The sequence below is a fragment of the Neoarius graeffei genome, chromosome 24 (assembly GCF_027579695.1).
Source record: "Neoarius graeffei isolate fNeoGra1 chromosome 24, fNeoGra1.pri, whole genome shotgun sequence".
In the NCBI taxonomy this organism is placed as follows: domain Eukaryota; kingdom Metazoa; phylum Chordata; class Actinopteri; order Siluriformes; family Ariidae; genus Neoarius; species Neoarius graeffei.
The window spans coordinates 46163688-46285583 of NC_083592.1; the positions used below are offsets into that span (position 1 = coordinate 46163688).

Here is a 121896-nt window from a genome sequence, read left to right on the forward strand (position 1 = left end):
TTTTGTGAAAAAAAACCCTCAGGTTCGGGCAGCACGGTGGTGTAGTGGTTAGCACAGTCGCCTCACAGCAAGAAGGTTCTGGGTTCAAGCTCAGTGGCCAGCAGGGGCCTTTCTGTGTGGAATTTCTATGTTCTCCCCGTGTCTGCGTGGGTTTTCTCCGGGTACTCCGGTTTCCCCCACAGTTCAAAGACATGCGGTTGGGTTAACATGGGACAGGCTTGGGCTGAAGTGCCCTTGAGCAAGGCACCAAACCCCCAACAGCTCCCCGGGCGCTGTTAGCATAGCTGCCCACTGCTCTGGGTATGTGTGCGCGCTCATTGCTCACTGCTTCAGATGGATTAAATGCAGAGGAGGAATTTCACTGTGTGCTTAAGTTTGTGTTTGAGTGTATATGTAACAAATAATGTTTTTTTCATCTTCTTCTTCAGGATATGGGACTGATTTTTGAAATGTCTCTAAATTGCTTGGTTTCAGTCGCATGACTTTTCTTAGCGGTTTTACCAGAAGTGAAATAGCTGGTGGGCTAAACGGCTGCCGTAGTGCAAACAACTAGCGATAACTTATCAGAGTATGCTCGTAATCTAGAAGCCACTGCTGGCTTTAGATATATTCAGAAGATTGCTATGTGCAATGGAATCGATCCCTACAGTCTGGGAAAGAAGGATTTGTCATATGATCTCGAAAACTACCCTTCAGTCAAGTTCCCCGACATCTCAAACTATCTCATGTTGCAGACATCCTTCTACACCACAAAACAGATGAAAGCGTGGAAGAGTATGGAGGCTTACAACTTTTTTGTACGTGGCTGGGTAAAAGACCTCGGTATCAAGTTGCTGTCGAATGAATCCTGTATTGTTTTTGCCCATGCAAGTATGTTTTTTTAAGCTTTTCATTCACGTCTTTACAACGAAGCACTGCAAGTTGAAGCGTAAACAAACAGTTTGCTTGATTCTCACTTGTGTTGGCTCTTATCTCTCAGGTAAATCATTCAAAAGATCATCAGAAACCCCTTTAAAGACCTGGATCTTAGTTCAACAATATTGAGAAGTGATCACGGTGCATTGTAACTGTACGGCTGGGTAAGAATTTTGTCATGACCTTCATGCATATGGACTTTGTGAGGAGTAAACAAAGAAACAACTGGGGACTTTAGCGCTTTGTGACTAAAAAAAGTACCGTACAATAGCGACACATAGCAAGAAAAGTACTTGGAAAACACTAAGGACAGAGCTGAGAGGGAAATACAAACCTTTCACCAAGTGATCACTGCAAACTCGAGCAGGCTTCGACTCGGCTCCCTTCGATTTCAGTCAGAGGTTCAAAAGCCACCTTTCTCGACGTCTTTTTGTGAAATCCTGAGTTCATTCAGCTTTTTTTATTAGTTCATGGGGAACCCTGAAGAAACTTTTATCAGTTTCACGGTTTGATCGATTCAAACAACCTCAAACAACGCAAGCATAAGGCATTTTTCATGCGAGCAATACACCTTCTCTATACAAACACTTTGTCAGCTGAGCTTTGGTAGACCACCAGCTAAAGTTTTGAATAACTAATGGGGCGGATGCAGGGGCGCAGATACGTTTTTTGAACTGGGGGGGACAAAGCTGCCAGCAAACCAACCCCACCCCCAACATGTGTTGTGTGAGGAATATACTCTGATGCCCTTAAAACTGCCTTCTGAGCACTGTATCTACAGGCTACCACCGAAAGAAGGAGGCTACCAGAAAGGCATCTCTACTCCGTACGATTTTACTTTCACTACGACATTACTTTGAACAGACTATCAAAAAATTGCAAGGTGATATGATAAAGTAAGGCACAGTTTACTTACAGTCGTTGTTTTTTGAAAAAACAATGCAATCGTTTTCTGCCTTTTCGGTTTGGCACCCTTCATCATGCCGTGTTGGGGTCCTGAACTAGGAGCTGTCCCCGATATGGCTGTCAAACTTGTTGTAGGTAACCATAGCAACCAAGCTCGAGCTCGCAACCTGTGCAGTCTGCGCAGCTCAACCAACCGAATATCAGTCTTTGTTTTGTTTTATGTGAGTTGTTGCAACTATGTATGTACTGCTGTGCACCTCAATAAACCAAATGGTAATTAGTAGGGCTGCACGATTATGGAAAAAATGATAATCACGATTATCTTGATCAAAATTGTAATCACGATTATTCTTGATGTTAGGGAAATCACTTAAATTTTATTTCACTATATTCAAACAAACAATATGAACAGCTTTCAGTGCAGAATGAAAGAGAAATTTTGATTTCCAAATGACAAATAAATGAAATTTATCCAAGAAATTACCAAAGGATGAAGGAACTGAAAACTCAATTGCAACAATTACATAGCATTATACTGAGGCCTACAAGTTTTTAGCTAGAAAGACCAGCCTATCAACATGCTCTGGCTTTAAACATGAGCGAAGGCAGGTCACAACATTGCCTCCAGTGCTAAATAGTCTGTTGTTCCGACATGGTTAGCTTTTATCTCTCACCTCAATCTGTTACCTACTCTCACGCTATCACCCCTTGAAGATACCGCTGCACTGAAGCTCTGCGCACTTGCCTTGCTTGCTTATTTAGGCGGAGTAATGAAACCTTACATGCGGCGGTTCGCCCCCTAATGGTTTGGCGGAGTACTGGTCAAAGTGCTTGATCAGATATCCAGCAGAGCTCGCATTTTAAATGGAAATAAATCGCGATTTTCATTTAATTCAATCGTGGCAGCCAAAATCGCGATTTTCGATTAAATTCGATTAATTGTGCAGCCCTAGTAATTAGCCTTTTGATTTTTCCGTGAGGTTTGCCTTATGCAAAGAAAGACAGCATAGACGTTTTTTCCTCCCTATAAGTGGGGGGGACCGAACGAGGTGAATTTAAATCTGGGTGGGACGAATCCCCCCCTCTATCTGCACCCATGGGCGGATGTGACATCACGTGAAACCCAGCAATTGGTAGCTTACAAGTAACTAAGTTTGTATTAATCTTTCTAATAAAGAATTCTAAATTTCACTAGTGTCTTGCACTTTTTGCAAGTAAAAAAGACCAAAAACTGCTTACTTTCACAGCAAGAGGTTGTTGGTATTACACTCCACCCAAACATTCTCTGGAAACACTGGAGACTCCTTCCAAAAAATGCTAAACAAACATCTCACAGAAAACAACCATATCAACCACTAAGTATGGTTTTAAATGTGTTTTTATGTAGCTTCCATAAAGCAAGTCCCTGTGTAACTTATTTCTACAGAAAAATGACGAGTTAGAACATTACAACGCCCTCTGACCAACCAGAATTGAGCATTCAACAATGCTGTAGTATAATAACTTTTTAAAGACATGATGGTTTGCGGCGGCACGGTGGTGTTAGCGCTGTCGCCTCACAGCAAGAAGGTCCTGGGTTCGAGCCCCGGGGCCGGCAAGGGCCTTTCTGTGTGGAGTTTGCATGTTCTCCCCGTGTCCGCGTGGGTTTCCTCCGGGTGCTCCGGTTTCCCCCACAGTCCAAAGACATGCAGGTTAGGTTAACTGGTGACTCTAAATTGACCGTAGGTGTGAATGTGAGTGTGAATGGTTGTCTGTGTCTATGTGTCAGCCCTGTGATGACCTGGCGACTTGTCCAGGGTGTACCCCGCCTTTCATCCGTAGTCAGCTGGGATAGGCTCCAGCTTGCCTGCGACCCTGTAGAAGGATAAAGCGGCTAGAGATAATGAGATGAGATGATGGTTTGCACTTTATCCAATCCACTGATGATATCGTGCTCTGAAAATCTTGTCATCATGTTCAGATGTTTGCTTTCCTGTTTAAAAGCACAAATTGCTAATCAGATTCCAATAATGATGATTCAGTCTTACTGTAAATGTTTTTTGTTTTTGTTTTTTTTTGGGGGGGGGGGGGGGGGGGGGTTGTGAGACACTGGCAAAACATCTGAAGCGAAGACTAATTTTCTCTAGTGGTGACCGGAAAGTTCATCTCATCTCATTATCTGTAGCCGCTTTATCCTGTTCTACAGGGTCGCAGGCAAGCTGGAGCCTATCCCAGCTGACTACGGGCGAAAGGCGGGGTACACCCTGGACAAGTCGCCAGGTCATGACAGGGCTGACTGGAAGGTTGTAAGTCCAAATCCCAGGCATGCCAGAGAGCCACTAGTGAACAAAACCCTTAACTTAGAACTCCTCAGCTTGTGCTTGGACCCCTAATAAACCCAGAAATAGGATCTTCAGAATAAGTGACTTCTTAAGAACCATTATGAAATCCCCAAACCTCATCTTTGAGAACATTTGAGAGATGACATCAAGGACTTGAGGTTTTCTATGTATTTATAATGCCATATCAGCTCCATCATGCAAGTATTCAGAAGGAATTGCATGACATAAACACCTCATTTTGTGATTGTCCAAAATAGGCAAAGTAAGTCTCCAGGAGTACGCAGTAAATCATTCCACTACAATGTGCTTTCCTGTATACGACTCTGGGAACTACATCATTAGTAGTGAGGTCTTCAGACTGAAGTGAGGTCATTCCTGTCCTCGCTCTCAGTGGAGCAGATACATTTATTCCCTTTAGAGTTCTCCGGCTACTGGAAGAAATGTGGAGGTTGAAACACTGAGTCAGAGGGGGATATCCATCACATCGCTCTGTGTTTGTCTTTCTGCCGAGAGTCATTCCAGCTTAAAAAAAAAGAAAAGAAAATTAAGGCATATGGGTCAGTGTACATGGCACCAGTTGTGATGTCAGCAGGATGAGTGAACACACCAGGTGAGGTTTTGTTAACAAATGGACCCAAAATTGGTACACTTCTTGGTTTAGTTTAGTTTAGTTTAGTTCACCACATTCTCACAAATCAAAAAAGTTACTAATTATGAACAAACAAAATGTGGCGGGGAAAGGAACAGGACTTGCGTCCCAATTGCCATCTCACCCCTAAATGCTAAAACATGATACTACAAAGATTACACTATAAAAAAAATTACACCATAAATAACAGCAAACATTTTAAAAAGTGTGCTGACATGAATCAATGTACCTATTGATGAATAAATATCTCATCTCGGGCGGCACGGTGGTGTAGTGGTTAGCGCTGTCGCCTCACAGCAAGAAGGTCCTGGGTTCGAGCCCCAGGGCCGGCGAGGGCCTTTCTGTGCGGAGTTTGCATGTTCTCCCCGTGTCCGCGTGGGTTTCCTCCGGGTGCTCCGGTTTCCCCCACAGTCCAAAGACATGCAGGTTAGGTTAACTGGTGACTCTAAATTGACCGTAGGTGTGAATGTGAGTGTGAATGGTTGTCTGTGTCTATGTGTCAGCCCTGTGATGACCTGGCGACTTGTCCAGGGTGTACCCCGCCTTTCGCCCGTAGTCAGCTGGGATAGGCTCCAGCTTGCCTGCGACCCTGTAGAAGGATAAAGCGGCTAGAGATGATGAGATGAGATGAGATATCTCATCTCATCATCTCTAGCCGCTTTATCCTGTCCTACAGGGTCGCAGGCAAGCTGGAGCCTATCCCAGCTGACTACGGGCGAAAGGCGGGGTACACCCTGGACAAGTCGCCAGGTCATCACAGGGCTGACACATAGACACAGACAACCATTCACACTCACATTCACACCTACGGTCAATTTAGAGTCACCAGTTAACCTAACCTGCATGTCTTTGGACTGTGGGGGAAACCGGAGCACCCGGAGGAAACCCACGCGGACACGGGGAGAACATGCAAACTCCGCACAGAAAGGCCCTCGCCGGCCACGGGGCTCGAACCCGGACCTTCTTGCTGTGAGGCGACAGCGCTAACCACTACACCACCGTGCCGCTCGCACCAGCAATCACAAGGAAAAAAAAAACATGTATAAATATACACGTGGAGGCTAGGGCTGAATTCTTTCTCTCCCAGACTGTAGATTCACACAGTCTATTAGTGATAGTCATGTCAAGTGACTACACAGAGTGAAAAGCCCCCGAGAGTTAGTGTCCAGTGTGGGTCATTTATTTAGGCTCACTTTATTGACACATCCATAACACATCATTAGTATTGATTGAGAAGGCACAAGTGAAGTACGGTCTTGGGTGTAATAAACATAAAAGAGGTGGATGTCTTTCTCATTAATTAATTTCCCCCCCCCTTTTTTTTAAATGCCTTTGGATGAAAAGCTAAACGTAAACCAAGTGAACAAAGTAGAAATTACATGAAGGAACACATGACAACTGTAAGATTTGTGTGGTTTTGAAAGACTAGCTAATGGCACATGCTGATTTTCTGTTTTCCGTGTGGGCTATTCTGAAGAGACATGACTGCAGACTTAAAAAAAAAAACAGAAAGTACAAATCAAATTGTGCTGCTGATCTGCCTTCGTGTGTGTGTGTGTGTGTGTGTTTAGTCCTCCCATTCAACATCATAACCATCTGTCATGTCACTATCCCATATTCCATAATTTATTGTATGTTTGCACAAAGCAACACACCATGCCAATAGGTCTTAACAGCACCTTTAGGTATTCAGCATTCCTCACCACTCTCCTTACTCTGTGCATCCTGGGGTCTGTGAATACATCAGCACTGCACAAATCAGCCACAGAACAGTCAATACTTCTCAATTTATGCCTTTGAAACAGTCAGTGGTTTGCTTTAATGTTATGCGTTCCACTCGTCAGACAGAAATGTCAAAAAAAGGAAAACAGTACCATCACACAAGTCATAACATGGCCAAACACTAAAAGAAACAGTGTGTTCAGTGCTCGCAGCTCTGGGCCTGAGAATTCCCAAGTTTATTACAGCATGCTCGAGGAGGGCATGCTGAGTTCACCACATGTCAGAAACATCCAGTTCTCTGCCTCTCTCTATCTCTCTTCTCTGCAGGATCATAGACGTACCTGTAGCATTTTACCTTCTCCTGCTCCATCTGTTATAATATTATATAGTGTAATATTGTCAGTATATAAATGTCCAAATACCTCAACACCCACTCCTGAGCAGAAGTGTATCCTGTCAGTAACTATCATTATCACTGAACTGAATGATCTTCCATGCAAAAGTACAGAAGGAATCTAGATGCCAGGGTTTTTAAAGCTATAAATCTCTCTCATCTCATCTCATCTCATCTCATCTCATCTCATTATCTGTAGCCGCTTTATCCTGTTCTACAGGGTCGCAGGCAAGCTGGAGCCTATCCCAGCTGACTACGGGTGAAAGGCGGGGTACACCCTGGACAAGTCGCCAGGTCATCACAGGGCTGACACATAGACACAGACAACCATTCACACTCACATTCACACCTACGCTCAATTTAGAGTCACCAGTTAACCTAACCTGCATGTCTTTGGACTGTGGGGGAAACCGGAGCACCCGGAGGAAACCCACGCGGACACGGGGAGAACATGCAAACTCCGCACAGAAAGGCCCTCGCCGGCCACGGGGCTCGAACCCGGACCTTCTTGCTGTGAGGCGACAGCGCTAACCACTACACCACCGTGCCACCCCTTTTATCTTATTTTGAAAAAAAAAAAAGACAAAATTATATCCCGTGTTAAACGGTCATGCCTGTTTGACATCAATTACCATGTTTATAATTAACAGTTATTCCACGAAATCGAGTCGTACATGAGCTGATAGCCGACAAGGCGCATAGCTCCAAATTGTCTATAAGCCATGTATGATGAGATTGAGTGGAATAATTGTTTTATTTTATCCACATTCACTGGATTTTGAGAAACCGGGCATTTTTATTTTAATTTTTTGCAAATTTGATTTACAAACTGCTTCAGTAATAACATTTACAGTATATCTGCCAGAAATCCACATAATTACTGATGAAAAGTGCCTAGAAATACCTAGAATTTTACTTAACACTTCCGTGAAAGTAAACCTTGTTGGGAATTTTTCCATATTTGTGGCAGGACTATGTTACCCATCAGCCCCTACACCTCACAAGTTCATGTGTCACGAGTTCCCCTACACCTCACCTGAGTCACATTGATGTCTAATGAGCATGGATGTTTAAGTTCTGTCTCTTTTAGCACTCTTTGTCTTGTGTTTGTTGCGCTTATGTCATGTTCTTTTGTTCCTGCGTTCACCTAGTTCTTGTTCATGTTCATGTACTGTACCTTGTTTGTTTTTGTATTGGACCAATTAAACCATATCTGCCTCTGACTCCAATCCCTGACAGAATACCAAACCCACTTTGAAAGTAGCAGACATGCTCTGGCGCATGTTGGCCCAGAACAAGCAAATCTGGGAGAACCAGAAACAGTTCAAGGCCCTTCTGGACCAGCTCAAGGCTGGGCTCCCCCAAAGAATTTTGGGGGGGGAGGCTATAACCTTTGTGTGTAAACAGCCTTCCAGCTACGTTCACACCAGAGGCCGACAGGGTGGCCTCTCCAACCCATGCCAATCCAGAGGCCGATGGGGTGGCCTCTCCAACCCAGCCCAAGTCAGAGGCTGACAGGATGGCCTCTCCAACCCAGTCCAAGCTAGAGCATGACAGAGCAGCCTTACAAGCCAGGCTCAAGCCAGAGGACAAAGAGGACATAATTGCCCCCCGGCCAATGACATAGCTCCACCACCATGCCCCACTGGTAACATCGCAGTCACCTCCTCACTCAGCTGAGGACATCACTCCACTTCCCTGCTCAACTGAGGACGTTGTTCCTCATGCCTGCTTGGCTGAGGACATTGCTCTTCCCCCTTGGTTCACATTACTCCCTCTGGCCTTGCCATGTTTGTCACTCCCCCATCTGGCTTTGACATGTTCGTTGCTCTCCCCTCTGGCCTCACCAGACCAGCAACCCAGGACCCCCTCAAGACCAAAGTAGGTGCATTAGGAGCCACGCCTTAAAGTGGGGTTCTTTCAGGACTACTATTACTACTACATTACCCCTGCATCTCAAGACATCACATGCACCTGAGTCATGTTTATGTCTATTATGAACGGAAATTAAAATTCTGTTTCTGTTCGCACTCTTTGTCTTGTGTTTGCTGAGCTTATGTCATGTTCACGTTGTTCTTGTTCATGTACCTTGCTTGTTTTGTCTCGTCTCGTCTTCTTCCTCTTATCCAGGACCGGGTCGCGGAGGCAGCAGTCTAAGCATGGAAGCCCAAACTTCCCTTTCCCCAGACACCTCGGCCAGCTCCTCGGGAAGAACACCGAGGCGTTCCCAGGCCAGCCGAGAGACATAGTCCCTCCAGCGTGTCCTGGGTCTTCCCCGGGGCCTCCTCCCGGGGGGACATGCCTGGAACACCTCCCCAGGGAGGCGTCCAGGAGGCATCCGAAAAAGATGCCCGAGCCACCTCAGCTGGTTCCTCTCGATGTGGAGGAGCAGCGGCTCTACTCCGAGCTCCTCCCGAGTGACTGTGCTTCTCACCCTAAGGGAGCACCCAGCCACCCTGCGAAGGAAACTCATTTCGGCCGCTTGTATCCGCGATCTTGTTCTTTCTGTCATTACCCAAAGCTCATGACCATAGGTGAGAGTCGGAACGTAGATCGACCGGTAAATTGAGAGCTTCGCCTTTTGGCTCAGCTCCTTCTTCACCACGACGGACCGGTAAAGCGACCGCATCACTGCGGAGGCTGCACCGATCCGCCTGTCGATCTCACGCTCCATCCTTCCCTCACTCGTGAACAAGATCCCGAGATACTTAAACTCCTCCACTTGAGGCAGGACTTCTCCACCAACCTGGAGAGGGCAAGCCACCCTTTTCCGGTCGAGAACCATGGCCTCGGACTTGGAGGTGCTGATTCTCATCCCAGCCGCTTCACACTCGACTGCAAACCGCCCCAGTGCATGCTGAAGGTCCTGGTTTGAAGAAGCCAACAGGACAACATCATCCGCAAAAAGCAGAGATGAAATCCTGTGGTTCCCAAACAGGATTCCTTCCAGCCCCTGGCTGCGCCTAGAAATTCTGTCCATAAAAATTATGAACAGAACCGGTGACAAAGGGCAGCCCTGACGGAGTCCAACATGCACTGGGAACAGGTCTGACTTACTGCCGGCAATGCGAACCAGACTCCTGCTCCGTTCGTACAGGGACCGGACAGCCCTTAGCAAAGAGCCCCGAACCCCATACTCCCGAAGCACCCCCCACAGAATACCACGGGGGACACGGTCGAATGCCTTCTCCAGATCCACAAAGCACATGTGGACTGGTTGGGCAAACTCCCATGAACCCTCGAGCACCCTATGAAGGGTATAGAGCTGGTCCAGTGTTCCGCGACCAGGACGAAAACCACATTGTTCCTCCTGGATCCGAGGTTCGACTATTGGTTGAATTCTCCTCTCCAGTACCCTGGAGTAAACTTTCCCTGGGAGGCTGAGAAGTGTGATTCCCCTATAATTGGAGCACACTCTCCGGTCCCCTTTCTTAAAAAGAGGGACCACCACCCCAGTCTGCCACTCCAGAGGCACTGTCCCCGACCGCCACGCGATGTTGCAGAGGCGTGTCAACCAAGACAGCCCCACAACATCCAGAGACTTGAGATACTCAGGGAGGATCTCATCCACCCCCGGTGCCTTGCCACCGAGGAGCTTGCAAACCACCTCAGTGACTTCGGCTTGGGTAATGGACGAGTCCACCTCTGAGTCATCAGCCTCAGTCTCCTCAGTGGAAGACATGACAGTGGGATTGAGGAGATCCTCAAAGTATTCCTTCCACCGCCCGACAATGTCCCCAGTCGAGGTCAACAGCTCCCCACCCGCACTGTAAACAGTGTTGGCAGAGTACTGCTTCCCCCTCCTGAGGTGCCGGACGGTTTGCCAGAATTTCTTCGAGGCCGACCGATAGTCCTTCTCCATGGCCTCCCCGAACTCCTCCCAGTTCCGAGTTTTTGCCTCCGCAACTGCCCGAGCTGCAGCACGCCTGGCCTGCCGATACCCGTCGGCTGCCTCAGGAGTCCCGGAGGTCAACATGGCCCAATAGGACTCCTTCTTCAGCTTGACGGCATCCCTTACTTCCGGTGTCCACCACCGGGTTCGGGGATTGCCACCACGACAGGCACCGGAGACCTTGCGGCCACAGCTCCGAACAGCTGCGTCCACAATGGAGGTAGAGAACATGGTCCACTCAGACTCAATGTCCCCCGCCTCCCTCGGAAGCTGGGAAAAGCTCTCCCGGAGGTGGGAGTTAAAGACCTCCCCAACAGAGTGCTCGGCCAGACGTTCCCAGCAGACCCTCACCATACGTTTGGCCCTGCCAGGTCTGTCCAGCTTCCTCCTCCGCCAGCGGATCCAACTCACCACCAGGTGGTGATCAGTTGACAACTCAGCCCCTCTCTTCACCCGAGTGTCCAAGACATAGGGTCGGAGATCAGATGACACGACTACAAAGTCGATCATCGACCTCCGACCTAAGGTGTCCTGGTGCCACATGCACTTATGGACACCCCTATGCTCGAACATGGTGTTCGTTATGGACAAACTGTGACTAGCACAGAAGTCCAATAACAAAACACCACTCGGGTTCAGATCGGGGAGGCCGTTCCTCCCAACCACGCCCCTCCAGGTGTCACTGTCATCGCCCACGTGAGCATTGAAGTCCCCCAGTAGCACAATGGAGTCCCCAGTCTGAGCACCCCTCAGTACCTCTCCCAGGGACTCCAAGAAGGCCGGATACTCTATACTGCTATTTGGCCCGTAGGCACAAACAACAGCAAGAGCCCTCTCCCCAATCCGAAGGCGCAGAGAGGCGACCCTCTCGTTCACTGGGGTAAACTCCAACACATGGCGGCTGAGCTGGGGAGCTATAAGGAAGCCCACACCAGCCCGCCGCCGCTCACCACGGGCGACTCCAGAGAAGTGGAAAGTCCAGCCCCTCTCGAGGAGCTGGGTTCCAGAGCCCAAGCTGTGCGTGGAGGTGAGCCCGACTATCTCTAGCCGGTACCTCTCAACCTCCCGCACAAGCTCAGGCTCCTTCCCCCCCAGCGAAGTGACATTCCATGTCCCAACAGCCAGCCGCTGTGTCCGGGGATCAGGTCGTCGAGGCCCCTGCCTTCGACTGCCACCCAATCCACACTGCACCAAACCCCTACTGCTACCTCTGTGGGTGGTGAACCCACAGGAGGTCGGGCCCACGTCGCCTCTTCGGGCTGAGCCCAGCCGGGCCCCATGGGCAAAGGCCCGACCACCAAGCGCTCGCATACGAGCCCCAACCCCAGGCCTGGCTCCAGGGTGGGGCCCCGGCTGCGTCCTACCGGGCGACGTCACGGTCCTGGATTTTTTCTCCATAGGGTTTTTTTTGGTGAACTGCTCTTGGTCTGGCCTGTCACCTAGGACCTGTCTGCCTTGGGAAACCCTAACAGGGGCATAATGCCCCCGACAACATAGCTCCTAGGATCATTCAAGCACACAAACCCCTCCACCACAATAAGGTGGCAGTTCTAGGAGGGCAGTTCTAGCTGCTTGTTTTGTATTGCACGATTTTTGTTTTTGTATTGTCGATTTGGTTCCATTGCTCCCAAAGACAACTAATCACACGGAGTTGTCTTAGAGTCGCCTTCAAGAGTGAGTACTGCTACGACGCTCATCTAAAAGCCACAAATAGAAGGAGAGCAAGGATTACGCAAAACTCACTGGACAGCAACGTATACAGTAATGGCAAATTATAAACAAAACATTATATTTTCGCCATGAGTCCGGATCATGCGGAATGATGACATGAGCAGAACACAATAAGTTTCTTTAATTGTACGTCTATTGTTCGAGGCTTTTCATCATATAACCTCACATGGAATACGTTATTGCAGAATTTATTACGGGCGGCACGGTGGTGTAGTGGTTAGCGCTGTCGCCTCACAGCAAGAAGGTCCGGGTTCGAGCCCCGTGGCCAGCGAGGGCCTTTCTGTGTGGAGTTTGCATGTTCTCCCTGTGGGTTTCCTCCGGGTGCTCCGGTTTCCCCCACAGTCCAAAGACATGCAGGTTAGGTTAACTGGTGACTCTAAATTGACCGTAGGTGTGAATGTGAGTGTGAATGGTTGTCTGTGTCTATGTGTCAGCCCTGTAATGACCTGGCGACTTGTCCAGGGTGTACCCCGCCTTTCACCCGTAGTCAGCTGGGATAGGCTCCAGCTTGCTTGCGACCCTGTAGAAGGATAAAGCGGCTAGAGATGATGAAATGAGAATTTATTACAGAATTCGGCAAATATTTTATTGGGATCATCTCGAACAGTGTGACATATAATATTCTTCAAAGACTGTTGTAATCATACAGATAAACCCCAGATACTAAACACGCCATGCTTTCCATTCATCCTATGTGTTATGTTTCTCCATTTTTGCCCTTCCCTGTCTCCTGAGACAAGGACCTTTCTCTGCCTCTCTTTATTATTTTCTGACATATCTTCAGAACCATTGCAGGACCTTTACTTTCTCATTCTTCAGAATAAAAATGGTGTCCTTGTTATTCCTGAGCTGACCCACTTTGCTACTTTGTCATGTTTTTCATTATCTTGTCAAGTGTCTCTAGAGCCAAGACACATGTTGGGGTTTAACCGTAGGCATTTGTTTCTGATGAAGGACAGCCATTGAGAGAGTATATGCTACAATACGATTTCACCCATAAGACATCACAAACGCTATACTATGTCTCACCGACCCAGCTGTGATTTGCGGCAAAGCACCACCATCTGTGTGGCAGCCTGCTCTTTGCAGTGTGAGCGTGAAGCAGGTCCATCATAAACCCAGCGTGTAAGTTATTTCCTAACGAAAGGTAAACCTGACCCGATACTCGGCTGATGGTTTCCTCACGTCTTTCAGTGTGTGAAAGCTGCAAATGTGGAAGACAGAAGCTTCCTTGAGGGCCATGTGTGTCTAAATGCTCGATCAGCGAGAATGTAGACCCTCAAATAAAAACAGTAGCCGCTGTCAAGAAAAACAAGGCTGGTTACAAGAGGCCTTCATAACTTGGAGGAACTGCTGCCTTGAGAAAGGAAAATAAAGCCTGCATGTCAAGGCAGCTGAAATACATACACTTCTCCACATCTAAAGGATGCAATCTTTTCAAAAAGAGACTAATGTTCTTGAGGTTACAAAACCACAGAAGAACCACAGAATAATGGGTTTATTGTAGACACAGCGGAGCGCAAGGACGTCTTCCAAGCAAGACCAGATGCGGAGTTGCTCTTTCTGAGCTTGACAAACGACCTGAACACTCAGTGACTGAAATCAGCGGGTGGGTGAGCAACGACTGAGCCATTGGAAGGTTTTACTTATTAATTTACTTATTGAAAGAAAATGTGCTTTATAGATACTGTAGATCTCTGTAAGGCTGTAATGGGCAGGCACATCCATCAAGCACTCAGTGGCCTGGGTGAACTTTTCACTGTTCTGAAAGAATGGCTGAGGAATGGTTTAGCTTTTGTGGTAAAACAGACAGAATATTCTTTTTAATTGTTTTCATGCTAACAAAGCTAAACATGCCAAAATGATATTTCATGTGGTTTGTCAACACCACTGGAATACACAAATTTCACAACTAAACCACAAGACACATTTCGACATTATTATCTTGGCAATTTCAGTGTTTTTTTTTTTTTTTTTTTTGGGGGGGGGGGCCTTCTTAGAAACCTTCCTACAGAGAAGATCATAGAGGAACTAACCTCAGAACCATTAACCCCAATGTAGTCTATAAAGACCCAACATTGTAGCCAGACTTATAGAAAACTTATATACATTTCACATGTGATCATAAGGTTGTTTTGCACATGTGATTATCATGAAAAACATGGGAAAGTGCATTTCAGCATGAAATTGAACCTCAGTAAACACATCATGTGAACAACGTGTAATCATCTCATCTCATTATCTCTAGCCGCTTTATCCTGTTCTACAGGGTCGCAGGCAAGCTGGAGCCTATCCCAGCTGACTACGGGCGAAAGGCGGGGTACACCCTGGACAAGTCGCCAGGTCATCACAGGGCTGACACATAGACAACCATTCACACTCACACCTACGGTCAATTTGGAGCCACCAGTTAACCTAACCTGTATGTCTTTGGACTGTGGGGGAAACCGGAGCACCCAGAGGAAACCCACGCGGACAACATGCAAACTCCACGCAGAAAGGCCCTCGCCAGCCACGGGGCTCGAACCCGGACCTTCTTGCTGTGAGGCGACAGCGCTAACCACTACACCACCGTGCCGCCCACGTGTAATCATGTGAAAACGAATTATATTATCATATGAGCAAATCAATAATGAATAAATCATGGGTAAAGATGAGATGTGAAAACAAAAATACATGTAGTAGACATGAAAAGTCCACTACATGTGAGAAATGTGTGAAACACACCAAAAATTCTTGTCATTTTTGTGTAAAGGGCCGTAGTACATTCAAACCCTTCTCCTGTGCAGGAGTGCTCTTTTAGATTGGTCGTAAATCATTCATGAAACACCATGCATTATGTGAAGTGCTTTAAAAAAGTGTGGGTTATCTGATATGCTTTAAAAAATGGTTAAGTTCTTATCTCTTTAAAGGGGCTCTGCCTGGAGGCTTCAGTGTATGCTGAGAGCCCTTAAATGAAGAGCTTATCTATCCTTATCTAAAGAACATTTGAGGAACACCCAAAGTCATCTGGGATGGGCTTCACCTTCCCCTCCGACCCAGACGGATAAGTGGTATAGATAATGGATGGATGGATAGCATGTAGGGATGTAACTGAATACATATACAAGCCCAATTCCAAAAAAAAAGTTGGGATACAGTGTAAACTGTAAATAAAAACAGAATACGATAATTTGCAAATCATGGAAACCATATATTTCATTGAAAATAGTCCAAAGACAACATATCAAATGTTGAAACTGAGGAATTTTATTGTTTTTTGAAAAACATATGCTCATTTTGAATTTGATGTCAATTTACACAGCATCCCAACGTTTTTGGAAATGGGGTTGTACATTATTAGGATTGAACAGCGGTGTGCATCATGACTGTGATCCCTATGCAAAAGTGGGAGGTTTTTACTTTCATGTGTCTGAGCGAGCAGGCAAATATGAAGCTTGTAAGACATAGAAAGTTCACGAACATGACCTTGTAGCACTGTGCAATGTATTTACATTGGAACTGCCTGGTCAGAGTCACAGGTGGTTTAAATTAGGTTTATATAGTGTATGTGTGTGTGTATTTTTGGGAAACTACGGTATATTTGTTGGAAATTATCATGGACAGGTTACAAAAAACTTGTATGAGTGGGATATACAGTACTGTGCAAAAGTCTTAGGCACCCTTTTTTTCATAGATTTCTATTTTATGACTTCTACATTATCGAGTCAAAACATGACAAAAACATTTTAGAGTCCAAACGTTCGTTTTCCAGCACAAAATTAAATGTTACAGAAACAAAAATGTTTGTATCTGAGCATCATACTGTATGACACAAGAGCCCACTTTTCAGATTAAAAAAGAAAACATAATGGAGGCTACTGGGTTTTGGGGCAAAATGAAGAAGCGAGTGTGACAGTCAAAGTGTCCAGAAGAACTGTGGCTGGTTCTGGAAGATGCTCAGTAAAACCTACAGCTCATTTCCTTATCAAACTGCACTAATTGTACCTGAGACTGCTATTTTTTCTTTTAAAGCAAAGGGTCGTCTCGCACCAAATATTGACTTTGTTTCATTTATTATAGCTTGCTGCTGTTTATAGTAATTTTTTAATGTTGAAACGTTTAATTTCATTATTTTTAAGCCATTTTTAGTCTACAGCATTGATTTATATGTGCCTAAGACTTTTACACAGTACTGTCTCATCTCATCTCATTATCTGTAGCCGCTTTATCCTGTTCTACAGGGTCGCAGGCAAGCTGGAGCCTATCCCAGCTGACTACGGGCGAACGGCGGGGTACACCCTGGACAAGTCGCCAGGTCATCACAGGGCTGACACATAGACACAGACAACCATTCACACTCACATTCACACCTACGGTCAATTTAGAGTCACCAGTTAACCTAACCTGCATGTCTTTGGACTGTGGGGGAAACCAGAGCACCCGGAGGAAACCCACGCGGACAACATGCAAACTCCACACAGAAAGGCCCTCGCCGGCCACAGGGCTCGAACCCAGGACCTTCTTGCTGTGAGGCGACAGCGCTAACCACTACACCACCGTGCCGCCACACAGTACTGTATTTAAAAAAAAAAAAAAAAAAAAAACAGTCCCACCCATCTGTAGTTCAAACCAATCCTAAACTAGAGTAATATAGTAGAATTTACATGCAGAGCTGACATTTCTACCTCTGAGTTTCTATTTTCACTTTAGGCCATGCCTATTTTTGAGTTAAATCCAAATTGATACCCTTAATACCCCTTAAATACGTTATTTTATATAAAGACGTAGGTCAAGTTTACAAATGTGGTGTCTAAGATTCGTCCAGACACAAAGCAGAGAAGCAAGACTTTTAAATCATTTTCTTGCAAGTGTCCAAGCCACACATCCTCAACGATGACTTCAAATACACCACAGCCCTATTTCACTTTCCACCATGTAAGCATGCTGTGTTTTATTTCCCCTCCCAAATTATGCCTTTCCTTGAGCAAATCATATGTGATTTGTTGTAGTGTTTGGCACATCACACTGTAGGTAACACCAGACGGGAGTAAATGTCAAAAATGAGCTTTTTCCTCTGCTTTGATGACGTTACTATAAACGCATGCAGATTATATACTTAGCTGTATTCTGGACTCATCATTTTGATAAATGTTCCCTCATGGAAGAGGAAAGGTATCTTTTTTAATGCATCATAAAGCTTGTGCTGTCTGACTCAACACCCAGCCATGGAGAGAGAAGGAACAGTTCTGCTTGCTTTGAAGTTGAATCAAGTCACCAGTGTCAGGTCATACAGTGGATGAAGCCAGATGTTTTGTTAATGAGTGGCACAGCAGGTAGTTTTGCTGCCTGGCAGCTTGAGGATCTGAGGTTTGACTGACCCTGAGATCCTGAGCTTGGGTTACTGTTTGTGAGGAGTTTTACATGTTCTCCTTTTGTTCATATGAGTTTCCTTTTTCATCCAGGATTTCCAGTTTCTTGCAGTGGACTGGCGTCCCATCCAGGGTGAATTCTCCCACCTTGCATCCATTGTTTCTGGGATAGACTCTGCAAACCTGACCAGAATAAACCACAGACATGGACAAATGTGTTGGTACCCTTCCATGAAAAAAAAAAGAAACCCACAACTATCTCTGAAATAACTTGAAATTGACTAAAGTTAATGCCATCCATCATTGTTTATTCCATTTTAACATAAATCAGACTTTGCTTTTGATTTTTGATTTGAGCTGAATATTTTACATAACAAAACAAATGAAAATGGCATGGACAAAAATGATGGTACACTTAATATTTTGCTGCACAACCTTTAACAGCAATCACTGCTAACAATGAGACTACTGCACCTGCCAACAGGTAGTCTGGTCCAGTCTTCCTGAAAAAAGCTGCTCCAGCTGTCTCAGGTTTAAAGGATGCTTTCTCCATACTGCACGTTTCAGCTCTTTCCAGAAATGTTTGATAGGATTCAGATCAGGGCTCACAGAAGGCCACTTTGGAATAGTCCGGTGTTTTGTTCTTCACCATTTCTGGGTGCTTTTAGCTGTGTGTTTTTGGTCTTTATCCTGTTGGAGGACCCATAACCTGTGACTGAGACAGAGCTTTCTGACATTTGGTAGTAAGTTTCACTCCAGAATGCCTTGATAGTCTTGAGATTTCATTGTGCCCTGCACAGAGCCAAGGCACCCCGTGCCAGAGCCAACAAAGCAGCCCCAAAACATAACCGAGCCTCCTCCATGTTTCACGGTAGGTATGGTGCTCTTTTCTTTGAAAGCTTCATTATTTCTTCTGTGGACATAACGCTGACAAGACTTGCCAATAAACTTGAGTTTTGTCTCATCTGTCCAAAGGACATGTTCCCAGAAGCAATGTGGCTTGTCAATATGCATTTTAGTAAATTCCAGTCTGGCTTTTTTTTTTTTTAGCTTTTCTTTAAACAATGGAGTCTTTCCATTGAGCCCACTGTCGCTCAAAAAGTGATGGATGGTGCAATCAGTCATGTCCAGGAAGGCATCTTCACCTTGGAGTTCAACGTATCTCTTTGGAAGTTGTCCTTGGCTCTTTTTCTACCATTGGCACTATCTTTCTGTTCAATCTGTGATGGATTTTCCTCCTGCAGTCACGTCCAGGAAGGTTGGCTACAGCCCCATGGAACTTTCTTAATAATATTCGCAACTGTCATCACAGGAACATCAAGCTGCTTGGAGATGGTCTTATAGCCTTTGCCTTTAACATGCTTGTCTATAATTTTCTTTCTGATCTCCTCAAACAACTCTTTCCTTTGCTTTCTGTGGTCCATGTTCAATGTGGTGCATGCGATGATACCAAACAGCAGAGTGACGACTTTTCTCCATTTAAACAGACTGAATGACTGATTACAAGATTGAGCACTAATTAAGATTAAACAATTAAAAAGAAAGAAAGCACAACTTTATTCATCACACACTTGTGAAATTCCTCTCTGCATTTAACCCATATGAAGCAGTGAACACACACATGTGAGCAATGAGCACACACACATACATACCCAGAGCAGTGGGCAGCCATGCTAACAGCACCCGGGGAGCAGTTGGGAGTTAGGTGCCTCGCTCAAGGGCACCTCAGCCCAAAGCCATCCCATATTAACCTAACCGCATGTCTTTGGACTGTGGGGGAAACCGGAGCACCTGGAGGAAACCCACGCAGACACGGGGAGAACACGCAAACTCCACACAGAAAGGCCCTCACCGGCCATTGAGTTCTAACCCAGAACCTTCTTGCTGTGAGGCGACTGTGCTAACCACTACACCACCGTGCCGCCCACTATAATCCAGTTATTTATAATCTTTTCTAGGGGTACCAGCAAATCTATTTTAGAATATCCTTGTAAAATAAACAATAAATCGTTTATTTTCACACTTTTTTGCTTTACTCTATGACATACAGTGGGGCAAAAAAGTATTTAGTCAGTCACCAATTGTGCAAGTTCTCCCACTTAAAAAGATGAGAGAGGCCTGTAATTTTCATCATAGGTACACTTCAACTATGAGAGACAAAATGAGAAAAAAAAAATCCAGAAAATCACATTGTCTGATTTTTAAAGAATTTATTTGCAAATTATGGTGGAAAATAAGTATTTGGTCAATAACAAAAGTTCATCTCAGTACTTTGTTATATACCCTTTGTTGGCAGTGACAGAGGTCAAACATTTTCTGTAAGTCTTCACAAGGTTTTCACACACTGTTGCTGGTATTTTGGCCCATTCCTCCATGCAGATCTCCTCTAGAGCAGTGACGTTTTGGGGCTGTCGCTGGGCAACACGGACTTTCAACTCCCTCCAAAGATTTTCTATGGGGTTGAGATCTGGAGACTGGCTAGGCCACTCCAGGACCTTGAAGCCACTCCTTCGTTGCCCGGGCGGTGTGTTTGGGATCATTGTCATGCTGAAAGACCCAGCCACGTTTCATCTTCAATGCCCTTGCTGATGGAAGGAGGTTTTCACTCAAAATCTCACGATACATGGCCCCATTCATTCTTTCCTTTACATGGATCAGTCGTCCTGGTCCCTTTGCAGAAAAACAGCCCCAAAGCATGATGTTTCCACCCCCATGCTTCACAGTAGGTATGGTGTTCTTTGGATGCAACTCAGCATTCTTTCTCCTCCAAACACGACAAGTTGAGTTTTTACCAAAAAGTTCTATTTTGGTTTCCTCTGACCATATGACATTCCCCCAATCCTCTTCTGGATCATCCAAATGCTCTCTAGCAAACTTCAGACGGGCCTGGATATGTACTGGCTTAAGCAGGGGGACACGTCTGGCACTGCAGGATTTGAGTCCCTGGCAGCGTAGTGTGTTACTGATGGCAGCCTTTGTTACTTTGGTCCCAGCTCTCTGCAGGTCATTCACTAGGTCCCCCCGTGTGGTTCTGGGATTTTTGCTCACCGTTCTTGTGATCATTTTGACCCCACGGGGTGAGATCTTGCGTGGAGCCCCAGATCGAGGGAGATTATCAGTGGTCTTGTATGTCTTCCATTTTCTAATAATTGCTCCCACAGTTGATTTCTTCACACCAAGCTGCTTACCTATTGCAGATTCAGTCTTCCCAGCCTGGTGCAGGTCTACAATTGTGTTTCTGGTGTCCTTTGACAGCTCTTTGGTCTTGGCCATAGTGGAGTTTGGAGTGTGACTGTTTGAGGTTGTGGACAGGTGTCTTTTATACTGATAACGAGTTCAAACAGGTGCCATTAATACAGGTAACGAGTGGAGGACAGAGGAGCCTCTTAAAGAAGTTGTTACAGGTCTGTGAGAGCCAGAAATCTTGCTTGTTTGTAGGTGACCAAATACTTATTTTACCGAGGAATTTACCAATTAATTCATTAAAAATCCTACAATGTGATTTCCTGGATTCTTTCCCCCCATTCTGTCTCTCATAGTTGAAGTGTACCTATGATGAAAATTACAGGCCTCTCTCATCTTTTTAAGTGGGAGAACTTGCACAATTGGTGGCTGACTAAATACTTTTTTGCCCCACTGTACCAAAGGCATACAAATATACACAGGAAAATTGCTTTTAATTTCACAAATTTTCAGGAGGAATAAAGCATTATTTCAACAAATTTATCCACGTCTGTAGTCAATGAAGATAACTGAATGATATCAAGGTCAAGGTGAAGACTTTTTTATTGTCATTTCAACCATATACAGTTGGTACAGTACACAGTTAAAATGAAACAATGTTTCTCCAGGACCACGGTGCTACATTAAACATTACAGGACTAGAAATCTACATATAACAACATATAGTGCATTAGCCAGATTGATGGCGGCAAGGCAGTAGCATGCAGCGGCCTCTCTGGATCCAAAATGGTGCTTTCTTGTGTCATTTTGTTCTTTTGCCCAACCTTTGATATCTGAAACATATCAAGCATTTTTAATAAAGCCACATAGAATACAGGGTGGGGCGGCACGGTGGTGTAGTGGTTAGCGCTGTCGCCTCACAGCAAGAAGGTCCTGGGTTCGAGCCCCGGGGCCGGCGAGGGCCTTTCTGTGTGGAGTTTGCATGTTCTCCCCGTGTCCGCGTGGGTTTCCTCCGGGTGCTCCGGTTTCCCCCACAGTCCAAAGACATGCAGGTTAGGTTAACTGGTGACTCTAAATTGACCATAGGTGTGAGTGTGAATGGTTGTCTGTGTCTATGTGTCAGCCCTGTGATGACCTGGCGACTTGTCCAGGGTGTACCCCGCCTTTCGCCCGTAGTCAGTTGGGATAGGCTCCAGCTTGCCTGCGACCCTGTAGAAGGATAAAGCGGCTAGAGATAATGAGATGAGAATACAGGGTGAAAATTATATTTCCATAGAACATTATAAGTGCTATAACACTGCATAGCTTAAAATCACCCCAGCAAGTAATTCACCTCCCACCATACTGAGCAATCCTATCAGACCCTTCTCTCTCCAGGTGCAATTTCACTGCCCACCAGTCTCTATTTATGAGCCAATACCAATTTAACATTCTACTGAACTCTCACTGGGTAATTTCTCCCTCCTTTAGTTTGTTCAATATGTTGGGTCATTTCTCTCTGACCTGTTTGACTGTGCTGGAAAACTTCTGATTAATCACATTTAGTGCTTGTGCTGTAGAAGGGTCTTGAAGTTTCTTCAGCTTGTTCTTCTAGGTGAACCATAGAGAAGGCAGAACCTCTCTAAACTAAATATCCTTAGATAGTGGTTCTCAGAGTTTGGGTTACAGGGATGGAAACTAAAGCCCACCATTATTGAAGTTATTATATTTAGTATTGAGTTCTTATAGTTATTAGCCTATTTGTCTAGCCCCTTGAATTGAATGGGTTTAATCCAAACCTCTGTAACTTCAAAAGGAAAAAAAGATGGGGAAAAAAACCCTCAATAACTCAGTGGAAAGTGGAGGAATAAAAACTCTATGGCTCCAAAAAGTAGCCAGAATGTTATTGTACACATTTATATAATGAGTTTTGTATTGAATAGTTGGGTTATGTTCATAAAATAAATCTGTATTGAGTGGTCCATGAAATGTATTTTATAGTTTGCTGCCTACAAAACTTTTGAGAACATCAGAGGAACCTTTCTTTTTTACAACCATTGTGTCCTATTTTGTTATAGACTAAGGACAGTGTCAGGAAGAACAGTTTTTCATTCATTCATTCATTCATTCATTCATTCATTCGACAGTCACAGTGAATCTGGAGCCAATATCAGGAACACTGGAATTGGCTGAGATTGGCTTGTAGTTTTTTTCTCACAGGATGTCTGAAGACTGGATAGATGTGAAGCCAGATTTTGGGGGGAAATAGATTAATATCTACGGGAAAAAAATCAGAATGCAGGTGGGAAAATAATAATACTGTTATGCTTCCAAAGTTTTGCTATGGTTGCTATAGTAACTTCAGTGAACCTCTGTATGGTCTTATGAGATGTCTATTCGTGAAGAATTATGTAATCATGTTTGAGATATATGATTTCACAAAGCTACCTGAAAAAAAAAAAGCTTCTGGTCATTGATTTTGGCTCCTACTGCAAAGACAAACTGCAGACAGAAGTCGGGACATTCCACTCACTAGGCTTCTTCTGTGACTCACTGAAAGGTTCAGACCATGCTATTGGTTCCTATGTTTAACATTTTTTCCATCCTTTCCAGTTAGACTTATTCTGTGGAAGCCTGGTTTAATGGAACATGTGGCTCCATAAAAGTGGACCCACATGAGACAGCAGAAAATGCAGCCAAAGCTACTTTCCAAAGATCCAAGGCGCATTGCTTCTTAATGATTCTTACAGGAATGGATGCAATATAATCCCGTAAAAGCCAAATCTCTCATATCAGTACTATGAGTGTATATGACATGACAAAAATATATAAAATGCAAGAATATACTCAATCTCATTGTCATTATGGGTGTATTTAAAGTCCAATTTGATCTTATATTAGTTTGCGAAAATCTCTCATCTCATCTCATTATCTCTAGCCACTTTATCCTGTTCTACAGGGTTGCAGGCAAGCTGGAGCCTATCCCAGCTGACTACGGGCGAAAGGCGGGGTACACCCTGGACAAGTCGCCAGGTCATCACAGGGCTGACACACAGACACAGACAACCATTCACACTCATATTCACACCTACGGTCAATTTAGAGTCACCAGTTAAAGGTCCCATGGCATGAAATTTTCACTTTCTGAGGTTTTTTAACGTTAAAATGAGTTCCTCTGACCTTCTTAAGTCACCCCAGTGGCTAGAAATTTCATAATGTGTAAACCAAACTATGCCCAACATTTGAGAATGGCGCGTCAAAATGGCGCGTTGATAAACTCTTCCCTTTACTACGTCAGCAAGGGAGATGATCCCCCCCCCCCGGATTCCCACCCACTGTATGAATTGCCCACCCAGTTGTAGTGAGGAGACCATAGAGGATACAACAACATGGCATCACCTAAGCGAGCGAAACATGGAAATTGCGCTGTACATGGATGTGACAACACAGAAAAGAGTCTGATTTTACTGCCGACGGGAGAGCCCCTGAAGACGCAGTGGCTTAATTTTATTTACTCCAATAATACGCCGTCGAGTCTACCTAAGACGGTGTATGTTTGTCGGAAGCATTTTCCTGAGGAATGTTTCCACAACTTGGGACAGTACAGGGCAGGTTTTGCACATCAACTGTCACTGAAGCCTGGGTCCATACCAAGCAATCCTGCCGCATCAGCAACAAACACCGAACAAGTAAGTGTATAACTGTTAAGTCGTTTTGCCGTGTTTTAAAATCGGTGCCACGTTAGCCTTGCAATGGCTACATTAGCTGTGCAGCTAACCGCTTCCTGCAGTTAGCCAGGTACTCTGCGCTACAAAACCAAAAAGCATGCAGCATGCTCTGTTAAACTGAGTTTAGTCTGGAAATTGACTGTAACTTATGAGCTTATGTTTTGCCGCGTTTTAAAATCGGTGCCACGTTAGCCTTGCAATGGCTACATTAGCTGTGCAGCTAACCGCTTCCTGCAGTTAGCCAGGTACTCTGCGCTACAAAACCAAAAAGCATGCAGCATGCTCTGTTATAATAGCCAATCAAAACAGTTTTTACAAAGACACCCACATTCTTTTTTTTAAGTCACTCGTTCATTTTATTTGTTTGTTTGTTCAGTAAAAACCCAAACATTTGTTGAATTTATTTTATTTCCTCGCGTCGCACCTTAATGACGTCAGCGCGTGGTATTTTTCCCTTCGCGGTTTGTTCCTTCTCTCTCGCCATAGTAAGACACCCACATCCGCTTGTTCTGACCCACTGGAGGTAGCGTCACAGTGCTGTTAGCCAATCAGAGGTAACACGTTTACATGTCATGAATATTAATGATAAGACCCGCCCCCACCCTCTACCCTTCCCCGCCTCCTGCTTCTCATTAGCAAAACGATGCACTGGGAAAAGCGCTGAAATGGGGCTTTCTCCCAGGAGGCTATATCTACGTGCCGAGGGTTCATTTCGAGAAAGGCTGCGGATATAACATCCGGAAACCTCCACGAGCCCGTTTAAAGCATCAACAAACCACCATGCCATGGGTCCTTTAACCTAACCTAACCTGCATGTCTTTGGACTGTGGGGGAAACCGGAGCACCCGGAGGAAACCCACGCAGACACGGGGAGAACATGCAAACTCCGCACAGAAAGGCCCTCGCCGGCCACGGGGCTCGAACCCGGACCTTCTTGTTGTGAGGCGACAGCGCTAACCACTACACCACCGTGCCGCCCAGTTTGCGAAAATGAAACTATGAAACTTTTCTGAATGGTAAGCATGTCTACTCTCACTGCTTTGTTTGTTCTTGAAGAAGGTTACAAAGTCTTTCATTAATCACTGAGGTTTCAGCACCAACCCAGACCACGGTGATGTAACTGATTTGCAGAGTGTGATTATTCACCAATGGCTGCAGTACAACACACTTCATCAGGACCAGCGGGTTTGTGTCTCACCACTTCTCAACATGTACCACAAGATAGCCCGTGGGACCTGAGGGTGACCGTAGAAATGAAGTCAGTTCAGTAGAATGTAACGGATTTTGAGGGATGCCACATGAAAGAGTTTCGTTTCTTTCCTCTAGTCAGCCTCCAACACAAATTACAGTTTTATGGATACTGATGCAAAGCAAACTAAAACACCATGATTTGTGAATTGTATGTCATCTTTGGACAAAACTAGGCTTAAATGGTCAGCAATTGGGCCACTGAATTCATTTATATTATTTCAACATACAACTGATTGCAAAAGTTTGCACTCCTCTTGGTTTCTGGGCAAAAAGAAAACTTACTTCTATGTTAAAGTATATCTCCCAAAGGAAAAAAAAAACTAAAAATGGAAAATGAACAGGAAGAATAGTTTTGGGAGGAAAAAAAAAAGCAAGAAGTCAGAATTTTGTCATGACCATTTGGGTCTTCAGATATGATCTGGAAAAGAAAGACTCGGGAGAGAGAATATGCACAGAGAATATGAAAGACATTAGAGGCAGTTATAAAGGCAAAGGCAGGCATACAAATTATTAGACAGTACTTATATAAAATCAGCCAATCATGTGGATGCATAAAATCATGCAGATACAGGTCAGATGCTTCAATTAATGTTCACATCAAACATTAGAATGAAGAAACAGGACTTCCAAGTGGCACAAGAGAAAACATTTGCCTTATCATCTGGAGATTGGGCGGCATGGTGGTGTAGCGGTTAGCACTGTTGCCTCACAGCAAGAAGGTCCTGGGTTTGAGCCCAGCAGCCGACGAGGGCCTTTCTGTGTGGAGTTTGCATATTCTCCCAGTGTCTACATGGGTTTCCTCTGGGTGCTCCGGTTTCCCCCACAGTCCAAAGACATGCAGGTTAAGTTAATTGGTGGCTCTAAATTGACCGTAGGTGTAAATGGTCGTTTGTCTCTGTGTGTCAGCCCTGCAATGACCTGGCGACTTGTCCAGGGTGTGCCCCACCTCTCGCCCATAGTCAGCTGGGATAGGCTCCAGCTTGCCTGCAACCCTGTACAGGATAAGCGGCTACAGATAATGGATGGATGGATGGATGGATGGATGGATGTAAATGTGAGTGTGAATGGTTGGTTGTCTCGATGTGTCAGCCCTGTGATGATCTGGCAATTTGTCCAGGGTGTACCCCACCTCTCGCCTATTGTCAGCTGGGATAGGCTCCAGCTTGCCCGTGGCCCTGCACAGGATAAGTGGTTACGAATAATGGATGGATGGATGGATCTGGAGATTGCTAATTTGAACCCCAATGATGCCATAGCTATCTGTAGCCAGGAGCTCAGGAGAGTGAAAAGGGGTATACTGTCTCAAAAGCACTCTCTCCTGTCAATTACAGTGACGCTAGCTAATTATGGGTGTCTGTGAGCTCATGACTATGGAAGTGGATAGCGATTTCCTCTGAGTGTGTTACACCATCTGCTAATGTTGTATAAGATAGCAGTTCAAAAAAGATGTGTTTGGTTGACCTTAAGCCCTCCCTGGTTGGTAGCTGTTGTGTGATAGGGGAGCCCTATCTGGTGGGTGTGAATTGGCCACATTTAAATTGGCGGAACAAAAAAAGTTATGTTTTGCACATGCTGAGATGCTTTTAGATTAGATTAGATTAGATTAGATTAGATTAGATTAGATTAGATTAGATTAGATTAGATTAGATTAGATTAGATTAGATTAGATTAGATTAGATTAGATTAGATAAAACTTTATTGATCCCTTTGGGTGGGTTCCCTCAGGGAAATTAAGATTTTCTGCTCACCATGGTTGTAAAGAGTGATTATATGAGTTACTATATCCTTCCTGGCAACTCAAATGAATCAGGCCATTGTCCTCTGATCTCTCATATCAACAAGGCATTTCCACCCACAGAACTGTCCATCACTCAATGTTTTTTTTTGTTTATCTGATTGGGATGTAAATACCCTCATATTCATTACCTTCAACAACTTTGTTGGAGGAGGTTATGTTTTCGCCTCTGTTTGTTTGTTTGCCTGTTCCCAACGTAACTCAAAAAGTAGTGAATGGATTTTGATGAAATTTTGAGGAAAGGTGAGCCATGAGCCAAGGAACAATTGATTAGATTCTCATGCAAATCCACACATGTATGAGGATCCAGGATTTTATCTGTTCCCAATGTAACTCAAAATTTATGAATGGATTTGGATGAAATTTGGTGTACAGCTTTAGTATTATCCTAGGTTCAAGTGATTTGATTCTAATGATATGTGGCTTGGCAGAGGTATGCACTCTATCAAGTGCCCTTCTAGTTAAATCAATGAATTCATTGCACCTCCAGTAAACTGTAGTAGACAGCTAAAATAAAAATAACTGTTATCAGTGTCCAAATACTGAATGACCATCACTGTTGGATATGGATATCACTGTTTGTTCACGAATAATATCTTAATATATATTGGCACGGTGGTGTAGTGGTTAGCACTGTTGCCTCACAGCAAGAAGTTTCCAGGGCCGAACCCCACGCCGATGGGGACCTTTCTGTGTGGAGTTTGCATGTTCTCCCCATGTCTGCATGGGTTTCGTCCAGGTGCTCTGGTTTCCCCCCACAGTCCAAAGACATATGGTCAGGTTAACTGGCTACTCTAAATTGTCCATAGGTGTGAATGGTTGAGAGGAGAAAACCTCTATAATAATCCATTAGAAGGCAACAGGAAACCACTACTGTAATGTTCCCTAGAAGCTCTGATGAACGTCAGAGCCAGACCTGCCATCAGGCAGAACACTACAGAGGAAGAACTACTGGTAGATTAATTGTATTCTCAAACCCTGACCAATCTGTATTAACTTGTTTTTTTTATGGAGACAACAAAGCCACTCTGGATAATGGCATCCTGCTATCAAGTCAAGTCAAAGTCCCTCTCATGCCAGAATCTGGTCTTCCCAGGCAGTCTCCTGTCCCAGTACTAACCAGTTCTTTGAGGTGTATGGGTGTGATGCCAATCTCAGTTTCGATAGCCCTCGACTTCTTGCCTATACAGCTAGGGTTACAGTGGAGGGCTCATCCTCTGGTAACTGCAAGAGTTTGGCTCCCCCACTCGCATCTGTATTGCAGTGTGCCTTGCCAGACGGTAGTAGGTAAGTTTGTTCTTCCCATGTCTCTGGGAGCTCCAGTTTCCCCACACAGTTCAAATACATGCAGATTAGGTAAAATACCCAGCCACTGGGGTTGTACAAGACAGTGCATATTTAGTGCCGGTCCTAAGACCGGAGAGACTGGGGAGGGTTGCATCAGGAAGGGTATCTAGTGTAAAACCTATGCCAAATCAAATATGCAGAACAGATCTACTGTGGCGACCCCTAATGCGAGCAGCCGAAACAAGAAGATACATCTTTTTTTTTATACTTGTGATGATGAAAGGACTTTCCCCAGCATAGTCTTGTGCAGTTGACTGTAGAATCGGCTTCATCAGTTCTGAAACACTTTAGCCTGTCTATGCACTGCCTGTGGCTGCTGTAAATCATGGCATAAACAGGAAAAATCACTGATTTTTCAAAACACTGATGCTGATCATCCTACAACTGGCCCATGACTGTCACATGATCCCAGCTCCAACACATCCAAAAATACAGTGAGTTAATTTGACTGTTGCTGTCAGCAATGTCCCTTATTGTCACTCTTTTAAAATTAGCCAGAGCTGTGTACAATATAAACACAGCTCTCCTGAAAGCAAGTGTTAGTACTTTGTATTCGCTGCTGCACCGCTGATCTTTGCATGCTCAATGCTATTACTGTCACTTAATGTAGACATTTAGCCGGTGTGCAACACATCAAACCGCTTGGCAGAAATAGTATAAAATGTCCGACACCTCTTCTGTAACATGAATGTTTTTTAAACACTGTAAAACACTGCTTTTAAATTTGCCTCTATTACTGTGTATCTTCCCAAAGAACTGCCTCAAGGCTCTTTTCATCAAGTACACTGCAAAAAAAAAAAAGATATCTTTGCAAGTGAAAATATAACCCCGATTCCAAAAAAGCTGGGACAAAGTACAAATTGTAAATAAAAACGGAATGCAATAATTTACAAATCTCAAAAACTGATATTGTATTCACAATAGAACATAGACAACATATCAAATGTCGAAAGTGAGACATTTTGAAATTTCATGCCAAATATTGGCTCATTTGAAATTTCATGACAGCAACACATCTCAAAAAAGTTGGGACAGGGGCAATAAGAGGCTGGAAAAGTTAAAGGTACAAAAAAGGAACAGCTGGAGGACCAAATTGCAACTCATTAGGTCAATTGGCAATAGGTCATTAACATGACTGGGTATAAAAAGAGCATCTTGGAGTGGCAGCGGCTCTCAGAAGTAAAGATGGGAAGAGGATCACCAATCCCCCTAATTCTGCACCAACAAATAGTGGAGCAACATCAGAAAGGAGTTCGACAGTGTAAAATTGCAAAGAGTTTGAACATATCATCATCTACAGTGCATAATATCATCAAAAGATTCAGAGAATCTGGAAGAATCTCTGTGCGTAAGGGTCAAGGCCAGAAAACCATACTGGGTGCCCGTGATCTTCGGGCCCTTAGACGGCACCGCATCACATACAGGCATGCTTCTGTATTGGAAATCACAAAATGGGCTCAGGAATATTTCCAGAGAACATTATCTGTGAACACAATTCACTGTGCCATCCGCCGTTGCCAGCTAAAACTCTGTAGTTCAAAGAAGAAGCCATATCTAAACATGATCCAGAAGCGCAGACGTCTTCTCTGGGCCAAGGCTCATTTAAAATGGACTGTGGCAAAGTGGAAAACTGTTCTGTGGTCAGACGAATCAAAATTTGAAGTTCTTTATGGAAATCAGGGACGCCGTGTCATTCGGACTAAAGAGGAGAAGGATGACCCAAGTTGTTATCAGCGCTCAGTTCAGAAGCCTGCATCTCTGATGGTATGGGGTTGCATTAGTGCATGTGGCATGGGCAGCTTACACATCTGGAAAGATACCATCAGTGCTGAAAGGTACATCCAGGTTCTAGAGCAACATATGCTCCCATCCAGACGACGTCTCTTTCAGGGAAGACCTTGCATTTTCCAACATGACAATGCCAAACCACATACTGCATCAATTACAGCATCATGGCTGCGTAGAAGAAGGGTCCGGGTACTGAACTGGCCAGCCTGCAGTCCAGATCTTTCACCCATAGAAAACATTTGGCGCATCATAAAATGGAAGATATGACAAAAAAGACCTAAGACAGTTGAGCAACTAGAATCCTACATTAGACAAGAATGGGTTAACATTCCTATCCCTAAACTTGAGCAACTTGTCTCCTCAGTCCCCAGACGTTTACAGACTGTTGTAAAGAGAAAAGGGGATGTCTCACAGTGGTAAACATGGCCTTGTCCCAACTTTTTTGAGATGTGCTTTTGTCATGAAATTTAAAATCACCTAATTTTTCTCTTTAAATGATACATTTTCTCAGTTTAAACATTTGATATGTCATCTATGTTCTATTCTGAATAAAATATGGAATTTTGAAACTTCCACATCATTGCATTCCGTTTTTATTTACAATTTGTACTTTGTCCCAACTTTTTTGGAATCGGGGTTGTAGTTGAAACAATTAGCATTTCCTATTAGAAGACAAGACACCAAATCTGAGATTATTAAACCTAGTTCTAGATTGCAACCAACTTATTCTAAGATGTCTCATCGAGTAAAATTATCTGTCCATGCAGCAAGATAATTTCACCAGTATTAAGTAATTTTCTCCTCAAGTTCAGTTTCCAATTTTTTGCAGTGTGTTGTCGATTTTAAAAGCACCACTCATATGTTTCAATTTCATTTTTTTTAATGATGGCTCTTTCAAATGCCTTTTCCATCCATCCATCATCTGTAGCTGCTTATCTTGTTCTACAGGGTCGCAGGAGCCTATCCCAGCTGACTATGAGTGAGAGGCGGGGTACACCCTGGACAAGTCGCCAGGTCATCACAGGGCTGACACATACAACCATTCCCACCTACGGTCAATTTAGAGTCACCAGTTAACCTAACCTGCATGTCTTTGGACTGTGGGGGAAACCGGAGCACCCGGAGGAAACCCACGTGGACACGGGGAGAACATGCAAACTCCGCACAGAAAGGCCCTCGCCGGCCGCTGGGCTCGAACCCAGGACCTTCTTGCTGTGAGGTGACAGCGCTAACCACTACACCACCGTGCCGCCCCGAAATGCCTTTTCATAAAGACAAATGTATTCAACATTATTATAAATCAATCCAGTTATTATTAGATCTGTTAATCTACCATATATGAGCCCTAGCACATTATAATGGCTAAATGGATCTAAATGACTAAGAAGCTACTTTGGCATTACTTTAGCCAGTAGTCGACAAAGAACAGAAAAAGCAGGAACACACAGTTTTTCCACATGGCCTATGTGAGCTCCTATTCGCAAACACATTAAAAACTATGATCAAAGGCATGGAAAAAGACAGACAAGGGATAAAGAGTTTAGTCTCTCTCAGCACGGCACCTTTTGCTTTGAGTACCAGCTCTCAGCAGGTAGATCTATTTGGCCTAAAACCACCCTCCTCTAACAGAGTGCTCAAACATCTCTCATCAGGAGCCATAAAATAAGCACATTTACCAGCAGGCTCCTGCCACAATGACGCAAGGGAGCGAAACATTTTTACATGCAACTCAACACTAAGTTAGATAAAGCAGACTATGCCAAGACAGAAGGAGATTTTGGGCCAGAGATTTTGGGCCACCCTCTGTGATGCAACAGAGAGAAAGATTTTTACATATAAACATACCCACATTCAGACAAACAAACAATGCCGAGTTTAATGAAACATAATAGACGAGGGAGTTTTGTTTTTTTAAACGGCAGGGTACATTCAGATACAAGAGCAAATCTTCACCTGTGGAAAGCACCGTCATAATCAACAGTGTTATGTTACCAAGGGATCTAAAACTGTTTACTTACACAGAGCCAGAGCTGAAGCACAGCAGCCATCCTCAGGGCTGAGGGACTTATGGGAAATGGGACCATGATTGGCGAATGAAAGCCTCCAGGAAACAGTTGGCCTAAAATGAGATCAGACTGCAGGAGAATGAGGAGAGAAATGAGTTTTATGACTGTTTCTCTCAAGGGGAGTGGAGGTAGAGCTGGAGAGAGGATGTCCATTTGCAGTGGGAGATGTGGTGTTAGTATCGATACTCTGTTTATATTAAGTAAGTGGAGTAGTGCTTTTATATAAGAGGAAAAAATGCTTGGGTTCAATTTGATGATGGAGGAGTGATGAAAATTATTTTCCTTGCACTGCAAAAAATGGCCTTTCAAAAATAAGGAATAAAAAGATTAAAACAAAGCATATTTGCTTGAATCAGGTAAAAAAAATCTGCCAATGGAACTAGTCAAATTTGACTTGGTAAGATTTCTTAAAGTAAGATGAAAAATCTAACCTGTTTTTAGATGAAATAATTCCAAAATAAGATTGGGGAACAGGGTGGCACAGTGGTGTAGTGGTTAGCGCTGTCGCCTCACAGCAAGAAGGTCCTGGGTTCGAGCCCCGGGGCTGGCGAGGGCCTTTCTGTGTGGAGTTTGCATGTTGTCCGCGTGGGTTTTCTCTGGGTGCTCCGGTTTCCCCCACAGTCCAAAGACATGCAGGTTAGGTTAACTGGTGACTCTAAATTGAGCGTAGGTGTGAATGTGAGTGTGAATGGTTGTCTGTGTCTATGTGTCAGCCCTGTGATGACCTGGCGACTTGTCCAGGGTGTACCCCGCCTTTCGCCTGTAGTCAGCTGGGATAGGCTCCAGCTTGCCTGCGACCCTGTAGAACAGGATAAAGCGGCTACAGATAATGAGATGAGATGAAGATGAAAAATCTAACCTGTTTTTAGATGAAATAATTCCAAAATAAGATTGGGGAACGGGGCGGCACGGTGGTGTAGTGGTTAGCGCTGTCGCCTCACAGCAAGAAGGTCCTGGGTTCGAGCCCCGGGACCGGCGAGGGCCTTTCTGTGCGGAGTTTGCATGTTCTCCCCGTGTCCGCGTGGGTTTCCTCCGGGTGCTCCGGTTTCCCCCACAGTCCAAAGACATGCAGGTTAGGTTAACTGGTGACTCTAAATTGAGCGTAGGTGTGAATGTGAGTATGAATGGTTGTTTGTGTCTATGTGTCGGCCCTGTGATGACCTGGCGACTTGTCCAGGGTGTACCCCGCCTTTCGCCCGTAGTCAGCTGGGATAGGCTCCAGCTTGCCTGCGACCCTGTAGAACAGGATAAAGTGGCTAGAGATAATGAGATGAGATGAGATTGGGGAACTTATTATGCGAGATCTGATTAACTCAAAATAATCAAAATAGTTCTTATAACAAGATCGTACTTCTTACATTTAGCCATTCAAGTCATTTTTATTTATTTCATTTTAAGGGTATTTCACTTAAATTCATGACAAAGTCTTAGCAGTAAAAACTGAATTGAAGATAAATATACTAATATTAGGATTGTTAAATTCTACAACTAAGCATTGCTAGCTTAAAAGATTCTCCTTTTGTGACCTGTAATTAGTAAAATACTCTAGATATGAGACCAGAGACTATCTTGAATCAAGTTGACGACACGTGTAGCGTTGCAACAATGAAAGATTCAAAGATTTCAGTAAAGTTCATTTATTCCCAAAACAAGCATACTTTTTTTTTTCTTGAAACAAGATGAACTGCATTTGACAAATGTCCAAAATGTACTTACTTGTTTTAAAAAAAAACTTTTATTTTCAAAGGTGCTCCAAATAAGACTTTTTCAAGACATTTTGTCTCTACAAGATTTTCAAGATGGACTGTCTAAAAACTAGCCTTTCTAGCTAAATGAGGTTTTGCTTGTTGGGCAATTATGTCTTATAATAAGGGTGGCTAGATGTTTTTACTTGAAAATAGACAAATAAACTTCCTAAGATTTTTATTTTTTGCAGTGTGTAAATGCCCAATTTCTATGTCTTTTCAATTAATATGCAATTCCATCATAACATGAAATTTATGCACCAAGTTGAAACTGATAAAGCAGGCAGGCACACTTTTCATAATGCAGTGGGTAATGCAGTAATATCAGAAATGTCTATGTGACAATAATTAGAATAATATTAGCAGTAGTAATTAACAATTATTCCACAAAATCGAGTCGTACATGAGCTGATAGCCGACGAGGCGCGTAGCACCGAGTTGGCTATAAGCCATGTACGACGAGATTGAGTGGAATAACTGTTTTATTCTATCCACATTCACTGGATTTTGAAAAACAGAGTGTAACCCACCTAAAGTTTTGGTTACTAAACCTAAATATATTGAATAAATATGATAAATATATGGATACATAATTTAAATACGCAAATATATACATATGGATAAATAGATTAATAGAACTACTTAGAAGTTTATGAATATTGTTTGCTGTTAACAGGAAGCAGGGCTTTTATTTTGGCAAGGTTGTTCTTGTTGCCTAGCATGGGCATTGTATTATTTTTCCCGCTCTTGACGCTTGATTCCTTCGATAGCTTTAATACACTGTGTTCCAAATTATTATGCAAATCATATTTTCTCAGATTTTCCTAAATTATCTATATTAATGGCAGTCATCATGATTTTCCAGTCATCAACCATTAGAGTACAATTCAAATGTTTTTGAACGAACCTCCCAATGATAACAGTACATTTTTAAGAAATAAAAAACACAAATGCACCCAAAATGCATGTTCCAAATTATTACGCACAATTGAGTTTCCAAACATTTTATTGTCATAAAGAACAAAAAATGGTCATGTGTGAAATTAGAAACATTAGCAGGTCATGACTAACTGAAATGTAACTGAAATCAAACACTATTTAAATCAAAACATTATCACAAGTGAAGTCACATCTGAACATAGGACCCCTTGTTGAAAAGGACCTTCTCAAGTCTTCCATCCATTGAATTTGTCAGTTTTTGGATAGTATCTGCTGGAACTGCCTTGCATGAGGACAGAATAGCCTCCCAGAGCTGTTGTTGAGATGTGAACTGCCTCCCACCATCATAAACACTTCTCTTGATGATGCTCCAAAGGTTCTCAATAGGGTTGAGGTCAGGGGAGGATGGGGACCACGCCATAAGTTTGTCTCCTTTGATGCCCATTGCAGCCAGAGATGCAGATGTATTCTTTGCAGCATGACATGGTGCATTGTCATGCATGAAAATGATCTTGTTTCGAAAAGCACGATTCTTCCTTTTGAACCATGGCAGGAAGTGTTCTTTGAGGAACTCCACATACGTTATGGATGTCATCTTCACACCGTCAGGGATCCTAAAAGGGCCGACAATCTCTCTCCCCATGATTCCAGCCCAAAACATCACTCCACCACCTCCTTGTTGGCACCGTAGCCTTGTTTGCATGGGGTGGCCGTCAACCAACCATCCACCACTCCATCCATCTGGACCACTGAGGGTTGCACGACATTCATCGGTGAACAGAACAGTTTTGAAGTCAGTCTTCATGTATTGCCTGGCCCACTGGAGCCATTTCTGCTTGTGTCCAATGGATAGGGGAGGTCGAAACGATGGCTTACGCACCGCTGCAAACCCCTGGAGGACCCTGCATCTTGTTGTTCGGGGCACGTTGGAGGCACCAGCAGCTTCAAAAACTTGTCTGCTGCTATGACAGGGCATTTTTACAGCTGCTCTTTTGATCCAACATATTTGCCTGTAGGAAAGAGTCCTGGATTTTCCATTATCAGCACGCACATGTGTGTGCTCTGAATCAGCTACATACTTCTTGATAGTGCGATGAAGTCTCTTGGCAATTTTGATTGTTGCCATGCCTTGACCCAAACATTCAACTATTTGTTGCTTTTCAGCAGCCGACAGGTCCTTTTTCTTGCCCATTTTGGTTGAAAATGGTAGCCTGCTTAATAATGTGGGACAACCTTCTTTAGTAGTTTCCCCTTTAATTGGACTCACCTGCCAAACTAATTAGCACAGGTGTCTTCAATTGGTTTCAGTGATATACAGAGCCCTGATACACATTACCATTCATGAGTTTAACTGACAAACAAAAAAATATCTTACCTTACCACTCTTAAACACTTGTTGCATAATAATTTGGAACACAGTGTAGTGGATAACTTGATCTCTCTTGAACCTTAAATTATCTTTCAACATTTACTTCCCAGATCACTTACACTCTCAAATTACTTCACTCTTTATACTGCCCAAACGTTCATCTTTCCCTTGTTTAATTTCCTTCTGGATCTCTCCGATTGGTTTTTGATGTGAACCGAAATTGGATGGCGAGTCAGTCCCTGGATCCTGGAACCTCCTCTGGACCATCTGGAAGATCAGCGCTATCAGCTGGATTACGCTAAGCACATACGCACTGATATTTTACACCCACACTTTTCTTCTCTTTTGGACATTTTGTTTGATTTGGTACTTTGAATTTGAAGAGCTCTCTTTTATTTTTTGGGGTATTTATTATTTGAATCTTTTTGTTACTATCTTCTTTATTCTCTATTAAGAGAAAGGGTCAAATTTAACCTGTATCATTTAATAAATATTATACTGTTTTTTTCTACCTTTTAAATGGTTGCCTTTTGTCAAGTCTCTCCCCCTGTAATGCCGTACCTAGAACTGGCCTAAACTAAACGTACTGCCTGAGATTAGTTAGATAGCACCTTTCTTAAATGTACTTATATTTTTCCTAGTAGAGTAGAGGGGTGCTACAATATGGAATCAATTTTGTGCCAAAATGTTCACACAAGGGGCGGCATGGTGGTGTAGTGGTTAGCGCTGTCGCCTCACAGCAAGAAGGTCCTGGGTTCGAGCCCCGGGGCCGGCGAGGGCCTTTCTGTGCGGAGTTTGCATGTTTTCCCCGTGTCCGCGTGGGTTTCCTCCAGGTGCTCCGGTTTCCCCCACAGTCCAAAGACATGCAGGTTAGGTTAACTGGTGACTCTAAATTGACCGTAGGTGTGAATGTGAGTGTGAATGGTTGTCTGTGTCTATGTGTCAGCCCTGTGATGACCTGGCGACTTGTCCAGGGTGTACCCCGCCTTTCGCCCGTAGTCAGCTGGGATAGGCTCCAGCTTGCCTGCGACCCTGTAGAAGGATAAAGCGGCTAGAGATAATGAGATGAGATGAATGTTCATACAATACTTTTGAAATATCAAACCAAAAACGATAAATCAAAATTTAAAAAAAAAAATTAAAAAGTCAATTTTTTTTAGACTGGCAAACAAATTATTCATGTAATCGTGCAAAATATCAGTCTATTACTCTTCAGAAACCTTTTATTTTTGTTCCGCGTCTTTCTCAATTTTGTTTGACGTAATTTATTTTGGTTGCGATTCCAGCTTTCTCGTTTGCGCTCCCTGACTTTTTGCTTGCAGTTTTGGCGCAAACTTCACGTGTGGGCGGGCTGTCCAGGAATGCATTCCCATTGGCTAACTTTTGGGTTAACCGATCCATTGACGGTAAACAAAGATCGAGTGGACTTGTGTACTACTGCAACACATTTGTCCCGCACTTACACTTTGTTGAATTAATTCAATATCATAGTCGCCACTGAAGTCCACTCGATCCTTGTTTACCGTCAATGGATCGGTCACTCGTCAAACAGTCCGCCAGAATCCGAGTAGGAAATGGCCGCAACAGCCTCCGGGGAATGGCTGAACATAGCTGTCAGTCAAACACAAGTTAGCCAATGGGAATGCATTCCTGGACAGCCCACCCACATGAGAAGTTTGTGCCAAAACTGCAAGCAAAAAGTCAGGGAGCGCAAACGAGAAAGCTGGAATCGCAACCAAAATAAATTACGTCAAGCAAAACTGAGAAAGACGCGGAACAAAAATAAAAGGTTTCTGAAGAGTAATAGACTGATATTTTGCACTAGCCTGGCAAGCCAGACTAAATGTGAATATTTAGTCTGGCCTCGATCCGTAGACATTTCCGAAGCGGGTAGGAGGAACAACCCGCTGTCTTTCAAACTGTCTCTGTGCGTATAGGCCAACGCTCTGACCAATCAACACAACAATGACTGTGACGTAGTCAGAGCGACAGAAAGCAGTGGGGGAGACCTTGAAATAAATAATTTTTCAAAATGCGTATTAATTAATAAACAGGTTCTAGGTATTAAGAAGTTTGGAGATAATGACCACAAGTTTGGAGTCTGTACCACATACACATTTTTTTCTAAGTGTTTTTCAAGGGTTTGCTTAAACTGTTTTTGAGAGTTTTTATTTAGTGGTGTTTGGTGAAATAATTTCCCTTACATTTAAAATAACAGGAAAATAAGAAACAATCAAAAAGTAATGTTTCAAAGCTGTTTATTAATTCTTCGTACTGCACAAACTAGCCCCATCCTTTTGGCTACGAGCGGAGCCAGCTGGTAGATCAGACTTTTGCCATAGCCGGTCGGCAAAACAGCGAAAACGTCCTTCTTGAAAAGGAATGAGCGGAGAGCCTCTTCCTGCTCATGTTTCAACGAAAACTCCAAGTCTAATTCTTCTAAAACTGATTCCAAAGCGGAGTCAAACGCGCGCTGTTCACTAGCCCAGAGCCATCTTTCCTGTTGCACTTTCTCCAGCGTCGCGCAGCTTTGTCGTCACTCCTGCAAAAGCCCGCCCAAAGAATCCAAACAAAAACCTTGCGTTGTGATTGGCGGGCACGATTTGATGCCCGGGGTGTTTTTGTTTATATGGTGCGAGGCTAGACCCACTCGCTAGGCAAAAAATATTTTTGGCCGCTAGGCGGTTGGGTCTAGTTTACTAGGCTAATTTTGCATGATTACACAAATAATTTGTTTGCCAGTCTAAAAAAATTGACTTTTTTGAATTTTTTTTTTTATTTTGATTTATCGTTTTTGTTTGATATTTCAAAAGTATTGTATGAACATTGGCACAAAATTGATTCCATACTACAAGAGCATTTTTATTTTTTGCAAATTCAATAAATAAAAACTTTATACAAAATATCCGGCAAAATAATTTCCACTTAGACGGACTTCTTAAAAACCTATCGATGGCTGTACGAATTGACTTTAGTGTTGTGTTTTTGTAGAAAGTGCCGTCTTGCTGTCATGCCGAGGTATAGAATAGCTTTAGACATTTATTTAAAGTACCTCTTCCTTGAATATTTCAGTTCTGTAATTTTCAAACTTCTTTGAGCTTTTGAACCAGTCTAAAACAAATTCAACAAATTTTAATGCGTAAAGATGAAGAATGTAAACAAACTGTCGAAATGACAGGAGCAATTTGTGAAAAAATGCTATAATAATAATAATAATAATAATAATAATAATTCTTGAAAAATAAAAAAAGATATACTCTTACCATCAAATACTTTCATTTCATATTTTGTTGCTTTTTTTTGTATTTTTTGGTGTTTTGTTTTCAAGTAGAGCTTTTATTTCATCCTTGGTTGGTTCAGCAAAACGTTCCGCCATTTTGTTTTTCTTTACTCACGGTATATGAGCTGATAGCCTAGTAGAAGAGTAGCCAATCAGAGCATGTGATTGTGCATATCCAGTGAATGTGGATAGAATAATTAGTAGTACATTAGTAAGCTGGTGCCCTGCAATGATCTGGTGACTTGTTCAGGGTGTATCCTGACTCTCGCCCATAGTCAGCTGGGATAGGCTCCAGCTTGCCCGCGACCCTGCACAGGACAAGCAGTTATGGATGATGGATAGATGGATGGATGGATAGATAGTAAGCTGGCTTGCTTTGCTAGATAACTGGTTCATGTACGTTTTTGTTTTTTTCAGCAGAGCTAGATTTCGGCATCCCACAGGTATGTCTAGAGGGTCCTCTGTTATGTAAAATGTCCCTCTTCAAAATGATTTACAATCAACCTCTGACTCTAGGACCTGGATCACTCCAGAGACTCCTCTGTCCATGCTTTCTCTCATACTCCACAAAGATCTAGCAGGGGTCGTGGCCCAGGCTTGCTTCTGTCCCCGAAATCAAGCCTCACACCTCTTGCTCTGTCTCATTTCATCTCCTCATTCAAATTCCATTCTGTTACTTGTCCCATTAATCTTGGTATTGTTGTTATTGATCACCCACCTGCCCCTGGAATAAAGTTCACAGATGAGCAAGACATCCTACTGAGCGTCTTCCCTTCTCATACCTCATTCACTCTCCTTGGAGACTTCAAGCTCCATTCTTCCTGCCTCCTCCCACCCTTGCACTCTTTTGACCGGACCTTCAACATCTGCCCTCCTGTGACACACAAGAGAGGAAACATTCTGGACATGATCATCTCCACCTGACTTTTCAACAACTCATACCCCCCTTCCACTTGCTGTAACCTCCACTCCATCTTTCCTTCCTCCATAGCCTCCAGCATCCTAATAACTCTAGAACACCCTGACTCATTTTCCTCTTTACAACTGGAATCAAGCACCAACACCTTCCTCACCTTCTTCATCCACTGACCTGCTCTGCCCTCCATCCTCCAGACCAAGAGTGTGTCCTCACCAGAGGTGGGTAGAGTAGCCAAAAATTGTACTCAAGTAAGAGTATTGTTACCTTAGAATAATATTACTTAAGTAAAGTGTATTATTAATATTACTTAATTAATTATTACTTAAATAAATTAAGTATTTAGTAATTATTACTTAATTAAATATTACTTAAGTAAACATTTCCAGCCATACTGGAAATGTTGTAAAATAAAGCAAGTAAGAGATAATATTACAAATGCAAGAAGAGCCATTAGCCACCATACCTATTGTTTATTTACAGGGTATTTATTTGTAATTATTTATGATGTATGTAATTGCTCAGTTAAAGTAAATAAAGCATGGTCACCTGTAATATCAAAGAACTTGAACTTGTGAATAATTAAAAAAAAAGACAGAGAACAATATACTGATTAAAGGGTGGGTGTGTCAGTTGATTGAATAAGCCAAATCACTTGTGCTGCTGCATGGCTGGAATGAAAACCTGCAGCCACACGGCCCTTTATGGATCAGTTTGGACACCCCTGATCTACTAAATCCAAAATCTCAACACCCCCCACCCCCATTGTCCATCTCCAGCTGGACGACCCACAAACAAAACACCAGAATGCAGGGGGACAAGTGAATATCAAACTGAATACAAAATTCCCACTTACTGCATGGTGTGCGGAAAAATTTTGCCGTCGACCCCCCCCCCCCAAAAAAAAATCTCACTCCAAGGAATTTCGAAAAGTTGGCAGCCCTGCAAAAAGTTGTTTACTGGCTCCATCTTGCAGAGGAGTTAGCAAGTGGAAGTAACAAGCAAAAAGGTTGCTAACTAGCTGCCAGTGCCCAGCTTGGCTGGGTGGTGGTGGGGATTGCTAGCAAGCGGTCAAGCTAACAAGCTAATGCCCTTCCTTTTGTGAACAAGCACTTGTAGACAAATAATAAAACAAATCTCACAGAAAAAAAAACACCTAAAGTCTTCACAAATCCCTCTAATCCACAACAAATACAGTAGCTTGAAAAATGGAGATTTCACAAACGATATGTTACGCGTTTTGTTATTTAGTAAGTTTTCACCAGTCTTCCATTCCCAGTTTTTGACCAGAGCCGTGTACAACTGTAACGCTATTGAGGAGCTGACATTAGGCGAGCAACCTTATTTTCATGAGCATTTTTTGGTTTCACATCAATAAAAAGTGATTGTTAGGAAGATTTTTTGTAGTTTTATCTCTTGGTTCTCTGGTGTGTGTGTGTGTTGCCGTCTGAGGCCGCAGTGCGTCAATACATTTCCACAAAACAATGTATTTTACAGTTATTTATGATGTTACAACAGGGCTAACGTCTGCCTACGAAGACAGCCAAAAGCACATAGCCTACCGGTACTTACCGCAATGTGTTTCCTCAAATTCGACGTTGAGTTTTTATAAGCTGAAACGTCCACTGGTTTGGGGGGACATATGTGACACCGCATAAAGCCTCGGTCACAACCGGCCGTACGTGCTCCTACGGCCGGTCTACGTGCAAAAAACGCAAGAAACGCACGGAGGGTGTGCATGTGACATGCTGATTTTCGAGCCGTAGACTGGCCGTAGAGGTTCTTTGTCATGTCAAACAAACTCTACGGGCGCTTACGTTTTTTTCAGGTTGCAAGACAAACTTACGGCCAACGTGCGTCTTTGTCCATGAACAAAAAAAACACAGCGATTTGGGAAACGCCAAAAATCACACGGCCAAAAAATCGTACGTCCGGTTGTGACCTAGGCTTAACATAACTATTATTTTTTGTTGATTGGAGAGTGAACATGGTTTGTATGTGTGGCCAGGGGTGTGCCTCTTCAGCTTGATGAGAAACGCTGGCCGCTGTCTCTGACATTTTTCTTCTGCTTCCGTGCTCTTTTCCACCTGGACTGCTCTTGCCGCGGGAATTTTGTGTGCGGGCGCGTGCGGCGGCTTGGCTCTGTTTGATTGGCGAAATGGAGTTAAACCATAGCTCCTCCCACTATGGCTCTGGCTGCTACATTTGATTGGTGAGATGCTGTCATGTGGCAGAGCCTCTGCTGGAAGTCTCGACAAAACATAAACAAACAGACCACGCATCGCACGGATCAATAAAAATAAAGTAGCGAGTAATGAGCAGAATATAGCCCAATGTAACGGAGTAAAAGTACCGCTTCTTCTTCACAAATATACTCAAGTAAAAGTAAAAAGTATGCTGCATTAAAACTACTCTTACAAGTACAATTCATCCAAAAAGTTACTCAAGTAAATGTAACGGAGTAAATGTAGCTCGTTACTGCCCACCTCTGGTCCTCACCCCACTCCTTGCCTATCAGACATACCAAGCAACAACTGGTGAGACTTAAGGGCAGCTGAGCAACAGTGGAGAAAATGAAAACTTGTTTATCTCTTCTCATACAGAATTTATTCTCTGATGTGATGGCTGCCTTGACATCTTTCTATAAGGGAGAGCTGGTAGGATCTGTATCCGATCTATACAAGCTCATATCGTTCTAACTCCTGATGGCTTCACCACCTTTTTTAATAAGATCTTTTCCTCGTTCTTCAATTCACAGCACAATCCAGCTTCTCTTTACCATTTTTCTCCTCAGCTTCTAAGATTCTTATCCAGCAATCCAACACCCTCTTCAGGAACCGAACCAGTCTGGCTTTAAAAGAGCACACTCTACAGAAACGGAGACGTTTCATATATCAGCCAATCTATCATTGGGTTTGATCCTTCTTGACCTCTCAGCAGCCTACAACACGATCAATCACAAGACACTCCTGTTTGTCCCTCAGGAGGATTCTTGGATCATACCATCCGTCACTGCATGCAACTTTGGTTTAGATCTGGACAACCCACTATTCTTCTTTCCCCATATCACTAACCTGACTCAGATGGGTCAGTCGGGTTCTCCTTTACAACATGAAGAGGACCTGGCCATTTCTCTGGGCCACTCAGGTGCTTGTTTAGTCCTTTATCATCTCAACACTGGACTACTACAACTCTTTCTTGGCAGGTCTTCCCCTGTGTGGCATTACACCCATGAACCCGATGCAGAATACAGCTGCATGAATTGTTTTTAACCTTCTCAAGTTTTCCCACTTCACCCATTGCTGTGATCTCTCCACTGGCTTCCTGGAGCTACCCATGTCAAATTTAAAAAAACATTGATACTTGCATACAAAGCCAAAAAAACAGACCAGCCTCCTGAAGACACTTACAAAACTATTCTCTGGACCATCTGCAAGAAAGACAGCCATGAAGACTATTCTCTGTACTGGCACCCAGGTGCTGGAATGAACTTCATCCGGCTGTCTTGAAACAAAGATTCACCTGACTTGACACTTTCCGTTGCTGTACTAATTTCATGTTGTATAACCACTTCTAGGGGGCAGCATGGTGGTGTAGGGGTTAGCACTGTAGCCTCACAACAAGAAGGTTCTGGGTTCAAGCCCGTTGGCCGACAGGGGCCTTTCTGTGTGGAGTTTACATGTTCTCCCCATGTCTGCGTGGGTTTCCTCCAGGTGCTCCGGTTTCCCTCACAGTCCAAAGACATATGGTCAGGTTAACTGGCTACTCTAAATTGTCCACAGGTGTGAATGGTTGAGAGGAGAAAACCTCTAGAACAATCCAGTAGAAGGCAACAGGAAACCACTACTGTAATGTTCCCTAGAAGCTCTGATGAACGTCAGAGCCAGACCTGCCATCAGGCAGAACACTACTTGTAGAAAGAAGAACTACTACTTGTAGATTAATTGTATTCTCAAACCCTGACCTATCCACATTAACTTGGTTTTTTGATGGAGACGACAAAGTCACTCTGGATAATGGCATCTGCTATCAAGTCAAAGTCCCTCTCGCGCCAGAATCTGGTCTTCCCAGGCAGTCTACCAGTTCTTTAAGGCGTATGGGTGTGATGCCAATCTCCGTTTCGATAGCCCTCGACCTCTTGCCTATACAGCTAGGGTTACAGTGGGGGGGGCTCGTCCTCTGGTAACTGCAAGAGTTTGACTCCCCCACTCGCATCTGTATTGCAGCGTGCCTTGCCAGACGGTAGTAGGTACCATTTTTATGATGGTCTTTGGTATGACCTGACCGCAAGTAGAACTCGCGATCTCTTGATCAAGACGGGGACACGCTAACCACTAGGCCAACTCGCAGGGCATCTGCTCTGTGATTACAAATTTCTAAATGGAAATTAACTTTTACTCTAATATTATTTTCACTACAGGAGGTTAAACACTTCCCACCTATACTACCCACCTAAAAATCCAATCTCTAGTAATGGATATGAGCGCTTGTTTCATCAAAAGGCTCCTCCTATCTACTGACACACTTTGTTATACACACAGAGAAACTCCAATAGAAGGATCGTCTCCATGTTAATCCATAGATTAGACACTGTCTGTGCACTCTGATACAGCGCTGCAGATTTGCCCTGAAGGGGAAAAAAAGGCATGCACCATAAGCCAGCTTAATATGAATGCTAAAGCCCTCCTGCTGTGGAGGTTATCTCCCATATGACTCAGTCTCACAGCTTGTGTTTGAAGCCAAATTTGGGAATAAACAGCGTCTTTCCCAGCCCTGTGATGACCTGGCGACTTGTCCAGGGTGTACCCCGCCTTTCGCCCATAGTCAGCTGGGATAGGCTCCAGCTTGCTTGCGACCCTGTAGAACAGGATAAAGCAGCTAGAGATAATGAGAATGATGAGCGTCTTTCCAATAACTTCAATATTATATTGATTTGCCTTTGGTGAAATCTGATTTCTCACCAGAAATTGATTGCATAGAAGTAAAATCAGCCTTCTTGTACTTTTAACCTCATTCATGGAAGACCTTCAGCAACTGACTAATGCAGTAACCTTTCAATAAAAGAGTGAAGGGTGAAGAACCCCGGTCTCCTTTCCGGTCTATTACCATGAGGTAATATTTCACCTCTCTTCTCACCTTTCAAAACCGATACCCAAGCTTGTCAAACCTTGTCCGTTACCACTTCCTGAAAACCTTCAGCAGTATTCCCATGGGATAAATGCATGTGTCTGAAGTGAGACAAAGGCCTGCTTTATTTTAAACATGTGTGTATGTGGGTGGGTGGTATCTGGTTTTCCATTAACTAGACAGAGTATAATTAATGAGTGCTCAGATGTTTTCAAGTGTATTTTGGGAAATGACATCATTGTTGCACTTTGGCTGATGTTTTGTCCCAGCTTTCTCCTAGGTGATGTCAGACACATGCTACCGATTTTTTTTGGAACTAAAGTAGGAAGTAATTGATGTGTAATTTCCTACTTAAAAACTGCTGCTTATTTTGGGCCCATAAAAATAACAGATTATTCATCAAATAGTTTTTTGAATAAGATGAAAACCCGAATGGAGAGCTCATAGATTAAGCGAGTTCACTGACTAACTAACTGGAATTTGTCCAAAATGGTCAAATTTGGAGTAGCATCAGAAAATAAAAAGTACATTATTGTACCTTTAGGAGTATAATGGCTCGTCACCGAGGCAGTACCCTCTAAGGTACTTATTTGTACCCTTTATATACTGCTTGGGAACATATATACCTTTTTGGCCCTAAAAAGGTACAACCCCGATTCCAAAAAAGTTGGGACAAAGTACAAATTGTAAATAAAAACAGAATGCAATAATTTACAAATCTCAAAAACTGATATTGTATTCACAATAGAACACAGACAACATATCAAATGTCGAAAGTGAGACATTTTGAAATTTCATGCCAAATATTGGCTCATTTGAAATTTCATGACAGCAACACATCTCAAAAAAGTTGGGACAGGGGCAATAAGAGGCTGGAAAAGTTAAAGGTACAAAAAAGGAACAGCTGGAGGACCAAATTGCAACTCATTAGGTCAATTGGCAATAGGTCATTAACATGACTGGGTATAAAAAGAGCATCTTGGAGTGGCAGCGGCTCTCAGAAGTAAAGATGGGAAGAGGATCACCAATCCCCCTAATTCTGTGCCGACAAATAGTGGAGCAATATCAGAAAGGAGTTCGACAGTGTAAAATTGCAAAGAGTTTGAACATATCATCTACAGTGCATAATATCATCAAAAGATTCAGAGAATCTGGAAGAATCTCTGTGCGTAAGGGTCAAGGCCGGAAAACCATACTGGGTGCCCGTGATTTTCAGGCCCTTAGACGGCACTGCATCACATACAGGCATGCTTCTGTATTGGAAATCACAAAATGGGCTCAGGAATGTTTCCAGAGAACATTATCTGTGAACACAATTCACCGTGCCATCCACCGTTGCCAGCTAATGCTCTATAGTTCAAAGAAGAAGCCGTATCTAAACATGATCCAGAAGCGCAGACGTCTTCTCTGGGCCAAGGCTCATTTAAAATGGACTGTGGCAAAGTGGAAAACTGTTCTGTGGTCAGACGAATCAAAATTTGAAGTTCTTTATGGAAATCAGGGACGCCGTGTCATTCGGACTAAAGAGGAGAAGGACGACCCAAGTTGTTATCAGCGCTCAGTTCAGAAGCCTGCATCTCTGATGGTATGGGGTTGCATTAGTGCGTGTGGCATGGGCAGCTTACACATCTGGAAAGACACCATCAATGCTGAAAGGTATATCCAGGTTCTAGAGCAACATATGCTCCCATCCAGACGACGTCTCTTTCAGGGAAGACCTTGCATTTTCCAACATGACAATGTCAAACCACATACTGCATCAATTACAGCATCATGGCTGCGTAGAAGAAGGGTCCGGGTACTGAACTGGCCAGCCTGCAGTCCAGATCTTTCACCCATAGAAAACATTTGGTGCATCAAAATGGAAGAAACGACAAAAAAGACCCAAGACAGTTGAACAACTAGAATCCTACATTAGACAAGAATGGGTTAACATTCCTATCCCTAAACTTGAGCAACTTGTCTCCTCAGTCCCCAGACGTTTACAGACTGTTGTAAAGAGAAAAGGGGATGTCTCACAGTGGTAAACATGGCCTTGTCCCAACTTTGAGATGTGTTGTTGTCATGAAATTTAAAATCACCTAATTTTTCTCTTTAAATGATACATTTTCTCAGTTTAAACATTTGATATGTCATCTGTGTTGTACTCTGAATAAAATATGGAATTTTGAAACTTCCACATCATTGCATTTCGTTTTTATTTACAATTTGTACTTTGTCCCAACTTTTTTGGAATCGGGGTTGTACATATGGTTACCTTGAGGTCTAATAATGAGCTGTAGGGGGTACACATTAGTGTAGATTGTACCTTGGGGGACAGAAATCAACTCCTATCTTGCCTTTATTTCTTACAATGATGTTTTGAATAAGATTTAAAACGTCTCTGATGTTTTACTATGATTTGATAGCATCTCTATGAAGTAGTCCTTTTTTTTTTTTTGGACAGAATCATGCCAATTTTCTTTGGCAGCGTTTGACAAGAAATTGGCTTAAAATATGAAACCGCTTGAACGGAAGCAGAATCGCACGAGAAGAAAAGTGCTGAGCTGTACAAAGTAAATTGAGCATGCTTTAGTAGACTCTGTGAAAGCCATCAGCCCAGCAGAGGCCATTTCGCTAAACTTCCTTTGCCTTTCCTTTAGAGCAGTGTGTTTGTGTGCGTGCACGCACGCATGCAAGCATCAGCTGCCGGAGCGGAGAATGGAAACCATGCAAACTCTCACATCACCCTAGTGCCATCATGTGGTGACTGGAAAAATAAAATAATACAGCACATTTCCCATCATGGAGAGGTCAGAAAAGCATTTATTGAAGATGATGTCAGAGGGTTAAACCATGATAAAGGGAGAAAAGAATCACGGTACCTTTACACATCACTGCTAGTCGCAGGTCTTCACAAGTTTTCCAAAGTAAACTGCTTTAGAAAGGTTATGGCACTGCAAGACAGGCGTCTTACAAGGATAGAAACTGGCAACACAATTTATTAAATGTACACAAATTACAAGTATAAGTAGTAGATCAGTAATCTAAGAAAAACGACTTTAGAGCTTTGATTCAAATGTAAAAACATAAGAAAATACCGTCACTTCAGTATAGCGTATGAGAGTTAATTTACATTTAAACGGCTGCAGGCGAACTCCTGCAAAAAGTAGTGTGTCTAGCAAAGCCAAGCCTTCGGACTGAAGAATCCAAGCCACCACCCGGATGAACACACTAGGATTTCACTCAAACAATAGGAAGGTCACTTGTATAATTGCACAAGCTAAACTGTCATGTATGCATTACAACAAATAATGCAATGTCAATTGAAAAGGCAAAGTGTAATATATATGCTATTCGTGTAAATAACTGAAAGCTTTTACATTAGAGATATGACTCACAATACGGCACATCTGCAGCATGCAGTGATTGCTTAAGCTGGCATGTAGAGTGAGAAGATGCATCGTATGGGCTATACTACAGAGGCACGTCACCTATTTACAAAAGAAAAAAGTGCCGAAATGTCACTGGGGCGAAACGAGCAAGCTAGAGAAAACCTTGACTGCCAAATTAATAGCACAGTGAAAATTTTTTTTTTTTTTTTAAATAATAAACAGCAGATCTTTTCAAAAAGACTTGTTTCCTCATAGGATGACACAAAGTGGAGAACTTGCTAAAGCCCAAAAAAATAAAAAATAAAATAAAAAGCGCCCGAACACATTTTTAAACCATCCCAACAGGAAATAGTACATATATTATTACTTAATAGAATCTATATTAGATATATAATTAATATTCATTATATGCACAGCGTACAGTCAGACAACTGTGTGCACCGTATAATAGTATATCTATTTATACTTAAATAAGCAATATAACACATTCACATTTATAACCATCATATACCGCATTTCAACAGATAATAAAGTAAAAGCAATACAAATAAAATGTTGGTCTACAAAGTAAACCAATACTTTACAATATGCGTGTTTGGTTTTGGTTTCTTTTTTTCTTTATTGAAACGTCTCGTGCACAGAGAGGTTTCAATGTCTGTCGGAACTGGTTTGAAAATAGGCTGGGTCTAGGTGCTTCGGTAGCATGAAGGCATCTTTTTTGGTTTGTTTTTTTTTTTTTTCCCCAAAAAAAAAAAAATTTAAAGAAAAGCATCTCAGACTCCATCTAGGAAAAGGATCAGAGCGGAAACCTCGTATGGAAGACATACTGTATGCTGTAAGCCCTTAGGATGGAAGAGTCATGCACGGTATAGGTGTAGCGATGCTCTCTGTGGTTCCTAAAAAAAATAAAATAAAAATAAAAACTACCGCTTCTCGAGGTGATGGCGTGTAGAAAAAGAGGTCGGGCTATCTTTTATGGAACCTATCCAATCTTAAGATGGCTTAAAGGTGCTACAGGTAGGATTAGCAGTTGTAATTACAAATTAATAATTAGTAGTCCTTTGCTTCCAGAGTTAGCCCCACAGTACAAATGTGCGAATATTTGAGCCGACTTCTTCGTCCTGTTAGTGCGCCGTGGCATTTAATGACAAACATCAATGTCGAGAGCAATTTTTTTCCTTTTATTCCCCCCTTTTTTTAAACAAATTTCACAAAGTCGCCTGGGACGACAGGAGCTATGGGAACGAGTGTAAAGTCGTGACTTTTGCTTAATGCTTGTAATCTTTTGAAACGATTTATGATTACCACTTACACACCACATAGCTCCTTTAACAACCACATGTTTCTAGTACGTTCACAAAGTGTAAAACCCATAGAGAACCTTTATAGTATAGCGACAAAACAGGAGTGACTAAAGAATAGTCCCTTTTGGCTAATTCTAGTTAACAGAGTACGTTATAGTTGGAGGGCCATTAATCACTTTTGCCCAAAGCAGCACAACATCAAGAGAACACTCAGAACGAGAAAACACCAAAGTACAATTCAACACCAGGCCTTTCACGCCACAAGAAAGCACGAGTTTCTGTCCTAGTCTACGTCTCCACTCTGATTAGGCTAAAAGCTGCCAGTTACGGTGTTCACGTAAATCCCAGATGCCTTGCTGCCTTGCTCTCGGGATGATCCTATCTGCTCATAGTGAAATGATGGGCTACACTGAGGCATGAGAGGCAAAAAATTTGAGCGTTTAACTAACACCAGTGTGTCTGTGTTTTTCGCTGACAGGGAGTTACGATGAAACTGCCTTCGCTTCTCAGGTTCAAGGTGCAAACCTGCTCTTTTGCTAACTTGAATGTATCTTCCACAGATCCAACATGCAAACTAATACAGCAAAGAACACCAAAAAATGGGAAGGAAGGAAGGAAGGAAGGAAGGAAGGAAACAGAGACCTGCACATACACGGACCTCAAACACAAGCAGGGTCGAAACAAACCCAAATTCTGTGCTTTAGGACTTCATGGAATTCAAGCAATGTTCACCACTACATACATAGAGGAGATGCGAGAAGATGTATACACTCAGAGCGGTTAGATATTAGATTAAGCAAGATTAAGGAACTATATAGGAGCAAAAGAATTCGTTAGCATCATTCATTGATATTGAAACTCCACGTCTGTCTATGCAAAAGAAACACGTAATTAGTTCAAACACCGAAACGGAAAAGCCAAGCCCCAAACACTGGCCACAGCACAAGCAAAGCTCCTGAAGGTGAAATGACTCCTAACCTGTGAGTAAAAGAAGTCCTCTCTCAATCTCTAGAAAAGGCAGAAGTGCCACAACGGGCACCGATAGTTACATTACAATCACTGCTGACAGCTATTCCCGCTATGGGAAAGAAGGAGAGAACTTTCCGACTATATTACAGCAAAACTGCACAAACTCCAGGCACAATTTGGGTTGGCAACATTAATGTAGAGCGATGTAAAGTAACACGGCCCTGGGAATGGGAGTCATTCAGGGGTGCGTAGGTCCCCATCAGAGATCTGCTAAAGGTCTCAGGCCTCAGAATGGCACTGAAAACCGACCGCAGCAGGCTGGAGGAGTGCAAAGAGCTGCCTTACAGCCTTAAAGGCCAGTGAGATCAACAATGGCCTTGATGAAGATGGTGTCATCGCGGATGTAGGAATTCTTCGAGTCGAGCTTGGAGAGCGGGCAGAAGAGAGGGCAGCCGCTGGCGATGTTCATGTCGCTGACGGGTCTCTGGAACGACGAGGACGAGATGTCGGGCCTGAACGCGTCGATGATATGCTCTCTGTTATTCTGGTCCAGCAGCATCAGGGTGACCTGCGAGTGTGGAATTGGACAAGGTTTTTTTTTAATCGTTATAGCTTCTCATAATGCAAGAATGTAATTTATTACATGGACAAATGTTTTAAATCTCTTTCTTCTGATATCTTTAGAAGGAAGTTCAATCCATCAAGCAGGTGACTCTGGCCAGAATTAGGCCTACTTCAATATTTAAATTGGCCACACAAAAGATGATAAATTCTCTACGTACTCTCTACTGGACAAGATAAGGAGCACATAATGTCCACCCAGCTGCAAGAATACAGTACCAGTCAAAAGTTTGGACACCCCTACACTCATTTCATAGAGTTTTCTGTATTTTCTACATTGTAGAACAATACTGAAGACATCAAAACTATGAAATTACATACATACCCACCCACCCGGGAGGTCCGTATCGTGAAATACCGTGACCGAGGTCTTGAAAGTACTGAGCGAGGCCCTCTGGGCTGAGGTCAGTATTCAAGGCCGAGGTCACGGTATTTCACCATACGGACCGACCTTAAGCTGGTAAATAATGTTTTTTTCTTTACCAAATTCTAACAGAAAACGAGAGCGCCCGAAAGGGAAAACTGAGCCGAGCCACCATTTTGAATCCTCAATCACGGCTGTAATGCAAATTGCTTCCTCCTCGGTATACAAGTGCACTTCCATGGCAGGGAAAAAAAAAAAAAAATACATTTTGCTGCCTATGTAGTCCCCCTTTTATATAAAATTGAGTCATTCAGGATTCAGCCATGTTTTTGCTCGGCGTTAGTAACAGTTAGAGGTTTTTAGCTTTCTCCTGAAATGTTTTATTTTATTTCTTCTTCCTCAGGGTAGTAAAACTCGCTTTCGCTGTGAACACTGTCATTATCGCTATCCATGCTGTAAAATTAATGCTATTCTCCTGAGAAATGCTGGCAAACATTTATAAGATTTTTGATAAAAATCTTATAAATAAATCTTATAAAAAAAGATAAAATGTTGACAAAAATTGCTACCATGCTTGTTGTTGTGAACAAGTGAGTCGCCAGTGGTCCGTAACAGGGGTCCGTACCGTAGGATATGGACCCGCTCACCAGCCAATCAGAGCGCAGGATTTGATGGAAACTGGACCACGAAAAAAATAAATGGAATTGTGTGTTAAAAAAACCAAAATGTTTCATATTTTAGATTCTTCAGCGTATCCAGCATTTACCTTGACGCTTTGCACACTATTGGCGTTATCTTTACCAGCTTCATGAGGTCGTCACCTGGAATGCTTTTCAATTAACAGGTGCCTCGTCAAAAGTTAATTAGTGGACGAGTTTCTTGCCTTCTTAAAGCATTTGAGCTCAAACAGTAATTATTCTATCCACAGTCACTGGATATGAGCAATCGCACGCTCTGATTGGCTACTCTACTACTAGTCTATCAGCTCATATACTGTGAGTAGAGGAGAGGGGGGAAAAAAAAAAAAAATATGAGGGGAGCATGTTGCTGAACCAACTGAGGATGAAATAAAAACTCGACTCGAAAACAAAACCCCAAAAAAGCAACAAACTATGGAATAGAAGTATTTGATGATAAGAACGTCTCTTATTTTTCAAGAATTATTATTATAGTATTTTTCACAAATTGCTCCAGTCATTTCGCCAGTTTGTTTACATTCTAAGCGGGAATTATTTTGTCAGACGTTTTGTATAGTTTTTATTTATCGAATTTGCAAAAAATAAAACCGCTCCGTTTCTCAAAATCCACTGAATGTGGATAGAATAAAACAAATTATTCTGCTCAAATCTTATCATACATGGCTTATAGCCAACTTGGCGCTACGTACCTCGTTGGCTATCAGCTCATGTACGACTCCATTTCGTGGAATAACTTAAATAGTAAATAATAAAAATACAGTAAATGGCCCTATTCTACAGCTGTAGTAATCCATACAGTATTGTCAAGAACCGCTCAACGAAGTACAGAGAAACGACATCCATCATTACTTTAAGACACAAAGTGTCTTTTAATTAGTAAAAATAAATTAAAAACATTGAATTAGGAGGTGTGCCCAAACTTTTGACTGGTACTGTATGTTTATATCTATTACAATTAATAACACAAATAATTACAAATGATACAGTAAAAAGTGTGTTCCTTAATTAATTAAAAAAAAAAAAAGGTAAATTGTTGGAAACTGGTGTGGTAAGTTGGTGAGGAGTAAACCACGATGGAGTGTGCTGTTACAGGAAATTAATCAATCAATGACTGGTGGTGTGATGCGACCCAACATGAAACAGAGTTACATAATGAACACCATTATACAACAGTTAGTTACGGTCCACTAATTGATTGGTCAAGCGGCGTTCCAAGAGTGCTGATATTTACTATAACGGTACTTGGACGTTTCCCTGTGTGCATCATCAGATGAAGAAGAAACGGAAGAAGGGATGCAAGTTTTACTGGTGGCAGCTTTAATGGGACTCCGTGTGAGCTAGCTAGCCAGATAGACGACAGGCTATAAAGTGAATGTAGCTCCTTCGGGATCTGTTTCCACTAGCAGAGCAAAATTAAACAGACCATTTGGCCACATTGTGTCTGAAACGTTACTTACTGGATATTTTCTTGTTTATAGAACCGATGTATAAAAGCAATGCGACGCTCGAGGTTGTGTTGCCGTACTGAATGTCCGCGCAGCTGTGATTATCTTCAGCACTCGTGAACTGCTATAATTTCACCCTGCCCACATTTTGCTTTGGAGACACTTGTCAGACGAATGTGTGATGAGAAATACCTTCTGGTTAAAAGGCCACTTGAGCAAGGCATCACTGTGTCCCCTCATCACCACGAAGAACAGAGACAAGTGAGTGCCGCGCCCTGTTCCGTCCCCGTTCAGGTAGATGCGCAAACACATCTTGTAGCCGTACTTGCTTGTATAAAACGCTGCAAAACAGACAGGAATGGGTTAACAGGTGGCATGACCACAACAGTTAAAGGTCCACTATGTAGGATTTGACCAAATGAATGCCCCCCCACCACCCCTCCCTTTCCAAGCGGGTATTAGAACATACAGCAGCCATCAAGTGCCCATAGTGTACTTCCAATACGTACATTCACTACCCCTTACTTTTTATTATTTCGCTATATAATAAATATGGGGGCGGCACGGTGGTGTAGTGGTTAGCGCTGTCGCCTCACAGCAAGAAGGTCCTGGGTTCGAGCCCCGGGGCCGGCGAGGGCCTTTCTGTGTGGAGTTTGCATGTTCTCCCCGTGTCCGCGTGGGTTTCCTCCGGGTGCTCCGGTTTCCCCCACAGTCCAAAGACATGCAGGTTAGGTTAACTGGTGACTCTAAATTGACCGTAGGTGTGAATGTGAGTGTGAATGGTTGTCTGTGTCTATGTGTCAGCCCTGTGATGACCTGGCGACTTGTCCAGGGTGTACCCCGCCTTTCGCCCGTAGTCAGCTGGGATAGGCTCCAGCTTGCCTGCGACCCTGTAGAAGGATAAAGCGGCTAGAGATAATGAGATGAGATAATAAATATGAGCCTCCATTTTTCAAAATCTGAGTTCTCCAACTTGTAAGCCAGCATCAGCAAACACTGATTCCTCTTCTGTGTCTTCCTTCCAGATTCATACTGCCACTTGGGCAAATTATCAATAAAAATTCCATTTTGTATCACTGCTATGCAGATGACACCCAAATTTATTTTGCTCTATCACCTAATGATTATGCCCCCCTTGAATGTCTCTACCAGTGTATCGATCAAATCAACAGCTGGATGTCACAAAATTTTCTTCAGCTGAACACAGATAAAACAGAAGTAATTCTATTTGGAAAAAAAGATGAAAGACTCGGGATTACCACTATTCTTGACACAAAAGGGATTAAAACTAAAGAAATGGTTAAAAATCTTGGTGTTTTCATTGACAGCGAGCTAAACTTTGACAGGCACATGAAAGCAATCACTAAAACGGCATTTTATCACCTAAAAAACATTTCCAAACTAAGAGGACTTATGTCAAAAAATGATCTGGAAAAACTAATACATGCCTTCATCTCTAGTAGGGTTGATTACTGCAATGGCCTTTTCACAGGCCTGCCAAAAAAGACCATCAAACGACTTCAGCTGGTTCAAAATGCAGCGGCGAGGGTTCTCACACGAACAAAAAGAACAGAGCACATTACTCCAATTCTAAGGTCCCTTCACTGGCTTCCAGTAAGCTACAGAATTGACTTTAAAGCATTGCTGCTGGTGTACAAATCTCTAAATGGTAGAGGGCCCAATTACCTCTCTGATATGTTGCAGCGGCCGAACCCAATCAGATCTACCAGATCAAAACAGAAAAATTTACTATTAAAACCAGTTGTTAAAACAAAGTATGGCGAAGCAGCTTTTAGCTACTATGCAGTACAGCTATGGAACCAACTGCCAGAGGACATTAAAAATGCTCCTGCTGTTGGCAGCTTCAAATCTAGGTTAAAGACCAAGCTGTTTTCAGATGCTTTCTGTTAAATAATTAATATTGTCTTCTTTACATTTTTATAATCTTTACTTTCTCTGCATGTTTTAAATTTACTTTAACTTTATTCTATTTTATTCCGCTGGTTTCTTTTTTTTTCTTTTTCTCCTCCTATTTGAACTACTACTTCATTTTATTATTTTATTTCTACTATTGTTTAATTCTTATTTTCTTTTAATTCTTTTAATTATTGTTTTAGAATAAAAATAAAATTATTTTATGCAATTTTATTTCTCTATTGTTTACTGTTTTTACTTCTGTAAAGCACATTCAACTGCCATTGTGTATGAAATGTGCTATATAAATAAACTTGCCTTGCCTTACCTGTAAAAATACAAAAACACAAAAAACGCTCTCCGTTTGTCCATTCTGGGTTACTGTAGCGGTGCGACATGGTGGCTCCGTGGAAGTGGACCTGTGTCCTATGTAGACATAAAGGGCTCATTCTAAGCTTACAAAAAAAAAAATAAATAAATAAAAATTCATAGTTATACGCCAATAAAACATACTAATGAATACCATATTCCATTTCTGCTAATAGATCCCCATAAATCCTACAACGTGGACCTTCAATACTTACTTGCAGTTGATAAAAGAATAAATAAAAACTTGCATCTGTACCAGGTGAGAACATGGCCGGGGCCCTTCCAGCTACAGCGTCTTGCCTCTTCTTGGCGAAGTCGGAGATCTTCCACACAAAAACGCCATCGTAGGTGGCAGCTGACATCTCTCTCATCTTGCTCTCCATCTCCACGATGGAGAGATCCCTCAGCCCCACCGTCCTCTCCAGCTGACGAACCTAAAGCGGGATCCCAGAGGCAGACGCAAGTCGTGTAAGGTCAAGGATTAGAGAAAGTTTGAAAGTGAACATGGTAAATCATACATTTCTACAACTTCAATACGTTCCTTTCTCTGGTTCCTGTATTTATATAGTCCAGCACTAAGCTGTTACTGTTTTCTGAATACAGGAGAGAGAATCGGATTGTGTGCGCGCTTCTTTGACACAGAATGGCAGCTTGAGTGGCACATGTATGGCTAAAAATACACATGGACAATTAATATCCACAACTTTGTTCAAAATACAAACTCATGGATTGCTCTTCGACCATAATTTCGCTGATGAAGACAGGCAGCCAACAAAAGGCTATTTCTTCCTTAATATTGATATGTACAGAAGTTTTCCTGTAAATTATGAAGCAAAGTAAGAGTGGAATAATATATGAATACTTATGCATATTTAAGTTATTCTACGAAATCGAGTATATGAGCTGATAGCTGAGGAGACGCGTAGCGCCGAGTCGGCTACAAGCCATGTACGATGAGATTGAGTGGAATAACTGTTTTATTCTATCCACATTCACTGGATTTTGAGAAAATCTTGTTTGATCTCAAATTCGATAAAGAAAAACCGTTCTTAAAAACCTTTCAATGGCTGCACGAATTGACTTTAACGTTTTGTTTTGGTCTTTTTTGTAGAAAGTGCCATCTTGCCGAGGTATAGATTACCTTTAGACTAGGGATGGCGAAAACTAAAAAAAAAATCTTGACCGACCACCGAGCCTCATTAGCCAGTTAAAGTTGGTTAACCTATGAGTTTAAACAGGGATGCAAACGGCGCGCCTTTTTCACGGCTCGTGCAGATCCGATTTTTTTTGGGGGGGGGGCGTTGGAGTGTCTGAATAATTTCATCAGAGTAAATTCTGTATTAAAATTACTACATAAGCAAATGCCATTACAGTCCATGAAAAAGCCGTGAAAAAGTCGGCATCTGCGCCTTTAGTTTGTGTGGAGAGATATGATCTGCAATAACATGCATTGTTGGCTACAGACCGAAACATACTTTCAGAATGCACTGGCCAAGGCAGGACTAAACTCCATGTGCCTTCTAATAATAATTAAAAAAAAAAAAACAGAATAGTAATTTGTAAGCTAAAAAGCCTGTGTCTACACTTTTCTTTCGCCGAGTGGCAGCTGTGTTCAACTGGGGCGGGACATGACTGAATGGGTGTTTCTGATTTGTCAGCTGTCTTTAACTGGGGCGGGAGGGCGGGACATGACTGAATGGGTGTTTCTGATTTGTCAGCTTTCGTCCTAACACCGCATGGCATGGCCCAAGCGTTTACAACACAGAATTCCAGGTTCTCCGCTCCAAAATCGGCAGCTTCAAAACGATTGATTTTTTTTTTTTTTCACCGACAACCAAAAAAAAATTAACCGGTTGACGTTGATTCAGTCAACCACCGGTCAAACGGTCATCGGTTAACATTCCTACTTTAGACATTTATTTCATTCTTCCTTGGACATTTTAGTTCTGTAATTTTCAAACGTCAACATTTTGAACCAGTCTTAAAATAAGTAAATAAATAAATTGAATGTTTAAAGATGAAGAATGTAAACAAACTGGCAAAATGACAATAGCAATTTGTGAAAAATGCTATAATAATCAATCATTCTTGGGGGGGGGGGATGCATTCTGAATATCAAATACTTTCCTTACATTTTTTGGGGTTCTGTTTTCAAGTAGAGTTTTTATTTTGTCCTCGGTTGGTTCAGTAACATGCTCCGCCATTTTGTTTTTCACTACTCATGGTATACGAGCTGATATCCTAGTAGTAGATTAGCTAATCAGAGCATGTAATTACTTATATCCATCAACTATTCATTTGTACCCTTGATTTTAACATCTTTATTTGAAGCACCTTGTTGTTGAGGATCTCGATCTTGTCCTGGTCGAGCCGATGCTGGCGGTTATAAGCCTCCATGGTGGTGGCTGAGCGCTCCATCTCACGATTCAGCACGCACACGATGTTCTCGAAGGTGCTGGCCTTCAGCTCGAGCTCCTGGCAGCGACGGCTCAGCTCGGCCACCTTGGTCTTCTCGCTGTGCAGCTGCAGCTCGAGGGCGGCGCCGACGGCGCTGGGCAGTGGGGTGAACGAGGTGGCCAGGGTGGGTGCGGGTGGTGCAGGAGGTGGAGGATTAGGCGCGGGCACACACGGCACGCAGGGCCCCTGCACGGGAGCCCCAGCGCTCAGCTGGCCCAGCTTGACTTCCAGCTCACACAGAGACTGCTGCAGCTCCTCCAGCTTGTGGCTGGCCAGCTCCAGGCCCTGCGGCTGCAGGCTCTCCACGCTCACCTTGATACCCATGATAAAGTGCAGCAGCAGATTCAGGTGCTCGTACGAGCACGCCCGCTCGTGCTCGTGGATCTTCTCCTTCTCTACCTGGAAGTGAGTGAGCGCGAGTTGAGTTAGGGTTTTTTTTTTCCTTTTTCTTTGGAGAGGAAAAAAATATGCAAGACTGTTTCCAGGGTTTCAAACATTCCAGGCTGTTAATTTTCTTGCTAAGCATTTACTACACCATGAAAACAGAAAATATCAGGCAGGATAAATGTCTTGGGTCTTTATTTACTTTTAATACTTAATATTTTAATTGCCATGTCTGGAAATTAGTGACTTAATTCCATAATTCCTGAAAAAACACTTCTATGTATCTCCCCCCCCCACACACACACACAATTCAGTTCCCACACATGAGCCGGCTCTTGCCATCATATGACAGCTAACAACAGAGCAGGGTGAAGGCTGATAACGTGCTTCCTCCAAAACACACGAAGCCAGCTCATGCTGCACAATCAGCAGAAAGCGCTGTCTGCCCTCTTCCACATACGTGAGCTGACAGAAGGCTATGATTTGCGAATGTCACAGTTATCGACAGGGGAGATAGGGTGGAGTACGCCATCCCTCTCAACCAGAAAGCACAGCCAATGTTGCTCTCGACCATGGATGGCTGTGGAATTGACAGCATTTAAAGGAACAGTCCACCGTACTTCCATAATGAAATATGCTCTTATCTGAATTGAGACGAGCTGCTCCGTACCTCTCCGAGCTTTGCGCAACCTCCCAGTCAGTCAGACGCGCTGTCACTCCTGTTAGCAATGTAGCTAGGCTCAGTATGGCCAATGGTATTTTTGGGGGCTGTAGTTAGATGCGACCAAACTCTTCCGCGTTTTTCCTGTTTACATAGGTTTATATGACCAGTGATATGAAACAAGTTCAGTTACACAAATTGAAACGTAGCGATTTTCTATGCTATGGAAAGTCCGCACTATAATGACAGGCGTACTAACACCTTCTGCGCGCTTTAACAGCGCATTGATACGGAGCTCAGATATCAATGCGCTGCCGAAGCGCGCAGAAGGTGTTAGTACGCCTGACATTATAGTGCGGACTTTCCATAGCATAGAAAATCGCTACGTTTCAATTTGTGCAACTGAACTTGTTTCATATCACTGGTCATATAAACCTATGTAAACAGGAAAAACGCGGAAGAGTTTGGTCGCATCTAACTACAGCCCCAAAAAATACCATTGGCCATACTGAGCCTAGCTACATTGCTAACAGGAGTGACAGCGCGTCTGACTGCGTCTGACTGACTGGGAGGTCGCGCAAAGCTCGGAGAGGTACGGAGCAGCTCGTCTCAATTCAGATAAGAGCATATTTCATTATGGAAGTACGGTGGACTGTTCCTTTAAGGTGGAAAAGCTTGTAAAGTTGATAGACGGGTACTCACAGACATGTCGCAGCCCACAACGTGAAATCTGCATGGGGTGCGGAATTTGGTACACAGCTTAATGTGATCCACGTACTTGGACAGAAAAGATAGAAAAAGCATGAACATCATATCAGTTCAGCAGGTTGTTGGAGTAATAATAATAAAAATTCACTCACCTTCTCTCTAGGAATTTTCTTCTTCGCACAGCCTTCACAAATCATTGGGTATTTTGGACAAATCTCATCATGCGCCTAAAGATCAAAGCACAGCATTTTTTTCCCCCCCATCGCCACATGTCAACCTTTTGGCTTTGTTCCACAACCATGCCCACATTTTAATAATTATCGCATTTAAAAAAAAAAAGAAAAAAAAAAAAACACTACATTTCACCTTAATGTTTTTAAAATGAAAAGGTTCTTTGCAGTATTTGCAGTTCAGAGTCCTCTCGGGGCATTCCCGCTCGTTGTGACGTTCTAGTTCGTTGGCTCTCAAGAGCTCTTTGCAGGAGGGACACGGGATGATCATAAAATCACACCGTCCCTCATGGGTGGCCTTGGGAGAAAGAAAGAAAGAAAGAAAGAAAGAGAAAGAAAGAAAAAGAGAGAAAGAAAAAGAGAGAAAGAAAGAAAGAAAGAAAGAAAGAAAGAAAGAAAGAAAGAAAGAAAAAGAGAGAAAGAAAGAAAGAAAGAAAAAGAGAGAAAGAAAGAAAGAAAGAAAGAAAGAGAGAAAGAAAGAGAGAAAGAAAGAAAGAAAGAGAGAAAGAAAGAGAGAAAGAAAAAGAAAGAAAGAAAGAAAGAAAGAAAGAAAGAAAGAAAGAAAGAGAGAAAGAAACAGAAAGAAAGAAAGAGAGAAAGAAAGAAACAGAAAAGAAAGAAAGAGAGAAAGAAAGAAACAGAAAAGAAAGAAAGAGAAAGAAAGAGAAAGAGAGAGAGAGAAAGAAACAGAAAAGAAAGAAAGAGAAAGAAAAAGAGAGAGAGAGAGAGAGAAAGAAAGAAAGAAAGAAACAGAAAGAGAAAAAAAAACAGAATAAGTGTACAAACACATATGAATGACATTCATCTGAACCTTCCACCCAAATGTTGTGCAAATGTGAAGCGAATTTCCAAAATGTCAGCAGGATAGCACGTGAAATGATGTTGCATCACTATGGAAAGATTGTTCACCGACATACTGCACATTTCTGGAAAATGATCTCGTTAAAATTGCTAAAGTGTACATGTGTGGCAGTCTGGGGAAAAACCCATCAGATGTCACCGTGGCTGAAATCTAGTAATTAATTAATTAATTAATTTTGGGGAAGCCATGACCTAATGGTTAGAGAAACAGCTCTGGGACCAAAAGGTTGCTGGTTCGATTCCCTGGACCAGCAGGACTGGCTGAAGTGCCCTTAAGAGAGGCACATAACCCCCAACTGCTCCGGCAAGTGTGGTGGCGTACCTTGTGTCTGATTAGCCAAAGAAAAACTGATGGTGTGATTATCAGTTTGGGCAGGTAACCTGGCCATAAAAAATAAATAAATAAATGGGAAAAAAAAATTTAACCTGCTTACAACATACTTTAGCAATTTTTTTTAATTGACTGTTTTCATTCATCTTGCCTTGATTATCTTCCTGCAAACATCACATTGAGTAAACACCGATTTCAATAAATGTTGCCGTTTAAAGGAATACGCCACCCCCAAGTGAAATTGAGTCAGTCCCTGCAGTCCCTAGAGTTGGATGATTGAGCCAAAGCGTTTTGTAGCCGACCCAGCCATTGTCCTGATCTGGAAACGTCCCGGTTAGCTTAGCTTAGCGTAGTCGCTGTAATCCGGCGTGTCCAGATAGCATTGTCGTTGCAAAAGTGAATCAAATAACTCAAGATTTTTTATAATTATTTCTCATGACCTGTACATTCACAGAGTACACATATCAATGCTAATTAACACGGAGGGATTTACTAGACCAATTTATATCTGGAACTATTTTCGGCCACAGCGCAGGCAAAGCACCGCTGCAGGCGCAAAGACACCACGCAGCACCACAACTTCCGTCAATACACCAGTGTTACCAGGGAAACCAGGGTTTTCAGGTGCTGCGTGGTGTCTTTGCGCCTGCAGCGGTGCTTTGCCTGTGCTGTGGCCGAAAATAGTTCCAGATATAAATTGGTCTAGTAAATCCCTTCGTGTTAATTTGCACTGATATGTGTGCTCGATGTGAATGTACAGGTCATGAGAAATAATTATAAAAAATCGTGAGTTATTTGATTCACTTTTGCAACGACAATGCTATCTGGACACGCCGGATTACAGCGACTACGCTAAGCTAAGCTAACCGGGACGTTTCCAGATCAGGACAATGGCTGGGTCGGCTACAAAATGCTTTGGCTCACTCATCCAACTCTAGGGACTGCAGGGACTGACTCAATTTCACTTGGGGGTGGCGTATTCCTTTAAACATTTTCTGCTTCAAGTGTCAAAAATGAACTTGACTCGTGAGACCAGCGTAGACTCCGGTGAGTGAGAGGAAAGGAGGTACGCGTGTTTCAGGGCTCAGTGCTCGCTGAGATGAGGTGCTCATGAGATGCAGTCATGATCACAAATATCTTTCATGACACCTTGCGCTCACTTTTTTTAATGACCGCATGCCCTGATCCTGCTGTGCGCGCTCAGGTCAGCCATCCTCACACTCTTTTAAAAACACTGCTTAAATGACTGAAACCTTGCCTCATCCTTATTCCACTTTTTCAAATATCTAATACTTCCATTTCGTCTTGTTCAAATTCGCTTGACGGATTGATGAAAACCTCACCAGTACTCACAGACTGGATGACTTCAACGCACCTCATATTCTTTGATGGTGCCTGTCCAGCTGCAACCTTCATTGATACAAACAGCTTCGAGGGCTTCGACTTCTCTTTTAGCAGCATTGTCAGGAAAAGCCTGTAGGATATTACAGACATCATGAGATTGCAAAGTCTCATTAAGATCACACAGCTTTGCAATCTTGTTCTGTTTAGTTGTACTTTTAAATCTAGTGAAGGTGTCAATATTAAAGGAACACGTCAGCATTTATTACCTCCAACAACTTTGTTGGAAGAGGTTATGTTTTTGCATCCATTTCTTTCTTTGCTTCCAACCTAACTCAAAAAGAAGTGAATGGGTTTTGATGAAATTTTGAGGAAAGGTGAACCATGGGCCAAGGAACAATTGATTAGATTTTGATGCAAATCCAGATGTGGAGCCAGGGTTTGGTTTTTGGGTTGGTCCTCAACATAACTCAAAAAGCAGTGAACGGATATGGATGAAATTTGGTGTACAGCTTTAGTATTATCCTAGGTTCAAGTGATTTGATTTTGATGGTGATAAACATGTGGCTTGGTGGAGGTATACACTCTACCGAGTGCCCTTCTAGTTTCCATCTAATTTCTATCCGCCGTACAAACAGAAAGCCTGTTTACTCCAAACTTTAAAAAAAAAAGGGGAGTGGCTGAATTCAGTCAATAAACATTTCAAATATGCAAATAGTTTGTTCAACTATTGTTCAAATTATAAACTTCTATGATACTGTATGAAATCTGGTCATAGGATCAGACAGATATGAGAAAGTCTTATCAAAACTATTCTTACACTTTTATTCAACTTTCAAAAACAAATAACTAGCAATTTCTCCATCTGAAAAGGAATATTAATTTTAGAAAGGCTGAGGAATTCATTAACGTGTTCTACAAATTACAGATGTACCAAGATAACATTGAGTAACTGAGATATTAACGTGTGCCGATGCTAGCGTGAACTTCTACACTGGTATCACGCTGGATTTCTGAACCAATACCCTGACGTAAACACCGGACAGAAGTTATGTTGAAACATGCTGCCATTGTACCCCTCCCCTCCCCAGAAGATTTGCTTGGTTGCTGTGTGCTCTATGATAATATCTTTAAACAAATATGTTTTCTTTAGGACAAAACCAAGATCTCCAATACTGGAATTGTACTGAAATAAAAAATAAATAAATAAAAAGGAATTGCTGCTTTTTCTTTCTTGAAAAAAACTTTTATTAACTGCCTCAACAGCTGTAGTTAGACTTTCACAGCAATGAGCTTTAAGTAAACAGGTTTTCTGTTCTTTCCTCAGTACGGAGACACGTGTCAAATTTCCTGTTTGGTAATCACAAGTACAATACAAACATGGCAGATAAACAGTGACGGTTAAAAAAAAAAAAAGCTGAAGCATTTCCTTTAAACAACCCAAAACTTTCATAGTTGAGACTCTTGAAAGAAGTCGTGTTTTTGTATTCTTGGCGTTTTATCAAGCAGCATGATGAAGGAGCTGCCTGCAAGGCTTTTTCAAGATGATCTTCCCACACATGCTGAGAACACGTTGGCTGATGTTCCAGAATTATGAGTGTAATAATAATAATAATAACAATAATAATAATAATAATAATAAACACGGCGGCACGGTGGTGTAGTGGTTAGCGCTGTCGCCTCACAGCAAGAAGGTCCTGGGTTCGAGCCCCGTGGCCGGCGAGGGCCTTTCTGTGCGGAGTTTGCATGTTCTCCCCGTGTCCGCGTGGGTTTCCTCCGGGTGCTCCGGTTTCCCCCACAGTCCAAAGACATGCAGGTTAGGTTAACTGGTGACTCTAAATTGACCGTAGGTGTGAATGTGAGTGTGAATGGTTGTCTGTGTCTATGTGTCAGCCCTGTGATGACCTGACGACTTGTCCAGGGTGTACCCCGCCTTTCGCCCGTAGTCAGCTGGGATAGGCTCCAGCTTGCCTGCGACCCTGTAGAAGGATAAAGCGGCTAGAGATAATGAGATGAGATGAGATGAATGTATTTGACTTGAGTTTAAGATCCCTTACATGTTTAGCTGTGGAGTTTTATTAGATTTTTTTTTTTAAATTCAATATTTCTTTTTTTATTGGAGTTTTTAAATAGAATTTATTTTTGAAATAAATTTATTTACAGACAACTATTTTGATTTTATAACAACATTTAAGCAGAAGCTGTTGACTGGCAATGTGAATTATTACAAATATTATAAAACTCTAAAAATATGTCAGTGGTTTCGATATTTTTCTTAGGAGTTTTTATTATTATAGTTGTAGTAGCATAAACAAGAGTCATCAGGAGATGGCATATCCCCCCCCCCATGAAATCCCACTCCAAATTTTCCTAAGTTGAACTGGTTGCCATGGAAATACGGGGGGGAAAAATTACAGAAATCCCAAAATGGCACAACTCCTCTAGTCACTTAACTGTCAGATTTCATGAAAAAAATTCCTAATATTTTTTGAGTTATGCTCCGGAAACTAAAATGTTTACAGCCAGCCAGACAGATGGACGGACAGACGGACAAAGCGATAGCTATATCCCCCCCACATTCTATGCCAGGGGAATAATAATAATAATCATCCCAATTTATTTTTTAAAGCATGCATTTATACTGATTTTAATAACCTGGAAAAGCCTGATTACTAAATTTTATTATTATTTTTTTTAAGATGTACAGTACGCATTATGTAATACACATTTTATGTATATTACACATTTTGTTTTATAATAAATCCATGCACAGCCATCAACACTATCTTAAAAGTAGACGGCCTTTCGATTTCATAAAACCGGTGAAATTTATTTCCCTCTGAAATTTGGTCATTGTGATATATTCATTTCTGTAATATCTTAAAAAACAGGCCATTCTGTGGCTGGGAAGATATAATTTGAGGGGATTAAAGCAAATAATGTGCATGAAATCACTCGCTTTGCGCAGTCAAGCAGACAGAGGAAGTCCGTGTGTGTGTGCGCATGCGCAGGTTTGCCACCTTTTTCTTCTTCTTTTGGGTTTTACAGCAGTTGGCATCCACAGTGTTACATTACTGCCATCTACAGGTTTACCTTTGACCGTGCCCTGACAGTTCCATCATTCTGTCGCTAAATGAAAAGCTGATCACACCAAGGTGCTCACTGATAGCCGATATTTATTAGTTTGGTCCTGCGTTTCCTTTCCTTCGTATAGAACATAACGTCTTTTCTTCTCGCTTTCCGTTACTGTAGTCGGTCCTTCACGTTTCATTCGCGTCCTCCGTTTCCTTCTCCTGTTTCAAATTTGTATCCCATAAAGCCTTGCGCAAACAGGGAAAGCCCACCACGTAATGCATGACGTAGTATCTTGTATTGCATCACGGTTAAGTAAGAAATAATAGCTGAGAAAATTAGGTCCACATGGCCCTAAATTCATTAATTGTTCTATGGAAAAAAACTTGGAAGTCTGATTTGAATTCAGTAGCTTTCGGTCCACTAAACAAAAACAATTGGGTGTCGGGGAAAATTACATATACATGTTATTTACCAGCTGGGAGGTCCGTATCATGAAATACCGTGACTGAGGTCAGTATTTAAGGCCAAGGTCACGGTATTTCACCATACAGACTGACCGCAAGCTGGTAAATAATATACATTTTTTTCTTTACCAAATTCTAACAGAAAACGAGAGCGCCCGAAAGGGAAAACCAAGCTGAGCTGCCATTTTGAATCCTCATTCACGGCTGTAATGCAAATTGCTTCCTCCTCGGTATACAAGTGCACTTCCATGACAGGGGAAAAAAAAAAAAAAACTACATTTTGCCACCTATGTAGTCCTCTATTTATACAAAATTGAGTCATTCAGGCTTCAGCCATGTTTTTGCTCAGCGTTATCAAGTTAGAGGTTTTTAGCTTTCTCCTGAAATGTTTTCTTTAATTTTGTCTTCCTCAGGGTAGTAAAACTCACTTTCGCTATGAAGGCTGTTATTATCGCTATCCATGATGTAAAATTAATGCTATTTTGAATCCTCATTCACGGCTGTAATGCAAATGGCTTCCTCCTCGGTATACAAGTGCACTTCCATGGCAGGAAAAAAAAAAAAAAAAACTACATTTTGCCGCCTATGTAGTCCCCTATTTATACAAATAGGAGTCATTCAGGATTCAACCATTGTCTGTGTCTATGTGTCAGCCCTGTGATGACCTGGCGACTTGTCCAGGGTGTACCCCGCCTTTCGCCCGTAGTCAGCTGGGATAGGCTCCAGCTTGCCTGCGACCCTGTAGAACAGGATAAAGCGGCTACAGAGAATGAGATGAGAATTCAACCATGTTTTTGCTCGGCGTTAGCAACAGTTACAGGTTTTTAGCTTTCTCCCGAAATGTTTTCTTTAATTTTGTCTTCCTCAGGGTAGTAAAACTCGCTTTCGCTGTAAAGACTGTCGTTATCGCTATCCATGATGTAAAATTAATGCTATTATGCTGAGAAATGCTGGCAAAAATGTATAAGATTTTTGTTAATTTTATCAATAAACCTTATTATAAAAAAATAAATAAATGTTGACAAAAAAATGCTACCATGTTTGTTGTTGTTGTGAATGACCGAGTTGCCAGAGGTCCATAACCGAGGTCTGTACTGTAGGATACAGACCCACTCGCCAGCCAATCAGAGCGCAGGATTTGGATTGCGAAAAAAAAAAACCCACAGGGCTCGAAATTCGCGGTGGTCCGGTCACCCGAGGTGACTTAATTTGTCATTTGGCAGGCAATTCCTGTCACTAGCCAGCCCGGCTGGCTAGTTGAAAATAAAAAATATATATGAAGCAAAGATTCAGACTAGGGCTGTGCGATATATCGAATATACTTGATATATCTCCGAAAATTCTGTGTGAGATACATATAATTATTATATCGTAACTATCGAGTATTTTATGGTCATCTGCCGACTTGCGTTTGTTTAAAACATTTTCCGGTAGTTTTCTCCCTGTTCCTCAGGCAGTAACATGAGAGGCTGCCTAAGGGTAAAAAAGAAACAATAACGTCATGCGCTCGCCAACCAATCCCGGGCGACATCTAGGTGCTGAAAGGAACTTACGGGAAGATTTTCTAGTTTTGGTTTACAGCGCTGACGCAGTTCGTGCAATCGCTGGTGCTGCACAGGCTACCGTGTAAGCTGTCAATTTCAGTGACAAATTAAAAATGGAAGCGGACGAATTTGTTCCTAAAAGAACTAGTAAGGGGTCAGTCATCCGGCATTTTTTTGGATATCGCAAGGAGGACGTAGAACAGAAAGTGTGCAAAAAAAAAAAAAAAACACTATCAAAATACTCAAGTCTTGAAATAAATGCACATTAGTCATGAACAATGGTAACTACTCTGTGTTATTTTTGACAGAAGTAAAATTCGTACATGAACAAATTTTGGCGAGTTGATTTTCTGTTTGGCGAGTTACTTTGGAAGGGAACTACACTACCGTTCAAAAGTTTGGAGTCACTTTGAAATGTCCTTATTTTTGAAAGAAAAGCACTGTTCTTTTCAATGAAGATCACTTTAAACTAATCAGAAATCCACTCTATACATTGCTAATGTGGTAAATGACTATTCTAGCTGCAAATGTCTGGTTTTTGGTGCAATATCTCCATAGGTGTATAGAGGCCCATTTCCAGCAACTCTCACTCCAGTGTTCTAACGGTACAATGTGTTTGCTCATTGCCTCAGAAGGCTAATGGATGATTAGAAAACCCTTGTACAATCATGTTAGCACAGCTGAAAACAGTTGAGCTCTTTAGAGAAGCTATAAAACTGACCTTCCTTTGAGCAGATTGAGTTTCTGGAGCATCACATTTGTGGGGTCGATTAAATGCTCAAAATGGCCAGAAAAATTTCTTGACTATATTTTCTATTCATTTTACAACTTATGGTGGTAAATAAAAGTGTGACTTTTCATGGAAAACACAAAATTGTCTGGGTGACCCCAAACTTTTGAACGGTAGTGTAGTCCGGCTGGCTGGTGAAAAAAAAATATGAATTTCGAGCCCTGAAATTAGGGTGGCCAGACATCCGGCTTTAGGCCGGCCCGTCCGTCTTTTCAATGTCTTGTCCGGCGTCCGGCGCAGCATCAAGCCGGACGCACATTTGTCCTCCTTTTAGAGACGATGAGCGGAATTATATAATATCGACTTGCCAGACTGGAAGAGCAGAGTTCTAGAATAACGTTTTGTAGGGAAACTGCAGATCTGTGCTGCACACTAGTAATCTACAATAAAGAGTCTATGGTTCGATGTATTTTGGCATGCAATGCAAACTCTGCACCGCGAGGCGTTGTGTTCTAGAACGCGTTGCGCTCTATCCTTTGATGATCTTCCTGGCGCGTGCCTAGTGCCCTGGCCCCCTGGCCCTGGCTGGGACTCGGAAACACGAGTCTGTCCGGTAGACCAGCTGCTCACAACTTAACTTGTTAGGATATGGAAGACCGTGCAAATGCACATCTACTATATCTACCTTAAGTTTAATTTCAGTGGTTTGTTACTCCACAATGTTTTTAATAAATACAAATATGGTGTTCTAGCCAATTAAGAGCTCATCTCATTATCTCTAGCTGCTTTATCCTGTTCTACAGGGTCGCAGGCAAGCTGGAGCCTATCCCAGCTGACTACGGGCGAAAGGCGGGGTACACCCTGGACAAGTCGCCAGGTCATCACAGGGCTGACACATAGACACAGACAACCATTCACACTCACATTCACACCTACGGTCAATTTAGAGTCACCAGTTAACCTAACCTGCATGTCTTTGGACTGTGGGGGAAACCGGCGCACCCGGAGGAAACCCACGCGGACACTGGAAGAACATGCAAACTCCGCACAGAAAGGCCCTCGCCGGCCACGGGGCTCGAACTCAGACCTTCTTGCTGTGAGGCGACAGCGCTAACCACTACACCACCGTGCCGCCCCAATTAAGACCTAATACATGAATTATAATAAATACTATGAATGCTTTAAAACGTTTTATAACGTTGCTGGTTATGTTGCCTATTTGTTCTTTGAGAACCTACAAATGTGCTTTTTGGTACTCAGCACCTTAAGTTTAATTTCAGTGGTTTGTTAACTCCACAATGTTTTAAATAAATATAAATACTGTGTGTTCTAGCCAATTAAGAGCTAATACATGAATTATAATAAATACTATGAATGCTTTGACCTTACTCTTTTTTCCCCCACAATCATAATCTTTAACCCTACAAAATTGCGATGTTGATTTCACCAAACCTGAGTGACTTGCATAAAAATAATCCATTCTCAATCTTGCCACTGTAGTTTACATAAAAATTTGAGGGCTATGAATCAGATGGGATTTGCCATTATTCACCCTAAAATTGATTGGAATGCAGGAAATTGCATCTAAGGGCGTATTCACACCTACGTTGTTTGGTCCGGACCAAACGAACCAAATTTTCCTTGGTCTGGACATTTTGGGTTGGTCTGAATACAAACCACCGAACTCTGGTCTGGACCAAACAAGCGGACCGAGACCGAGCTGCAAGGTCAGACTCGGTCCGGACCAAAGGAACCCTGGTGCGGACCTTTTGGAGGTGTGAAAGCAGACCGGACCTAATCTGACAGTTTTGCTTTTTTGTACCTCGGGAGCTTCCGTCGTTTGTCGAGCATTATGGGAAACAGAGTCTTGACACTCCACCGCAAAGTGCAAACACTGTTTCGGTTGTCAAGGGAACCTTACAACAGTCGTTCAGTCATTCAGACCGGTGGTAGGCTAGACTACAGAGTACAAAAAATGAGTAGGGGCAAACGTGGGCCGAGGAAGAAACGCGCACCCTTGTGGATATATGGGCAGATGTCCACATATCTGAACTTTTGGAGAGAACACACAAAAATGCTGACGTGTTTGCTGTATTCAGTGAGAAAATGAAGGAGAAGGGGTTCACGCGCTCCCCAGAACAATGTCAGCTAAAAGTGAAGAAACTCCGTCAGACCTACATTAAAATCAGGGACATTATTTCAAAAAGTGGCGGTACTAGCGACGCAAAAAAGAAATTCATCTATTACGATGGATAAGGCGAATATCCCGACACATACCTCCTCCGTCTTGCATGAAGAGGGGACTCCCTAAAGTGAATGACGCATGAAATGGAATGACGAATGACAGCTAGTGATTTGAACAATAAATGGTCCCTTGTCATTCAGATTCTTATAAATGGAATAACAATTGAAATGTAGGTGGAATGACATGCTTTCAGCTCATGAAATGGAATGACATTGTTTCTAAGTGGAATGACATACTTTTAGGTTATGTTATCAGTGATATCACCTTTTACAAATGGAATGACAGCGTTTCCAGGTGGAATGACATACTTTAAGCTAATGTTATCAGTGATATCCCCTTTTACAAATGGAACGACAGTGTTTTTAGGTGGAATGACATACTTTGAGGCAATGTTATCAGTGATATCACCTATACCCTAACCCTAGAAACAATGTCATTCCATTTGTTAATTTGATATCACTGATAACATTGCCTCAAAGTATGTCATTCCACCTAGAAACCTTATCATTCCATTTGTAAAAGGTGATATCACTGACAACATTAGCTCAAAGTAAGTCAATACATATAGAAACCCTGTCATTCCATTTGTAAAAGCTGATATCCCACCAAGCACCCACTTATCTTATCCTAGGGAGGTCTAAAACTAAAGATTTCAATCGTTATTCCATTTGTAAGAATCTGAATGACAAGGGACCATTTATTGTTCAAATTTACTACCTGTCATTCGTCATTCCATTTCATGCGTCATTCACTTTAGGGAGTCCTCATGAAGAGCCAGAACTGTCACAACATGATGTGCGCTCATCAGCGCTATCCTCCGTAGCCGCCTTGCCCTTTGTCGTCGTCGTTGATAAATTACTTGTACAACAGCATAGTAATCGCACAATTGTGAAAACAGTAAAAACTGGAAAAAACATATAGCTTTGATGACATTAAAAAGAATAACAGCATGGAAAGCCTCCATGACTACTTTTGAACTTAACGCTTTGTGCGCATGTTGTCTCTGACCAATGGACCCTTTTCACATGACGTCACGACAAACGCGGCCGCCATTTTGGACGTGTACTACCAGTAGTTTACCACAGCCAACATTGAGGAACGGCAGCAAAGAAAGTTTTTACTTTCAGCAAGACTTCCATCATGCCACTATATTGTTGTGCACCTGAATGTAGTAACCATCAACAAACAAGGCAAGGTTTATCATTTTATCGGATCCCGACAGAGAAGATGGATAGCGGCCATTAACAGGAAAGATTGGCAGCCCTCGGCATACCAACGCTTGTGTAGTGACCACTTTGTTGGAGGTAAGACGAATAAAATTAGCCAGAAAAGGCATTACATTGCTGTTAACATTCTGTGGCGATGAGTGTGTAACCAAATAGGTTAAAATAACCCATTGTAACCTCTGTTCTTCTGTAGTAGCTATTGTTGACTAGCTAATGTCAACATCATCATAGCTGGTATGTTACTGTAGCAATGTTTACGTTCAGTCATTTGGATGACTGTTAAAACCTTTCAGTCTCAAGTTTTTCCTTTACTGTATTTACTAGTTTACTGTAATTATGATCCGGCAGCTATTTACACCCAATCCAGTGTAAATAGCTGCCGGAGCCAACGTCCGAGGTTCCGGAGCGCACTCCGGCTTGTTGCCCCTCAAATTAAGCAGTGTGCTCCGGCTTGCTCCCGGAGTGCTCCGGCCGAGGTTCCCGGAGCACTCCAGGAGCAAGCCGGAGCGCGCTGCTTAATTTGAGGGGGAGCAAGCCGGAGCGTACGTCAGTGAACAATCCTGGTGGAAGCAGGTAAACGTCGTTCTCTAAGCCTGCTAACCTCAATTTTTGCAAATACCTCTCCCTCTGCTCGCCCTGTAAATGCTCTACGTCGCTGGATAGTGAAGGTGTTTTCTGCATCTCACTCCTTTTTCTTTTATGTTTTTCGTTTGTCGCCTTCCTCGCATTCAAACCGATTCGAGCCGAAGTCCACTACATGTCCAAAATGGTGGTCGCGTTTACGAAGGTCACGTGACTGAAAAGGGTCTATAGCTGAACGACCTCAGGGCGCGTGGCTTTGTTGACAGATTTTGGCCCGCTTACTAAAATGTACAGTGTGAAAGCGAACCGCACCAAAATCTCATCTCCCTCATCTCATTATCTCTAGCCGCTTTATCCTGTTCTACAGGGTCGCAGGCAAGCTGGAGCCTATCCCAGCTGACTACGGGCGAAAGGCGGGGTACACCCTGGACAAGTCGCCAGGTCATCACAGGGCTGACACATATGCCGCTTTTCCACTACAAACGCGGCTGAGTCGAGCTGAGCGGGGCTGTTGGAGTTGCATTTCGACTACAACCGCGCTGAACCGTGCTGGCTGGAAGTGGGTGGACACATTGGGTGGAGTTAGCGAAAGTGGGTGGACGTCAGGTGATGTCGTAAGCAGCGCAAACAGTGACATCATTGAGCTTTTAAGCGGTTGTCTCACGACCCGAATAGTAAACAATAAACATGGAGGACATGGAGTCGTTAGTGTTGCTGGTCTTGGTGCTGTGGCTTGTTGTCACCGACAACACCAACAGATACTGGCAAGAGCGTATAGATGAGGCGAGGCGCATAAGGCTTCAGAAATTCTCGTTATTCGTAATTCTCCTTCCGGGTTTGCGGTGTTTACAGATCCCAGCGCGCTCGCGGGGCGTGTGTGGGCATGTGAGGACACGCCTCCTCACCAATCAGTGCACAGGGGAGTGTCTGCTCACGCCCCCAGCCTCACTCGGCTCGCTCTGGCTCGCTTCAGCCCCACTCCAAAACGGTGCGAGTTTTAGGGGCTAAGCAGGGCTGAAGCGAGCTGAGTCGTGCTGGTTTTTGGTAGTCGAAACGCGAGCCGTGTCGGGCTGAAGTGAGCTGAAAAAGGGTAGTGGAAAAGGGCCAATAGACACAGACAACCATTCACATTCACACCTACGGTCAATTTAGAGTCACCAGTTAACCTAACCTGCATGTCTTTGGACTGTGGGGGAAACCAGAGCACCCGGAGGAAACCCACACGGACACGGGGAGAACATGCAAACTCCGCACAGAAAGGCCCTCGCCGGCCACGGGGCTCGAACCCGGACCTTCTTGCTGTGAGGCGACAGCGCTAACCACTACACCACCGCCGCACCAAAATGAAAAAAAAAAAAACATTTGGTTCGGACCAAAGCAAGTGAACTATCGAACTATCCTGGTCTGAATACACCCTTAGAAATACAAAATGTTATGAGGGAGAGCCCCCGTCCAAACAATGTCCTCCTTTTCGGTGTTATGGAAATGATCACCCTACCTGAAATAATGACTTTTATGACCAAGACTTGAAAAATCTGAAAGTGTTTAGCTTTAAACACTAAATTAGGCAGTGTGTGTGTTATAAATATTTAAATGAAACTGTGATTAATTGTAGTCGTGTCTGTGCTCTGAGAGACTCACACAGCCCTGTTTCAGAATGGACGTTGGCTCTTCAAAAATATCTTCTTTTATACAGGCACTGCATTTCTGTGGACCAGAACTGGAAAGGGGAAGAAAAAAAAAACAAACAATAAGAAAATATCACAGGCGGTTTGATAAAATGATGTGATTTCACTTCACCTTTTCTGCTTGAATAAATACTGGATCTCGGTCCCAATCTAATGTGCCTGGCAACAACAGCGCACAATGACTGAAAGGAACAGGAGCGGTGGCTAACTGAGAAGCTAACTGACGAGCTAACTGAGAAGCTAACTGAGAAGCTAACCCCGAGCCCTTTTCTTTTGTTCGTCTTGCCTCAAAAACACGCGTTTTCGTGACATTTCCATGACGAAAAACATCCCATAAATAACCCAGCAGTGTTTATTAAGGCTTTATTAGGCGTGTCAGGTGCTAATATTGTGGTATTCGGCGAGTAAGAGTGAGCTTATTGTGTCTTATCGTTAGCATGTTGCTCTGAGTGAGTGTGTGAGAACGGGAAAGAGAGAGCGCGCACGCCGTACCGACCTCACGGTTTTGTTGAAGCAGTAGGAGCAGAACCGGTGTCCGCACTGCGCCTGGAACGGCCTCCGCAGGATTTTCTGACAGATGTTGCACAGATGCTTTTCTTCCAGCTTGTTGGCCAGGATTTTCCTCGGGAAGCCCGGCTTGTTGCCTTCCAGTGAAGACGGAGGGGACGGTTCCTGTGCAGCCATTATTATTATTCCCGAGCGAGCATGTGACCTGCCTAAAAACACCAAGCTCAATGCAATTGGAAAACAAAAAACAAGCCCAGCAGCTATATTTAACAACCCTTCATTATTCACTCACTAACAGTCCGAACGCTTAGTCACTACTACCCTGTCTATTATTATTATTATTATTATTATGGCTCACGCTCAGCTTTAGTGAAGTGAGGACTCTTACTGCTCCACAACATTAACTCACATCCACCCAAACTACACACTCATCCTCCAAACCCCTCACTCATTCCTCCAAACACTTCCAGTCTTTATCATCATTTTTAATCAACAACAAACCCACCCTACCATCACACGTTCCGATAAATTACCGACGAAGCTTGATAAAGATCCCAAAACCACCATCGCTACATCACTTTTTCTCAAACTCAACAAATATTGCTTCTTTTGTTTTGTTTTTTGTTTTAATGTCCGGCTTCGTAAAGAAAGTACCCGATTTGCTCTTTCTTTCTTTCTTTCTCTTTCGCTATCTCTCTCTCTCTCTCTCTCTGTCTGTAGGAGTCGATTCCGAAAAAAAAGAGTCGACTCTTTTGCTCCAAGCTTTAGGAATCGAATCGAGTGCCGAATGCAATGTGAATCTTTAGAATCGATTCCACAAGATGTCCTGTTCGAGCTGTTCTGTTCTGTTCTGCGCTGTAAACTTGCCAACGTTTCACAATTCTCATGGGGGAGAAAAGTGCGTGAAAGACATTTTAAGAGAAGAAGAAACCTTTATTCTCCTCCTGAACTCTAAGAAGTCTAAGACAGTTACAATAACTTAAGTCATCTCATCTCATCTCATCTCATCTCATTATCTCTAGCCGCTTTATCCTTCTACAGGGTCGCAGGCAAGCTGGAGCCTATCCCAGCTGACTACGGGCGAAAGGCGGGGTACACCCTGGACAAGTCGCCAGGTCATCACAGGGCTGACACATAGACACAGACAACCATTCACACTCACATTCACACCTACGGTCAATTTAGAGTCACCAGTTAATCTAACCTGCATGTCTTTGGACTGTGGGGGAAACCGGAGCACCCGGAGGAAACCCACACGGACACGGGGAGAACATGCAAACTCCGCACAGAAAGGCCCTCGCCGGCCACGGGGCTCGAACCCGGACCTGCTTGCTGTGAGGCGACAACGCTAACCACTACACCACCGTGCCGCCCCAGATTTATACCTGGTTTCAAAAAACATTTTTTTAAAATCATTTTTGCTGATGCCGGATTGGGCGGCAGTCGAAGGCAGGGGCCTCGACGACCTGATCCCCGAACACAGCGGCTAGCTGTTGGGACATGCTGGGGGGGAAAGAGCCTGAGCTTGAGGTGGAGCTTGTGCGGGAGGTTGAGAGGTACCACCTAGAGATAGTCGGGCTCACCTCCACGCACAGCTTGGGCTCCAGAGCCCAGCTCCTCGAGAGGGGCTGGACTCTCCACTTCTCTGGAATCGCCCATGGTGAACGGCGGCGGGCTGGTGTGGGCTTGCTTATAGCTCCCCAGCTCAGCCACCATGTGTTGGAGTTTACCCCAGTGAATGAGAGGGCCGCCTCTCTGCACCTTCGGATCGGGGAGAGGGCTCTTGCTGTTGTTTGTGCCTACGGGCCGAATAGCAATATAGAGTATCCGGCCTCCTTGGAGTCCCTGGGAGGGGTACTGAGAGGTGCTCAGACTGGGGATTCCATTGTTCTACTGGGGGACTTCAACGCTCACGTGGGCGACGACAGTGATACCTGGAGGGGCGTGATTGGGAGGAACGGCCTCCCCGATCTGAACCCGAGTGGTGTTTTGTTATTGGACTTCTGTGCTAGTCATGGTTTGTCCATAATAAACACCATGTTCGAGCATAGGGGTGTCCATAAGTGCACGTGGCACTAGGACACCTTAGGTCAGAGGTCAATGATCGACTTTGTTGTCGTTTCATCGGCTCTCCGGCCCTATGTCTTGGACACTCGGGTGAAGAGAGGGGCTGAGCTGTCAACTGATCACCACCTGGTGGTGAGTTAGATCCGCTGGCGGAGGAGGAAGCCGGACAGACCTGGCAGGCCCAAACGTATGGTGAGGGTCTGCTGGGAACGTCTGGCCGAGCACTCTGTCAGGGAGGTCTTTAACTCCCACCTCTGGAAGAGCTTCTCCCAGCTTCCGAGGGAGGCGGGGGACATTGAGTCTGAGTGGACCATGTTCTCTGCCTCCATTATCGATGCAGCTGTTTGGAGCTGTGGCCACAAGGTCTCTGGTGCCTGTCATGGCGGCAATCCCCGAACCTGGTGGTGGACACCGGAAGTAAGGGATGCCGTCAAGCTGAAGAAGGAGTCCTATCGGGCCATGTTGGCCTCCGGGACTCCTGAGGCAGCTGATGGGTATTGGCAGGCCAGGCATGCTGCAGCTCGGGCAGTTGCGGAGGCAAAAACTCGGAACTGGGAGGAGTTCGGTGAGGCCATGGAGGAGGACTATCGGTCGGCCTCGAAGAAATTCTGGCAAACTGTCCGGCGCCTCAGGAGAGAGAAGCAGTACTCTGCCAACACTGTTTACAGTGTGGGTGGGGAACTGTTGACCTCGACTGGGGACATTGTCGGGCGGTGGAAGGAATACTTTGAGGATCTCCTCAATCCCACCGTCACGTCTTCCATTGAGGAAGTGGAGGCTGATTACTCAGAGGTGGACTCGTCCATTACCCAAGCCGAAGTCACTGAGGTGGTTAGCAAGCTCCTCGGTGGCAAGGCACTGGGGGTGGATGAGATCCGCCCCGAGTATCTCAAGTCTCTGGATGTTGTGGGGCTGTCTTGGCTGACACGCCTCTGCAACATTGCGTGGCGGTTGGGGACAGTGCCTCTGGAGTGGCAGACTAGGGTGGTGGTCCCTCTTTTTAAGAAAGGGGACCGGAGAGTGTGCTCCAAATATAGGGGAATCACACTTCTCAGCCTCCCAGGGAAGGTTTACTCCAGGGTACTAGAGAGGAGAATTCGGCCAATAGTCGAACCTCGGATCCAGGAGGAACAATGCGGTTTTCGTCCTGGTCGCGGAACACTGGACCAGCTTTATACCCTTCATAGGACGCTCGAAGGTTCATGGGAGTTTGCCCAACCAGTCCACATGTGCTTTGTGGATCTGGAGAAGGCATTCGACCATGTCCCTCGTGGTATTCTGTGGGGGGTACTTCGGGAGTATGGGGTTCGGGGCTCTTTGCTAAAGGCTGTCTGGTCCCTGTACGAACGGAGCAGGAGTCTGGTTCGCATTGCCGGCAGTAAGTCAGATCTGTTCCCAGTGCATGTTGGACTCTGGCAGGGCTGCCCTTTGTCACCGGTTCTGTTCATAATCTTTATGGACAGAATTTCTAGGCGCAGCCAGGGGCCGGAAGGAATCCTGTTTGGGAACCACAGGATTTCATCTCTGCTTTTTGCAGATGATGTTGTCCTGTTGGCTTCTTCAAACCAGGACCTTCAGCGTGCACTGAGGCGGTTTGCAGTCGAGTGTGAAGTGGCTGGGATGAGAATCAGCACCTCCAAGTCCGAGGCCATGGTTCTCGACCGGAAAAGGGTGGCTTGCCCTCTCCAGGTTGGTGGAGAAGTCCTGTTTCAAGTGGAGGAGTTTAAGTATCTCGGGATCTTGTTCACGAGTGAGGGAAGGATAGAGCATGAGATCAACAGGCAGATCGGTGTGGCCTCCGCAGTGATGCGGTCATTTTACCAGTCCGTCGTGGTGAAGAAGGAGCTGAGCCAAAAGGCGAAGCTCTCGATTTACCGGTCCATCTACGTTCTGACTCTCACGTATGGTCATGAGCTTTGGGTAATGACCGAAAGAACAAGATCGCAGATACAAGCGGCCGAAATGAGTTTCCTTCGCAGGGTGGCTGGGCGCTCCCTTAGAGATAGGGTGAGAAGCACAGTCACTCGGGAGGAGCTCGGAGTAGAGCCGCTGCTCCTCCACATCGAGAGGAATCAGCTGAGGTGGCTCGGGCATCTCTTTTGGATGCCTCCTGGATGCCTCCCTGGGGAGGTGTTCCAGGCATGTCCCCCCGGGAGGAGGCCCCGGGGAAGACCCAGGACACGCTGGAGGGACTATGTCTCTCAGCTGGCCTGGGAACGCCTCGGTGTTCTTCCCAAGGAGTTGGCCGAGGTGTCTGGGGAAAGGGAAGTTTGGTCTTCCATGCTCAGACTGCTGCCTCCGCAACCCAGCCCCGGATAAGTGGAAGAAGACAAGACGAGATTTTTGCTGATGATACAAATATGTTTATATCGAATCCAAATTATGAAGACCTAATTATTCAAACAAATGCTGAACCCAATAAAGTTAATCTCTGGTTTCAAAAAAATAAATTATCTCTCAATATCAAAAAAACTTCATACATGTTAATTATACCAAAGAATAAGAAAAAAATGCCCCTTGATAAAGATGTCTATATATCCAATCATTCTCTTGTTAGAGCGCAATATGCCAAGTTTTTAGGTGTCTACATCGATGAAAAATTTAATTGGAAAAAACATATATCATTTATTTGTAACAAAGTTGCTTAGAACATTGGTGTCATCAGCAGGATAAGACATGTCTTACCTAGAAAGATTCTTATATCACTCTATTATACTTTAATATATCCTTTTCTTTCCTACTGCAATCTTTTATGGGCAAGCACTTACAGAACAAACCTCAAACACCTTGTTAGTTTACAGAAACGATTTGTTAGAATGGTTACATACTCTGAACCACTTGCGAGCTCGGGCCCTCTGTTTCAAAAACTTGCAATTTTGAATGTTTATGATATAAATGTGTATCAGATCTGCTTATTTGTGTTCCAGCAAAGAATGAATCTCTTACCTCCAAGTTTCTGTCATATATTTGTGTCTAATAACCAAGTCCAGGGCGGCACGGTGGTGTAGTGGTTAGCGCTGTCGCCTCACAGCAAGAAGGTCCAGGTTCGAGCCCTGTGGTCGGCGAGGGCCTTTCTGTGCGGAGTTTGCATGTTCTCCCCGTGTCCGTGTGGGTTTCCTCCGGGTGCTCCGGTTTCCCCCACAGTCCAAAGACATGCAGGTTAGGCTAACTGGTGAGTCTAAATTGACCGTAGGTGTGAATGTGAGTGTGAATGATTGTTTGTCTCTATGTGTCGGCCCTGTGATGACCTGCCGACTTGTCCAGGGTGTACCCCGCCTTTCGCCCGTAGTCAGCTGGGATAGGCTCCAGCTTGCCTGCGACCCTGTAGAACAGGATAAAGCGGCTCGAGATAATGAGATGAGATGAGATGAGATGAGATAACCAAGTCCATAGCTACCAGACACGAAACTCTTCCGATCTTCACACTGCCTTTTTTAGAACTGTTCTTGGGCAATTTGCAATACGTTATCAAGGTCCACGTCTCTGGAATCAGCTACCTGACTATCTGAAAAAATTTATCCATTTAACATCATTTAAAAAAGGCTCTCAAAAGGCACCTCGTCAGTCAAACTATCTACCATCAAACATAATAAGTTATGTTGTTTGTTTATTTATTGTCTTAATCCATTCAGGGTTTTTTTCTATTTTTATTTATGTACTGTATCTTTATTGTTTTACATTATTCTTTTATGTATGTATATTTCTTTTTTCTTCTTATATTCACTGTATAATCACTCAGTTGATTGTTTTTTTTTTAATTCTGTTTTTCATTGAATTGTTTCTCATTTTTTGCCTTTGTTTGTAACAAATGTGGTCTTTGATTATTGTTTTCATGGGCGAGGTTTTTTTTTATGTAAGCCCTTTCGGGTTTCATACCTCTCCTTCACACATCTCAATCATAATAATTGTTTATATTATTTTAAATGATATGCTTATGCATAAATAAATAAATAAATAAATAAATATTAATTTCAGTGAACTCAAAATTTTAAGGCAGCCCTTGCACTAACTTTAAGTTAAAACAACAAATCATTTTTTACAGTGTGTAAAGTCGTGCACATTAGTTCAATATTAACTTTATTACAGTGCATTAGGGGATCTCTTGTAGGGGAAGCCATGGCCTAATGGTTAGGGTAGTATCTCACTGGGCTGCGACAGACACAACAATTGCGATAAAATATGTGAATTAACGATAGTTTTCACTTGGAATCACACTGAATTGATATTTGCATATTTTATTGCAATTGTTGTGTCTCCAACTAGTTGCAGGCTCTCGCCACCCAGTGAGATACACTCGCACTTCCTGTCTCACGGAAACTGACTTGAGAAGGGTTTGTGATGGCTTTGCGACACCAGTAACGCATTTGCGGATATTTTGAGAGAAATTTTGTCGCACAAATTTTTTGAACATGTTCAAAATTTCAGCAATGAAGGAGCGACACTTTGCGACTCATGCGAGGAAATTGAGAAGCCCCACGAATGTTTCAAGACACTTCTGAAACTCTCTCGTGAATGACGTTAGCAATTTGTCGCAAGCTGTCGCAGCCCAGTGAGATACTGGCTTTAGAGAAACAGCTTTGGGCCCAAAAAGTAGCTGGTTCGATTCCCTAGATTAGCTGCGGTATATGGAACTGGTCTATAGGATCTGCTCTATAGGAATTTTTTCTATAGAAAGTCAAGTCAAGTTTATTTGTATAGCGCTTTTAACAATAAACATTGTTGCAAAGCAGCTTTACAGAATTTGAACAACTTAAAACATGACCTAATTTGATCCCTAATCTATCCCTAATGAGCACGCCTGTGGCGACGGTGGCAAGGAAGAACTCCCTCAGACGACATGAGGAAGAAACCTCGAGAGGAACCAGACTCAAAAGGGAACCCATCCTCATTTGCACAACAACAGACAACATGACTATAACATTAACAGTTTTAACATGAAGTCAGTTTCGTTGATGTTATAAACTCTACATTGATGGAAACTTGAGTGCAAAACTGTTCATGACAACTGCAGTCCTAAAGTTAGCAAGTCAGCTGTAGTCCTCAGCCACAAAAGCATTACTGTAAGAGTCCAGAGTGTCTTCCAGGTGTGACTTTCAACTGTCCACATGGGGCCATCCTCCTCCACAGGAGCGATGCGATGAGACTCCAACCAGACACAGGGCATCAGGATGGATCAGGCAGGTCCGAGGAGTAGAAGAGGTCAGCATCTCGATCCCAGGACCAACATGTAACTCAGAGGGACAGATTTGGGGGGGGAGAGAGAGAAAAGACAGGTTGTTAGGTATGTCCAATGTCACCTGAATAAGTAGGAGCAGTATACATATTGCAATGTGCCTATAGAACTTTTTCCTATAGAACTTGAATACTAGAGTTCTACAGGATTTCCATTATAATTTTAGCAGGATTGGCTTAAGTGCCCTTGAGCAAGGCACCTAACCCCCAACCGCTCTGGCAAGAGTGGTGGCGTACCTTGTGTCTGATTAGAAAAACTGATGATGTGATTATCAGTTCAGGCATTGAACCTGACCGACTGACCGACTGACTGAGGGGATTTCAGGGACTGTGGCGATGGTGGCAAGGAAAAACTCCCTCAGATGACATGATGAAGAAACCTCGAGAGGAACCAGACTCACAGATGAGCAGCTTGTGAACAGGCAAGGCAGGCAACTGTTGTGTACAGTTGTAGGTTTATTTTTCTTTGGGAAAATATGGCCGTTTATTAAATTTATACATTTCGTACTAGTTGAAACTTCACACCACCTGCAGTAACTGCATTTTAGTGGAAATAAATCACTGCATCTATCTTGAGTATAAATCCATTAGCAGGATGCACAATGACTGAGCTTAAAATATTTAATAATTTTCACTCCAAAATATCTCATCTCATTATCTCTAGCCGCTTTATCCTTCTACAGGGTCGCAGGCAAGCTGGAGCCTATCCCAGCTGACTACGGGCGAAAGGCGGGGTACACCCTGGACAAGTCGCCAGGTCATCACAGGGCTGACACATAGACACAGACAACCATTCACACTCACATTCACACCTACGGTCAATTTAGAGTCACCAGTTAACCTAACCTGCATGTCTTTGGACTGTGGGGGAAACCCACGCGGACACGGGGAGAACATGGAAACTCCGCACAGAAAGGCCCTCGCCGGCCATGGGGCTCGAACCCGGACCTTCTTGCTGCGAGGCGACAGCGCTAACCACTACACCACCGTGCCGCCCACTCCAAAATATACTGCAAGTATTTACTAGTATGTGTATATTAAGGTGACAAATTTTAGGGACTGATCAACAGTGCAGCTTGCATGGAAGAATGCCAAAAGAACCTGTGGCAATAGTAGCTGCGGAATTGCTGGGTATATGGAACTGGTCTATAGGATCTGCTCTATAGGAATTTTTTCTATAGAATGTGCCTATAGAACTTTTTTCCTATAGAACTTGAGTACTAGAGTTCTACAGGATTTCCATTATAATTTTTGTCATATTGTAGAAGTCTACAATATGGCAAAAATTCTCAAAATAGTGTAGTGCACTACAGCATAAAAGTGGTTCAAATGGTACCATAGCAGTTAATAAATGTGCTGTGTCGTCGCTATTATTATTATTATTATTATTATTATTCAAGAATCGAGACAGTTGCATCGAATCGACTCTAAGAATCGATTCATTATAATTTTCCATTGATTCCCTATAGCTGGAATTTGAATCAGACACTGATTCAGAATCAGTTTCTCTCGGTTGAGCTAACTCTCGGATTGTGCTGGGTTATATCCACTAGGGGCGCTGCAAACACGAAAGCGTTTCCTTGTCATTGTTTTCGTTCCTTCTGTCCCCCCTCCCCCGATATGTTATTTAATAATAAAAGCCTTTAATAAATAAATATGTATTCATAACACCGATTCTTCCCTGCTGTTAATACTTTTTACGATAAAATTGATTAAATTATTAAATAACGTTTATACATATTTCATTTATCACAATTCCTAATTACTTCATGCTTGCTGAAGCTTATTTTAATTTATTTTGAAATATGTTGTCCCACCTAACCGGAAGTCAGTCCTGTTATCAGACTAGCGCTTATAGTTCCGTCACAGAAACTAAAACTTCATACGTTCGCTTAGTTATTCAGTTCGGTATAGCGAGTTGTACAAAAACAAAAAAGTTTTTTTTAATGTTTACTGATTTGTTTCATTTTTGCACTTCCGCAAACAGACACTGATGATTAAACTAATTAATGTTGACCACTTAGCCAAGTTAGCCGTTTCCAGTCATGAATGGTTCCTATTCGGAGAGGAAAACAACCAGAACTCTGCATATGTAAAAAGTTGTATATTATTATAATTATTATTATTATTATTAATATTAGTGCTTTTTTGTTTCGGTAACTCTGACACTTGTTTATGCTTTTTGATTACGTATTTATTTTTCTTAATATTCCTTTTGTTCAGTCACAACAAAGTCGCTAAATTAAATTTAGCGTTAAAAACAAACAAACACAAAACCTGATATCTGAATCGGCATTTGTGTATCATAGCTAGTTACTTAAGGCTGTGTTCTATGTAGCGTCCCACTTCCTGTAACAGTGCTCTTCATAGGGTAGAAGATAGTGGATTGTACAGCCTATCTAGTGCTCTTTGTGTCTCTTGGGAAGTCGTTTGGGACGCAGCCGATGTCAGCCAGCGTCTCTGAGCCTGGTTAGCGAGCTAGCGGCGACTTCTCAGGAAACGACAGAAGGGGATTGTGTGGAAAACAACGTTAATTAATCGACATTCGTCTTTCTGTTTCGTTTCTTTCGAAAGGTGAAGGAAGCAGGTTCTTCAGTGAGCTCCTATAAACGCAAGGTGAGCCGATAAGAGTTTATTATGGGTGGAAACCGGTTAGAATACATTAGTGTTGGATCATTACTCAGAAATGCAACAGTGAGGACCAGGCTTCAGTCAGACTCTCTGTAGGAGATCATCATCATCATCATAGCTGTAATTGTATTTCTCTTGTTTTTTGTTTTTAATATCTATTACAGTATTTTGTTGTTTGTTTATCAGATTCTTAGGGTCCAGAATTATTGGCACCCTTCAAGTGAAAGGGCAAATGTCATAATATACACTACCGTTCAAAAGTTTGGGGTCACCCAGACAATTTTGTGTTTTCCATGAAAAGTCACACTTTTATTTCCCACCATAAGTTGTAAAATGAATAGAAAATATAGTCAAGACATTTTTCTGGCCATGTTGAGCATTTAATCGACCCCACAAATGTGATGCTCCAGAAACTCAATCTGCTCAAAGGAAGGTCAGTTTTATAGCTTCTCTAAAGAGCTCAACTGTTTTCAGCTGTGCTAACATGATTGTACAAGGGTTTTCTAATCATCCATTAGCCTTCTGAGGCAATGAGCAAACACATTGTACCATTAGAACACTGGAGTGAGAGTTGCTGGAAATGGGCCTCTATACACCTATGGAGATATTGCACCAAAAACCAGACATTTGCAGCTAGAATAGTCATTTACCACATTAGCAATGTATAGAGTGGATTTCTGATTAGTTTAAAGTGATCTTCATTGAAAAGAACAGTGCTTTTCTTTCAAAAATAAGGACATTTCAAAGTGACCCCAAACTTTTGAACGGTAGTGTACTTAACAATAAAAACATTTTCCAAAAAACTACAGGGTCGCAGGCAAGCTGGAGCCTATCCCAGCTGACTACGGGCGAAAGGCGGGGTACACCCTGGACAAGTCGCCAGGTCATCACAGGGCTGACACATAGACACAGACAACCATTCACACTCACATTCACACCTACGCTCAATTTAGAGTCACCAGTTAACCTAACCTGCATGTCTTTGGACTGTGGGGGAAACCGGAGCACCCGGAGGAAACCCACGCGGACACAGGGAGAACATGCAAACTCCACACAGAAAGGCCCTCACCGGCCACAGGGCTCGAACCCGGACCTTCTTGCTGTGAGGCGACAGCGCTGACCACTACACCACCGTGCCGCCCACTTTTTATATCTTCTGACAAAATTATTTTTAAAAGCATCACCCACCAAAAAAAAAAAAACCTATAGTATTTTCTCCCTCATAAACATGTGGTACATGAAAAGTAAGGGGGGTGTCATTACTTTTGAAACCAGTGTTTTACAACAAAATGTATACCGTATATGCATGTTTAAGTTGGGGTGGCACGGTGGTGTAGTGGTTAGCGCTGTCGCCTCACAGCAAGAAGGTTCTGGGTTCGAGCCCCGTGGCCGGCAAGGGCCTTTCTGTGTGGAGTTTGCATGTTCTCCCCGTGTCCGCGTGGGTTTCCTCCGGGTGCTCCGGTTTCCCCCACAGTCCAAAGACATGCAGGTTAGGTTAACTGGTGACTCTAAATTGACCGTAGGTGTGAATGTGAGTGTGAATGGTTGTCTGTGTCTATGTGTCAGCCCTGTGATGACCTGGCGACTTGTCCAGGGTGTACCCCCGCCTTTCGCCCGTAGTCAGCTGGGATAGGCTCCAGCTTGCCTGCGACCCTGTAGAACAGGATAAAGCGGCTAGAGATAATGAGATGAGATGTTTAAGTTGATCTATTTTTCATTTTGTAGACATGCCGTCCTGGTAGGTCTCTGCTTATTAACAGTTTGTATTCTCTTTTTTTTTTCTTAAATTAAAAGGGCAGTTGGTCGGTTATGGCTGATGAAAACACTCACCTTTGCTCTAACTGGTAAAGACTTTCTGCATCATTGTTCTTCCTATATAGTTGTGTGTATATATACAGTACACAAACTTTTTTTGTTATAGATTTCTACTTTATGACTTTTACATTATCGAGTCAGTACAAAAACATTTTAGAGTCCAAGCGTTTGTTTTCCAGCACAAAATTAAACATTACAGAAAAAAAAAGTTTGTATCTGAGCAGCACGTTACATAAGAGAGCACTTTTCAGAATAAAAAAGAAAACGTAATGAAGGCTGCTGGGTTTTGGTGCAAAATGAAGAAGCGAGTGTGACAGTCAAAGTGTCCAGAAGAACTGTAGCTGGTTCTGTAAGATGCTCAGTAAAACCTACAGCTCATTTCCTTATCAAACTGCACTCATTGTACCGCAGACTACTATTTTTTTAAAGCAAAGGGTAGAGGTCTGCGTGGGACAGAATTTTCAGTCCCGCTCCCGCATTGTGCAGTCCTGCTCCCGCCCACTCCCACAAAGAATTATGATTTTCAGTCCCGCTCCCGCATTGTGCAGTCCCGCTCCCGCAAAGAATTATGATTTTCAGTCCCACTCCCACCCGTGCCTGCCATATTTTGTCCCGCTCCCACCCGCAAATCCCGCATGATTCAGACGTTGTTGTTATTTCTCACAAAAGTTCCTGTCATTGGCTTGGGGAATTAAACATGCTGAGCTTAGCTGAGCTCTCCACTGACCGATCCTTCATTTATTGTAAGTTTATTGTTTAGACTCTGACATTCTGCTGACATATTCCAAGTTGAGCGCTGCATGCGCTCATGATTGACAGCTCTCGCTTTGATTGACAGCTCTCGCTTTGCGCACTCCCACTTCCGAGTCTGTGGCGTTATGATTCCAACCGCGATTTCATTCTCCTCTCATATGAAGTGCTGCGCAACCACATCCAGCTCCTCAGATTATACACTGTCTATTTCTCGCTTTAAATTGAACAATCTGTGCGATACACCGTCCTTTTTAATACTTTTTTAAATACTTTTTAATACTTAGGACTAATACTCTTGACTTTTTAACGGTAAATGTACCTCTTTTTAAAGCAGCACTTACTTCTGAAGCACTGTGAGCTTCACTAGAGGAGCTCTGCTCTTCTGCCATGATCGGAGATCTCAAACACGGAAGAGCGGAAAGGAATCGGAAACGTACGCGAGATTAGACCACATCCGCAAATTTAGGCATCTTAAAATGTTTTTACTAATGCCAAATAAAATATCCAGCACAAATTATATATGATAGACATAAATTAATAATTTATAAATTTTATTTTAAACACGTTTTTAGTTAGCGGGACTGCAGCTTATCACCTCTCCCGCCCGCGCCCGCATTGTGCACTCCCCCTCCTGCCCACGCCCGCAATGAGCTTTCAAAATTTGTCCCGCGCCGCACTGCTTTGCGTCGGGTCCCGCGGGACTCCCACGGGAGTGCAGGGCTCTAGCAAAGGGTCGTCTCACACCAAATATTGACTGTTTCATTTATTGTGGCCTTTTTTTAAATGTTGAAATATTTGGTTTTTTGTAAGCCATTTTTGGTCGACAGCATTTCTTTACATGTGCCTAAGACTTTTGTACAGTACTGTTCACTCTTCCTGGTTTCATGATTTTTCTCCCGTGCACCTCTGCAGCAAACATAACATTCCTGAAGCCAACTTCACCACACACGAGATCCACTGTCGGCGCAATATCGCCCTGTGTGATGTGTGCCAGGAGCCTGTTCCCCGAGCTGAGCTGCTGCAACATAAAGAGCAGGAGCATTCACAGGTATCATCGATACACCGCTGTGGCCGTGAGCGCAGGAGATTTAAAATGATATTTTATGCTTCATAGCATGTGTATTGTAAGTAGGGATGTCCCAATCAGGTTTTTTTGCCCTCCGATCCGATACCGATCATTTGATTTTGAGTATCTGCCGATACCGAGTCCCGATCCGATACTTCTTATAATCCATAAAAAATAATAAAGACGAGGAAAGAAACAGATCCAGGATGTTCCTCATTTTTTTTTTTTTTTAATTTAACACCTTATTTTAACATCCAACAACTCCGTTAGCAAACAGAGCACTTACGTGAGGTAGTTTGAACAATAAATAACATAAATTAAAAACATAACCTTAAAATACCTGGCAGGAATGTAAACAAATAAAAAAAAAAAAAAAAAACTGCCACAGTGCCAGTAATTTGCTTTTAAGAACGCATCTCACAGTGGTATACAGTAATTTCAATTAAAGAAATGAACGTTTTTCTTGATGAAAACAAGCATTTCTACCCTTTCAGGTTTGAGCCTGTTTTTGTCATCCAACACGTTTGCAACAGCACTAAAAACTCGCTGTATTGTGTCGGGTGTTTGTTTTTCAGGTGCCGTATCAGGTTTGTTGTATTAAATGCGGCCCTTTCCTGTCCACCCCTTGAAATTCCAACTTTACATATTTCACGGTTTGCTATGGCAATGTTGTCATCAACTTTGAAATACTGCCACACCGCAGACATGCTTTGCTTTCCGCTTCGAACTGCTTCCGTGTTCAACTTTGCCGGCAACGGGCAGCCAATAACCAATAGTGTCTCTGCTACAAAGTGATGTCATGCCGCACGCGTTGATGTTGCTGTGTTGAAACAAGAGGTCTGGTCTCACTCTGTGCCAACGCAGTGTTATTGATGTGTTAAAAATGAGAATATATTATATAGATATATATCCGATCCCTGATCGGGAGGTAATGCCCGATTCCGATCGAGTCTGAAACCACGTAATCGGGCCCGATTTCTGATCACGTGATCGGATCGGGACATCCCTAATTGTAAGCATGAAAAAAAGGACTTTGATGTTTTTAAGCAATTTGAAGCCTGCTTACACAAGTTAATGTAGTATGGCTTTATATGTTGTCATTTTGTTTTTGTTTTTCCTCACATACAGTACTGTGCAAAAGTTTTTGGCACCCTGGTTTTTTTTTTTGAAGTACAAACTTTGTTACAGATTTTTATTTTATGACTACTACTTCTACATTGAGTCAATACAAAAACATTTTTGATTTCCAGGCATTTAAAGGTTTGTCTAGACCTGTAATCATATATTTATATCATTTTTGAAGTTACTTTGTCAGTGTTGTAATGTTGCCATGCATTTGGATCTGGCTCCTTTCTTTATTTCAGGATTCTGGTGGTGATTTTTTTTTCTTTCTTTCTATTTATTTATCCATCCATCCATTTTCTCCCCCAGCCTAGAAATATGCTCCATCCCCAGAGGAAACGGAGCCATTATATTTCTGAGGCACTGTTTTTGTTGCAGCAAAGGGAGTTAAATATTATACAAAGAGCTCTTTTAAGAAAGAAAATAGTGACTAGTTTATGCTTTGAGGTTTTTTTGTTGTTGTTGTTGTTTTACTTCCCTCAGGAACTATGCAAATGTGGTCTGAAGATTGAAAAGAGGCTCATGGAGACCCATCAGGTATTCCAGTGTTAGCTTAGCTGTGCATACCAGCTATACTTACTATTCATTCTGGAATCTCTAGTAGTAACCATCTTGAAAACCCATGTAGCTGGATGTTCACACAGAGCTGTGTTTGCAGAGTTCTGAGTGCAGCCAGCGTCTGGTCCCGTGTCAATACTGTGAGCTGGAGCTGGTCTTCAGCCAAGCCGGAGAACATGAGGAGTACTGCGGGACGCGTACTGAACCCTGCCCCGTGTGCAAGTGCAACATCATGCTGAGGGAGAAACCCATCCATCCAGCCCTGTGCGGGAGCCTCACGCCTCCCCAGGAGAGGAGGACGGTCTCCCAGTCTCCTGGAGCATGGTTTGAGACGCAGTCCATCCACAACTTGTTGAGGGGGCAAGAAAGGAGAAATAATAACAGTGGTGTTGGGTTAATGGAGCGCAGAGGCCCACCACGGCCACTAGAGAGCAGACTGCACAACAGCACTAGAGGAGCAGTGGGAACTGGGGCCAGGAGAAACACGGCGCCGAGAAACAACGAATTTGCTCGCTGTAAGTACAAGAATGGTTAGATGCTCTTTATTTACTCCACAAAATCTACTGTAGGGTTTTTCATACCAGAGACCTCACAAAACTGCCAACGCAGCCATCACGATCATGTGTGGGTTACAGCACAGGCAAAACTGTATCTCATGATATCTCCATTGGCGATAAAGATCATGGTGTTTATTGTCGAATTCTCGAATTGGATTGGTCGGAGGGGGTTAATTCATTTTCTACAGCAGCAGCTACAAAGCAAATCTCAGGTTTATCTTAATGTGCTCATTCTAATATGTTATCATTGTAGTTATGATCTTGTTCAAATACCATACATGTCAACCTATACGGAATGTCCGTATTTTATACGGATTTGATTCGATAAACGTAGTATACGGGTGTACAAATAAAGTTATACGGATTTTTAAAAAAAAACTTCAATATTTTAGAGCTATAATCAATTCCCATGATGATAAAAGAGCGCATAACATTTACAAACGTACTGTACAGCCAGGGCTTTGAACCGGAATTTTTTTCCTATTGGTTCGTTCCGAACAGAAACGGAATTTTAACGTTTCCGGTTTTGGGTTCCACCATTAAATAGACGTTCCCGAACCGGTTAGAACAAAAAAATTTCGTTCCCGGAACGGTTAATTACGTTCCCTGTCAGCTGTTTAACAAATGGCTATAAAATTATGTCTCTGTCTCATCCAGCTTAAGCCAAATGTAGGCTAATTCTATTACAACCTTCATTAAATAAGACAAGAAATAATTCAAAACAATTATTATTTCAAATGTTGGTGATTTGGATTCTCAGTATGTCTTCCCATCTACACAAACAGAAAAAGTGCCAAAAATGAAAGATAATTCGTTTAGTGTGTTACCAAAGGCTAGTCAGGCCCTATAGAGGGCTACCGCATGACGTCACCGCGCCGCGAGATTTTGTTAGGCGCCATATTGGAAGTACACATCTATGCAAGTACATACATTCATAAACTACAGCTGAAATGTAGCCAGGGCCGGTTCTCCCCTAATCTGGACCCGGGTGCAACATCGCGCCCCCCCAAAAAAAACAGTCTAAATCAGGACAACCATCACATAACTATAACTATAAACATTTTATATCAACTATTTTAACTAAATGGGCTATAATAAATAAGCCTGCAGGCAGCCACGGCGGGCTGCCTCAGAAAAGTAACCATTCAATGAGACAACTGAAAGCCTGCAGCCACGGCGGGCTGCCTTAAAAAGTAACCATTTGTCCTACCTTAAAACTCGTTTTGCATTTTCTGCCTCCTTTTTTGTATTTTCGACCCTCCGTTTATTTTCTTTCCTTTTCTGAAAACCCGATTTGTGTCCAGGCATTTTGTTCTGCTACCAACGAACTAACTCGTCAGGTCTCGGCTCTCGAGCGCGCGATGATTCCCGTGGGAGGGGCAACAACTGATACATTTTTACAAACAGCCAATAGGGAGGTTGCATCGTTCAGACTCTTCTTTGCTCAGACACTCAGTAATTCACCTAGTATTCACTAGTAGTCCACCTTCCCGCTCTCTCCATTCAATCAGCGAACGTCACACAGGAAGTGAACCCCAGCGGGTCATAGAAACTTCCGCAGGAGAAGAATGACTATTTGTAGGCTACAGAAACTTTGAGGAACGAAATAAAAACCGGTATTAACCGGTTACCATTATTTTTAATAAGCGTTTCTGTTCCGGAACATAAAAAATAATAAAGTTTCTGGTTTCGTTTCTGTTCCATGTGAAATAGAAAAAGTTCCCGGTTTTCGTTTTCGTTCCTTGAACCGGTTCAAAGCCCTGTGTACAGCCAGTAAAGAGTCTTATGAAATCGCGCGTTATCTTGTGGTAGCGAGACTTCGTTCCACTTTTGATCATGCGCACACCGCATTGCAAGAATCCCGCCAACCGGGAAGTAACATTTTGTTTGAAACGCATATTTCCACCTGAGCGACTTTCACTAGCGACTGAAAAGATTCTGAATGGGCACTCCGGCAAGATCAACACAGACACTTGCTCTGACATGCAGCCTCGTGAGGTATTGGTGCAGACTGCTTAAAAAAAAGCTGTCATGGAGTACAATTCAGAACATTAGAGTGACACTTTGACTACGTTCAGACTGCAACCTGAAACGACCCATATCCGATTTGTTGTGAAATCCTATTTTTTTGTTAGGCCGTTCACATTACCAATTATATGAGACTTGTATGCGATCTCCAATATGAACGGAAAACGACCCAAAAGTGTCCCGCATGCGCAAATTGACACGTAATAAGCACATCTACGTAATACGTAAACAAAAAAAAAAAGCGCACTCTTCAAGTTTGCAAGTAAATCATGGAGATGAGGCGAGACCTGGCGATGTGGTTTTTGTGGCGGCGGCGGAACTCACACAATAATCTGATTAATGTGGGCAGCAGACTAATGAGACCGAAGGTGTCAAATTACTGGAAATTTCCAGAACAATCTTATAATCTTGTAATACAGGATGGTTTAACATCCAGGTCCCTACCAAATCCACCATTAGCTTGATCAATTCTGTAAAAGTCTATTTAAATTCTGAAAACTGTACAAATGTTGTTGTTTTCCACCAAAGAGGCGGGATTAGCCAACGCAGAATAGTGACGTTTGTCTCTTGTTGATGACGTGTAGGTTGCATGAATGCGACCTGTCCGGTCAGACTGCAGTCGCATGTGAAAATATCGGATATGCATCGGAATTAGGACCACATATCCAAGCGGCCTGGGTCGCATGTGAAAAAATGGGATCTGTGTCGTTCAGATTGTCAATAACAAATCGGATACAGGTCGCATATGGGCAAAAAAATCAGATATGGGTCGTTTCAGGGTGCAGTCTGAACGTAGTCTTTGTGTTTTTGTCGAACATTGGAGCTTTGTATTCATTCTGAAGGTTTATTGTTATTAATATTGAATAAAAAGTAACTTGGATATATCATTGTTAATTTTCATTCAAATTTTAGGTAAATTATTTTAATTTGCATCTTATAAGGATTTTATAAGGGAAATACCGATTTTGGAGGTTGGTTATACAGGTTTGATTGACCAAAGGTTGACATGTATGAAATACAGTAAAACGATATTTGAACCTTTCTACAGTTTCGCCTGCTCCTGGGTTGACGGTGCTCTAGCCCTGAAGTTACTATTACCACCGTGACGTTAATTATTTTCCAGTAACAGTACATTCTTAAGCTACTACAGCAATTTACTCTACTCTACAAGTTTTAATTTATTAACAAATAAGGCACACCTTTTTTAGCTCTGTACACATTTAAGTTCCATAAGCTTAAATTAAACTTGCATTTAATTGTATGGAACATCAATAACCCTTTTACATGTATTCTGTAATATTGGCGTAAAGAAGGTACGGCTTTAGTGATTTACACTGAACTGTATAAAGCAGAATGAGGTCACACTGGTGTGTGTGTTTACAATGTATTCTGCAACTAGAGGCGTGGCATGTCACAGCGGAGCGTCAGCGTCTAGGGCAGGGGTGGGCAATTATTTTTTCCATGGGGCCACATGAGAAACAGAAAATTTTGTGGAGGGCCGGACCAAAAGGCTGAACTAAATTCTGCATAATATTAATTGTATTTCTTTATATAAAGCAATAAATAACATTGTTTTTACAAGCTGCTAAGACTGGTAAGAGTCTGGAAAAAACGAGGTTGCCTTACAAAAAATGTCATTTATTCAATCAAATTTCCCAAAACAATGGTTAACAAAATGTGAACGTTTGTACCTTTTTTTTTTTTTTTCAGTCACATTCACCCCAAAACACAATAAAGACATCACAATATTGTCTTTCTACTCCAAATATCAAGCAAGATACATCATATTATAATAATGATGCCCACATTTGTAGTTTAATCACCTCATTTGGTGTTTTTCGCCGGAGATCGGCTCGGGCTCCGGTGCCTGCTGGTGATGTCACACTATTGCCGCTTTTCCACTACAAACGCGGCTGAGTCGGGCTGAGCCGTGCCGGGCTGAGCCGTGCCGGGCTGAGCCGTGCCGTGCTGAGTTGGGCTGAGTCGAGCTGAGTAGGGCTGTTGGAGTTGCATTTCGACTACAACCGCGCTGAACCGTGCTGGCTGGAAGTGGGTGGACACATTGGGTGGAGTTAGCGGAAGTGGGTGGACGTCACGTGATGTCGTTAGGCGGCGCAAACAGTGACATCAGTGATCTTTTAAGCGGTAGTCTCACGACCCGGATAGTAAACAATAAACATGGAGGACATGGAGTCGTTAGTGTTGCTGGTCTTGGTGCTGTGGCTTGTTGTCACCGACAACGCCAACAGATACTGGCAAGAGCGTATAGATGAGGCGAGGCGCATAAGGCTTCAGAAATTCTCGTAATTCGTAATTATTCTTCTTCCGGGTTTACGGTGTTTACAGATCCCAGCGCGCTCGCGGGGCGTGTGTGGGCATGTGAGGACACTCCTCCTCACCAATCAGTGCACAGGGGAGTGTCTGCTCACGCCCCCAGCCTCACTCGGCTTGCTTTGGCTCGCTTCAGCCCCACTCCAAAACGGTGCGAGTTTTAGGGGCTAAGCAGGGCTGAAGCGAGCCGAGTCGTGCTGTTCTTTGGTAGTCGAAACGCGAGCCGTGTCGGGCTGAAGTGAGCTGAAAAAGGGTAGTGGAAAAGGGCCATGTGTGATTGGCTGGACCGTTTGAAGGATGACGTACAAGTTTGTGGTTGGTCTGGACAAATTACGGAAGTAGTTATCGCGGGATTAGGTTTCGTGGGATTTCATGTCATGTTCATGTCGCGCGCATTGCGTTTTTATTGAACACAACTTCAAAATAAAAGCAATGCACATTCAGTCCATGCATGAGGTAAAATTAGAAAATACGTTTATTTTGTAATTTCTAATTAACCTTACGCCGGCCGGTCAGAATGAACCAAAGGGCCGGATGCGGCCCGCGGGCCGGAAAATGCCCAGGTCTGGTCTAGGGTGATGTATCTACACATTGGAAATCTGCTACTTTAAAAACAACGGCGGGTGAACGGAGTGTTGGGGTGCTTTTGGTAGCCGTCACATTTATACCCCTCTTCAAACACAAGCAAAGTTGCTGAGCAACATATGTGACATGTAATCACTTCTGTTAAATAATTCAGGTTTAAGGGAAGTAGAAGCCTCAGTGTGTGTATATAACATGCTTGTGTCCTTTAGAAGAAGAAGAATTATTTATTTCTTAAAAACGCATGTTCACAGAGATCTCAATGCTTTTTACCGTAAGAATCATAAAAAATACTCAAGATACGAATAGCTAATAAAAAAAAATAATAATCATGGTGGTTAATCACTTAAACAAAAATGTCTTTAACTTAGATTTAAAACTATCTATTGAAGGAGAGTCTTTAAGCTCAGAAGGGAGAGCATTCCAGAGCTTCGGTGCTATTACAGAGAAAGCACGATCTCCATAAGTTTTTGTATATGTGCGCGGAACAGCCAAGAGATTCTTCGTAGTGGACCTCAGACATCGAGTTGTAGAGTAATTGTTCAAGAGACAAGTTAGGTATTGAGGTGCAAGGCCATTACGTATTTTATACGTCAGTAACAGGATCTTGTAGATTATTCGATCTTGAACTGGAAGCCAGTGTAACCTCCTCAGAATATCTTGGATATTATCATCAGGCTTTGGTCTTGCAACAACTCTGGCAGCAACATTCAGGACCCGTTGAAGCTTGTTGATCTCATAAGCAGGTAAGCCATACAACAGGCTGTTACAGTGGTCCACTCTAGAGGTGACAAAAGCATGGACCAACTTTTCAGCTTGGTCTTAATCCAGATATCATCGAATCTTAGCAATGTTACTCAAAGCCATAAAAGACGCTTTGCAACAATTAGTAATCTGACCCTTTAGAGATAGATTATGATCGAAGAGAACACCAAGGTTGCTGGCCGCAGGCTTGGGTGCTATAATTTTATCACCGACAGCAATTCCAGGTAAGGTAGAGAGTGACCGGGCAAACTTTGAGTGAATATGCAAGAGTTCAGTTTTGCCATCATTCAAAACAAGCTTGTTGGCAGAACACCAGGACTTGATATGTTCCTTTAGAACACTTACTGAGCTGGCTTTTTTGGGGAAAAGGTGTCACAGAAAACTGCGCTCGAAAACTTGAGGGCGAGAGCGAGACACTGACCGAGTCGGGGGGGTAGTAAGCGAGACACTGACCGAGTCGGGGGGGTAGTAAGCGAGACACTGACCGAGTCGGGGGGGGAGCGAAAGGTAACAAGGAATAGAGTAGTAGTTAAGAACATGATTAAGTGATCAGATATATTTTGAAGGAGAAAGTGAAGAGAAATAGGAAGCAATTTGAGGCAGAAAGGCACATGGACCTTATGGCCCTTTTCCACTACCCTTTTTCAGCTCACTTCAGCCCGACACGGCTCGCATTTCGGCTACCTCAGAGCAGCACGACTCGGCTCGCTTCAGCCCTGCTTAGCACCCAAAACTCGCACGGTTTTGGAGTGGGGGTGAAGCGAGCCAAACCGAGCCGAGTGGGGCTAGGGGCGTGAGGAGACACTCCCCTGTGCACTGATTGGTGAGGAGGAGTGTCCTCACATGCCCACACACGCCCCGCGAACACGCTGGGATCTGTAAACCCGGAAGAAGAAGAATTACGAGAATTTCTGAAGCCTTATGCGCCTCGCCTCATCTATACGCTCTTGCCAGTATCTGTTGGCATTGTCGGTGACAACAAGCCACAGCACCAAGACCAGCAACACTAACGACTCCATGTCCTCCATGTTTATTGTTTACTATCCGGGTCGTGAGACTACCGCTTAAAAGATCACTGATGTCACTGTTTGCGCCGCCTAACGACATCACGTGATGTCCACCCACTTCCGCTAACTCCACCCAATGTGTCCACCCACTTCCAGCCAGCACGGTTCAGCGCGGTTGTAGTCGAAATGCAACTCCAACAGCCCCGCTCAGCCCGACTCAGCCCAACTCGGCACGGCACGGCTCAACCCAACTCAGCCGCGTTGGTAGTGGAAAAGCGGCATTAGATGCCATAGATGGAGACGTTTTGATCTCGGAAAGTACAATGTTAAGGCCAAAAACGTCACACCCCTGGCCCACTGCGCCGACTGTCCCTTTTACACAGATGTCAATTCCAGCTCTGTTTCTACCAATTGTTCCAGCTCAGAGGCGGAACAACACAGACCTCCTGTTCAGACCTTTTATACAGAACACGAGGCGGAATAAAAGTGTAAGGGTTCTGCCTTGAACCGGCTGTGTGTAAGGGGCTTATGAAAGAAGTTAATTACGATTATGCTTCCAATGTTAAAACGCATTATTCTATCAAAAGACTCTCTTTCTCACTCTTATGCCAGCATTAGATTTTGACACAATTTTGTCGTGGCCAACAGATTTCCAGTGTCAGTCCTGAATATGAATGCTAGGAACAATGAACAGGCCTCGTAGTGTGACATAATTGAAGGACAGCAATTTGGCCTCAGGGACGCCCACGACACCGCGATGAAAAATCCAGCATGTCAGAATTTTTTTTTATTTTATTTTCTCACCTAGGGTGTTTTCACACCTGGTCCCCTTTAAAGGAACCAGACTCAGTCCTCTTTAAGTGGACCAAAAAGTGGACCAACAGAAAAAGAACTCGGTTCTTTTTGTGTTCACACTGTGAATTTATTACAAAGAGGACTGGGTTCTCTTTCTGGTCCAGTTAAGCTTTGATGGGGCCTCAGTCCTCTTTCTGTTCACACCAGGTCTTCTAGAGCCGTCAGACCCCCAGTGCACGGAATTCTGGGTAATTTTCTCTTGAATCAAAATGTCTGCTGCCATGCTCACTTTTTTATTGTGGCCGACTCGTCAGTCAGTCAGTCATCAGTTCAGAGAACTGTAAAGTGGCTGTGGTAAGTTCCAAAAGGAAGTTGAGTTTCCCTGCTACAGTCACGTGACCAACTGCGGCAAATGAAGAAGGTTAAACTACAGTGAAAAAGGTGAAGTGAACCCGGTGCGCTTTTTGTTCACAATGCGCAGATTAGGCAAACCGTACTGAGACCACCTCCTGAGGTGGTCTCAGTTCGGTTCGCTTTAAAGGGGTCTGGGTACGGTTGGAGTGTTCACATATGTGCAAAAAATGCTGAGCCATCGATCTGAGTTCGGTTAGATGGCTGAAAGGGACCAAGTGTGAAAACACCCCTAGTTTGACAACTCCTACCACACGTTCATTGTGTTGCAGACCTGTTTACTCCTACGATTTGTCCGTAGTTCCTACGATTTTTCAAAACAAAATACGGACTACGAATTCTTGTCCAAAAACTACGATTTATGGCCGAAATGTTGCCAAATGTTTCATCAGGCTTTCGTCTAAACAGGGGAACAGGGGCGCTGCGCCCTCTTACTCTCGGCATGCGCCCCCTTACCGACTCCGTGAAAACATCCCAGCAACACTACGTGACAATGTGTCTGATCATCAAATACGTTATAATTGCTCCAAAAATATTCCAATCATAGTAGATACACCGCCAGACGGTGCAAAAACAATCCAAATTGGCGTTTTCCAGACTGGGGCGCCATGTTGTTTACTTGTCGCGGCTGCTCTCACGAGATTTGACATGGGTTACATACAAGGTCAGCTGACTTGTAGAGCGAGATTTCTCGAGACTGAATGACTGAATGACCTTTCACCCACCGGCGCGGGAGCTTTTGACAGAAGTAGTTCGCGAGTTGTTTTTGACGACACTTGGGCATTTAAAGATGTCATCCCGCGGCACGAAGCGGAAGAAAGCCAAAGACTGTCCAGGACAGAAGAAGAGTACTTCTTTCTTTTTCAGTGTTGACAGACAATTTGTTACAATTTCCCTCTCAGATAGCCTCAGAATGTCCCATTGGAGCATTTTTCAAAGGCTTTGCACGGCGGGGGGGGGACAACCGGCACCATCTCCCCCCCCGCTTTGCTCCCTCGCCATTGTGAGCGCCCTCATACTAAATTTTTCTAGAAAAAACCTTGTTCATGACTTACTTACTTTATAATCGTATTTATTGTGGGAATCGAACATCGATCGTATAGTCATGGGCGCGGCCATGTTTAATCACGTTTAAGCCACGTTTACCGTACGTTGCATTGAATGCCATAATTGAGTTGCCATAAATGCATGTTCAGTTATTAGCCAATGTCAAACTTTGTTAACTTGAAATTAAACTTTTTTGATGTTGACATTTTTTTCTTGTTTTGTCAAGTTGCCAGGTATCAATGACTTGTGATTTGTTAGTAAAGAGTGTGAGATCAGTATAGCTGCCAATCAAGTATTAAAAGAACAGTCCACCGTACTTCCATAATGAAATATGCTCTTATCTGAATTGAGACGAGCTGCTCCGTACCTCTCCGAGCTTTGCGCGACCTCCCAGTCAGTCAGACGCAGTCAGTCGCGCTGTCACTCCTGTTAGCAATGTAGCTAGGCTCAGCATGGCCAATGGTATTTTTTGGGGCTGTAGTTAGATGCGACCAAACTCTTCCGCGTTTTTCCTGTTTACATAGGTTTATATGACCAGTGATATGAAACAAGTTCAGTTACACAAATTGAAACGTAGCGATTTTCTATGCTATGGAAAGTCCGCACTATAATGACAGGCGTACTAACACCTTCTGCAGCGCATTGATACGGAGCTCAGATATCAATGCGCTGCCGAAGCGCGCAGAAGGTGTTAGTACGCCTGTCATTATAGTGCGGACTTTCCATAGCATAGAAAATCGCTACGTTTCAATTTGTGTAACTGAACTTGTTTCATATCACTGGTCATATAAACCTATGTAAACAGGAAAAACACGGAAGAGTTTGGTCGCATCTAACTACAGCCCCAAAAAATACCATTGGCCATACTGAGCCTAGCTACATTGCTAACAGGAGTGACAGCGCGTCTGACTGCGTCTGACTGACTGGGAGGTCGCGCAAAGCTCGGAGAGGTACGGAGCAGCTCGTCTCAGTTCAGATAAGAGCATATTTCATTATGGAAGTACGGTGGACTGTTCCTTTAAGTAGCCTATTAGAGCATAGTATGGTCTCTGAAATATTTTTTCTTATTGTAGCATCCTAAATAAGTATTACTGCTAGTCTTCTGGTTATTTCAGAGATACTGAAATAATGAAATGTATGAGGAGTCAACAAGTAGACCTTAGAGTCTAGGCTTGGTAATATGAGGATTATGGAGCAGATCTAGAATCTTACATGGGTTTGCTTTTTGGTTCTCACAGGTGCTTAACTTGACAGAAAAAATAAGACCAGTGCTAGATTTTAATTTTTAAAATTTTGTTCATGTAATCTATCACTTACTTTCAACTTGAATGAGTACTGTTATCTAATAGGCTGCTTTCTACTTTTTGTCTTCGATACAATACATAGATTGGACCCCAGTAAAATTCCTACTGACAGCTTACCAAAACTACTGACAAGATACTGCAAGACTACTAACAGGGCAAATTTGGGGTAAACAGGTCTGATGTTGCCATGATTGGTAGTTTCTTGACCCTCCTCTTCGATGACATGCAAGGACATGAGCAGGGTCCAGCTTGTAGTGTTGCCAAAAAACAAAACGGCTTATCAAGTTGATCAGAAAGCACAAACTCCTGCTAAAAACTTTCCTGTGGTGGAAAACTTCTGCACTTTTCTTTGTTAAATAATGACACTTTTTTTTTTTCCTTTATATATGAGTGATTCCACACTTATGGGTACTGAAATGGGGACATGAACTTATTTTTAAAAATTCACCTAAAACCGTTTCTTTTTTTACCATCAGGTCACAAAACATGTAATCTTTAATGAATGATATGTTAAAAGATAACTTTAATTTTCTGAGATGTAATAAAAACATATTTATATGCCAAAGTCAGAACGTAACAGAAGTGTTGTGGACATATATATTCTCAATTTTAACAATGTAGAATTACTTTTTGAAACATAGGAAGGTGATGTTTTAGCAAATATAATTAATAAACATGTGTAGTAGAATAAACATACACATTCTTTCAATAAGATTAACATGGTATATAGCTAGATTGTAATTAATTTGTAACAGACGCGAGATGGACAATCGTAACAGAAGTAATGTAACCGACATCATTTTGGAACTCATAGGCTTGACTTTGGCATATAAATATGTTTTTATTACATCTCAGAAAATTAAAGTTATCTTTTAACATATCATTCATTAAAGATTACATGTTTTGTGACCTGATGGTAAAAATGGTTTTAGGTGAATTTTTAAAAATAAGTTCATGTCCCCATTTCAGTACCCATAAGCGTGGAATCACTCATATATATATATATATATATATATATATATATATATATATATATATATATTAGTTGGTTATGTGGAGCATCTGCTGTACAAGCCCCTGTGTATGAGCTGTTACTATAGAAACAATGTGGTAGGAGTGCGTTCATATTAACTTATGGTTTATGTTACAGCTTGTTATTAAAAATAAATCACATGGTCACATTAAAAGCCACTAACATTTTCTGAGATGTTGCCAGTATTACAGTTTCTTAGACGTGAAATAAAAGTATAATTAAACAATTTTTAACCCTATAGCAAACCTATGTATTGTATATCATAGAAATGTCTTTTACGTATCCTGATGTAATATTTTTACCACTCATTGCACAATAGGTTCCTATATTTGTGATTGATTAATTGTTTCCTCAGTGCTAGGTCAGGAAGCCGAGCTGGAGAACAACAATAACAGCCTGCTGTGGCCTCTGAGCCAGCTGCCAGACTCGGATTCCTCTGGCCTGGACTACCTGCTGGCTCTAAGTCTGCAGAGTGATGACAGAGATACAGAGGAACCAGATGTTCAGCAGGGTTTGTGGACCGACGTCTGGGATCAGCGTTTAGGCAGAGACCCTGCCTCAAGCACCTTTAGCTCCCATATCTCTTCTACCAATAATAACAACACTCCAGCAAGCACTAACACGTCCTCCGAGATCATGCTCCCCTGTGAGTTCTGCGAAGAGCTCTTTCCAGAAGAGGACCTCATTTTACACCAGGTCAGAGTCGAGCCTTTAACGATAGACTGTGCCAGATTTATTTACCAGGTAAATTAGTATAAAAAAAAAAAAAGGAAGTGTGCACAAGTGCCCATCATGCTAAAAGACACACCCTTAAAGTGCATATTCTGGACCAATTTCGTTTTTTTTTTTTTTTTTTTATATGAAAGTATGTCCCTTTACACACTCATCCAAAAGGGTAATTTTGCACAAGCCCATCTGTCTACAGCAGAAAAAAATAAAACACGTCTGGAAAAATCCCAAGGGAGTCTGGAGCCAGATTCGTGACGTTATCTGCGGAAGCGCCAACAGGCTGCGAGAGCTTTGCACGGTTTCAGTGCACAGCCTGTGGAGACCAAGCGCTCCCATTTCTCTCTCATTGTCCGGTCTTTTGGGAAACGATGAGTACTAATCCCATCATGATTGGTGTTGCTACACCCTCCTACGATACATCTGTTAACCATTTTAATAATTACACGATAACGTTGAAGAAATTTGCAGAAAACCACCAGGTCGTTTTCTCATAAACAAACCAGCGCTGACGTAGGATTCAGAAGGAGGCGTCCCGCACGCAACGTCACGAAAATCAGTGTTTGCCGGGAAATCCAAATGGCAAGTTTTTTCAGAGGCGGACCAATTCACCTCAAATGGCTTGATTTCAACTGAATTTTTCTGGTATTGCGCAAGGTGAAAATAAAATTGCACAAAATACAAAATGTGACCGATATTTGACCAAAGTTTAATATAAAAAAGGAGGATTACATTGATCTTGCTCCTGAATTTACCCGTGATATGCACTTTAAGGTTGGGAAGTCAGAGGAAGAGAAAATGTTGTGCTGGAGTCCAAGCAATAGCAGAATAAATGGTGATTAAACATGATATTTGCGTCTGTCGATGGTCTTAAATATCAGATGCAACAAACGATTTCTAATGTATCAAAAATGGCGTTCATTTTTTACCCCCCGCTGCCTGAAAGGCCCAAAGACGGATTATGTCATGGCAATTTCCATCCGTCTGTCTGTCCCGGGAAGGGTGCTCACCTTCTGAAATCAGCAACCCTCACAATTTTTGGAGGAATTTCACAAAACTTGGCAGGATTCTTTATTTGTCGGTAATGCGCATATTGTAATTTCGTTAAATTGGGTCACATTTTACCAGAGGGGCGGCACGGTGGTGTAGTGGTTAGCGCTGTCGCCTCACAGCAAGAAGGTCCGGGTTCGAGCCCCATGGCCGGCGAGGGCCTTTCTGTGTGGAGTTTGCATGTTCTCCCCGTGTCCGCGTGGGTTTCCTCCGGGTGCTCCGGTTTCCCCCACAGTCCAAAGACATGCAGGTTAGGTTAACTGGTGACTCTAAATTGAGCGTAGGTGTGAATGTGAGTGTGAATGGTTGTCTGTGTCTATGTGTCAGCCCTGTGATGACCTGGCGACTTGTCCAGGGTGTACCCCGCCTTTCGCCCGTAGTCAGCTGGGATAGGCTCCAGCTTGCCTGCGACCCTGTAGAACAGGATAAAGTGGCTAGAGATAATGAGATGAGATTTTACCAGAGTTACAGCCCTTGATTAACAAAATTATACTTTGACAGTTGCATGAGTGTGTTTTTTTTTTTTTTCCTTCTGAAATCAACTCCTCTCACAATTTGTGGACGAATTTCTCGAAGCTTGGCAGAAGGCCTTGTTATATGACGGTAATATGCAGATTGCGGATTTAATTTCGGTTGTGAAAAATTTTCCCGGAGTTTTGACCCTTGATTAAATAACTTGTACTTTGACAATTTCATGAGGGTGTAGGTTCTTCTGAAATCAACTCCTACAATTTATGGAGGAATTTCACCAAACTTGGCAAAAAGCTTTGTTATATGACAGTTATACACATACTGAAATTGTTTAATTTGGGCAAATTTTACCAGAGTTATGCCCTTAATTATTAACCAACTTGTACTTTGGCAATTTCATCAAGGTGTGCTTGCTTTCTGAAATCAACTTCCCTCACAATTTTTATTATCCCCCGCTGGCCAAAAGGCCCAAAAGGGATAATGTCATGGCGATTGTCTGTCTGTCCGTCCGTCCCGGGAAGGGTGCTCACCTTCTGAAATTAACTCCTCTCACAATTTTTGGAGGAATTTTACGAAACTTGACAGGATTCTTTGTTATATGTCCATAATACGCATATTGTAATTTCGTTCAATTCAGTCGCATTTTACCAGAGTTATGGCACAGTTGCCAGCGGGGGATATTGTGCTCTCGGAGAACTCTTGTTAAAGGAACAGTCCACCGTACTTCCATAATGAAATATGCTCTTATCTGAATTGAGACGAGCTGCTCCGTACCTCTCCGAGCTTTGCACGACCTCCCAGTCAGTCAGACGCAGTCAGACGCGCTGTCCAGGGGCGTCACTAGACCCAAGACCATACTGGGGCACAAAAGGGGCACAGGAAATGTATGCGAGCGCGCAAAGCGCGCGAGCTAAAAATTTTGCACTATATTTATATTTATATTTTTTATATAATATATATTACATTTTATGTAATATATATTATATTTTATGTAATATATATTTATATATTGATATTTATATTTAGAAACGGCCTGCTTAAAACTAGTCACTAGAGCTGTAAAACTCAAAATGATTACGAGGACACTGAATCCAGGTCAATCATTTAATAATAACAGTATGAATATTTGCAACATTTGTGATAATAGCAATGTAATACTTATACTGTTGGTAATATTGTAAAAGAACATATTAACATACAATACAACACCGCCGAGTTTTTAAACTCAACCAAGAGTACTTAATGGCCAACAGTATTCACACTTGATACCTTTTAAATCACCAAACATATCTTTGTAAGCACACGCATTTTCAGCATTGAACATCTCTAAACACAATCCAAAAGCCTCTAAAAGCACCACTGTGTGTGTGTGTGTGTGTGTGTGTGTGTGTGTGTGTGTGTGTGTGTGTGTTCAAGACAATCAAGACAACACGAAAACAATGTCCCAACACATATTAATTCTACAGCGTTACAAAAATGACAGTGGAATTACTGTCTACTAACCTGTAAACAGTTGAAAAACACGGAGAGATGGTTTCCCCTGCTCTGAATTTCATTGCATCTGAGGGCTGCTGGAGTCTGCGGTCCCCATAGCAACCAAGATGTTACTCATGTCACGCGCACACTTTTTTCACATTGCTTAGTGTGCGCGAGGCCAGCCAAAACTACCAATGTAAAAGCATTGTAGATGGTCTTCTTCGCGCATCGGTTAGCCTACCCCACGTTATGAATTAATTAAATTGCAGCTATTCCCAAGTTTAAAATTCAGAGCGTTTCGTCACTGGATTTTTTTTACTGGGGCACTACAGATCTATACTGGGGCACGTGCCCCAGTAAAATACCCCTGGCGACGCCGATGGCGCTGTCACTCCTGTTAGCAATGTAGCTAGGCTCAGCATGGCCAATGGTATTTTTTGGGGCTGTAGTTAGATGCGACCAAATTCTTCCGCGTTTTTCCTGTTTACATAGGTTTATATGACCAGTGATATGAAACAAGTTCAGTTACACAAATTGAAACGTGGCGATTTTCTATGCTATGGAAAGTCCGCACTATAATGACAGGCGTACTAACACCTTCGGCAGCGCATTGATACGGAGCTCAGATATCAATGCACTGCCGAAGCGTGCAGAAGGTGTTAGTTAGGGATGTCCCGATCAGGTTTTTTTGCCCTCCGATCCGATACCGATCATTTGATTTTGAGTATCTGCCGATACCGAGTCCCGATCCGATACTTCTTATAAGCCATAAAAAATAAAGACAAGGAAAGAAACGGATCCAGGATGTTCCTCATTTTTTATTTAACACCTTATTTTAACATCCAACAACTCTGTTAGCAAACAGAGCACTTACGTGAGGCAGTTTCAACAATAAATAACAAATTAAAAAAAATAACCTTAAAATACCTGGCAGGAATGTAAACAAATAAAAAAAATAAAGTGCCACAGTGCCGGTAATTTGCTTTTAAGAACACATCTCACAGTGGTGTACAGTAATTTCAATTAAGGAAATGAACGTTTTTCTTGATGAAAACAAGCATTTCTACCCTTTCAGCCCGTTTCTTTTGTCATCCAACAACAACAAAAAAAAAAAGATCTCATGCTTTGCTTTCCGCTTCGAACTGCTTCCGTGTTCAACTTTGCCGGCAACAGGCAGCCAATAACCAATAGCGTCTCCGGTACAAAGTGATGTCATGCCGCACGCGTTGGTGTTGCTGTGTTGAGACAAGAGGTCTGGTCTCACTCTGTGCCAATGCATAGCTATTGATGTGTTAAAAATGAGAATATATTATATAGATATATATCCGATCCCTGATCGGGAGGCAATGCCCGATTCCGATCGAGTCTGAAACCATGTGATCGGGCCCGATTTCCGATCACGTGATCGGATCGGGACATCCCTAGTGTTAGTACGCCTGTCATTATAGTGCGGACTTTCCATAGCATAGAAAATCGCTACGTTTCAATTTGTGTAACTGAACTTGTTTCATATCACTGGTCATATAAACCTATGTAAACAGGAAAAACGTGGAAGAGTTTGGTCGCATCTAACTACAGCCCCCAAAAATACCATTGGCCATGCTGAGCCTAGCTACATTGCTAACAGCGGTGACAGCGCGTCTGACTGCGTCTGACTGACTGGGAGGTCGTGCAAAGCTCGGAGCGGTACGGAGCAGCTCGTCTCAATTCAGATAAGAGCATATTTCATTATGGAAGTACGGTGGACTGTTCCTTTAAATCATCCTGTAGGATGTTGGGATTCATACTCCTGGATGTACAGAAAATGCTTATTAGTTTAATATATATATTTAATTTGAATCACTTTGATCACAAATTTGACCTAAAGTCAGTGTACAGAATATTTTGTTACTCATAAAGAATTTTAATGCACTGCCCTCCAGAATTATTGGTGCTTGTGGGTGTTTTGTTTTTTTTGTTTTTTTTTAAATAAAGGTATTTAAATAAACATAACGCACAATAACTCAAATTTTCCACTCAAGCGAAGGAGAAACTATGTATTCTAATAAATATCCTTCTCATTCAAACTACTATTTTTTTTTTTTAATAATAGTATTTCCAAAATTACTGAAATCTTTTTAAGAGTGTTGTTCATTTGTGGTCACTCCGCAGGAACTCTCTTGTTGCTCGTAACCATGTCCTGTTTCTCTGGGGTATAATTAAAGGTTGCGCGCGTGCGTGCGCGCGCACACACACACACACTTTATAAATAAATCCCTTTGTCAGACATTACCATGGCAGGGGGGACACAAGAGACAGGTGATTGTTGACCTGTGCAAATCAACACAGGTTGACGGACATAAGCGCACTGTATATTAGCAATTAAAACTACCGTTCAGAACATTTAGGGCTGTAATTAAAAAGTAGCATTTTGAGTTGCTTGGCTTGTTCAACAATCCAGTGTGTATTCTTGGTCCGTTTTATATCCTGCGTAATGCATTCCGTGACTTCAGTTGCTTGTTTGTTATTGTTCCCCAGACGGGTTGCAGCCCTGCCTCTGCCATTGCCTCATTTAGCAAGCAGCCTTTGTCTCTGGACCATGAAGAGACTTTTACTGACGATGACATCATCACTCCCCGCACCCCGAGCCCTCCCAACCTCCCCCACTCAGTCTCGCCTCTTTCCTACAGCCCTCCCTCAAGCCCAGTAGAGGGTGACGTGCTTATTCCCTGCGAGTTCTGTGGTGTTACTCTGGAGGAAAATGTCATATTTCACCATCAGGTATTTCCACAATGTGCACTGTGCTTAATCTAATCTAGAAAATGTATGTATGGCATGCGTGTTCATGATGTATGTACATTATACGTTTAGGATCAGTGTGACCTCCGTCCTGCCACGGCTTATCAAACAGATGGAGCGTCGTCATCTCCTTGGAAACCCATCCACTCGACCAATGAGAGATGTGGGAGGAGTTCTCCAGAAAGACAAAGGAGAGTGAAACACCAGGGTGAGGCTGTCACGTTTTGTGTTCGTCAATAGGATGAGCATGTTGGGGTTTGCAGAGAGAACAAAAATCTCTTTTTGATATAAAAAGGAATGATGGGAACTTTTACCAAGCTCTAAATATTGTGTGTGTGATGTATAAATAAAAATTTGTTGTATACTGTATAAACTGAGCAGCTGTTGACCTGCATCTGGGTGGGGGGGAGAATCACTCGTGAATCAAATAATTAATTAAAGGAACTATATAATGGGATCTGGGAAAAAATTGCATACGTAGAAGATGGTAAATCCGTCTCTGACTTAGAGTGACTAGTTTGCACCTATTTTATCTATTTTTATCATACAGAAGATCCTACTGAGGAGTTCCTCATGCCACCTCTTCATGGTTGGCAGAGTTGCAGGTCTCCTGTGGACCTGCGGAAGCCGTCTGCCTTAAGTCTTTCCAACTCCGGGAAGAATACCAATGCAGAGCTGCAAGGAAAGAGCAGGAGTCAGTGGGGGAAAGGCACAGAGAGCTGCTTGTCTCACTTAGATCCTGTCAGTGGAGGCTACACTTCCAGCACTGCAGGGTCTTCTGGGTACGTACACAGCTGGGTTGGTTTTAGTTGTTACCTATGAAGATGAGGATCGCGAAGCGTGTTGGTCGATGATTGAGATGAGGACAAATGTAGGGCCTTCGGCCCACTTTACACGGGGACGGTCTGAAACAAAAACGCAAAAGTCCGTTTTCGTTCTCACTTTTTTGCGCGTCTACACGACCGTTTTCAAGGAGGAAATCTGCGTCTATACGGTGACGCATAAATGTGTGGAATTCAATTGGATGTGCATGCCAGGCGGCTAGGTGGTGCTGTGAAAGACCTCCGCTATGTCTGCACGCATGCGCAACGTCTTCCGTCTTGTCTGATCTGCACATCTGCGCCACGAAAACTTTGACTACTCTGGCTATGGTAAGTAAGAAAGTAAATAAAAAAGTAAGAGCATACTATACCCGCCTCTGTTCATTAACGGTATATGTGCAGATTCGGTATAGATGCTCGAAGGACTCCTGGACGTTTATTAAAGCTGCCAGAGCAGCTTGAAGGTCCGTTGGATCGACGTAATCAGACATGCTCTTACTTTTTTACTTACTTTCTTACTTCCCGGGCTGGCATGTACAGTATATGACACATGTATGACGTAAACGCGTACCTGACGTGAGCAGATCCGAGCAGAGTTTCGCATATTGGGTAGTTTAGACGGATATGCAACGGGGGCTGTTTTTAACTTATCCACTCTGGAAGGCGTTTTCAATTTTTTTCCGTTTTTCAGCCTCGGAAACGCCGTCCCCGTGTAGACGAAAGGCACTTCCGATAAAATATTTAGTCGTTTTTACCCGACAGCGTCCTCGTGTAAACGGGCCCTTCAAATCAGCCCAGGTTTTAGAAAGTTGCAGGAACTCGGATATGTTCTGACTTTATAGTCTATTTATTTTACTATTTTACTAATTTATAATGTGCAGTACTTTATAAGATGACTCTCTATGCAATACTTTTATAATGTGCAATGGAGCACTTGCATGTGACGTCACAGCCGATCCAGATTGTGACAGACGCCATCTTGTCGGTCAAACGCCATATTTCCGCCTTCTACTTCTGCTTCTACTTCTACCTTTTCTTCTGGAAAACCCTACTATATACAATTCTACTACAACGGCTGCAGCTACAAGCTCTCCCTACCTGTGCACGTTTATGTTTTTTGTGTGTATTTTTGCGTGTTGTTCGTCTGTACCGGACTTCAATATCCACTACAACTGTATGGACTTACTGGACATTGGTTTCCAGCAGAAAATGATGGTTTGTAGCGATTTCCATCGCATGCACAACATTCCGGACGAGATAGCAAGACCAGCGGGGTCTCCGTGGATTGTTATCGGAAGCAAAGCGAAGGAGGCGGCGTCGGGAGAGGAAGCAAAAGTGAGGCTGCAGAGCCGGCCTGTTGACTAAGCTCAGAAAACAGCCACTCAAATCTCCACTGCTAAGCCTCTACCTCTCCAACGCCAGACCCATGGTAAACAAAACGGACAATTTGGAATTACAGCTGGAATTACCTTATTCTATTCTATAATCGGCTGGTCAGTGCTATACTCAATACTTAAGTGACTTACCCGTCCAATGAGGATTCTTGTTTACAAGATGCCACATCTGAGTCGCTGACAAATCCTGAATTTCTGTAAAGATAACTGTCCAGAGATTTATAAGCACGCAGTGCTTCACCACTGAACAGCGAGGGAAAGTTAATGAGGTAATTATACACGTCCGGGTATTCCGCTGGCAGTTCAAAATCCGGTCGTGAAAACTCCGTCTGGTAAGCCATAAGGGTCACAAATCTGTAGATCGTTTATTTTAGACATATATCTAGTTATCTGTTCATTAGAAAAATGAGCCGTGTAGTCCGTCGGTTGAAATTGATCCATTCTGTACACGAGTGCAGCAGTATTCAGCGGTGTTTATTACCGACAAGATGGCGGCTGTGTACTTTCCGGTCACGTGACTGCAAGATCTCTATACCACACTCCATAATGTGAAATGCAACACATTCACCTCAGGACTGTGCACCTTACACACAACACGTACACCAAGTCTGTGCACCTTACCTTACCTTGCACCTTACCACCTTACAATACCTTACATTTTATCTTATAATGTGACTGTCTCTGTGCAATACTTTATATGTGCAATACCTCACTCCATAATGTGTAACACAACACATACACCTCAGACTGTGCACCTTACACCCCTTACACACACTTTTTTTTTTTTTCTCCCCCCCTTCCTCTCTCTCTCCACGCTGTTTGCACTGTTATTGGAGATGCTTTAATCTCATTGTACATGTGTATAGTGACAATAAAGGCATTCTATTCTATAAAGTATGGGAATTGTCACTTTATGCAAAAGAAGGCCATGTGACACTGAGGGGAGAGAAGTAGGAGCATGTAGTGCTGATGTTTTTGCATATTTATAGAATGACAAAGGTATAAATGTGGAAACGACACATCGAGCACATCCATTCCAGCTAAAAGATGTATGGTCTTCAAAAAAAGTTTTTCAGAGATCATGGATCTCATCTCTCGTATTCCCCATGACAGGCCTCAATCCAGAGACAGAGCAGAGGATCGACGCTGCCAAAAGAACACCGCAATGTCAAAGGTACTGTTTTAAAGTATCCCACAATAAATAAATGTTAAAGGAAAAGTCAAATCTGAAACACATTAAATATGTTTATATTGAAATGCTTGTCAGCATTTTCCCCTAAAGCATCGTAGCATATCGGCCCCGCTACACTTAAAGTGCATATCACGGGTAAATTCAGGAGCAAGATCAATGTAATTCTTCTATTTTATATTAAACTTTGGTCAAATATCTGTCACAATTTGCATTTTGTGCAATTTTTTTTTTACCTTGCACAATACCAGAAAAATTCAGTTGAAATCGAGCCATTTGAGGCGAATTGGTCCGCCTCTGAACAAACTTGGCATTTGGATTTCCCGGGAAACATTGATTTTCATGACGTCGCGTGCGGGACGCCTCCTTCTGAATCCTACGTCAGCGCTGGTTTGTTTATGAGAAAACGACCTGATGGTTTTCTGCAAATTTCTTCAACGTTATCGCGTAATTATTAAAATGGTTAACAGATGTATCGTAGGAGGGTGTAGCAACACCAGTCTTGATGGGATTAGTACTCATCGTTTCCCAAAAGACCGGACAATGAGAGAGAAATGGGAGCACTTCGGGCGAGGCACCCGGAAGCCGAGGACCAAGCAGAGCCGAGAAAAAGACCAAGAAAATCGGCGATTCACAAGTTGACTGTTGCCAGAGTAAGAAATGATTCTGACATCTCATTATATTCTTCATCCAAAGGTGAAGTAACATTACGCTCAGGTGACAATTCCATATTTCAATGCAAAATCGCTAGCTGCTAAACTTGGTGTACACATGCTGCGCACTGAAACCGTGCAAAGCTCGCGCAGCCTGCTGGCGCTTCCGCAGGTAACGTCACGAATCTGGCTCCAGACTCCCTTGGGATTTTTCCAGACGTTTTTTGTTTTTGTTTTTTTTTCTGCTGTAGACAGATGGCCTTGTGCAAAATTACCCTTCTGGATGAGTGTGTAAAGGGACATACTTTCATATTAAAAAAGAAATAGGTCCAGGATATGCACTTTTTAATTTATTGACCGATACGCTTAGTGACATGCTGCTACCCGTTAAACGATCACCGTGATGCTTAGAATTTAGGCCTGCAGTATAAAGCTAGAATCAACATGCATGTGTTTCGTAGCCTTTGAGCAGGTAATCAAAACAATCCATGTGAGTCTATGGTCCTGAACTTGACCTAAGTTCACAGTTGATGTCAGAGAAGGGCATCCCGCGCTGATTGTGCTGTATCCCATGTTGATTGGATGAGCGATGTGCAGTTAATATTCATAGGTAACTTTTATGCAAAAATGGCGGAGCCTTCAAGTGAGAGCAGAACACTGAAGGGTTGCAGCTTAATTACAGAGTTTTTCACAAAGAAAACTGCGGAAAACAACTCTGCAACAGTGGCAGACCATACCGGTAGTTGTGAGGCAGCGACGGTCAGTTTGCTATATGCTGCTGACCAGCTCAAGTCTGATAGTGAGAGGATTTAGTCATCTGCACGATTGCCAGAATTTAATGATCAGTATTTTGAACAACTCATGCCATGTTGCATCACCATTGACTTTGTTTGACGTGAAAAAACTGCTGTCTCCTTTGGAACAGGACACTGCTTGTGAAATGCAATTGGGTATTGGATTGACTTTGGGGTATTTTTATTACAACCTCAATTCCAAAAAAGTTGGGACGCTGTGTAAACCGTAAATAAAAATAGAATATGATAATTTGCAAATCATGGAAACCCTATATTTCATTGAAAATGGTACAAAAACAACATATCCAATGTTGAAACTGAGAAATTTTATTGTTTTTTGAAAAATATATGGTCATTTTGAATTTGATGTCAGCAACACATTTCAGAAAAGTTGGGACAGGAGCAACAAAAGACTGAAAAGTTGTGTAATGTTAAAAAAAAAAATTCCAATTTGGTTAATCAGTAACAGGTCAGTAATATGATTAGGTATAAAAAGAGCATCCCAGAGACGCAGAGTCTCTCAGAAGTAAAGATGGGGAGGGGTTCACCACTCTGTGAAAGACTGCGTGGGCAAACCAGCACAACAATTTAAGAATAACGTTCCTCAATGTAAAATTGCAAAGAATTTGGGGATCACATCATCTGTGGTCCATAATGTCGTTAAAAGAATCTGGAGAAATCTCTGTATGCAAGAGACAAGGCTGAAAACTGACATTGGATGCCTGTGATCTTCAGGCCGTCAGGCGACACTGCATTAAAAGCAGACACGTGTCTGTAGTGGAAATCACTGTATGGGCTCAGGAACACTTCAGAAAACCATCGTCTGTGAAAACAGTTCATTATTGCATCCACAAATGCAAGTTAAAACCAGATATAAACAATATCCAGAAACACAGCTACCTTCTCTGGGCCCGAGCTCTTTTACGATGGACTGAGACAAAGTGGAAAATTGTCCCAAGGTCTGACGAATCAAAAGTAGAAATTCTTTTTAGAAATCATCGACACCACATCCTCCAGGTTAAAGAGGGGAGGGACCATCCGGCTTGTTATAAATTCACAGTTCAAAAGCCAGCATCTGTGATGGTATGAGAGGGCATTAGTGCACATGACATGGGTAGCTTGTACATGTGGGAAGGCATCATTAATGCTGAATGATATATACACGTTTCAGAGCAATATGCTGCCATCTACACAATATTTTTCAGGGAAGGCCTTCCTTCTTTCAGCAAGACAATGCCAAACTGCTTTCTGCATAAATTAAAACTGCATGGCTCCGTAGTAAGAGAGTCTGGGTGCTAAACTGGCCTGCCTGCAGTCCAGACCTGTCTCCCATTTAAAACATTTGGTGCATTATGAAGCTCAAAATACGACAAAAGGAGACCCCGATCTGCTAAGCAACTGAAACTGTACATCAGGCAAGAATGGGACAACATTTCTCTTTCAAAACTGCAGCAATTGCTCTCCTCAGTTCCCAAACGTTTACAGTGTTGTTAAAAGTAGAGGTGATGCAACATAGTGGTAAACATGTCCCTGTCCCAACTTTTTTGAAAAGTGTTGCTGACATCAAATTCAAAATGAACGTATAGTTTTCAAAAAAACAATAAAATTTCTCAGTTTCAACATTTTAATATGTTGTCTTTGTACTATTTTCAATGAAAGAGAGGGTTTCCATGATCTGCAAATTACTGCATTCTGTTTTTATTGACACTTTACACAGCATCTCAACTTTTTTGGAATTGGGGTTGTATTATACCCCCACTCCAAAGGAAGGGGGCACCGAAACACCCTTTTTTTTCCGCAACCACAAATCATAGCCACTTGGTACCAAACTTCAGCTTGGGGTTCTGTATCGTGTGTGTCATTTTCAGGTCTGTCCCACCGACTGAATGTATTTACGAAACACACAGCGTGAATGTACAAAATTTTTGTAATTTTTTTTTTTTTCTCAGCAACTACAAATCACAACTGCTTGATATTTGGTATCAAGCTTCAGCTTGCGGTACTATACCATGTAGACCGTTTTCAGGTCTGTCACACATCGACTTCCTGTTTACCGACGGAGTATACACTACCGTTCAAAAGTTTGGGGTCACTTTGAAATGTCCTTATTTTTGAAAGAAAAGCACTGTTCTTTTCAATGAAGGTCACTTTAAACTAATCAGAAATCCACTCTATACATTGCTAATGTGGTAAATGACTATTCTAGCTGCAAATGTCTGGTTTTTGGTGCAATATCTCCATAGGTGTATAGAGGCCCATTTCCAGCAACTCTCACTCCAGTGTTCTAATGGTACAATGTGTTTGCTCATTGCCTCAGAAGGCTAATGGATGATTAGAAAACCCTTGTACAATCATGTTAGCACAGCTGAAAACAGTTGAGCTCTTTAGAGAAGCTATAAAACTGACCTTCCTTTGAGCAGATTGAGTTTCTGGAGCGTCACATTTGTGGGGTCGATTAAATGCTCAAAATGGCCAGAAAAATGTCTTGACTATATTTTCTATTCATTTTACAACTTATGGTGGTAAATAAAAGTGTGACTTTTCATGGGAAACACAAAATTGTCTGGGTGACCCCAAACTTTTGAACGGTAGTGTATATCCGAAACAACATATAGGGTGGATTTTTGACGCCATTTTAAGAAGTCAAGTTTATTTGTATAGCGCTTTTAACAATAAAAATTGTCGCAAAGCAGTTTTACAGAATTTGAACGACTTAAAACATGAGCTAATTTTGTCCCTAATCTATCCCCAAGCAAAAGAAGAAGCAAAATGCAATTTCAGAATGACAGTTTACCAGGATGCTATTTGAAATCCCTGGGCAGAGACACTGCGCTTTACTTACTTGTTTCAGGGTTCATTATTCGTTGAAGTCATTCATTCATAATAAGTGTCCTATTCCTTCGATCGCTTGCATTCTGATAAGTGAGAGTGGGAGTATACCTAAGTGAGCAGTAGCTCACAGTTGATTTTAGTTTTTTCTGTTTTTAGGATGGGAATTCAGTAAAATTTATCAGTAAAATAATAGCCTTTTCCCCCCCAACATGTTGAACTGGTAAAAATCAGCTCTAGATGTCACCAGAAGTCACTAAATTTAACCTTTTTATATTTCAGAATTTTCCAGGGGAGCATGTTCTTTGCACATCGCTGGTGCTCTTTCCAGTTTTTCTAGGGGAAACCCTGCTTGTGATGTGTTTAATTTAGAATTATTGTTGTTTAATAGGTCAATTTTATATTTATTTTTTTATTTATCCCCCCCCCCCCCCCCCCCCCCCCTTAAAAACAAATCGTTTGTTTGTCTCTTGACATTGTTGATGCACTATAATGAATAAAACGGCTGATTCCACCTCCAGGTGCCCAAGAAGCAGAACACAGAAAAAGAAAAGGAGGAAGAGTAGGAAGTGTCAGCTTCTCTAATCACCGTGGAAGAGAGATGGCTCAAATTAATTAATGTTGCAACGCACTTTGTGTGTGTGTGTCTCTGTCTGTCTCTCTCTCTCTCTCTCTGTGTGTGTGTGTGTGTGTGTGTGTGTACAGTACTGTGCAAAAGGCTTGGTCACTTTTTTTTTTTTTTTTAAAGTACAGATTTTGTTTTAGATATTTATTTTATGATTTCATTATATAGTACAAAAACTGACTACATTTCCAAACATTATTTTTCCAAAAGATAATTTTGTATCTGAAAAATGTGCATCAGTAAAGAAAGCAGTATATTACGCAAGACACACTTCTCATCTCATTATCTGTAGCCGCTTTATCCTGTTCTACAGGGTCGCAGGCAAGCTGGAGCCTATCCCAGCTGACTACGGGCGAAAGGCGGGGTACACCCTGGACAAGTCGCCAGGTCATCACAGGGCTGACACATAGACACAGACAACCATTCACACTCACATTCACACCTACGGTCAATTTAGAGTCACCAGTTAACCTAACCTGCATGTCTTTGGACTGTGGGGGAAACCGGAGCACCCGGAGGAAACCCACGCGGACACGGGGAGAACATGCAAACTCCACACAGAAAGGCCCTCGCCGGCCCCGGGGCTCGAACCCGGACCTTCTTGCTGTGAGGCGACAGCGCTAACCGTGCCACCCCACTGCTGGTTGTAAGGTTTTTTTTTTTTGTATTTCTTTTAAGTAGAAAGATTTACTTTCATTGTTTCTGAAGTCATCTTTACTTTTTTCATCTTTACAGCTCCCCCCACCCACACACACACACACACGTGCCTTGCACAGTACTGTATGTGTGTGTACTGTGGACAAAAGGGTGTGTGTACTTTATATACTTGCGTGTCTGTCCTAAAATGGGTCATAGTTTCTTCTTTTAAACTACTTTTGTTGCACTATGTTCAAAATGTTTGTTTGTTTTTTTTTTCCCCTGTATGTATGTTCTTTCAATTAATATTTTTTTTTAAATATACTTTTAGCTCCTTTAATATTTTAAAGTTTATCAGGACTGGAAGGATGTTATAGCTTTTTCTATTTTCTTAAAATCTTCTTGAAATAAGTGTGACAATACATTTTCATATTAAACTAAATTCTATCCATTATTATTATTATTATTATATATATAAAAAAAATTATATTATATATAAATTTTTTTTTTCTGGTTTCAGGATCAATCCAAGCTGAGGCAATCAACATGTGTAAACCTTTCGTATTCTTTTTGAAAAATGCCTTACAGATGTAATAAAAGCTTCCATCCTAGTTTGCCATGTTATGGTGTTCGTATAATTTTACGAGTAGGGATGATTCAAACCCCTTTTTATCCCCCGCTGGCCGAAAGGCCCGAAGTCCTGGTGATGTCAGTCTGTCCCGGGAAGGGAGTAAGAAGATTTCACCTTCTGAAATCAACTGTCTCAATTTTTGGAGGAATTTCACGAAAATTGACAGGATTCTTTGTTATATGTCGGTAATACGCATATTGCAAGTTCGTTCAATTCAGCCACATTTTACCAGAGTTATGGCTGAGTTGCCAGCGGGGGATATTGTGCTCTCAGAGCACTCTTGTTCTATTTTTGGTATGATGTATCTAAGTATTCACTGACACTGTTAGTGAGCTGGTACTAACATGTTCTTAGTAACGAAACTACTTTTTTCTGGAGTTTTTGTTACCAAGTGATACAGAAAGTCACAGGTGTGATGGTGTGCTTTAAACTAAGCTGTGTCCTATATTATATGCATGATCTGTCATGTAAGTCAACACTGTGTATTCATGGCTTAAAATATAGTTGATCAGAAAGTTCCAGTTCAGCGTTTTGGAGATGCCAGTACTCAGCACCAGATTGTTTAGGCATTACCTCAGAGCAGTTAGTTCTGTCTCTTGGTTTTCATGTTGCTTGCTTCGTATTGTTGCAGCGTCAGGGTCCTTTCAGACATCATGTGACACTTTGATTGCACACAGGTGGATCTTAATCAACTAATTATGTGACTTATGAAGTGGACCAGCTCTTATTGAAAGGGGGTGAATACCTATGCACACTCCAGATTTCTGTTTTTTTTTATTTTTTATCTTAATTATTGTTTGTGTCACAATAAAACAGTTTGCACCTTTTAAAGTGGTCGGCATGTTGTGTAAATCAAATGGTGCTACAATCCATTTTAATTCCATCTTATGTGACAAAACAGGACAAATACCAAGGGGGATGAATACTTTTGCAAGACACGGTATCATTTCATACTCAGTCGATAGCCCTTAGTCAAGCACAGACCTGGCGTTCTTGAGAAGTCTGTTAGGAGATATGTGGAAGAGCAATTACAGTGAAGTAAAGTGACTGACATCATCTTAAATCATTAAAGGTTGTTTTTTTTTGCGCTAAATAATCCTTAAAACCTGGTTGATGTTGAGCAGTGTCTGCCTTACTATGTAAATGTGTTCAAAATACAAATTATATTTTAGAATTTGTGAAGGCGGCACGGTGGTGTAGTGGTTAGCGCTGTCGCCTCACAGCAAGAAGGTCCGGGTTCGAGCCCCGGGGCCGGCGAGGGCCTTTCTGTGCGGAGTTTGCATGTTCTCCCCGTGTCCGCGTGGGTTTCCTCCGGGTGCTCCGGTTTCCCCCACAGTCCAAAGACATGCAGGTTAGGTTAACTGGCGACTCTAAATTGAGCGTAGGTGTGAATGTGAGTGTGAATGGTTGTCTGTGTCTATGTGTCAGCCCTGTGATGACCTGGCGACTTGTCCAGGGTGTACCCCGCCTTTCACCCGTAGTCAGCTGGGATAGGCTCCAGCTTGCCTGCGACCCTGTAGAACAGGATAAAGCGGCTAGAGATAATGAGATGAGATGAGATTTTCCCAGAGTTACAGCCCTCGATTAACAAAATTATACTTTGACAGTTTCATGAGTGTGTTTTCCTTCTGAAATCAACTCCTCTCACAATTTGTGGACGAATTTCTCGAAGCTTGGCAGAAGGCCTTGTTATATGACGGTAATATGCAGATTGCGGATTTAATTTCGGTTGTGAAAAATTTTCCCAGAGTTTTGACCCTTGATTAAATAACTTGCACTTTGACAATTTCATGAGGGTGTAGGTTCTTCTGAAATCAACTCCTCTCACAATTTATGGAGGAATTTCACCAAACTTGGCAAAAAGCTTTGTTATATGACAGTTATACACATACTGAAATTGTTTAATTTGGGCAAATTTTACCAGAGTTATGCCCTTAATTATTAACAAACTTGTACTTTGGCAATTTCATCAAGGTGTGCTTGCTTTCTGAAATCAACTTCCCTCACAATTTTTATTATCCCCCGCTGGCCAAAAGGGGTATGTCATGGCGATGTCTGTCTGTCTGTCTGTCTGTCTGTCCGTCCCGGGAAGGGTGCTCACCTTCTGAAATTAACTCCTCTCACAATTTTTGGAGGAATTTTACGAAACTTGACAGGATTCTTTGTTATATGTCCGTAATACGCATATTGTAATTTCATTCAATTCAGTCGCGTTTTACCACAGTTATGGCAC

General features: G+C 42.7%; 2 protein-coding genes across 8 annotated transcripts; one reads left to right on the forward strand and one right to left on the reverse strand.

Annotated features, from left to right (window-relative positions):
• Nucleotides 1-49181: 49181 nt before the first annotated feature.
• On the reverse strand, nt 49182-77205 carry traf2a (Tnf receptor-associated factor 2a). Of its 4 annotated transcripts, none has more exons than XM_060907378.1 (11): nt 76997-77205; nt 76476-76695; nt 75933-76011; nt 64460-64558; nt 62029-62190; nt 61815-61889; nt 61657-61731; nt 59787-60308; nt 57709-57886; nt 55362-55510; nt 49182-52609 (listed from the first exon to the last, which is right to left on the reverse strand). In XM_060907378.1, exons 2-11 carry the CDS (start codon nt 76661-76663, stop codon nt 52391-52393), a joined length of 1746 nt encoding a protein of 581 aa, XP_060763361.1. In that variant the 5' UTR covers nt 76664-76695; nt 76997-77205; the 3' UTR covers nt 49182-52390. The 4 variants fall into 4 exon arrangements, 1 of the variants encoding a protein (XP_060763361.1); XR_009651445.1 differs by lacking the exon at nt 49182-52609 and adding exons at nt 56856-56892; nt 57412-57509 and having other exon boundaries at nt 55449-55510; nt 57668-57886; nt 76476-77205; XR_009651447.1 differs by lacking the exons at nt 49182-52609; nt 55362-55510 and adding exons at nt 56612-56720; nt 56856-56892; nt 57412-57509 and having other exon boundaries at nt 57668-57886; nt 76476-77205.
• An 8408-nt stretch (nt 77206-85613) lies between these two features.
• Nucleotides 85614-118771, forward strand: trafd1 (TRAF-type zinc finger domain containing 1). 4 transcript variants are annotated; one of them, XM_060907380.1, is made up of 12 exons: nt 85614-85877; nt 86360-86401; nt 88211-88260; nt 89897-90032; nt 91656-91709; nt 91831-92245; nt 103946-104286; nt 109831-110073; nt 110164-110299; nt 110642-110873; nt 113420-113480; nt 118293-118771. In XM_060907380.1, exons 1-12 carry the CDS (start codon nt 85779-85781, stop codon nt 118335-118337), a joined length of 1854 nt encoding a protein of 617 aa, XP_060763363.1. In that variant the 5' UTR covers nt 85614-85778; the 3' UTR covers nt 118338-118771. The 4 variants fall into 4 exon arrangements, with proteins under 4 accessions (XP_060763363.1, XP_060763364.1, XP_060763366.1 ...); XM_060907381.1 differs by having other exon boundaries at nt 85785-85884; XM_060907383.1 differs by having other exon boundaries at nt 85785-85884; nt 88216-88260.
• Nucleotides 118772-121896: the final 3125 nt, after the last annotated feature.

Bases quoted from the DNA above. Each gene is read 5' to 3' on its own strand.
- trafd1 (XM_060907380.1), top strand. From the start codon at position 85,779: ATGATTAAACTAATTAATGTTGACCACTTAGCCAAGTTAGCCGTTTCC. The intron at 90,033-91,655 runs GTATCATCGATA...TACTTCCCTCAG, and splicing joins AAGAGCAGGAGCATTCACAG to GAACTATGCAAATGTGGTCT. The intron at 91,710-91,830 runs GTATTCCAGTGT...CTGTGTTTGCAG, and splicing joins GGCTCATGGAGACCCATCAG to AGTTCTGAGTGCAGCCAGCG.
- traf2a (XM_060907378.1), bottom strand. From the start codon at position 76,663: ATGGCTGCACAGGAACCGTCCCCTCCGTCTTCACTGGAAGGCAACAAG. The intron at 61,732-61,814 runs GTGAGTGAATTT...TTTCTGTCCAAG, and splicing joins AGAAAATTCCTAGAGAGAAG to TACGTGGATCACATTAAGCT. The intron at 55,511-57,708 runs GTACAGATGCAA...TCTGTTTTGCAG, and splicing joins CCCGGCCATGTTCTCACCTG to CGTTTTATACAAGCAAGTAC.